Source organism: Canis lupus, chromosome 1 (genome assembly GCF_048164855.1).
Source record: "Canis lupus baileyi chromosome 1, mCanLup2.hap1, whole genome shotgun sequence".
In the NCBI taxonomy this organism is placed as follows: Eukaryota; Metazoa; Chordata; class Mammalia; order Carnivora; family Canidae; genus Canis; species Canis lupus.
The window spans coordinates 101,240,535-101,384,713 of record NC_132838.1 but is presented as its reverse complement, the minus strand read 5'-3'; the positions used below and the strand labels follow the sequence as shown (position 1 = coordinate 101,384,713).

The 144,179-nt window shown below is 44.4% G+C and overlaps 4 protein-coding genes across 9 annotated transcripts; 2 read left to right on the top strand and 2 right to left on the bottom strand.

Moving 5' to 3' along the window:
* The first annotated feature begins 31,232 nt into the window (after window positions 1-31,232).
* LOC140632287 (uncharacterized) lies at window positions 31,233-40,368 on the top strand. The gene is made up of 3 exons (XM_072824200.1): window positions 31,233-31,510; window positions 35,244-35,370; window positions 36,605-40,368. The coding sequence occupies exons 1-3, from the start codon at window positions 31,478-31,480 to the stop codon at window positions 38,089-38,091; spliced, it is 1,647 nt and encodes a 548-aa protein (XP_072680301.1). The 5' UTR covers window positions 31,233-31,477; the 3' UTR covers window positions 38,092-40,368.
* Window positions 40,369-61,492: 21,124 nt separating this feature from the next.
* LOC140632458 (uncharacterized) lies at window positions 61,493-111,431 on the bottom strand. 4 transcript variants are annotated; one of them, XM_072824507.1, is made up of 5 exons: window positions 111,154-111,431; window positions 109,313-109,455; window positions 71,953-72,034; window positions 66,807-67,125; window positions 61,493-64,003 (listed from the first exon to the last, which is right to left on the bottom strand). In XM_072824507.1, the coding sequence occupies exons 4-5, from the start codon at window positions 67,054-67,056 to the stop codon at window positions 62,721-62,723; spliced, it is 1,533 nt and encodes a 510-aa protein (XP_072680608.1). In that variant the 5' UTR covers window positions 67,057-67,125; window positions 71,953-72,034; window positions 109,313-109,455; window positions 111,154-111,431; the 3' UTR covers window positions 61,493-62,720. The 4 variants fall into 4 exon arrangements, with proteins under 4 accessions (XP_072680608.1, XP_072680755.1, XP_072680685.1 ...); XM_072824654.1 differs by lacking the exons at window positions 109,313-109,455; window positions 111,154-111,431 and adding an exon at window positions 64,779-64,905; XM_072824584.1 differs by lacking the exons at window positions 71,953-72,034; window positions 109,313-109,455; window positions 111,154-111,431 and adding an exon at window positions 89,224-89,638.
* Window positions 100,842-103,516, top strand: LOC140633965 (adenosine deaminase 2-like). Its single transcript, XM_072827241.1, has one exon. The coding sequence runs from the start codon at window positions 100,922-100,924 to the stop codon at window positions 101,525-101,527; it is 606 nt and encodes a 201-aa protein (XP_072683342.1). The 5' UTR covers window positions 100,842-100,921; the 3' UTR covers window positions 101,528-103,516.
* A 5,295-nt stretch (window positions 111,432-116,726) lies between the features above and the next one.
* LOC140631198 (uncharacterized) lies at window positions 116,727-143,393 on the bottom strand. Of its 3 annotated transcripts, none has more exons than XM_072822635.1 (4): window positions 143,163-143,393; window positions 140,492-140,618; window positions 119,030-127,903; window positions 116,727-117,573 (listed from the first exon to the last, which is right to left on the bottom strand). In XM_072822635.1, the coding sequence occupies exons 1-3, from the start codon at window positions 143,193-143,195 to the stop codon at window positions 125,106-125,108; spliced, it is 2,958 nt and encodes a 985-aa protein (XP_072678736.1). In that variant the 5' UTR covers window positions 143,196-143,393; the 3' UTR covers window positions 116,727-117,573; window positions 119,030-125,105. The 3 variants fall into 3 exon arrangements, with proteins under 3 accessions (XP_072678736.1, XP_072678817.1, XP_072678891.1); XM_072822716.1 differs by lacking the exon at window positions 143,163-143,393 and adding an exon at window positions 141,005-141,130; XM_072822790.1 differs by lacking the exon at window positions 140,492-140,618.
* Window positions 143,394-144,179: the final 786 nt, after the last annotated feature.

Genomic DNA, 144,179 nt, shown 5'->3' with positions numbered 1-144,179 from the left:
AATATATGGCCTTCTCTGATACCAAAATATGTTGTTTCAATACTGAGCGTTCAGTTCAATTCTGACAGTAGCTACTTGGGAGTTAGCACAGACCCCACAGGTTAAGGATTTAGTCCTACAACTGTCTCTTCAGATGCCAGCTGCAAATGGGGTCCATAGGCTACCCCCACTTCTACCAGGCTGACTACACATTTGGAGTTGCCTCGAGTCCGCATTAGGTTTGATAATTTGCAAGAATAACCGTAGAACTAAGGAAAATGCTACATTTACTATTAGTTTACTATAAAGGATGCAAATCAACAAAGAGATGAAGAGGCACATAGGGTAAGTTCCATAAGAACCCCAAGAGTAAGAACTTCTATCGCAGTGGAATCCATGTGTACCCCCTTCTGGCCAGATGGCATTTTGAGCCCTCCAAAGTCTGATAACCAGCTCCCATCCTGAAGTTCCTTTATTGGCCTCCATCTTGAGCCACTTCACCATCATACAAAAGACTCTTATTCAGTAAATCCCAAGGGTTTTAGAAGCTCTGTGTCAGGAAGTAGGGACAGACACCAAATATTTATTCTTTTTTTTTTTTTTTTTTTTTAACCACAGATAGGAATGTAGATTAGGTAAAAAAACTATAGTGAGAGGTAGTCTCTGACATTATACTGTCCCCTAGAGGTCCTCAAGAAAGCTGTCTACCTCTCCACAGTGGCAGAGCCCAATTTTGTTTTCAGCCCACCCTGCACAATGAATAAAAATCTTAAGGGTAAACGTGACTGAATAAGCCGTTTATTATTGCACAATCCAGAGCAAATGTGAGGCAGACAGGCCCCAGATCAGTGACTTGGAGGCTGGAAAAATCCATAAAAAAATATTGCAGAAGACACCAATGCCATAAAGAAGGTAAAACTTACATAACACTAGTGGTTCCTAGACTGGGTTCTTTGGGCAAAAAGAGGGTCAGGTCCATGCCATAACTAGTCAGACAAAAGGGAATGGGAATTCCCCCACCCCCACCCCGCATTGGTTCAGACTATGATTTCCACTAGAGATTGGGAAAGAGCACAAATATCTGTCTTTGAGCATGCTGAAGTCACATGCATGCCATGACCTGCTAGGTGTCAGAGGCAAGATAACTTCTGCCACCAAAGGCAGTGATATAATTCTGGCAAGGTCTGAGCTAGTCAGAATATGAAATGCAGGGCAGCCCCGGTGGCGCAGCGCTTTAGCGCAGCCTGCAGCCTGGGGTGTGATCCTGGAGACCCCGGATCAAGTCCCACATCCAGCTTCCCCGCATGGAGCCTGCTTCTCCCTCTGCCTGTGTCTCTGCCTGTGTGTGTGTGTGTGTGTGTGTGTGTGTGTGTGTGTGTGTGTGTCTATGAATAAATAAATAAAATCTTTAAAAAAAGAAGATGAGGAATATTCTTTTTAAAAAAAGGAATATGAAATGCAGCTCCTGAAAACTTATTTTTTAAAAGTATTTTAATGTATTTATTTGAGAAAGAGAGAGAGAGCATAAGCAGGAGGGGAGCAGAGGGAGAGGGAGAAGCAGGCTCCCCACTGAGCTGGGAGCCCCATTTGGGGCTCGATCCCAGGACCCTGGGATCATAAAATGAGCTGAAGGCAGACACTTAACCAACTGAGCCACCCAGGTACTCCAGCTGCTGAAAATTTCTTATAACTGGAATGCATGTAGAGGGCTCCTCACAGAGGCTCTCTAATGCTGTCTCACTGAACAAAGAGATAGCATATTCTCTGAAGGTTTTTCCACATTTGCTGATTCATAAAACTTAATGTGGACTATGAAGTTCTTGGTGTTGAATCAGAGCAGACTGTTAACTGAAAACTTTCTCATGTTGTCTGCACTCCTGAGGCCTTTTTCTAGTGTGAAGTTCATGGTGTTGAATGAGGCTATACTTTTGACTAAATGATTTCCCACATTCACTGCACTCATAGGGCCTTGCTCCTGTGTGAATTCTCTGGTGCTGAATGAGGCTGGAGCCTTGTCTAAAGGATTTCCCACATTTACCGCATTCATATGGCCTTTCTCCAGTGTGAACTCCTTGGTGCTGAATGAGGATAGAGCTTTGGCTAAAAGAATTCTCACATTTATCACATTGCTCCAGTGTGAATTCTCCGTTGTTGAATGAGGCTGGAGCTTTGTCTAAAGAATTTGCCACATTCAGCACACTCATAAGGCCTTGCTCCAGTGTGAATTCTCTGGTGCCAAACAAGTTTGGATTTGCACCCAAAAGCTTTCCCACCTTCACTATACACATAGGCCTTTCTCCAGTGTGAGTACACTAGTGCTGAACAAGTTTATATTTGAACCTGAATGCCTTTCCACATTCACTGAACTCAAAAGGCTTTTCTCCAGTGTGGACTGTCTTATGCTGAACAAATGTATGTTTGTAGCTGAAGGTTTTCTCACATCCACCATATTCAAATAGTCCTCCTCCAGTGTGAATTCTTTGGTGCTGAACAAGTGTACATTTGCAACAGAAGGCTTTTCCACATTCACATTTGTAAGAATTTTTTCTGTTGTGAAAGGCCCACTCACATGTAGTACTGCTGTGTACATTCAGTACTGCTTTGGGAGTGGCTTGATGCTGGAGAAGACCCACACTGGCCAAGAAGTCCTTTTTCAACCTCCTCACAGATGAAAGGCTTCCCTAATGAATGGCTTCTATAGTTCTTCACCAAGGAAGCCCTGTCCATGTCCCTACTACAGGGTTTTCTCCCACTGTGCTCATTCTGGTGTTGGTGAAAATTTGCACTGAAACAGAATTGTTTCCCACATGCCACACATGTGTAAGATTTCTGTCCAGTAGGTATTCCTTGATGCTCAGCCAGATACAAAATATCTTTCATGACATGAACACACATCTCACAGAGATGAACCTTCTGGGTAGATGGATCTGAAGTTAGGATTTGTGGCATTCTTCCCAGAAAAACATTCTGTCCAGAAGGTGCTGCCTCATTCTCTATGCCACACAATCTGAAAACAGAGAAATGCGAGAATTACATGTTATCTCTGGGGACAGGTGGCAGCCACATTTTACATATGTGCCTGACATACCATAGAATGAATAAAGCAGACTGTTTAGGATGAAGGAGTTGGAAGGCAAGACGAGCAAGGGACTGCTCTGCAATATTGGAATTCTAAAGGGTCACAGAAATAGGGAAGCCTTGCAAGATGAAAGAAGTTAAGAATGGGATGCAGCACAGTGAGAAGCAGGCAGTTTCCAACTCACTTCTCTGAGAATGACCTCCGAAAGGGCTTTTGCTCACATGTGAGTAGTTTTTGTCCAGGAATAGAAAAATGATTGCTAGCAAATAGCTGGTGTTCAAAGACTATTGAGGATATGTGCTCACCAGCTATTATCATGAGCCAATGCTGGGAACACTGCAAAGGCAGCAGTGGAAAGGAATGGGCAAATGATAGATGCAGGGAAGCTGGCAGCAGCCAGGGACTAGAGGTCAGAGTAAAAATGACAAAATAGTCAAGTATCAAGAATAGGGAAGAAAAAGGTGAAAACGACACGTGGCCTTTGGAAATGGCACTAAAACACTAGTTTGTCAATCGGAAAAGGACAAACATTATATGGTCTCATTCATTTGGGGAATATAAAAAATAGTGAAAGGGAATAAAGGGGAAAGGAGAGAAAATGAGTGGGAAATATCAGTGAGGGTGACAGAACATGAGAGACACCCAAATCTGAGAAACGAACACGGGGTGGTGGAAAGGGAGGTGGGAGGGAGGTTGGGGTGACTGGGTGATGGGCACTGAGGGGGGCACTTGATGGGATAAGCAACTGGGTGCTATGCTGTATGTTGGCTATCGAACTCCAATTATATATATATATATATCACTAGTTTGAACAAACTCCTGGTATTATGTGGACATAGCCCTGATGTCATTCCTGCCTCAATTGCCACTCAGCAGGGCCATCCCCCTTCTAGCCCCTCCTACCATGGCAAGAATGATACCATCCTATGAAGTACCCAGAACTCTCCCTGACAATGCAAATTGAGCAACTATATGAGAGTTGGATAATGCAAGTCCAAAGGGAAAGACAGGACATATAAGTGGCCAGTACTCGCCCAGAACAACTTATCGCATGACAAATCATAGAAAGCTAAACATTACAAAAAGAACCTCACATAAAGGTCTCACAAGAACAGCACATAATTAGTGTCCATGTCAGTAATGGTAATTCCTGGCATATGCAGATATGTAGAACTACCAGAAAAAGGGAGAAAACCTGATGTAAGTAGGTACCATAGATCTGTAGAAGTCACCCAGCCAGTGAGAGGGCAGGCAAGGTGGGATCCATCTGCTTGATTGCCAAGACTATCTAGAAGGATTACATAGAATCCTTTCCTACTAGAACTCAGGGCAGCAGGTATTGTAGCAGGGAGAGAAGAAGGCAGTGCCAACAATTCAGTCCTAGCAACAAGAGCACCTACCCAGGGAAAAAGGAAAGGATGTGGTGCCCATGGTCTGGATGGAAGGAGAGAGCAGTCCCTAGGGAAAAGCAGAAAGGCAAAGTTGCTACCCAAGTCACTATGGTGGGTGTGATGACCTTACCCAGAGAGGTTATAAGTGGCAAGTTCTCCAGCATCACGTCGTGGTACAGGTGTCTTTGAGCCTCATCAAGAAGACCCCATTCCTCCCAAGAGAAGTACACGGCCACATCCTCCAAAGTCACATTGTCCTGTCATGTTGATGAGAGATAAAACCACGGTCTCCCTCCTGAGGTCCCACAATCCACCCACACACACCTACCCCATGCTCATCCCCTCCCCAAGCTTTCCACCTCAGAGGAGAAACCAGGACCTGAAGCCACTGGTACTGCGCTTTCCTCTTGGTTCTATTAACCAATGTGCCCAGCCCTCAGCAACTGCAGGCAAGTAGGCAAAGAGACACCATCTACATTCAGGAACTGGATTATAGGGCGGCATCTCTTACTGCCAGGCAATTTCCCTGGAGTCCTCCATATCATGCTCCACAATAAAATTTGGGGTTAACCATTACCCTTAAGTCTCCAGTACTAGGGCCCAGGACTACTCCCTCTCTCCTCACTTCTCACATCTTTAGAGCCCATGGTTGCATCCCCACAGTCACTGCGAACTCCCTGTTCCACACCATACGCATCTTCATGGACTTGCTCCACACTACTTGGTACATGATGTCCAGAAAGAACTAGGCAAATTCAAACATGATCCAGTACTACCCCAGACCTCCAATGGATCCCAACACAAGGGGTAGCCCTGGATGCTGCTTTGAAGGCCTCTCTGCCTGTCTCTAATCCTTGCTTCAATATTTGTCGTATGGAACTATATGTGACTTTCAGAGACCCGTGACCTTCTTCTACTTTTGTGCTGCACTTGCTAGCCCCTCAGCAGCCACAGCACTCTTTCCACCTAACCCTCATTCAACGCTCAGCCATACTGGTACTCATACCAACCAGAGTGATTCTCACTGATGACCATACTGCCCCAGAACTTCCCCCCCCAAGAAAATACCCCAGAACCCACCAAAGCTCACCACAAAATAACAGTAAACCCATCTTATTTCAGTAAGTCATCCACATCTATCTCACGTCCACTCTTCCCTTGGCCGTCTGCCAAGACCAATCTCCCCACATACTCCCTTCATGGCCACTTTTCTTCTACACCCGAGTTTATGATACCCATAACCCCAACCGGGTGCCCAAGCAATAGATCCCACCTTCAGAACTCTTACTCTTCTTATTCTTTTTTTTAAAAGATTTTATTTATTAATTTGATAGAAAGAGCAGCAAGGGGAGTGGCAAGCAGAGGCAGAGGAAGAAGCAGGCTCCCTGCTAAGCAACGACCTTGAGATCATGACCTGAGCTGAAAGTAGACACTTGACCGACTGCGCCACCCAGGTGCCCCCTTACTCTTCTTTATGACCCACTAGTAACATTACTGCCATGAGCTGAATTCCTCTTTCTAAATATGATCTACAGCTCAACCCTGGTGCACACACTAACCTCCATCCTAAACCCTACTCAAGATTTTGAGACCCATGTCCACTTGCCCACTTGATGCCACTACTCATTTGTTCTCTGAAGTATCTCAGAATCTTAACATGGCCAATAACAAAGCTCCTGATATCCTCAGTGAAAATCACTCTGACTACTGATTTTCCCATCTCAGTTGGTCCAACTTCCACCCTTCTTGCTGCTAAGACCAAAATTTTAGAGTCATCTCTGACTCCTTCCTTTCTCTCTCTCACCCTCAAAATCAGCCCTTCCTGAAAAATTAGATTCAGAATCCAACCACTTCTCCCATCTCCAACCAGCACTCTGGTCCACGGACTATCGCAGTAGCCTCTTCCCTGGTCATCCTTCCTCCTCCCTCAATCCCAACGTCTGTTTTCCACTCTACAACTAGATGAAGCCTATTTAGACCTGGATAAGATCATCTCCCTCCTCTGTTCCAAATTTCTCATTAAATCCAGTATAGTTGCCCAACTTCTCCAGCAGCCATTTCCAAAACGAACTCCAGTCCCCCTGCTCTTTGTTCCTAAGAGAAAGAAGACCTACTGTGCCCTGTTCCCACACTAACAAACATTTGCACATGGATAAGTGTCTACACCTCTTTCCATTGGTGGCCAGAAATAAGAACTCCATATAACCCTCAGCCTGGACTCAGAATGAATCTAGGAGATGACTCCCTGGCCTTGTGGTCTCTCCCAGATCCCCAAACCAAAAGAGCTGTCAGGAAAGCAGGTGAAGAGTCCCAGGACACCACAATCGCAAAGATGACATGGGCAGGATCCCAACCAGTGCAGGCCAGGGACACCCTCCACTTCACTGTGTGTTCCCTAAGTGCTACTTCAGCCTATGGGTCCTGTGGGCAGAAGCCAGTCATGGAGGCTGCGGACCATAGTGTATTTCAATGCGCTCGAACCTCCCCTGTACCTCTGCCCAGCCCTGGAGGCCAGAACTTGGGCTGAAAGGCTAAAAACTGTATTTCAGTTCTCAGTGCTCTCTCTTCCCAGTTCTATGACCCTGGACTCAATCACCCTCAGTCCAGTCTGTTCTCCCTCTGAGCAGCTCTGGGAAAACTTTTATTTATTTATTTTAAAGATTGTATTTGTTTATTAATGAGAAACACACACAGAGAGAGAGGCAGAGACACAGGCAGAGGGAGAAGCAGGCTCCATGCAGGGAGCCAGACGTGGGACTCCATCCCAGGTATCCAGGATTAGGCCCTGGGCTGAAGGCGTCGCTAAACCGCCTAACCACCCGGGCTGCCCTGAGAAAACTTTTAAAACCCTAATCAGACCGTGTCCCTCTCTTCTCTTCACAACCCTCCAGGGTCCTCGTAACTGAGGTACCACACCTCCGCCCGCCAGTCCCGGCGTGACCCCGCCTCACGCTCCCTGTTCCCCGACTGCAGAGCCCTCTCGCCCAGGCGCCTCCGCAGCCTCTCCCCTGCAGCCGGCTCCCGCACGCCAGCGCTCACATACGGCCCCCACCCACCGGCTCCTCCCTGTCCCGGACACCCGGGCCTGGGCCGCAGGGACGCGAGCAGACACCCCGCGCTTCGGCCTTGAGGGTCTAGGTCGGGGGAGGGTGGGGAGGGCCCGGGGGACGAGCACTTACCTGCGCCGCGGCCCAGGGCGCGGCCGCCGCCTTCCTTCGGGGGACAGGGGAGCGGACACCCGGGCTGGGGGGTCTCTGTCCAAGCCGTGGACCCCCGTCTGTGCGGTGGGAACAGCGCCTCCCCTCGTGCCTTTTCAGTCCCGACCCCGCCTGAAGGTGCTGGGAAACCCAGAAACACCCAAAAGCACCTTCACAACCGGACGCTGGAAGTAACTCCCGAAGCGCTGTTAGGCCCCAAGACCGTTAGCGAAAGGGAATAAAGGGAAAGGAGAGAAAATGAGTGAAAATATCAGTGAGGGTGACAAAACATGAGAGACACCAAACTCTGGGAAATGAACAAGGGGTAGTGGAAGGAGAAGTGGAGGGGGGGAGGGGTTGGGGTGACTGGATGATGGGCACTGAGGGGGGCATTTGGCAGGATGAGCACTGGGTGTTATGCTATATGTTGGCAAATTGAACTCCAATAAAAAAATAATAAAATAAAATTTAAAAAAGGAAAATGCAAATCAAAATTACAATGAGATAATCACCTCATACCTGTCAGAATGGCTAAAATAAAAAACACAAGGAACAACAAAAATAAGAAAATAAAAATAAGAGGCCGGAAGAGCTCTTATCTCTGGCCTTCATGGGCTTCATCCACAGCCTCTCGGAGCCGTGCCCTCTGGGTAATGCAGTAGAGGCGGTAGGAAAGATGTTCCCCACCAGAACCATCCAAAGGCTCAGAGATTCTGCAAGGGGTCTATTTAGGTTCCAGAGGTTTCCTTAAGGGATTTATGCAGACTTAGAGGGAGTGCTGTCTGCAAGTGATCAAAAATTCTTAGAAGAAACATGATTTCAGACCCCATGAAATTTAGCAGTCTCCCAGAGACTAAAAACAATATTTTAGGGGCACCTGGGTGGCTCAGTGGTTGAACATCTGCCTTTGGCTCAGGTCATGATCCTGGGCATCCTGGGATAGAGTCCCACCACAGGCTCCCACCAGGAAGCCTGTTTCTCCCTCTGCCTATGTCTCTGTCTTTCTTGAATATATAAATAAAATCTTTTAAAAAGCCCAATATTTTAGGTGCCTCCAAAGGCTACTGATACAAGTGGACATATTCCATAAAGTCATTTTGACATAAAATATGTACATTCTTAGCTGTAAACTAATAAACATCATCTTACTGTTCTTCACATGCATGAAACATCAACCGTTAAAGTGAGTTTTGTGAGTTTCTGTATGTTAGGTTAGGAACAAGAGGAAAAGACCCTAGATAGATTCAGGACAGAAAGATAGAAGAGTGATATAGGGCTGTCCTGAAGAAACTGCACAAGGGTAAAGTTTTGTCTCTCCTCCTCACAGAAAACCTCTCTCCTGCCTATATATTGTGATTGTGTCCCACCCAGTGAGGAACAGTTCAATCCACAGGATAGTTCTTTCCACATATTCCAAGGTATCCAAGTCCTTTCAGGAATGTGACATGTATTTCAAATGGAGAGCAACTAAACAAACACTATTTTGGTATGGGACAGTGGCTGCCGTTTTCACACTTGTAGCACAAGTGCAAAAGGGGCATCTGAACCCTAATATTATGGGGTATCTGAATCTCAGGAGGAAAGGAGCACCTGAACTGCATGGTCTCATCATCTTGCTGGGAAATAATGATCATTTCTGCTGTTACTGATGGGAAAATTCTGCAAGGGGAATTCAGATTACCTCAGAAAGACAGTAGTGAAATAAAAATGACAGAGTTATTGATAATGTTTATGTAGTTCTTTAAAAATTGTGGCAGGAAGCTCTGGAGAAACATCAGGGAAGGGAGAAAAAATTTAAGACCTCAGTGAATTTGAGAAGTCACTTAGGTATGAGGGAATCCATTAAGCATGTGTCTGTGTTGGAACCTTGGTCACACTGAGGATTTTGTTTGCAAAAGGTGATTCTTTTTCATTCAGGAACACATTGAGCAATACCAGCATGGAGAGAGAGGTGAAGAGGGCATTTAGAGTAGCCAGAAGAGTAAACATAAATGGGGAATCCGAGGTGTCATGTTTACTCACTGCTCTACCAAGTGTGTATTGAGCACTTAGAAGTGTGTGTATTTCACGCAGGAGTTATGGCAAATACTTAGTAAGCAATGCCAAAAATAGAAACTAAAAATAACTTGATTAAATGAGAGTAGATAAAAGTATACAACTTCCCTAAGATGAAAGTCATTACAAAACGTAAAAATAAAAAAGGTGAATTGAGTCTACATTTGGTGAATCTCAGTGAATCCTAGATTAACACGCTATTTAGGAACTGCAGTCATTCACGGACAAATAAAGTCCTATCTCATTTCCTCCATCAAAGTACTTACTGTGAAGGCAATTAGGGTCTAAGCTGGGAATTCAACAGATCCAAAGTAAGTGCTGAATTCAGAATCTATCAAAGCACTTTTACACGTGATTACATGTCAGGGTCGCATGGAGAACTTAACCTACCTACAATTCCTGCTCATTCCAACTTGTGCAACCTTTCTTTTACTTTTTATTTAACATGACTTCTATTTCTCTAAACAGGAGATGAAGTTCAATCTACTTTGCACTGGCCACAGATATTTACTACAAATGTAATGTCACAAGCACAATAAAGAGAATCCTATACCCATAAACAAAAGAGAAAGAAAGTGGAGGTTTCCAGTCTCATGCTTAATCACTCACTTTTTTTAGAGACATGCTATTACAAACACCCAAACACAACATGGTCCATAAAATAAAACAATCAAACAACATATGCACACATTCTGTATGCCAGCATTTTTAAATTTCATAATTTCCTGAAGCTTCAACATCCCCACAAAGGCTGTGCACACCAGGGGACTAAACGTACCTGCCTGATAAGGCTGGCCCCCGACACAAATTCCCTTTCTTGCTTTCTCCTGCCCCTGACTCCTGTTGGGTCTTTCTCTGCTCTGTGTCTCTGTCTCTCTCTGCTCCCCTCCTGCTAGGTTGAGCCGGCTTCTTGGGCTCTCCTCCCATATGGCCCCTAGTCTGTACCTGGCCTCCCTCTTCTAGGACCTGGGAGTATAATAAATTCTTTAATTTCATGTACTCCAAGTGTAATTACTGTTGGAGTGATCCTTAAAGACTCCACAAGGGGAATTACTTCTCCATTTGATGATTCTGAACTCTGGTGAAAATCCCCAAGAAATGTCTTTGAGGAGCACTTACTGCTCGGCTCCCCCCCACCCCACCCCCGCCCCGCCCCCCGACTGTTTGCACCGTCCGGGAAGGCTCCCTGTTTCGGCCTTCAGGGCGCTGCCTGTCGCTGCTCTGAGATGCCCCTTCCTTCCAAGTGCAGCCAAGTCTGCGTCTCATAGTGCGGACGGTGTCCCGGTCCCAACAATGCATCCGGGATACGGCTCTCCAGCGGCGATTCAGCGGCTCTCCAGGGGCGATCATGATCCTCGGGGTCATGATCCTCGGGCTCCCGGACTCCCAGCCACCCGGCAGGTGAAGCGATACTTCTCAGCCCGCCTCTGGTGAGGGTGATTTCGGGAGATGTCTCGGCCGAGGAGCACGCACCTCCTCGGAGCCACACCGCTCGCGGGGCTGGAGCTGGACGGGAGGGAGACCGATGCGCAGCGCTCTGTGCTCTACAGTAACCCTTGAGGAGGATCGCTCGCCCCTCCCCTGGGAGCCGGTGGCGCGTAGCTCGCAAGATCCTACCCAAGGGCCCGGGGCCTCGCCCGGGGCCTCCCCCACCCCACCCTGCATCCCTCACGTGGTCGCTCGTGGTCCCAGCCCCTCTGAGGCCGACCTGGACGCCCTAGAGAGGGAACCTACCGCTTGGAGAAATGGTCAGATGGACAGCCAACTAGCTGCTTACAGATAGATAAGAGCCATTCTAAAAGGTTTTGCTAGGAGGAGGAGAAGGAAAAGAAAAGAAAGAAAAAGTAAAAAGGCAGGAAGGACTGATTATTCCGCGGTTGGGGCCTTCCCAGGGGAGGCAACTGCCTGGAGAGACCAAGGCTCTTTCTCCTCCCGTTTTCAGCTTATTAACCGGAGACAGGAGCAAAGCCTCAGGGCGGCGCGAGGGGAGGAGGTGGCGGGGGGTGGGGGGAGTGTGCCACTTTTAGGAGGCCCAAGATGGAGAAAAAAAAAAGAACTTTACACTCCAGGCACTAAGCAAATGCAGGTGTGCCAAGCATAATGCTAGCTCTAGATTACTTATTGGTTTAAAAACAGACCCCTAAATGCAGGGGAAGAAAAAGAAAAGGTGATTAAATAAATTGTGTATGCACATGTATATATGACTAAAACAAGTTTCCATAATCTGACCTAATAGGATCAAAATTTTACATACTATAGAATTTCTATAACAAAACAGATCGACCTGGTGCAGATTGGCTTTCCTGCCCAATCTACACTCTAAAATAGAATTAAAATTTGCTGAAATGCACCAATAGACAAAACATTATGGACATAATCGTTACTGGGGCTCAAATTGTAGTTTTACCTGAGGGTCCCATTCAGTTTAAACATTGTACCCCTATAAACTAAAGAAAGTAACTAAATAGAAAATGTTTTAAATGGCCATGCCTCACTTTAGCTGTAGTCTTTTCCAAGGTTATAGTATCCATTGCTGTAAATTATTTCATATTGGGCAGAATGCTCTACATAATAAATAGAAACATTAAATTAAAGGCATTTTTCACACTTATAAGTTGACGGGACACATGAGACCCCATGAACACTCAGCTAAAATAGTTAATATGGCCCAATATAAGTTAAACCAGTGCCTTCAGGATTGAGATTTATTATATGAAACCTAATTAATAAAGAGATCATTATTCCACTGAGCCCCCAATCCAGAATTGCCTGCTATTAAATCTTGATTGAGGGGAGAGGACGTTCCTTGTGGATGTCTACAACCTTGAAGCTGTGGTCCCATCTATCAAGGGCCCACACTCAATACCCAGTATTATTAAAATTACCAATTCTACTCAATCAATAACTGGTGGATATTTTGCACTTATAGATTTGCTTAACATATTTTGTTTAGCTCAGCCTATTTTAACAGCCTCTCAAATGCAGTTTGCTTTCACTTCCAAAGGGACCCAATACACCTTTTCCAATCCACTCCTGGACTATCACAACAGCTTTACCATCACACATAATCTGTGCACAACCACCTTTCTCCACAAGCACAGATGTGACATTACACTGATGACATTCTCCTCCAAGGAGATTCAGTTGATGCACTTATCGTTTAAAAGATTTTTTAAATTTATTTTTTCATAAGAGACACACACAGAGAGAGGCAGAGACACAGCAGAGGGAGAAGCAGGCTCCATGCAAGGAGCCTGATGCAGGACTCGATCCCGGGACTCCAGGATCACGCCCCGGACTGAAGGCGGCGCTAAACCGCTGAGACACCCTGGTTGCCCAGTTGATGCACTTATTAATGACACTTTAGTCTGACATTTTAGTCCTTGGGGTTTGGTGACAACATATTCCTCATTTACAAATTTAGCTTATAAGTTAAACTCAACAGCCACTTTGGCTAGTGCCCTCAGAAACTCCACTAAGAGGCTTTGGCAACCTCTTTTCATGCCTCTTGGAGTGTCTGAACCAGTATGATAGATACTAGTTGTCCCAGAGCCTCTGATTAAAAAAAAAAAAAAATCCTTCTCAGCTTTGGGATATACATCATTAAAACAACAAATAACTGGCTACCTACTGAGCTTTGCTGGAAATAGAGACTCTTACAGGAGAACCTCTGACCCTCCAAAAATCAGCTTCCCATTATGTTCTAGGAAGCACTGGGCAACTACAGAGGCCTCCCTAAGATAGGATGGAACCAAACCTGGGCCATCTGGAATATTCCATTAGTCAAAGGGGGTGGCCTCTTCCATCCTCAGTCCCTTTCCAGATTCCAGAGTGCTAGTGGTCAACTCTCCCCTAGACCCCTTAGCCACCCAGGGAACCCCCTGGGATTGACTGCATGAACAGACATGGGACTTGGTAGACTATGTGAAGGACATTGCTAACCATCATAGGTGATGAAGCCCAGTGGAACGTCGCCGCTTTCCACCCCTTAGCTAGGTTGTCCCTGACAAAGGTAGAACTAAGGAACAGCACACTTGACCAGACTTCCCTCACTCTTGGGAGCCCAATGTGGGACTTAAATGCACAATCCTGAGATCAAGACATGGGCTGAGATCAAGAGTCAGACATTGAACCAACTGAGCCACGCAAGTGCCCCTTCACTCTTAATATCTCCACAACCCAGATGGCAAGTAGCATCCACCCTAATTAGAATTGTTAATGATGTTGAGGCAACACAGAATAGATTGCATTGTAAATTGATAAAACCACAAGTTTTTCTGATGCTTCAGTATCCCCACAAACAAGCTATGAGCACCCCCCAAATGACAAGTTGCACCAGGATAATAAGCCTGGTCACTGTTCCTCTTCTTGCTCCCCTCCCCCAGCTGTGACCTAGGGACAATCACACCAGTGAAATCCCAAAAAGTGTGAGACTTTTTGCTTGTGTATTCCCTTCTCTCCCAATTAAGGCACTTGCTTAGGGGTCCTCACTCTCTGCTTGCTTGAGCTCCACATGCTTGCTTGAGCTGGTTCCCTGGGTACTTCCCCGTATGGCTTCCTGAATAGGGTATGGTGCCTCCTTCCTCTAGGACTTGTGAGTATAATAAATCCTCTACTAAGCCACAACCTGGGTGGCTCAGTCGGTCAATCCCAAGGTCCTGGGATTGAGTCCCATGTGGGGCTCCTGGCTCAGAGGGATGTCTGCTTCTCCCTGTTCTTCCGCCCCTCCCCCCTGCTTGTATGTGCATGCTCTTTCTCCATCTCAAATAAATGTTTTTTTAAAAATAAGTCCTTGGGCAGCCCGGGTGGCTCAGCGGTGTAACACCGCCTTCAGCCCAGGGCGTGATCCTGGAGACCCAGGATCAAGTCCTGCATTGGGCTCCCTGCATGGAGCCTGCTTCTCCCTCTGCTTCTCCCTCTGTCTGTGTCTCTGTCTCTTTCTCTCTTTCTTTCTCATGGATAAATAAATAAAATCTTTAAAAAAAATAAAAATAAATAAATCCCTTACTTTCATATGCCTCCCCAAGTATAATTTCTGCAACACTGTTGGAGTGATCCTTAAAGTTCCCACAAGGGGTATTTACTACCCCATTGACAACACATACACACACACATACACACTGATTCATTCACCTATCATAGGACAATAGATGTATACTCATAAATTACGAGCTGAGCATGCTCTTACACACCTTATATGTAAGAGGATCAAGACTTTGAGTTCAGTGCATTTATTTAGGAAGAAGACTCCAGATGCAGCAATAGTAGAGAAGACAGAGGTTAAGTATCAGGCACCCTAAGGACAGGAAGGTAAGGACTGAACATTTCAGGAACCCTTAGAAAATATGCTTCCTACTAATATTTATCAGGGTTCATATTGCAACCTCAGGAGAAACAAGATAATTAAATTTTCACATGGTATTTATTAGGTTTTCTTTTTCTCTTTTTCCTTTTTAAAAGAAATTCTAGTGTAATTAACATACAGTGCTATATTAGTTTCAGGTGTTCTAGGTTTTCTAGCAAATACCCTATTTCTGTGTTTTGCCTAAAGAGAAGGTCTGTTTAAATTACATTTCCTTGGAGGAACAGTGGCCATCATGGACACAGAGCACATATGGAAAGGGGGAATTTTTTCCTCAGGATAAAGGTTTGGGCCACCATAAGGTCAGCCCCTTCCTGGGAAGTAATTATCATCTTATCTGTAACTGCACTGACCATGCCTATATAGGGAGTTGAGATAATCTTCTGAGAATATCTGTGAAGTGTGTAAATTGCTGTATGTGGTTAATAAGTACTGATTAACTTATCCAGAGAGAACTGAGACAGGAGCAGCAAGAGCAAGGCATCACTGTGCCTGAAATGGCCAGATGAAAGAAACAGGGGAAGATGAGGGCAGCGAGACCTAGGCAGGGGGAGAAGGAAGCTGAGAACAAGGCAGGACTGTGTTTGTGGCCAAGCTGAGGGTTGTGTCTCCCAAATGGGATTATGTTTTATTTCTGAGAACCACGTGCAATAACAACCTGGAAGAGGAGAATAATGAGGGGAAAATTAAAAGGAACTGCCGGCGTTAGAGATGAACGTGGAGAAACCTTTAGGCACCCTTTGCATCAACTCTACACAGTACCTAATGCATCACCCATTATTCGCAGCATGTGAGAAAGATCACGGACGAAAACTAGAAAACTGGGACCAAACCATCGGGGGAAAGAATGGGGCAGGGGTGGGAATAGAAGGAGGTGTTGAGTGAGATGATCAGGGGAGGCCATATCGAGATCTGTTAGGCAAGACTTGAAAAGATGAGGGGGGGAGGCTCACCAGGGTAGTTGGGGAGGTGAGATCAAAGGGGAGGAAACAAGCAGCCAGGGCACAGGTGAGCAGGAGAGCAGAAGGAACTTACCAGAGAAGATGTTAGGGAAACGACATGGGGCCAAGTCCCATGAAGGTCCTCAGAACTCTGCAAGGATTTTGCGTTTTCTCAGAAAAGCTGGGAAACATTGCAAGGTTTTAACCAAAAGATTGACATTTTCTGACTCATTCACTGACAAAGTAATGCTGACTGGTGAGTTGAAGAGTTGACCATTTTTTTTCTGTCTTCACTTCTTGTACATTTCTTATCGAAAACTTATTGTTTTCCAGTTGGACTTGAGGGAGAGATTTTCATGCCTTTTCCTTCAATAGCTAAGTGGTTGTCTGCACTCTGCCCCTGTCTCATGGCAGGCTGCCACTTACTGCTAATGGGCTTCCTCCTACAAGTCCTGCAGGCCTACTGTTAGCTTGGGAAGCGAAAGTTTATGATCACTAAATGTGATGGTCACTTCCACGTCTTTTTAAAGTAGCCACTCTAGTACCTTTTTTTTTTTTTTTATGATAGGCACACAGTGAGAGAGAGAGAGGCAGAGACATAGGCAGAGGGAGAAGCAGGCTCCATGCACTGGGAGCCCGACATGGGATTCGATCTCGGGTCCCCAGGATCACGCCCTGGCGCCAAACCGCTGCACCACCCAGGGATCCCCACTCTAGTACCTTTTTGATGCCCTTAGGCTCTTTCTTCACTCCCCCATTTTTCCTTTCCCCCCTTATCTATCAACAGCTCATTTTCTGGTTCTTTTGTAAGATTCTATTTTTCTGCCCACATCATGAATGAGGATGGTTCTCTGAGGTCTGAAGAATCATTAATATTGATATTAAATTTGGAAGAGACCTTATCATGGAAGCACATAGTTCACCTAGACTATGTCCTTGGTCTGTAGTACGTTTTGAGGAACCTCTGTAATGTTTTCTAGAGTGGCTGCACCAGCTTGCATTACCTGACTTGTTAATTTTAGCCATTCTTACTGGTGTGAGGTGGTATCTCATTGTGGTTTTGATTTGTATTTCTCTGACGCCGAGTGATGTTGAGCATTTTTTCGTGTCTGTTGGCTATGTGTATGTCTTCTTTGGAGAAATGTCTGTTCATATCTTCTTCCCACATCTTGATTGGATTATTAGTTCTTTGGGTGTTGAGTTTGAGAAGTTCTTCATAAATTTTGGATACTAGCCCTCTATCTGATAAGACGTTTGTGAATATCTTCCCCCATTCTGTCCATTCTCTTTTGGTTTTGTTGACTGTTTCCTTTGCTGTGCAAAAGCTTTTTATCTTGATAGAGTCCCAATAGTTCATTTTTGCTTTTGTTTCCCTTGCCTTTGGAGACATGTCTAGTAGGAAGTTGTTCTGGCCAAGGTGACAGAGGTTGCTGCCTGTGTTCTTCGCTGGGATTTTGATGGATTCCTGTCTCACATTCGTGTCTTTCATCCATTTTGAATCTATTTTTGTGTATGGTGTAAGGAATTGGTCCAGTTTCATTCTTCTGCATGTGGCTGTCCAATTGTCCCAACACTGTTTCTCAAAGAGACTGTCTTTTTCCATTGGATATTCTTTCCTGCTTTGTCAAAGATTAGTTGACCATAGAATTGAGGGTCCATTTCTGGGTTCTCTATTCTGGTCCATTGATCTATATGTCTGTTTTAGTGCCAGTACCGTACTGTCTTGATGATTACAGATTTGTAATGGAATTTAAAGTGTGGAATTGTGATGCCACCAGCTTATGTTTTTTTCCAACTTTTCTTTGGCTTTTTGGAGTCTTTTCTGGTTCTATACAAATTTTAGGATTATTTGTTGCAATTCTGTAACAGAAGTTGATGGTATTTTGATAGGGATTGCATTGAATGTATAGTTGCTCTTGGTAGCATAGACATTTGAACAATATTTGTTTTTCCAATCCATGAGCATGGAACATTTTTCCATTTCTTTGTGCCTTCCTTAATTTCTTTCGTGAGTGTTTTATACTTTGCTGAGTACAGATCCTTTGCCTCTTTGGTTAGGTTTATTCCTAGGTATCTTAAGGCTTTGAGTGCAATTGTAAATGGAAGACTCCTTAATTTCTCTTTCTTCTGTCTCATTGTCAGTGTTTAGAAATGCAGCTGATTTCTGTGCACTGATTTTCTATCCTGCCACTTTGCTGAATTCCTGTGTGAGTTCTAGCAATTTGGGGGTGGAGTCCGTGGGTTTTCCAAATAGAGTATCATGTCATCTGCAAAGAGTGAGAGTTTGACTTCTTCTTTGCTGATTCAGATGCCTTTTATTTCTTTTTGTTATCTGATAGCTGAGGGTAGGATTTCTAGTACTATGTTGAACAACAGTAGTGATAGTGGACATCCCTGCCATTCCTGGCCTTAGTGGGTGGAAGCTCTTAGTTTGAAAGAGATTAAGAATGATATTCTACTTGCTGTGGACTTTCACATAATGGCTTTTATGCTATTGAAGTATATTCCCTCTATCCCTACACTTTGAAGAGTTTTAATCAAGAAAGGATGCTGTACATTGTCAAATACTTTTTCTGCATCTGTGAGAAGATCATATGGTTCTTGTCCTTTATTTTATTAATATAGTGCATCACGCTGATTGATTTGCAGATGTTGAACCACCCCTGCAGTCCAGGAATAAATCCCACTTGGTCGTGGTGAATAATCCTTCTAATGTACAGTTGGATCCTACTGGCTAATATCTTGGTGAGCATTTTTGTATCCATGTTCATCAGAGATATTGGTCTGTAATTCTGCTTTTTGATAGGGTCTTTGTCTGATTTTGGGATCAAGGTAATGTTGTCCTCATAGAAAGACTTTGGAAGGTTTCTTTCCATTTCTGTTGTTTGAAACAGCTTCAGAAGAATAGGTACTAATTCTTTTTTAAATGTTTGGTAGAATTCCCCTGGGAAGGGATGCCTGGGTGGCTCAGTGGTTGAGCGTCTGCATTTGGCTCAGGGCATGATCCAGGGGTCCTGGGATCCAGTCCCATATCAGGCTCCCTTCAGGGAGCCTGCTTCTCCCTCTGCCTATGTCTCTACCTCTCTTTGTGTATCTCTCATGAATAAAGAAGTAAAATCTTAAAAAAAAAAAAAAAAAAAAAAACATTCCCCTGGGAAGCCATCTGGTCCTGGACTCTTGTTTCTTGAGAGATTTTTGATGACTGCTTCACTTTTTTGCTGGTATGGTTCTTATTCAGGTTTTCTGTTTCTCCCTGTTTCAGTTTTGGTAGTTTATACATGTCTAGCAATGCATCCATTTCTTTCAGATTGCTCAATTTGTTGGCATATAGTTGCTCATAATATGTTGTTATAACTGTATTTCTTCAGTGTTGGTTGTGATCTCTCCTCTTTCATTCATGATTGTATTTTATTTGGGTCCTTTGTCTTTTCTTTTTGATGAGTTGAGCCAGGAGTTTATCAATCTTATTAATTTGTTCAAAAAACCAACTCCTGGTTTCCTTGATCTGTTCTACTGTTCTTCTGGTTTTTATTTCATTGATTTCTGCTCTACTCCTTATTAATTCCCTTCTCCTACTGGATTTAGGCTTTATTTGCTGTTCTTTCTCCAGCTTCTTTCAGTGTAAGATTAGGTTAAGTATATGAGACATTTGTTGTTTCTTGAGAAAGGTATTACGATATACTTTCCTCTTAGGACCGCTTTTCCTGGATCCCAAAGGTTATGTTTCATGGAACAGTTGTGTTTTCATTTTCATTCGTTTCCATGAATTTTTTAAATTCTTCTTTAATTTCCTGGTTGACCCATTCGTTAGTAGGAAGCTCTTTCGCTTCCATTTATTTGAGTTCTTTCCAATTTCCTCTTTTGATTGAGTTCCAGTTTCAAAGCATTATGGTCTGAAAATATGCAAGGAATGATCCCAGTCTTTTGGTACCAGTTGAAACCTGATTTGTGACCCAGATATGAGTCACATTCTGGAGAATGTTCCATGTTAACCCAAGAAGAATATGTATCCTGTTGCTTTAGGTTGGAATGCTCTGAATATGTCTGTGAAGTCCATCTGGTCCAGTGTGTCATTCAAAGCCCTTGTTTCCTTGTTGATCTTCTACTTAGATTATCTGTCCATTGCAGTGAGTCAGGTGTTAAAGTCTCCTACTATTATTGTATTATTATCAATATGTTTATTTAATTATGTTATTAATTGGTTTATATAATCGGCTGCTCCCATGTTAGGAGCATAAATTTTTACAATTGATAGATCTTCTTGTTAGGTAGACCTTTTTTTAAAGATTTATTTATTTATTCATAAGAGACACAGAGACAGAGGCAGAAGCAGAGGCAGAGGCAGAGGCAGAAGCAGAAGCAGGCTCCCCACAGGAAGCCTGATGTGGGACTCAATCCCAGATCCTGGGATCATGCCCTGAGCTGAAGGAGATGCTCATCCACTGAGCCACCAAGATGTCCCTAGATAGAGCCTTTAATTATGACATAGTGTCCTTCATCTTGTATTACAGTCTGGTTTAAAATCTAATTTGTCTGGTGTAAGGATTGCTATCCCAGCATTCTTTTGATGTCCATGAGCGTGATAAACGGTTTTCCACCTCCTCACTTTTAATATGCAGGTGTCTTTGTGTCTCAAGTGAGTCTCTTGCAGACAGCATCCATGGGTCTTGCTGTTTTATCCAATCTGTTACCATGTGTCTTTTGATTGGGGCATTTAGCTCATTTGCATTCAGAGTAACATTGCAAGTATGAATTTAGTGCCATTTTATTACCTGTAGAGTCACTGTTTCTGGATCTAGTCTCTGCCTCATTCTGGTCTATCTTACCTCTTCACTTAAAGGATCCCTTTTAATATTTCTTGTAGGGCTGGTTTAGTGTTCACAACTTCTTTCAGTTTTTCTTTGTCATAGAAGCTTTTTTGTATCTCCTTCTATTTTGAAAGACAGCCTAGCTGGATAAGGTATTCTTGGCAACATATTTTTCTCATTTAGCACCCTGAATATATCATTCCAGTCTTTTGTGGCCTGTCAGGTCTCTGGGCATAGGTCTGCTGCCAGTCTAATGTTTCTACCCTTGTAGGTTATGGACCTCTTGTCTTGAACTGCTTTCAGCATTTTCTCTTTTTCTCTAAGATTTGCGAGTTTCAGTATTATATGTGGAGGTGTTGTTTTATTGATTTTTGTGGGGGGGGTCTCTGTGCTTCCTGGACTTGGATTCCTCTTTCCTTCCCCAGATTAGGGAAGTTCTCTGCTATAAATTGCTCCTATATACCTTCTGCATACCCTCCTTTCCTCTTCTTCTGGGATGCCAATTATTCTAATATTGTTTTGCTTTATGGTATCACTTATCTTTGGAATTCTCCCCTTGTGATCCAGTAGTTGTTCATCTTTCCTTTTTCAGCTTCATTCTCCATCATTTTGTCTTCTATATCACTAATTCTCTTTTCTAATTCATTTATCCTAGTAGCTAGAGCCTCCATTTTTATTGCTTCTCATTAATAGCCTTTTTTATTTCAACTTGATTAAACTTCAGTTCTTTTATTTCTCCAGAAAGGGATTCTCTAGTGTCCTCTACGCTTTTTTCAAGCCCAGCTAATATCTTTATAATTGTTAATCTGAACTATATGTCTGACATCTTATATCCATACTGATTAGGTCCCTGTCAGTCAGTACTGCCTCTTGTTCTCTTTCTTGAGGTGAGTTTTTCCATCTTGTAGTTCTGTCTGGAGAAAAAATAGATGAACAAGAGAACAAAATACTAAAAAGGCAACAACAGCCCCAGAGAAATATATTCTAAACAAATCAGAAGAGACCTGAAGCTGAAAAAAAAAAAAAAAAAAGTTTAAAAAGAGAGAGAGAGAATATAATCAGACAGGTGAACAGAACATAGCAGTACAGTGGATCCTATGTGTATTTTGGTCTCTGTGTTAGAAAACTAGATCCTATAATTGTGAAGACCCATCTGTCAGAGAGGGAAGAATTATAATGGTGAGAGGCCCCTGTTTTGAAATGTGGCTGGGAGGGGCAGCCTGTACTCACTAGGGAAAAGTGGCAGGAATAGATTTTGGGAAACTCAGCATTTCTGTTTCCTGACTCTTTGTAGTGGACATGACCACCCAGTACAACATGAAAGAGAGTTGGAGAAGCAGATCGAATGGGTTTCTTTAAGGAAGGGACCTGTGGAGCAATCCAAACATGATGTCTGACCTTCACTTTCAAGTCATATCCAGAGTCACACCACTTTCACCTTCTACTGTGCAGCTCTTATCATCCCATGGTGGGGTTGGCTCCTGCCTGGCCTCCTCTCCTCCTGCCAGTTTTCTATCCTCAAAGCAGCTGTCAACAAGGACCCTTTTATAATTGTCTGACCACATCCCTCCTCTGCAGAAGCTCCCTGGTGGCTTCCAAAGTCATTCTGCCAGAGTACACACCACCCTTGGTGAAGGACTTACCCACTCCTCAAAATGTCACAGACTCACAGTTTCACAAAATACAATAAAAATGAATGAACAGAAATGTGAAACCAACAAGAAAACAAAGGCATACAAAGTGCAAGGGCTTTTATGTCATCAGATTCAAAGGACGTGAAACATCTGTAATGTGCTCTGAGTTTATATACTTACTCTCTGCTTAGGTACTTTCCTCACCAAAGACAGGAGCAAGTGTGGAGAAGGACAGTGCCCTTGGACCACCCTCTAAGTGTCACAGACACAGTGTGAAACCAGCTTCCTGACAGTGGCCTAGAGCCTGTTGATCTGACTCCAGTGGTCTGTCTGCAGCAGCCCCCTCTGCCACAGCCTCACAGCTCCCCCCATAGCTCCCACTGGCAGCCTCACTCCCACCTTGCATCTTTATTCTCCCTTCCCTTTGTCCATGGGAAAGGGACCCATAGTTCTCCTCACTTCTCTCCAGGCCTGCACTGGATGTGTTTCGTCACATCTCAGTGCCTCATTCCTACCAGGCAGTCTTTAGTCACTTTCTTTGCTTTATTTTTCTCCATAGAAATGACCTTCATCAGAAAAACTATATTATTCTTACTTGTCTTATTTCTTATCTGTCACTCTCCATAGAGTTTAACTGACTTACAGATGAAATTTTCCTTTCTTCTTCTTCTTTTTTTTTTTTTTTTGTCTATACTGTATCTTGAGTGGTTTATATTAGATCTGGGCCCTTGGAAGTTCTCATTAATTGTGTGTCTATTTGAAATGAATATTCCAAATGTGAGAGGGTGTGGCTTAAACTAACATGGCAGCTGCAGGGAGGGCAGAATTAATTGAACTGCAGAAGGGTATATAGGGCAGAAACATCAAGACGCCTTCAGGGTCCAGGAGGGGTGGTGATCTTTCAAGGTAGAGAAATGAAAAGTTATAGGGAAGCACAGATGACAGCAAGTTCCAGAGTCCTGTTCCAAAATATGGGGAAGTCGAGGTGATCTCAGACTTGTCTGGATGAGAGCCCAGAGCTGAGGACAAGCTAAAGAAAGTGGCTTCATTTACCACCTACAGGGCCTCAGGACAGTCATTACTTTCCTGTACCACCTCCCTTTTGTGGTGCTGCAGTAAGCAGTAATATCAGGGCAAGAGGATTTGAGGAGCATTCAGTCAGGCTGACCAGCTGCCCCTGGGCTGTTGTGCCATCCTCTTTCAGCCCACAGACCTTGGGATGACAGTTTAGGTGATGCCTGCACCCTGGCCAAGATATGCTGCAAACCGATGACCTAGTATACTGGGAGCAGGGCTCCTTTCCCTCCCCCCTCCCCCTGTTTCATACTCACTGCATCTGCCAGAGCACTTGCCTGACCTAGGCCTTTCCTCCATGAACATATGAGGCAGAACAACTCATACATACATAGATATGGGAACAACACAAAAAACCATAGTGAATATGACATCTGGAAAACAGTGATGTCAGACAAGTACAAAGAAATTCAAACAAGCAGATAAAATAATCGAAGAAGGTTGCCTGGACGGCTTAGTTGGTTAAGTCTTGGTGTTGGCTCAGGTCATGATCTCAGGATTGTGAGATCAAGCCCTGTGTTGGGCTCCACAATCAGTGGCAAGTCTGCTTCAGGATACTCTTTCTCCCTCTGCCCCTTTCCCCGCTTGCTTGCTCTCTCTTTAAAATAAATGAATAAATCTTTTTTAAAAATCACGGAGATGAAGAGAAACAAAGACCATAGGAAGAAGAAGATATGTTTAAAAAAATAGGAAAATATTTATCATGGAAAATGTTTATAAAGATAGGACTAGGTAGAATAAATAGGAGAATGAGATATTTAAAGAATTAACTAGTGAGTCAGATGATAAGATTGAAGATGATATCTGAAAGGCAAAGGATACAAGAATCAAGTCAAAGCATAAAAGAGGAAAAGGTCTGGGCAGTATGACTGGCTCAGTGGTCTAGTGCCGCCTTCAGCCCAGGGCATGATCCTGGAGATCCGTGATTGAGTCCCATGTCGGGCTCCCTGCATGGAGCCTGCTTCTCTCTCTGCCTGTGTCTCTGCCTCTCTTTCTCTCTGTGTCTCTCATGAATAAATAAATAAAATATTTTTTTTAAAAAAAGAGGAAAGGTCATGATCCAACTGTGGGAAGGGATATTCTTCTGCTTTATGCTTCTGAATCAGTGGCTAACACATAATGCTACTAAATATTATTGCGGAATACATAAAGAAAATGAGAGTTACCAAGATCTAGATGCAAGTAGTCCCCAAAAGAGGGGAAAATTTTGTGATGACCCAGCAGAAGACACATGGGTAGGAGTTTCAGCGGTTTAAGTTGGGCCTGGACACGAGATCCTGAAGTTGCTGGACTCTGAGGCATGTGAGAGGAGGTGGTAGAAGAAATTCAGGGATGAGGCAGAAAGACGCACACTATGTGTGAATCAGGGGACAAGAACAAGGGATGTACAGGTGACCATTGTTGTGGGTACCATGACGATGTGACCAGAGGATGTATGTACAGAGGGTGGCAGGAGTGGCAGAGAGAGGCCAGAATTTCCACACTGGGAAATGGTGCAGCTCATATAAAATGAAGCAGATGGGACAGAGTCTGAGACAGAACAGGCGGGAAAGGGAGATTGATAACTTTGGTGGAGATGACCAGTGAGAATTGAAAAGCTCTCTCCCATCTCCTCAATCTTTTTCCATTTAGTAGAGTTCAGACAGTTGTGGGCACCATGGCAATGTGATCAGATCATAATGACCTGTCCTTCAGCAAGGATCTTTTAGTTTAGCTTGGGAGGAATTTCCCTAAACTCCTTATGGTTTTCTGTCCACTGACCCTCCTCCCACAACTGTGTTCCTTGGCTATAAATCCCAACTCTTAAAAAAAAGTTGAAGTTGAGTCCAATGTCTTTCCCCCCTACTGCAAGTTCCCCTTATCCCAGCACCTGTGGGATGGTCCTGAATAAAGTCTGTGTTACTGTTTCTACAAGTGTCACAGTAAAATTTTTCTTTAACACTCTGTGTATTCCAAAGAATACATTTCCCTTGCCTGTAGAGTTCATTATTCTGTCCCATTCACTGAGAAACACTTTTATCCATTTAATATGTCTTACTTGATATCCTGATTACATTCAATTCCTTTAAGAAAAAAAAATTCCTTTAAGAATACAACATCAATCTCAAAATAAGATCAATGCAAAAAATGCTATTTTGCTATGGTACAGTGGCTCCAGTGTTCCACGTTGAAGTTGTATGCGAGGGATTCTTTCTACCTGGAGATACTGGGAGTATCTTAAATTCATTATTTCACTGCTGCAAACTGATTATTGTTTGTCCTGTGATGCAGGGAGCGTTTTGCACTAAGAATTGATATAATCTCAGAAAAACAGCTATAAAATACAAATTACAAAGATCTACTACCAGCGTCCTTGTAGTGCTTCAAAGGTAGTGGCAGGAATAGCTTTGGTGAAATATCTGTAGAAGATGAGAAAATGTATGACCTCGGAGAAGTTTTAACAGTGATGTGTGAGATCAGATTAAGCTGAGCAAGGACCAAAATGGGTATTTTGAAATTTTGTCTCCAAAATACAAATCTCCATTCTTGTAAAGTCTGAACAATATCAACATAGAAAAAAAGAGTTAAAGGGGACATTTAGAGTACCCAGAATTGTAAAATTTATAGGGAAATTGAGATGTCTTGTTTATTCCTGGTCTCACTGATGATCAATGAAAAAATTTGGTTTTAGGCACTTATTGTGCGTGGGAAACATTGAGTCCTAAGAGAGACAAAAACCCTTGCACTCTGGGATCTGTGTTGTCAAGGAAGAAAGACCAGGAACAGAAAAAATAGTAACTACAGAAATATGTACTATGCTAGAATGGAGCAGATAAAGTGGAAGGGGAAAACAAGGTGAGTCTCCTGAGAAGTCAAGTATGGAATGTAATATTACTCAGCCTAATAAGGGAGGCCTCCTTAATAAGAGGAGAAAACACTTGAAATTTTAAGAGATGAGCTTTGTGGATATGTTTGCAACCCCATTCTGGGCAGAATAAACCAGTTGTCTAGGTTATTCAGTCAGTGCAGGCTTCACAGTTCTTAGCAGTGGACAGCATGGGACTCAAGTCCAGTTGGCCATTCCTTTACCTTGGCTCACTACAGTTCTACTCCCGGCATGTGGATGAGAAGTTTTGGTTCTGTCTCTCAGAGCCTGCAAATCTCCACCATGTTGGACTGGGACAAGGAACCAGTCAACGTCACCTTTCCTAGAATTCTGATTTTCAGTCTGATCCCTAGACCTTAACCCACGGTGTTACCTAGGGACTCTTTTGAAATTTACATTCCAAATCCGGAACCCAGATCTACTGAATCAAGCACTTTGTGGATCAGGCCCAAGTATCTGTATTGTAACAAGCTTCCAAGTGATTCTGATACATATTCAAGAAATCTCCACCATTCCACTGTGTCATGCAGAAACATGTACCTGCATTTCTTGTGATTACTGACATTCTGTCTAAATCTGTAGGGTTTTTTAACTGAAGTTGGCAAAAACAAAAAGAGTGCCTGGGTGGCTCAGTGGTTGAGCATCTGCCATTGGTTCAGGTCGTGATCCTGGGGTCCTGGGATTGAGTCCCACATTTGGGTCCCCACAGGGAGCCTGCTCCTCCCTCTCCCTATGTCTCTGTCTCTTTTGTTAGGTCTCTCATGAATAAATAAATTTTTAAAAATCTTAAAAAAAACATAGAGAAAAACAAAAAATACATATTTGTTTTCCTAATACAAACGAAGGTATAAAATGTCTTTTATCTTTTACTGAAAGAGTCCTATACCATATACAATTATAAAGTAGTATGTCAAAGATCTAAGATAATCAAATCTCCTGAAGAAAACAAAGTTTGCAGTATGGTATCCTTCTAAAATGGCTTTTGCACATGGATTCCACTGTGTGTATGTCTATATGTTAAAAAGTGTTCCTGTACAAGCTGTTTTCCTTAGTAAAAATAAAGTCATATTTTGTATACATATCAGCACTCTGCTGTCTCACTTAACAATGTATCTTGGACAACTGAAAGCTACTTCAACCTTTTACACCTGCTACCTCCTAAAGGCCACACTTAGACTTTGAAGACTGCTTGTATCTCACTGCATGCTCCATAGCTGCCCAGCTGCACGAGGGAGCTGGGCCTACCTACTGATCTTCCCTCCGGCCTATCAAGGTCCCTCCTCAACAGCCATGGAAAACTGTGTGCAGATGCTCAAGGTCATTCCTTGATGCTGAAGAAGTGGAATTTGTGAGACTAGCCTTGGCTCACGGAAACACGTATCTTGGGAAAATAAAAAGTGTAAGGGTAGGGGTCAAGAAACGAATTCTTGGGTGACCCCCTGGTTATCCATGGTATGGAGCAGAGCTGTGTTGCACTCAGTTACTAAAGGTAAAGCTACCAGTGGAACTTACAAGGGGATCCAACTGCTGGAGACTTGGTTTTATGGATGCATTTTTAAATATGGAAAGGAATAAGAAAAAGTATGCAATCCCTTGATTATTGTTACATGTAATAGTTAAATGTAATTAAAAGAGAGGGCTGGCAGAGAGAAAGCAAGGAAGGTGAGGTCACATCCTCCTTTCAGGGCATTTCCCAAAGCTATACATGGGTGGGGAGCAAGAGAGTAGAGGGATAGAGGCAACAGAGATCATAGCCAAGGGATATGAAGGCAACAGTAAATCCCACTGCTTAGTGCTTGGGGGAGGAGATTCCCAGGGACAGGACTGATGTGTAACCTCAGTCTGGGCTCTTTAGGTCCCCTTCACAGAAGTAGAGACCATCACTCTTTCTGCTCAGAGGTCAGGTGCAGACAGGTGACACCATCCACTGAATTCCATGTTCCTCTTCCAGAGGCTGAATCCTCAATTCTCACTCTAGAGGCTAACTCCCTCCAGTGTCACTCCACTGTGACACCTGGCAGTGTCCTTGCATGTGGGACAATCTTGAGCACCTGTTGAAGCTAGCATCCATCTTGTTAGTTTGGATGAAAGAAGGAACACTGTAAGTCATATTGTCTCCATGCACAACTGGACTGGTCATGGAACATGTAGACACAGGCCCAAGAGGTATGAATACTTGCTCATCATTCAAAAGAACATAAAGGAATGCAACCCTGCTAACTTAGGCATGGATAAATGGTTAGTTTAGGCACATACAAGCAGCTGATCAGCACTATCCTAAACACATAATCACCAGATGTACCTAATGAAATCTGTAATATAAGAAATTAATATATTTTTCAGATTTTAAGTCTTGTGAGATAGAACAGACCTCTGTGGGACCAGATGAAAGGGCACCAGAAGTAACATCTGTTAACATGACTTCATGGGCTTCCAGTCAATAGCATCCACCTTTTCTGGAGACCCCTCCTCCCATTAGGGAGTTCAGGACTTCAAGCATTAGCTCCCTGTTCTCCTGGGTGGTGCCACACCAATAAAAGACCTGTTTTTCTTCACTTTGGAAACTTTTATTGGCTTGCTGTGCATTTGGCAGATGAACTGTCCTTTGGTTTGGCTACACTCTCTTATGGACAGGATGCAGCCAGTATAATGTGGTCCTTGCTTCTGCCTTCTGGACCCTAAGGAAGGCACTCCAACCAAGCAGCACCCCAAACATAAGGATCTGGAAGCTAAGGCCTGTGTCAGTGTCACCAACCTCCTGGCCTTAATACCTTTAATACCTGCTCCAGTTCTCAGTACAGGAGACCCCTGAGAGTGGCCAGATGGACAAGGGACTACCGTCGAAGTCTTCACAGAGTTTTCTGTGGGCCTGGAAGAAGGATCTTGGGACCCATAGGAGAGATTCGTAGCTGAGCCAGCTGGCTAGCCATGGAACAAAAGGACCACGAACTGCACAGCAGTCCTTTAAAAGAATCAGATTTAGGTCTCATATATGTGGAAATAAGGAAGTGTGGATATAAAATGAGGAAGTGGCTTTAGGTTGTCCAAGATATATATTAAGTGAGAAAAGCATAGTGCAGATTGGTATACAAAGTGTGTCTTTACTTTTGCCACAACAAACAACTTTTATAAAAACAAATTGAATTAAGGACCCAGACAGAATGACACACACATGTGCAGACACAATTCTAAAAGGATAACACTATACAGTAAGCCTCAGCTTTTCTGTATATTTTTGTAATTCTGTCTACTCTGTCTACATTGTTTCTTTCCTCCACTGATACTGCACAATGTTTTCAAGAATGAAGAAAGAGTTCATTTTGGAGAAAATCTTCAGAGTGATCATTCTAGTCATGCATTCAACCTAAATATTCCTATTCTCAAGACATCACTGCTAAATCTTCTCTGAGGTCTTAACTTTTTCCCCATCCACTGATGTCTCACCAATGCTCTGGCTGCCACCACCTTTGAATCACTACATAGCCATTGGTAGTAGCTTTCTGTAATTTTCATTTTGCAACTATAGTTCTGAGGTAATACTGTAAAACCAATTCTTCATGCAGAACTGTCCCTGCGGGGTGTCTGGGTGGCTCAGTCGGTTAAGTGTCATCCTTCCATCCAGGTTATGATCCCAAGGTCCTGGGATGGAGCCCTATATTGGCTGCTGAGAGGGGAGCCTGCTTCTTCCTCTTTCTCTCTCTCTCTCTCTCTGCCTGCTGCTCCACCTGGTTGTGCTCTTTCTCTCTGTCAGATAAAAAAAAAAAAAAAATCTTAAAAAAAAAAAAAAAAAGACCAGTCCCTGCAAGAGAAATGATTAATCACTTCCAAACAATGAGATGAAATCAGGGGTTTGGTTTTTTTTTTTTTTAAGATTTATTTATTTATTCATGAGAGAGAGAGAGGCAGAGACATAGGCAGAAGGAGAAGCAGGCTCCTCAGTGGGAGCCCGATGTGGGACTCAACCCGGCATCCCAGGATCATGCCCGGAGCCGAAGGCAGACGCCCAACCGCTGAGCCACCCAGGCGTCCAGAAATCAGGGTTTTAAGTACCCCAATTCTTTGGAAAAGAAGAGCTACCTTTGCATACATGCCCCATCTTTGTACACTGCAGCCATTGTTCCCTTCCAAAAAAATTATTTTTTTTTTTGATGGATGGTAGCTTCATAAAAGGAACTAGGTTTATGCTAGGATGTAAAGTAAGATATTAAATGGATAAAAGTCTTGTTCAATGAATTAAACACAAAAATTAATAATTAGACTAGAAAGATGTTTTCTACGGATGCATTTCTTTTTTAAAACTTTTGCTTCAGGGTTGCCTCACATCCATTCTATATCTTCTCTGTCATGTCTCTATATGAAGTATTTTTGCCTTGTTCCTGACCAAAAATACACAGACTAACAAAACTGTCTCTAATGCTTCTGGGTGTACTTGACTTTGACGTTACCTAGGTTCTGCTTCCAGGAACACATTTTGTATGTAAACGACTCTATAGAATGATATGTGCATTTCGATCTGTAGGTTTTGGGAGCATATAAAATATTTTTAGTTTGGGACCACGCTGAGCATCAAGGAGTCTGAAATAATGTCTCTAAACCACTCTCCAGAAATCCGGGTACGGATCATTGACGGAAGAGCCAAGCCCTTCTGGCCTGGGACGTGAGACCCCAATTGCCAGAGCCCTCTTGGGGGCGTGGCCTTTCCTCTCAGAGGTCAATGGGAGTGTCCTATCCTCGTCCTGTGTGTCTGCGAACTACATTACCCAGAAGAGCGCACGTCGATGGACTACATCCCTGACCTATGAAGGTAAAGAAAAAGAATCGTTTCTGCATATGCTCCTAAAGTCGAGGCGGGACTTCCGGCCTCATCCCCCTGGCGGTCTTTTTGCCTCTTTCATAGCTGTCCATCTGCTAATGTTCTGGAGCGCAGGTTCAGGGTCCGGGTGACTAACCGAGAAGGTGCTAAGGGAGCCGCTGTCCCCGCCGCACAGACTGGGGTCCACGGCTCGGCGACGCCGCCCAGACTGCCCCGCACGGGGTCCAGGACAGAGACCCCCCAGCCCGGGTGTCCGTCCGCCCCGCCCCCCGAGTCCGATGGCGGCGGCCGCGCCCAGGGCCCCGGCGCAGGTAAACGCTCGTCCCCCAGGCCCTCCCCACCCAGACCCTCAAGGCCCGAGCACTGGGCGCCTGGTCGCGTCCCTGCGGCCCAGACCCGGGTGTTCCGGACAGGGAGGCGCCGGTGGGCGGGGGCCCGCGTTCGGAGCGTCAGCGCGCTGGCGTGCGGGAGCGGCCTGCAGGGGAGGGGCGGGCTGGGGCAGAGGCTGCAGGGGGCCCTGAGGCGGGAGGACTCTGAGGTCGGGGAACAGGGAGCGTGAGGCGGGTCATGTCAGAACTGGCGGGCGGAGTTGCGGTACCTTCGGGTAAGGACTCTGGATACCAGGAGGGGTTTTGTCCAAAGGAGAGACACCGTCTCCGTTAGGGATTTAAACTTTTCCCGAAGGCGGTTCAGTGGAAGAGTAGACCGGATGGCCTTGAAGAGGGCATTGAGGCCGTGGGAGGTTGGATCTTAGTTCAGGTGGCACAGTCGGCAAGAGGGGACACAGCATTGAGGCTCAGCCACATGAAGTCACCTGTACTCCAGGGCCAGGGAAGGAGACGGGAAACATGAGCCCAACAAACCCTGCACCCTTTCCCCCACTGCCAGCCTCTGCACAGGTTCCCATTCTGGCAGAGGGGCTCCCATTACACAGGTCGGTGGAGAATGTCGCAACCACTCACTGGCCTTGGCCACCACCCACATGATCTCTGGATTATGGTGTCCTGGGGCTTTTAAGTGTCATTCCCCCAGGCCTGGGTCTGGGGGTCCTGGGGAAACCCCAAGCACAGGGCCCTAAGTCCATGGCAGGCTTTATATAAAAATGTTCCTATTTCTGGCAACTGTTGCACCAGGAACTGGTTCCACGATATGCAGATGCCTAGAGGTGTAACTGAACCGAGAGTGTGCAGAAAAACACAGGTGTCCTTTTGGGATGCCTGAGTGGCTCAGTGGTTGAGCGTTTGCCTTTAGCCCAGGGCGTGATCCCGGGCTCCGGGATCCAGTCCCACATCGGGCCCCCTGCGGGGGGCGTGCTTCTCCCTCTGCCTGTGTCTCAGCCCCTCTCTCTCTCTCTGTGTGTGTGTGTCTAAAAAAAGAAAAAAACCACAAGTGTCCTTTTAGGTGGGAACAAAGAGCAGGGGGACAGGAGTCAAGACGAATGACTCAGCAGTTGGGTGTGTCTTTTGGAGGTGATGGGGAGGTGTGAATTGGAGGCAGAAAGTGATCTTACAAGGTCTTACCAGACCCCACCTCACTGCAGAGTGTAGAACAGACTGTGAGACAGAAGAAGGAAGGAAGATCAGGCTACTGCCAAAGCTCAGGTGAGAGTTAAAGGACCGGAGTTGTGGTTTCAGAAAAGTAGTTGGATTCTGGATGCATGTTTTAAAAGGGGCAACTAGATTCTCTGATGAGGGAGGAGTGAAATATAGGACTCAGGGATAACCCCAGTGTTTTAGGTCTGAGCAGTTGTAGAAGTGGAAGGTCCATTATCTAAGATGAAGAATATAGTAGAAGTAATACTCTTTGTGGGGAAGGGGATGTTAGGAGCTTTGATTGAGGTAATTGACAGTCTGGAGTGTTTCAGAAACCACTGAATGGGTGCATGGTGGGGGTAGTTGTATACAGATCCAGGAGTCTGGGGAAGGGTTCAGAGTGTTCACGATTGGGGTGGGTAATTGTCGGGTTATGATTGTAAACCTATTAGGGGACCAGGTGCAGGAGAGTGGGGACTGTGGACTGGTCCTCTTGCCTAGGTACCTTGGTGATGGGTTGAAGCTTCACAAACACAAGTGAGGGGATCCCTGGGTGGCACAGTGGTTTAGTGCCTGCCTTTGGCCCAGGGCGCAAACCTGGAGACCCGGGATCGAATCCCATGTCGGGCTCCCGGTGCATGGAGCCTGCTTCTCCTTCTGCCTGTGTCTCTGCCTCTCTCTCTCTCTCTCTCTCTCTCTCTGTGTGTGTGTGTGTGTGTGTGTGTGTGTGTGACTATCATAAATAAATAAAAATTAAAAAAAAAAAAAACAACACAAGTGAGGCAGGTAAATGGCCCTGAAAGGAGTGTGTGTGTCAGGGATAGGATATTCTGGCACATGGCCAAGGCTTCCAAGGCAAGGGTGGGCATGAATGAGGTGGACAAGGAGGCAAGAGATAACTGAGGCAAGATGTTGTGTAGACTGGATTGGGTGCTTATTCATCACTCTGTGCAGTCACCAGAGCCTTGTGAGGACTTGTTGGGGCCCTGTTTCATTCAGCCAGGAAGATAAGGTCAAGGGCAAATGGCAAATGTGGTCATTTGTGAGAGTCAGTAAGGCTTGGGGTCGACCACTGATGAAGCTAGCCTTTGAATGAAGGAAGTTGTGATTGCTTTGGGGGGCGGGGGGTGGACACAAAGTGCAGCATATGGTGGAATAGGGCCATGGTTTTCTGAGATCCTCATGTCTGAGGCAAGGAACAGACTCCAGAAGTGAAGCCTTCGTAGAAGGATTTAGGGCTGTGACTGCTAGTGGGCATCCTGGGAAGTCAGTAGCATTCAGTCCTGTTTGAATTTGCAAGGAGTCCTGTGGATGCTGTTGTCAGGTTTCAGTGCCAGGTCTAAAATTAAGACCCAATATTATGTGCAGCACTGATGTCTAGAAACCTTGAGGATCTCAAATAGCCACAGTGCTGCTTCTCCTCCCACTCTGCTCCCAGAAATAAGATCTCCTAACCAAACAGCGTTTTTACCAAAGGGATCTGAAGCAGTTCCTGCTTATCCCTCTGTAGTTGGTTTCAGTTCTCTACCTGCTCATGGAGTTACTAGGATAAGTCAGCAGCATCTTCCCAGGGGAGACAGGAGGACCTCTTTCTATTGATATTACAAAGCTTGGGTCTAAAAACCACTAGCTGTTCACTCTTTCCCAGAGTGGAACCCCCATGTGGCCCTGTGTGGCTTGTGGCATCCTCCTCTCCCACATTGTGAATATGTATGGTTAGAAAAGTGCTGTCAATTTCATCTGTCCAGTGTTAGGTGTCTATGTTTGGCCATCCCTGTAAACCTAGCACTCAATCCCATCCTCACTAGTGGGGTGAAGAGGAGGTGATTGAAGTACAGTTATGTATAATTGTAAAGCCAAAGAGATGCCTAAGATATGCAGGGCAGTAAGCTGGTGGTAGCCATGGGCATATGGCAGTGTCTGGAAAAGTGGGAGATATGCAATCTAAAGAATGATGTGTACTTATAGAGGGAGTATGCCTGATGCCCCAGGCCCTGGTATTGAGAATTGCATGGTTTGTCCATACTAGGGGAATTGCTTAGCAGAAAGGACTGAGTGGGGTGCCTGGGTGGCTCAGTCAGTGAAGCATCTGCCTCTGGCTCAGGTTACAATCCCAGGGTCCTGGGATCCAGCCCCACATCAGGCTCCCTGCTCCGCGGAGGGCCTGGTTTTCGATTTCCCTGTGACTATTATTCTACCTACAATGCTCTCTTTCTCTGTCAAATAAATAAATAAAATCTTAAAAAATGAAACGAAAAGAAATGAGTGAGTGCCTCTGTGCCAGACCTTTGTTTGATACCTTTTTATCCACCTGCCTTGTCTTGTCACTGATGGCCGGTGCCTATGATCAACGGGCCTGTGAGGAGACAGCGGCATCAGCAGTGCTGGGGCCTGGTTTCTCTTCTGTGTTGGATACTTAAGAGGAGGATGAGTGAGGGGCAGGTGTGGAGGGGATGGATTGCCATTTTTTAGGGAAAGGCTATTTATGGTTTCATCTGTCTCCATCTTACAGGGCACTGTGACCTTTGAGGATATCGCCATGTATTTCTCCTGGGAAGAATGGGATCTTCTTGATGAGGCTCAGAGACACCTGTACCAGGATGTGATGCTGGAGAACTTAGCACTTATAACCTCCTTGGGTAAGACCCTCAACCCCACCTTTCTGCCCTGAACGATTCTCTCCCTTTTCCTTTTTTGCCAAGGGCAGGTCTGTCCTCCCATCATGATCATGGTCTCTGTTTCTTTCCCCACTTCCTCAAGTAGGCAGTGTACTGGGCTGGGCTGAGATGTGTGTGCACTGCTACTCCTTGAACAGCCCTGACACCAGCTACTCCTAAACCTCTCAGAAAAGGAACCGGGGTCAGGAGTGTTCCAGTCGGCCCAGGGGATCCCACTTTTCGTGCTTTCTCCCCTCCAGGTGACATTCAGTTACAAAGCACCTGAGTATCCAATTTCTCCAAAGGTTCCACTTTCTACTCTCTTCCTCTGGCTGACATATCCTCATTCCTTTTCGTGCCATAAATTGCCATCACTGACCATCACTGTTACATAGACCAGTTTGTTCTTGCAAGACCCTCTTTGGAAGTTTTCTTTCCTGTATGCTGCATGTGCTGAGCTGTTCTTGGCCAGTGCTCGGTTATCTCCCCAGTCTTTCTCTTATTAGTACTTGCATCATCCCAGGACCACGTAGTTGCTTGTCTTGTGGTTGTGGTGGAGAGTCCGTTGTGGTTCACACATTAGATACGAACCCAGCTGCAGCAAGATGGGCTCAGAGGAAGCCTGGCTCTGAACAGGGCTGTGTACACATAACACCAGAAACTTATCCCACATGACTGGTCTTTTGTTGGTAATGAGAATGGTCCCCACACTTCATATCTGCCTTTTCTTCCCCATTCTTCACACTTAGGTGACTAGTCAACTGTTGTTCATCGCTTATACTCTTACTTCCTGTCCAGGCCTAATCTGCACCTCTCTGGACTCCACATCTGGACCATTTTAGTCACTACTCCATTTAGGGTACTCTTCTCATTGGCTCCTATGTATTGTGTCATGAGGTGTATGTACATTCTTGAACTCTGGCCTCTCTTTCACTATTGAATTCTCCTGGGCCTGAACACACCCTTCTGCACAGCAGACTAGGTCCTGTTGAAAGTTATGTGTAGACCTTGTCTCTCCCCAGTGTGTTTCTTTCACCTCACAAATGCTCCTGTACCCCTGTTTTGTGATCATTAGTGGCCCAAGGCTGCTGAATTCAAACCTCAAATCCTGTAAACAGTCTTGTGGACTCATTTCTGGGTTTGTTAGACACACTTGTGTACCAGCTGCCTACCCATGAAAGTCACTGTGCACTTCACCAGCATTTCCTGCTTTCAGGTTGTGAGCATGGAGCAGAGGATGAGAAGGCCCCTTCTGAGCAGAGCGTTTCTGTAGAAGGAGTATCACAGGTCAGGATTCCCAAAACAGGTCTTCTTTCCCAGAAGGCCAACCCCTATGAGGTGTGTGGTCCAATCTTGAAAGACAGTTTTCACTTGGCTGAGCACTGGAAAACACAATTCAGTGAGAAACTATATACCAATGGGACACATGGGAAAAGATTCTGTTTCAGTGAAAACCTTCATCACAAAAAGCAGCACGTGAGAGATCAGCCCTTTGGAAGCAACATAAGCAGAGCTTCAGTGGTGGTCAAGAGTTGCAGATTGCAAGTTTCAGGGAAGCCCTTTATCTGTGGGGAGGTTGGAAAGGACTTCCTGGCCAGCTCAGGATTCCTCCAGCAACCAGCCACACACACTGGAGAGAAGTCAAACAGTGGAACTGAATGCAGGATGGCCTTCCCCAAGGGAAAGACTCAACACCACTGGGGAGACTGCACAGAAGCTTTCAGCCACAAGCACACATTTACCCATCACCAGAGAGTCCGCCCTGGAGAAAGATGTTACATGTGCAGTGAATGTGGGAAATCTTTTAGCCATAACTCGAGCCTTATTAAACACCAAAGAGTTCACACAGGAGAAAGGCCTTATGAGTGTGGGGAATGTGGGAAATCCTTTAGCCAAAGCTCCAACCTCTTTCAGCATCGGAGAGTTCACACTGGAGAAAGGCCTTATGAGTGCAGTGAATGTGGGAAATCTTTTAGCCAGAGCTACAGCCTCAATAACCATCGGAAAGTTCACACTGGAGAAAGGCCATTTGAGTGTGGAGAATGTGGCAAATCCTTTAGTCAAAGATCTAACCTCATTCAACATCAGAGAATTCACACTGGAGAAAAACCTTACGAGTGCAGTGAATGTGGGAAGTCCTTTAATCAAAGCTCTGCACTCTTGCAGCACCATACCATTCATACTGGAGAACGGCCCTATGAGTGCAATGAATGTGGGAAATCCTTTACCTACAATTCCAGTCTCTTAAAACATCAGAAAGTCCACACAGGATCAAAGCCTTATGAGTGCAGTGAATGTAGGAAATCTTTTAGCCAGAATTGCAGCCTTGTTCTACACCTGAGAGTTCACACTGGAGAAAGGCCTTATGAGTGCAGCAAATGTGGAAAATCTTTTAGCCAAAGCTCTGCACTCCTTAAACACCATAGAGTTCACACTGGAGAAAGGCCATATGAGTGCAGTGAGTGTGGGAAGTCCTTTAGACGAAGCTCCAACTTCAGTGACCATCGGAGAGTTCACACTGGAGAAAGGCCTTATAAGTGTAACCAGTGTGGGAAATCTTTTAGTAAAAGCTCTGGCCTCACTCGACACCAGAGAATTCATACTGGTTTGGGCATCATAAATGTCTTGAATGAGAAAGCCATTAGCCAAAGGCCTTATTACCTCATTGATTACCACAAAATTCACATGGGAAAAACAACTTAGATGTGTAGCAAATGTATTTCCTTGTTCAGTATAACAACACTCAAGGAGATCTCTTTTGAGGGTGCCATCTGCCTAAATTGAGTCTCATACATCCAAACATCAAAATAAATTCCAGGTATGGGGACGCCTGGGTGGCTCAGTGCTTAAGCGTCTGCCTTCGGCTCAGGGTGTGATCCTGGGCTCCTGGGATCAAATCCCACATGGGGCTCCCTGCATTGAGCCTGCTTCTCCCTCTGCCTGTGTCCCTGCCTCTCTCTCTCTGTGTCTCATGAATAAATAAATCAAATCTTAAAAAAAAATTCCAGGTATGTTGAGCATAGTCCTGTGTCAGATTTTTATTACTGTTGGTTCTGTAGCAGCACCCGTTTACCTCTACCACCTGCAGATGTCCACACGTGCATCATTTATCTACCCTGACCTGTTCAGGGAAGTTAACCTTGGTATTTGCCCATTCACTGGTAAACGTGTGGGAAGCCAGAGTACTCATTCCTTTCTCTCTGATTAGTTAAGGCATGGATGGCCCAGTTGTGGTCCAGAGGACACCATCTGAGTTCTGCTGATGACCTGAAAAGTCACCTTTTTTAGGGATATTATTGGTCTGGTGACTCTTGTGATGGCATTTCTAGCCCCCAAGTCACCAACCCAGGAACAGCCTTCCTCCATTAATCTGATTTGTGCTATAACAAAGCCCTTATTGTGTAAGTCACCTTTATTTTGAGAGTTATTCACTCTATGGGATGGATTTGGAGCAACAGAAAGACAGGAGAAACAGCTCCTGTGAGCACCCCAATGTTTGTGTGCATCAGAGGGCTGGAAGAGTGGTAGTCCTCTCTCTGGTTTGGCTCTTGTTTGTGTTGTTGCCCCATGCCTCAAAGGAAATTACATTGGATTTTGTGGTTAAATTGTAGCCTGGGTGGCAGGACATTTTGTGGTGTCAGAGCTCCCCCTGAAGGGGTGCAATGGTGACAACCTCCAGTACTTCTGGGAACAACATAAAATTGTTCTTTGGTTTGCTGGGAATATGGCATTGTGCTCAGCACTGGGGAAGAAATCTGTTCCCAGGTCCTGCAGAGGAGTGATGGACACCAATGTCCAGAATTCTGTGTGGTGGTGCCAGTGGCTGAAAGATTATAGGAGGAATCCTAATTGTACGCAAGTAGTAGATGAATAGAGAGTACAGGAGACTGCACCAAACTGGTTGAAATGTGCCTTTTTTAAAAGGGCACTTGTGGGCAGCCCGGGTGGCTCAGCGGTTTAGCACCTGCCTTCGGCCCAGGGCATGATCCTGGAGTCCCCGGATTGAGTCCCACATCGGGCTCCCTGCATGGAGCCTGCTTCTCCCTCTCCCTATGTCTCTGCCTCTCTCTGTGTCTCTCATGAATGAATGAATGAATGAATGAATGAATGAATAGGCATTTGCTTGTTTCAGTCAGTATGGCTGTGAAAGATGAGCAGGTCCAGTTCTCAGATTCTCCTGAGCTGTGAGTCTTGTGTAGTTGAGGGACTTGTCAGGAAATAATCTGGGAGGTGGGGGGGCTGCCTGGGGGGCTCAGTTGGCTAAGCGGCTGGCTCTTGGTTTCCACTTGGGTCATGATTCAGGGTTGTGAGATCAAGTTCTATGTACAGATCAAGTCTCAGTATGGAGCCTGCTTGGGATTCTCTCTCCTCCCTGTGCGCTCCCTGCCTCCTCATTCACACTTTCACATGTGCGCTCTTCCCCTGCTCCCCCCACAAAAAAAACTAAGAGTTTTACAGATTCCTGTAGTTTATCTGCATTGTTCACCATCAGGCCATTGCTGCACAGGAAGGAAAACAAAGGTAGAAGGAAGATCTGAGTCCAACAGTGCAGGCTTTGTTACCTAGCCTGAATTCCTGAGGACTCATGTGGAAATGGGTTTCATTACTCCCCTGTATTTGCTGCCACTGAGGCAAGGTGCTGACCTCGGCATTATAAGGGATATGGTAGGGTCAATATAGGTTTGCCAAACTTTATTTTTTGAAACCAAAGAATTTTTTTTATAATTCTGTTAATGTCTTCTTGGTATAGTTAATAAATTGTCCATATGTAAACTGTATCATTTGATGAGTTTTGACATTCATGTAAACCCATGAAACCATCTTCACAATCAACAATGTGCATGTCACTCCATATTCACTCATGCCCTTTAATTATCTCTTTTTCTCTGCCCTCCAGGAAAATGTGGCTTTACTTTCTTCTTTGGTTCATATGTATTTTCTGTAATTTTACATGAAAATAAAATGTTTAGTTTTTTTTTCTCTGGGTGTCCTAATCTGATATATTTATTTTGAGATTTGTTGATGGGTCTATATAATTAGTTCATTCTTTTAATGTTGTCAAGAAATGTAATGTTCTATGGATAAACCACTATACATCCTTTTCAGATATTTGAGCTGTTACTAGTTTTGGGCTTTATCAAACAGTTGTATAGATATTTATGATTCTTCATATGGATATGTTTTAATTCTCTTGTGTTAACTTAACCTCAGAATGCAATACCTGAATTACAGGGCTGTGATTTGAGGACTGTTAAACGAGGATATCATCATGAAAACTCCTCCCTGTTAGTTCCCTATGAAAAGATGTTCGTTATGGGCTGAATTGTATGTTCCCAAATTCACATGTTGAAGTTCTAATCTCTAGTACCTCAGAATGTCATTGTATTTAGAAATAGGGGTTTTTTTTAAGTAAAAATAAAGGCAATTCTGTGGACACTAATCCAGTGTGATTAGTGTCCTTAAGAGGAAATTAGTACACAGACATACAGGAGAAAGTCCATGTGAAGACACTGGGAGAGGGACACCTGGGTGGCTCAGTGGTTTAGCACCTGCCTTCAGCCCAGGGCGTGATCCTGGAGTCCCAGGATTGAGTCCCACGTCGGGCTTCCTACATGGAGCCTGCTTCTCCCTCTGCCTGTGTCTCTGCACCTCTCTCTCTCTCTCTCTTTCATGAATAAATAAATAAAATCTTAAAAAAAAAAAAAAAAGACAAGGAGAAAATGCCCACCCACAAGCCAAGGAGAGAGGTCTCAGGAGAAATTAGTGCTGCTGACACCCTGATCTCAGCTATGTAGCCTCCGAATATGTAAGAAAATACATTTCTGTTGTTAAAGCCACCCAGTCTGAAGTAATGTGTTATGGTGGCCTTAGCAAAGTCTTATGGGGGCCATCAGCATCTAGGAAGGAGAGGGTCTGCAGGGTGCCCTAGGGACAGAGGGAGGAAGCTGATTGGGATCCTTAGAGTACTTGGAACCCAGAGAGAAGAATGGGCTTGGGATTGATTCCTCCATCCCCATCTTTCACTGGAGATCACAAAGAGAAGCTTTCTGCCCTGCCTGGGTTTAGCTTCCAGCTGTATAAAATGGAGATGATGAGCAAACCTGCCTGTGGGGCTATTTGAGGGTGTAAAGAACTCATGGCCTAGGAAAGGGGCTCAGATGGAGAGTCTTTGAAGAGCGATGATTGTCCTAAGGGTGGGGAGCCAGTGCACCAGTGCCTTTGGAGAGGGGGACAAAAGACCACTGGGGGAGAGTGTTGGGATATTTATTTTTTTAAGGTTTTATTTATTTATTCATGAGAGACACAGAGAGGCAGAGACATAGGCAGACGGAGGAGAACCAGGCTCCATGCAAGGAGCCTGATGCGGGACCTGATCCTGGGAATCTGAAGGCAGATGGCCCTGAGCCGAAGGCATATGCTCACACTGAGCCACCCAGGCATCCCAGTGTTGGGATATTTATACCTGAGGGGGACTTGCAGGGGCTGAGGTTGACATAAGGGGGTGGGTAAGGTTCCTACCTGGCTCTTCCTGAAGCTCTGGTCCCTACTGGCGTGGCAAATAGCGACTGCATGGCTTGGACCAGGCAAACATCACCATGGAGACCTGGATAAGTGGTGGCCACACCTCAAGGGCCCTTTGAACACTTTCAAATGGATTTTCTACCCTCCATGGGACTTAAATGTTTTGGTTATTTTATGTCTATTTGCAGAATGGATTAAAGCATTTCTTTGCTGAAAAGCTACAGCTCTTCTAGTCACTGAAAAGCTGATTTTGTTTCCAAACCCGGGTCATCCCAATGTTTACATCTACATCAAGTGATCATGTCACACATTTTACGGGAAACTTTATATAAGAACTCTATAAGGCAGTTGCCCTGACTCAAAAACAGCACTTCTTTTTATCACTCAAAATCTAGAAAAGTTGAACAGACCACTGGCATTATTAACATCAGCAAAACTTTCAGAAACCTTTGAGCTCCCTTGGCCAAAAGTGTTCCCTCTAGACCTATGGCCATGTAGTCCACTCATTCAGTTATCCTCCTATGAATCACTAATGTGGAAGACCCATGCATGTGTCGAGGGATTTCATTTCCAATACTAGTCGCTGCTCCGCTACATGCAGACATGGCAAAATATTACCAGGTGTTCACATACTATATCTAGTGCTATCACGAACTGATTAAGGCCACTTCCTGAAAATATGTTTTAAAGAGCTTTTTTATGATCTTCACCTAGTAGATTGCATTTATCAGAATAGACCTCAGAGAGTAACTACTCTTAAGTCTCATTGGAAGGAATCTACCAGGTGCTATTCACAACAAATAAAGCAGTGAAACTCCGGGATATCACTCTGGTTCATGTTTCACAAATTTTGGAATTCCACACAGTTGGAAGTCTCCTCCAATCCAAGACTGCAAACAGGATTCTAAGCTGATCTTCAAAAGCAGACAGGTGACTCAAGACTTTCAGAACAAACAGATGCCAGCTTCCACTCAATATCTCAGAGCAAGACATCTAATAAATTACTGTTTTATTTTTTTATTTTATTTTTTTTATAAATTACTGTTTTAGTTTTTTAATCTGCCTGCCTATAATTGTTCCTCTTCTCATTTTCCACAGACCCCTTGTCATCACCACTAATGGCCCTTTTATTCGTTCTTCTATTATAAGTTTAGGTTAGGTCAGAACATACTCATTCTAACACCTTTATTAGATTATCCCTAACAGTAGCCACTGCCCTCAGTCTTACTGCTGGATATGCCATTCATCACCAGCCTGCCATAATAAAACCTCTGGGCCATGCAGGTTGCATCAAATGAGACTATAGGGAATTACAGTGGATGACATTTCCACTTGAACAGACATGAAGGTTAATTTTACATAAATCAATGTGTGACATTGCTAGTGTCCTTCTCTCCCAGAAAAATAACTGATTATTTCAATCTATTTATCAGACCCCAGGTGATTCTAAGTTTGATTTCAACAATCTTCATAGAGCAATGTGCCCAATACTTAATACCTGGAAGAGAACGATAGAGATCCAAAAATGTAACACAGTCATGTAAGCGCCTAGTTCTGACCTTATGTCATGAAATCCTTTGTTCTCAGATGTCTATGTGCCCATGACAGATAATCACTTCTTTTGTGGCCAGGACCCGTAGGATTCAGACTACCACCTCGTGTACTGTAGGAATAATATCCTGAGACTTGTCCATACATGAAGGACCCTAGTTCTATAAATCACCAACGTTGGAAATCCAACTCATGTAATTTCCAAAATGAGGTCTATTCTATTATTCAGCACACTGAGGCAATTACTAATTCATTATTTATATGAACAATGTGAGCAGTGTTGCCATCAGTGGGAATCCTACAAATGGGAAAAACTAATAAGCCTAGGACACTTTGGTGGCTCAGTGGTTGAGCATCTGCCTTTGGCTCAGGTCGTGATCCTGGGGTCCTGAAATCGAGTTCCGCATCAGGCTCCCTGGAGGGAGCCTGCTTCTCCCTCTGCCTATCTCTGCCTCTGTGTGTCTCTCATGAATAAATAAATAAAATCTTTAAAAAAAGACCAATAAATCTATCACTAGCCTTGGCAGAAGTTTTAAATGACACCACTTCTGCTCTAGATGTAGTAAACATTTATCTCAACTCATTGACACAAGTGATGGACAGTCTCATTGCTCTAGATTTCTTGTTGACTAGTCATGGTGGAATCTGTGCTATTGCTAATACTTTTTTGTACTTGGATCTATGAAACAGACAAGGGACTATTAACTGCTTGCTTTTGTCCTAGTGATCATGATACTAGTCTGCTTGACCAGAGTCTTAAATGTTTCTGTGCAACTGCACTGTTGTCAGATGATCACCATGATGATGCATCAATAAAAAGGTTAAGCCAATCTTGCAATACCATTATGAAGATGAACAATCTCTAAGCAGTGAAGATTTGAATCTCGCATTTTCCCCAAATTGGTCAACTTCTCTGACCAGAGTGGGACTGAGAGAATATGGAAACAGACAATTGCCAGACCACATAGAAAAATAGAACTCAGACCTACAGTTGCTGGTAACCAGCACAGAAAACCAACTCATTATCTATATGACCAGCCTGAGATGTCAGCTATCTAGAAGTGAAACCTATAGGAAATTATACCACTATACCTAACAACAATTCAGGACGCCAAAGGATGACCCCAGTAACAATGGTGTCAGAGCCAGGACATAATTAATGATGGACAAATTCCTTCATTTTTGTTTGCAACATAATACCGACCAGAGAAGACCAATTATGTACCCTTAACCAAACATGTAGGATGCATATTCTATTTAGCCCACCTACAGCTTCCCAATCAAGGCATACCTGAAGTCTTACCTTTTTAAACTGTAAGGCTTTACCACTCCTCTGCTTGCCTTTGAGAACCTGCCGAAATGCAAGTGATGGGTCCTGACAACCTTGTTGCAGCAAGGTCTGAATAAAAAGCCCTTGAAAGTTCTCATTGGTTGGTTCATCTATTCTCCATAGCTCTTAGATATCGTCCTCAAAATATATGTTGTAAATTGATTTAAAATAATTTTGACTGTGACTTTTTTACAAGGATTTATTAGCAATAGTGTTAAGTTTACTTGTTGCCTTTCACTTTCATCTTAGGTTATTGACATTTTGGCAATGGATCTATCTAAGAATGTACCCTTATCTAAACATCTTTCAGGGAGGCAAGTTTGAGTGTAAACTGCTTTGGAGCCTCTCCATATCAAGTATAGAAAGAGGGTCATCAATTAATCAGAATTTTATTTCCTTTTTGTCCTGCAAATAAACAATATTGCAGGGGCCACTTAGGAACTCTGGCATTAGGTAATTTATGATAAGCGCAAACCTTCATCACTGGTGAATCCTCCTAAACCTGTCCCTCTTTGTCCTACTTTTACCCCTGCTTTCCTTTCTTTTCCTTCCCTCTACAGTATTCTGAATTGGCTGAAATGCCTCCATGTCCCTTGAGTTTGTAACTTCCTTATAGAGGAGACATTCCTGAAAATGGACATCAACCTGGTTATGTTAAAATCTGTCGCATTGTCAAAGACTTCCCAAATCCCAAGTAGAAGAAGTTGGCTAAGTCATTCTTCTCCTGTGCATACACTCTCCAGGAATCAATCTATCTTCTGATTGAGCCAAGAGATGCAAAAACATGGTTGGAAAGAGTCCAGTAGGCCTGACTTTAAAATATGTCAAGATTAATGAAACTTTAATGTTTAGGGATGCCTGGGTGGCTCAGCAGTTAAGTGCCTGCCTTTGGCCCAGGGTGTGATCCTGGAGTCCAGGGATTGAGTCCCACATTGGGCTCCCTGCATGGAGCCTGATTCTCTCAGCCTGTGTCTCTGCCTCTCTCTCTCTCTCTCATGAATAAATAAATAAAATCTTAAAAAAAAAAAAAAAAAAGGGCAGCCCCTGTGGCTCAGTGTTTTAGTGCCGCCTGCAGCCCAGAGTGTGATCCTGGAGACCTAGAATCGAGTCCCACATCGGGCTCCCTGCGTGGAGCCTGCTTCTCCCTCTGCCTGTGTCTCTGCCTCTCTCTCTCTCTCTCTCTCTCTCTCTCTGTGACTATCATAAATAAATAAAATTAAAAAAAGAAAAAATGTTTAAAAAATAAAAGAACTAAAAATGCTTTGAAACATTTACAAAGGACGCTTGATAATGTGCACATGAAGTATCCTTCATTCCATCTGGACCTTTCTGTTTCTAGAATGTTCACATGGCTTCCTAGCACCATTCTTTCTCAGGCACTTTCTCTTTTTTGGAATACTCTTCCCAACACTCTACATTTTGTAGATCATTGCACAATATTTATTCCAGACATAAAAAATATATTCTCAAGAATTGTTTCCTTGAGCCTTCAGGCTAGGTCAAGTACACTGGTTATACTTTATCATATTCACCTAGTTGACTTTCCAGCACTTATAGTAACTTAAATTTTGTAATAATTTATAGAGATGTATGTTTATAAACTGTGTACTGGCTCAGCTATCTTTTTTAAAAATTAATCTAGCTGGCTGTCTCAGTTGGTGGAGCTCAGGTCATCATCTTGGGGTCCTGGGATCCAACTCCGCTGTGGGCTCCCTGCTCTGCCTCTACCCCCTCCCTCTACTCATGCACTCACTCTGTCTCTCTCAAATAAATAAATAGAATATTTAAAAAAAAAAAAAAAGGGTACCCTCTCTGGACCAGGAAGAAAGAAGATATTGTTATCAGCCTAGAGAAAGCACCAGAGAAACCTATACTCAAAACCTTACATTAGTCTCCTCCCATATATTTCCCTTCTCACAAATGCCAACCTGGGGGCAGTCCCGGTGGCGCAGCGGTTTAGCGCCACCTGCAGCCCAGGGCATGATCCTGGAGTCCCGGGATCGAGTCCCACATCAGGCTCTCTGCATGGAGCCTGCTTCTCCCTCTGCCTGTGTCTCTGCCTCTCTCTCTCTGCATCTCTATGAATAAATAAAATCTTTTAAAAAATGCCAACCTGGGAACCCTAAAGCTGCTTTTCTTTTGACATTTCTCTACAACTTAATTGTTCTTTGTTGATGCTATAGAAACTGGAATTTTGAGCCACCATTTTGAGTTACTTCTGGTTTAAGTTTCTCCTGGAGATGTGCACTGCATGGCCTACTAAACTTCCTCTCTCTCTCTCTCTCTCTCTCTTTCTTTCTCCCCCTTCCTCCTTCCCTCCCTCTAATATGTCTTTCTGTTACATGGACCTCAGCCAAAAACACAGAAGGGTAATAGAAGGAACATCATTTTTCTTTTCCCTACACCTGCTGAATGTAGACATAACACCAAAAAAGTCTTCCCTACCCCCTCACCAATTTTCTTTACATCCTTGGGGTTACACACAGCCTAAGTACGTGGGCCTTGATGGAAGATTTGACAGCAGCTTTAGTTGCTCTGCAGTATTTTGTTTTGTTTCTTTAAGATTTTATTTATTCATGAGAGAGAAAGGGAGGCAGAGGCAGAGGGAGAAGCAAGCTCCTCACAGACCAGGGAGCCCAAAGTGAGACTACATCACAGGACCCTGAGATCCATGGGAAATTGTCTTCCTTATGTCAGGAGAGTGACATTCCTGTCAAAGACAGGAAGCTGAGAATAAGAAAATTCTGTACAGCCCTTTGAATCACTGTATTTGTATCTTTGGAGTAAATCTCCAGTAGTGCAATTGCTAGGTCATAGGGTAGCTCTATTTTCAACTTTTTCGAGGAACCTCTATACTGTTTTCCAGAGTGGCTGAACCAGCTTGCATTCCCATCAACAGTATGCGAGGGTTCGTTCCCCTTTCTCTTCATCCTCACCAACATCTGTCATTTCCTGCTTGTTGATTTTAGACATTCTAAGTAGTGTGAGGTGATATCTCATTGTGGTTTTGATTTATATTTCCCTGATGCAGAGTGATGTTGAACATTTTTTCTTGTGTATGTCTCCTTTGGAGAAATGTCTTTTCATATCTTCTGCCCCCTTGATTATTTGTTCTTTGGGTGTTGAGTTGGTAAGTTCTTCATAGATTTTAGGTACTAGGGATCCCTGGGTGGCGCAGCGGTTTGGCGCCTGCCTTTGGCCCAGGGCGCGATCTTGGAGACCCGGGATCAAATCCCACGTCGGGCTCCCGGATCATGGAGCCTGCTTCTCCCTCTGCCTATGTCTCTGCCTCTCTCTCTCTCTCTCTGTGTGTGACTATCATAAATAAATAAAAATTAAAAAAAAAAGATTTTAGGTACTAGTCCTTTATCACAGTGTCTTTCAAAATAAAACATACTCTTACCATAGGATCCAGCAATAAATTGGTATTTATTGATCCCGAATGAGTCAAAAAAGTATGTTCACACAGAAACCTGTGCACCAATGTTTATAACTTTATTCATAACTGCCAGAACTTGGTTGGAAGCAACCAAGATGTCCTTCAGGAGGAACCAACACATTGTTCTGGTGGAGGATGTTGATAGGCTCATGTTGGGGTGGGATGGGGCTCTGAGTGCATGTGTGTGTGTGTGTGTGTGTGTGTGTGTGTGTATTTGGTGGGCAGGGAGCAGTGAAGGCAGAGCAGAGAGCATATGGGAAATCTCTGTACTCTCTGCTCAGTTTTGCTAGAAACCCAAAACTGTTCTTTAAAACACACACACAGGGACACCTGGGTGGCTCAGTAGTTGAGCATCTGCCTTCAGCTCAAGGCATAATCCCAGGGTCCTGGGATCAATTCCTGCATTGGGCTCCCTACATGGAGCCTGCTTCTTCCTATGCCTATGTCTCTGCCTCTCTCTCTCTCTCTCTCTGTGTCTCTCATGAATAAATAAATAAAATCTTTCTTTAAAAAAAAAAAAAGAATGCCTGGGTGGCTTAGTGGTTGAGTGTCTGCCTTCAGCTTGGGGTGTGATCCCAGAGTCCTGGGTTCGAGTCCCATATCAGGCTCCTTGCATGAAGCCTGCTTCTCCTGTCTCTGCCTCTCTCTCTGCCTCTCTCTGTGACTCTCATGAATAAGTAAATAAAATCTTTTAAAAAATAAAAAAACACACCCATAATAAAACCTATGTGTTTTTTTTAAAGATTTATTTATTTATTCATTCATTCATTCATGAGAGACACACACACAGAGAGAGAGAGAGAGAGAGAGAGAGAGGCAGAGACACAGGCAGAGGGAGAAGCAGGCTCCATGCAGGGAGCCCAATGTGGGACTCGATCCTGGGTCTCCAGGATCACACCCCAAGCCAGAGGCGGAGCTAAACTGCTGGGCCACCAGGGCTGCCCAAACCTATGGGTTTTTAAAAAACTATTCCAGAGACAGCTGGGTGGCTCAGTTGGTTGCATGTCCAACTCTTGGTTTTGGCCCAGGTTGTAATCTCAGGATCATGAGGTCGAGCCCTTGCATCAGGCTCCCTGATTGGTACAGAGTCTAAGATTCTGTCTCTCCCTCTCCTTCTGCCACTTGATCCATGTCCTCACACTTTCTCTAAAATAAATAGATAAATCTTTTTAAAAATTCCAGTACTACCACATAGCTGGTCCTCTTTGAGATCCCAATTTGTCTGAGCCACTTCAAAGTCAAACCTCTGTGACTACTTGCCTTTTCAGCATGGCTCCTTCCAACCTCTTCACCTGACATCCGTTCTTCACTACACTCAAGTCATCCACCAGATTGCTCCAAAAACTGCTCTCTCTTGCCATAAACACCAATGAGTTCTGTGGCGAACATCTAATGCCCACTTCCTATTTACCAGATTACTGGACATTCTAGCACCTGTAGGAGAGGAAAACGTCTCCTCTGCCCTCTTAGACTCTGGTTGGACCTAAGATAGGAAATGACTTAAGACATTAATAGGAGAAAAGCATACACATTTTAGTAAGTGTTAAGGTACAAAGGAGGGAGCCTTCAGAAGAGAATGAAAACCTGAAGAAGTGACCAGAGCAGGAAATATTTATACCTTCAAGACAAATAATCAATAAATTTGTGAAGATCTGACAAGACAAAGGGTTGGGGTAGTTCATGGTGAAGAAGTGAAAGATAGAGGCTAGTTTAATAAGGTTTGTTGGTATGGATTGTTCATCCCAGTTCCTGCATCCATCTGCCATCTCTGGTGACTAATGATTTCTTCCTCCTTTGTGGTACACGAAGGGTATCTTTTCAGAGCATTCTTCTTGCATCTTCTATATCTTAAGGCTCATGAATATGAAAGACTCCATGTGCCAAAGAGGCACCTTTTTGGAGTGTTACGTTCTGGTTTCCTTCAGAAGAGTCCAGGTAAATGGCCCACTCATCTTATTTTTCCTTAGGACACTCTCATCGCTGGCTCTTGACAACCAAAAGCTTCTCCTTTAATTCCTGCCTTTCTTGATGCCCCTCCATAGCACTGTTTGCTGGCATAGGCTCCTCTGCCTGGGTGTTAAAATTTAAAGTGCATCCATAGCTCAACCCAGGGCCTTACCAGAGTCTGTCATTGTTATTTATTTTTTAAAAGCAATCTCTAGGTGATCCAGTCCATTTGTAAGACATTAATAATGAACTCTCTAAACCCCAGATTCCATCTCCATTCAGATTTGGATATACAACCACCTGACTGGTTTTCTGAATTGGATGCGTCATAACACACCATATTAAAAATGGTTCAGCTATAAAATCATGGCCTTCTTCCTTCCTTGCCTTGGCTGTCCCAGATTTCCCATATGAATGGCTTTTAGTACTATTTACCTAGTGACCCTGTTCCATACTCTGGAAGTGTTTCTTTATCCTGTATCTCCCCATACCATAGATAATCCATTGCCTAGTCCTGCCTGTTTCTTCCCTTGATATGTATACCCAAACATTTATTTCCATTTCTGTGGCTACTCCCCACAACTATTTGTTTAACCACGTGATCCTGAAGGACATCAGGGTTGTTGCCAGTTCAGGGCTGTGGTGAACAGAGCTGCTAATAACATTCATGTCCAGGATTTTCTGTGAACATGTGTTGTCAGGCCCAGAGATGGAGTCCTCCAGACCAGCCTTGGGTTTGATGCCTCACTTCCTAGAAGGACTTCTAGGACTCCACAGAAGCTGACCTCCTGGAGGTCAAACTGATACATGGCCCAGGGCCACCACCATAAAATCACATTATTAGCCTTAAGTACCCAAGAGCCCAGCTAAACAAGACAGTCACTAGGTATGACATTCCAACAGTTTAGGGGTTTCCTCCCAGGAGCCAGGAGAGATCAGATGATTCATTGGAATGTGTAGGTTCTGAATATCCCAGACCTGCTCAGGCAACCCTTTACTGCATAATCTGTTTTCATTTGTCTGGGATCAAAGCCCAGAGGTTGAGATTCTGGGTTGTAAGACACTAATAAGTTTGTAGTTTTTGTTTTTGTTGTGTGTTCAAAACTGCAACACTGTTTTCCAGAGCAGCTGTACCATTTTACATCACCAGTGATGCATGAGTGACACAATATCTGTACAACCTCACCAGCGTTTTGATACTGTTCCCCCATTTTGTTTAAGGCATCCTGATGGATGTGTCCTGATATCTTGCTATGATTTTTATTTGCATTCCCTGGAAACAGCTCGCATTTTTTCATGTGCTCATTTGTCATCCAACTGGATCTCTTCCTCTCAGGTGAAATGTCTGTTCTGTGTCTTTTGTCCATTTTGCATTTGAAGGGGTTTTTTGTTTAAGAAAATATTGATGTGTTTTGAGAGTTCTTTACACATTCCTAGTGAATGTTTGATTTATAAATTTTTTCACAGCCTCTGTACTTTGTTGTTTTGTCCTCCTCAAAGATGTTTTATATAGCCTAGATTTTTAATTTTGATGACTTCCTCTGTCTCCATTCTTTTTATGGATCATCTTACGGCAAGTGTTATAATCTCTTTGCCTGACCCTATATCACAAATTTTTCTTAGAACTTTTCTCCCTAAGTGTGTTCTAGTTTTACATTTCAATACATATTGAATTGCAATATCCATTTTTGAGATTATGTTTGTGTGTAGGAGGCTGAGTGTTTAGGTCAAGAGGGTTTTGGTTGGTTGCTTGCTTACATGTTTTCCTGTTGATGTCTGATGGCCCTAATCCCATTTTATGGAGAAGCCATCTTTCCTCTGTGAATTGCTTTTGCATATTTGCCAAAAATCAGTTGGGCTTGGGCAAATATCAATTTGCAAGCTCCTTGGGAGCTTCCTGGGTATAATCTGAAACGAACCCCTATATACAGAGGGCAGGAAGAGACCAACCAAAGGGTAAGGCCACCCAGATGGGTAGATGGCAGGTTTAATAAGCAAGGGAAATAATATATGAGGCTTGTCTTGGATGCCACCAGAGGAGTAGATCTCCTTACCCATCCACCAAATCTTGACTGCGTTCAGTCATATATACCATCCAGATGGTCTCAACAACACTATATTCCCCCTAAGGCCGTGTCCTTGAAATAGCTCCCACTGGGGACAGTAGGCACAGCATACATTCCAAGGACAGGAGAAGTGAGGAAACTCCAATTGTTGGGGTTCAACTCAAGGGTAAATCAGACCTTCTCCAACAGTCTATTTATTTGAGTTTCTTCTTTTCTATTGATCAGTGTGTCTGTCTGCTAATTTTATTCTTGTCTTTTGAAATTACTGTAGTGATTCTACTTTGGCACACCCATTTTTAAGAGAAATACTTCTTTTTGTTTGCTTACAGCAAAAAAGTTCTACGTTTTTTATTCACAGAATAGTTCAACCCTTCATTTCAAACACACACACACAGTGTTGCATTGCATGGATGGGTAAGTACTGTATTTAGTAAACTGGCTATTTATGCTCCTTAATTTTTTTTATTATTATGGTAAGTAACACCGAAATTTATGTTTTTAAACTACATTTGCACTGATATTCCAAACATGTATTTGTGTCTTTGGATTTCGTTGTATACGCAGGGAAAGATCTTCTAAGGTGTCGTCTATCAATCAACTTCGAGGCTTCTGGGCTTTGTCTTCATGCTTTATCATTTCCTCCGCCGGAAATGATAGAACTAAAACGATTCAACCGTCCCTGGTCACTCTGCAAGCACTTGCGTGTTTGTGTTTGTTTGTTTGTTTGTTTGTTTGTTTTACAATGCCCACCCGCAAAAGTTTTCTAAGCCCTCTCGGGAGCCTCGGAAGCGCTCGGGCTGCTCAGGGAAGACCACGCCCGTCAGCGGGGCCTCTAGGGCTCCCGGCGTGCGGTCTGGGGACTTTGAGGCGGACGCCCGAGGCAGGGCTGGAAAAACGCAGTCCAAGATGGGGCGGAAGGAGCTCAGACGTCGGTGCGGCAGGCAGTGCTCCCTCGACGGCCGGCGGTGATGATCCGTCCCGCTGACGTTCGCGCGGTTCTCGGGCGCCATCTGGTGGGGGCCGCCCGCGCTTAGACTTTCCTCCCTCCGGAGCGCCGGCGAAATCGACGAGGGACGGGATTCGGTTGCGACACGCGAGGTAGGGTCACAGGAGGCCGGCGGCGCTGGCCGGATCCTCCCGGTCTCGCCGGCGCGTCGTCGCCATCTATTCGCTGGAGATTGGATGCGCAGCTCCACGGAGTCGTAGCTGCGGTGAAGAACGGACTTGTGGGGCCGCAGGGGCCTCGAACAGCCCCTGCTTGCGGGTCCTTCGCCCCCAGGAACTGGCTGCGATCCCGCGGGGGAACAAGAGAGAGAGACCTGCACCCAGGGCCGGCTGCTCCTGGAGGTGGATACAGGCGGGGACCCTGCCGGGAGGCCGGGATAAGTTGCCAAGGGCCCGGCTGCGGTTCCTCGTGGGGTCCGGTGGTTGGGGACTCCTCTGCGGAAGTTCTTCCAGGTCCCAACGGGTAGACGTGCATGGACGGCCACACCCCACGCGGGTGGGGAGAGGGCAGGCCTTGGCGGTGCACGTACCCGCGTCGGTTCCAGGCGGTTACGCTCGGTTTTCCGAGGTTTGTTTTGATCCAGAAGTGAAGACGGTCACGGGGTGTGCAGGGTGGCCAGGCTGAGGGACCAGGGCCGCCCGCGGCTCTGCGTGGGGTCGGGGAGTTGGGGGTGCCTCTGCGGTTCTCCTCAGGCCCCAATCTGGAAGCGGGGACTCGCAGGCATCCCGCGAGGGAAGGGGATCACCTAAGCTTTCCAGGTCGGTGGTACCTCCGTGGGACTCACGCTCCGATCCAGGACCCCAGTGGATGGGCCCCAAATGCACGGGCAGCTGGGAAGAAGGTCTGCAACCTCTATAGCGTTGGGGGGTCTGTGCCCATGCTCCAGGGTCAACCAGATGGCCGCATCTGGAGTTGTGAAGATGGGGTCCTGCTGGGGACCAGTGGTTGACCTACGGTTACAAGAAACCCACGGAATCTGTGAGTCCGCTCCATCTCCGAACAGAGTAATTTTTTTTCACGTGAAATTGACACTTTTTGTGGCTGTGTAGCCGGGGTCAGGGGTCTCGGCAGCTAGCAAAAGAAGCTAGATCTCAGATCGCGTGTGGGAGCTTTGAGGCTTGATTTTGTTCCTGTTTGAGCTGTTCGCCTGAGTCATCCGTGAGCTCAGGCCTCCCAAACGTGGTGCAGGAGGTTGGGGGTGATGTCCTGCTGCAGGTACTTGGTTGCCTTCGCAAACCTGCTCTGCCATCCCTCATGGTTCAGGGCTGTCAGGTGACCGTCTCCAGACTACCGATCTTTTCTCGACAACACAGGGCTGGGGGCCAAAACAGGCCCAGGACGCTTGCCCCTGCTGGGCACCCTTCAGGCTCCTGGAGCCCACCGCAGTGGGGAGCGGCTCTTCCGCACTAAGCCCAGCTCCAGGCGGAGGGGAGACGAATATTGGAATATCTGCGGCCTGGGACACTCTTCCTCTTTCCCCGCCGGGGTAGGGGCGGTGCGGGGCCCAGCCAGCCTCGCTCTACTCTCGGCCACACTCGGGTCAGGGCCTCGTACCAGCAGATACTTCCCTTCGTTTCCTGGTTATCTCCGCGGTGGAGACGCCAACCTGCTGCCCTGTGTGCTCCCCGAGGTCCACTACCAGGGGGCCGTTCACAGTGGCCCCTCAACCACTTGCTCTCCCGTGCGTCTGAGCGGGAATCGGGAATCGAGTGGGCGAGGAAGATGCGCCATTCCCATGTGGGGTGGGCACCTCGCTTGGCTGCCCCGGTGGCAAGCCGGAGGCGACGATGTGGGGTTCGACAGCCTTGTTCCGGAGTTTTACCGCTTCTGGGAATAGAGTCTGAGCAGCGAACGGATGAGCTCCCAAGGCAGCACAGTTCCTCAGCCGCTGAAAGGCCCCAGTGCGCTCACCGGCAACAGGGAGTCCCCAGCCCGTGCGTCTGGACATCTCTGCCGCCCTGCCCGGCGCTGACCTGGGGGGATGCGCAGAGACCATTCCCCCCAACTTTCAGGGCCCTGACACCCTTGCGGCCACCACCCCCCATGCCGAGTACCACTTGGGGGCACGCCGTTGCGAGTGGGCAAAGGCCTTTTCCCGCCGTTGACCCCACAGGGCCCTCGGTGGGGGCCGAGCACAGCTTTCCCTGTCGTGAACTGTGAAGCCGCCTCCAAGGCCGGGCATTGCCTGCCGAAGCTGGACCAGCAAGGGCCGTGCGTACCGGTCTCCTTTTCGGGGCCCTGAGTCTGTCTCCAGCACCCTGACCCCTGCTCTCGGCTGCTCCTGGCCCCTGACCTGGCGGATGGCTAGTGAGCCCAGCTCGGGCCACCTCGCTGGGGGTGTTTCCCGGACACAGTCCCAGAGCGGAGCTCCGGGTGGCCCCACAGCGGGGCCACCAGGCAGGGAAGGAGGGTGCCGAGGCCGACGTGCGCCCCAGGTATCCCCGGATTGCTTCAGCGGCTGCCGTTGAGGCGGGCGTGCGCCCCAGGCATCCGCGGACAGCTCCCGTGGCTGTTGTTCAGACCACGTTGGCCTGAGCGCAACCGAATTGGAGGTTCTTCCTCCGCCTTCTCGGTGTGTGCGCCCGTTCCTCTGAGTCTTCCTGTGCGTTTCCTGCCCGTCAGCGCTGACTCTCCGTCTGCCAAAGGACCCGCGTGAACCCCGCCTGCTCCCGCAGCCAGCCCTGGCGCGCGGATGTCACCCTGGTCTTCCCCCCACACACACCGGCTGGTAGCATCCCGGGTGCGGTTGGCATGATGTGGGTGGGCCCCGCGCTGCGGGCGAGGTGCACGTGGTCGGGAGAGCTCTCCAGGGCACGGTGGCGGCTGGGGTTGGGGGAAGGGCTGAGCCTCCAGACGTGCAGGGGTCACAAAGGCCAATGTGGGTGTTCTTGGTGCTCAGAGCCCCCACCCCTTCGTCCTAGAGCCTTTTAAGGCCTGAAACTCTCGAGTGCCCAGTGGCCGACTTACAGCCGCGGTGCTGCCAATCCGCGGGTGTGGCTCGAGGCCCCTTGTCCCCTCACCGCCCCGTCCCTCCCGCCTCGCTGCCCACCTGAGGCCGCGGTCCAGGGCATCTTACCCTGCCCTCCCCCCCCCAGGCTCCCTCCGTGTCGGTCTACTGTCAGTTCGACAGCGGCGATGTGTGGGCAGCAAGGACGCTTCTCTCACCGCTCCTTCTGCTGAGGGAACGCGGGTGGAGTCCTGTCCACCCGTCCTGGTTCGAGGGCCCGGCGCTCCCGGGACTGGGCCGTGGGCTGACCTTCGTCCGTGCGAGACGCTGGCCTCGACGGGATCGCCCGGCACCCCATGGCTTCTGCGCCGCTGTCGGGGCAGCTTCGTGGGAGGAGGGTGTGCTGGTGCTCAGTAAAGGCGCGAGAAACCCCAATCTCGTTCCCCTGGTTGCTTGTTTCTCCCCTGGAAAAGAGCGTCTTCTAGGGCTTAGCGCGCCGGGTATACAGGCCCCTTCCCTCCTATTGCAGATCGTGGTGGCAGTTCTTGTAACTCTCTCGAGGTGGTGATGGGGGATCCGGGGAGGGAGCCAAAAAAAACTGCCACCAAGTCGGAGGGCCGCAGCGGGGGCTCACGTACCCCGCTCCCAGCTGCAGACCTGGGGTGACGTCGTGGAGGACGTTTGGGGGGCCGTGTACTGGGAGCGAGGCCGCTTTTTAGCTCCTTCAGCAGGCGGGCGAGGATGGAGCCGGCAGCCGTGGGGATGCCGCTCTGGGCGGTGGAGGACGACCAGCTCCGAGGTGGCCTTGCAGGGCGGAGGGAGCCGCTGCCGTCCCCACCCCTGGCCCCTGTGCGCCTCCCCCCCCAACCCCTGCTTCTGCACCCCTCCCCAGCCACGTTCCTCGCCGCCCCCCGAACCTCCGTAGACACTCACCAGGCCGGCCCTGCATCTCGAAGCCGGTGCCTGTGGACCGTGAGACCCCAGACTGTGGTCGACGAGGGGTGGGGACTTTCATCTTCTGTTCCCAGAGGAGGGACGCTGGAGTGTTCGAGGAAGGACTGGAGTTGAGCACGTTTGCCAAAACGGTTTGTTGAGAACGGCAGTCCCATCCTCGCTCTGTCCTGAATGATGCCCTCGGACAAAGCGACGGTGACCCCGTGAACCCTCCACCCAGGCACCTGCAGGGAGAACCAGCTCTCTGCCCTTCAGGCGTGCATGGCTGCGAAGCTGGACCCGACGCATGGTCAGCATTCGGGTGGAGCTGGTGGCTTGGCCTAACATGGGGGCCACACCCAGGCTGGACACGGGCAGCACTGGCCGTTTGCTCTCCCCCCATTGTTAGGGGGTGGTGCTTGGAGGATGGAGTGGCTAATCCAGATACTGGAGACTGGAATGAGTACTAGGTGTGACCCCCGCGGCCAACTGGAATGCGGCAACTTTTTAGGGGAACAAGTGGTGTAGTCGCCCATTCCCCCAGCTTGAGCCCTAACATGTGCGGGATGCTCTCTGGTGGGCTGCTCGTGCTCCACTCGCTGAGCCCTTAGGTCGAGAAGTGCCACTGCCTCTGGCTGTCGAATCCGAATTCCCGGTGCGTAGGGTCACAAGTCCTGCCCTTTGTACACCAGCCCGGGCAGGTTAGGGAGCCCCCCAGATGGGCCGCGGCCGTGGCAGAGCGCTAACCTAGTCGACCTTGAGAGGTAGGAGAGGTCTCAGTTTCTGTAGGTGAACCTTGAAGGGGCGGGAGCGATCGCTGGGCGGTGCCTGAGGCCTCCCCCGCCCGACCCCGGGCGGTCCGCGGCCGCAGGGGCGAGTCATCGCTCTTCCCGCCTCTGCAGTCACTGGCTGCTGTGTCACCCCACAAGGCATGTGTAGTTTCCCACGTTCGTCATCCCTGCCCCTGCGAACCGGGTCGTCCGTACCGCAGGTGCGTCCTGAAGCGTAGGCTCGCAGGGCGCTCCCTTCTCCCCCGTGGTTCCGTCTCCATCCATCTGCCCGGATTCCCCCGAAGCTCTCCACGCGTTGGGGCCCCGGCGGGACATCCCCCACCCCAGCCCTCCTCCGCACCCCAGCCGTGTCTGCTTGCTCCCGGCTTTCCACCGAAGCCCTGCACCCTCCCGGTAGAGAGGCTAGGGCGCGGGTGCAGGGAGAGGACGCCGGGAGTCGACCTCAGAAGCAGCCTGGTGCCGGTCGAGGGGGGCATGGGAGGGGCCTCGCCTGGTGTTGTGTAGTTTAGGTTGACATGGCAATTTGGAGGCCTGGTGGTCCCCTTTCCGCCTCCAGTTCGAGCGGTGTGCCCAGGGGAAGTCGGGAGTTGGGGGGAGACCGGACTGTGGCGAGCCGGCTGCGCCCTCCGGAGTTGGAGCGCTTGGGGAATGCGGCCCACAGCGCCTGGTGGTGTGGGTGTGTAGGTTCCGGCTGAGGCTCGACGCTAGCGCGAGAGCCGATCGTGAAAAACGGTCTTGTGGGGAAGCTGGAAAGCACTTGCTGCAAGAGAACTTGAGAGCGTGAAGCGCTTTTAGAGCCAAGCGCATTCCCCCTCCCCCCCCACCCCCCGCGCCTGTCCCGTATTCCCGGCGGGGGGGCTCGGGCAGGCAGGGCACCAGGCGCGCCCCGCCCATGGTGCTTGCTGCTCACCAAGGGGCGTTCGCGGTGATGGGTGCATGTTGGAAGGTGGCCTTGGGCGTTTGGGTCCTGGGGATTGTTACAGGTGACATGAGGGTGTTGGAGGGCTGGGGTGGCTTCACACCGGGCCAGCTTGGAAGCCCAAGCCCATTCCATGTGAGCGAGTCAGGGCCTCGCTGGGAAGCCGTGGGGGCTGGGACGCTGCCTGGGGAGGTGGGGTCTCAAGGCTCCCACAGCCAGCCCAGGGCGCAGCCACCCCCCAGTTTGTGGAACTGAACGTGAGCGCCCGGGGTTAGGACGCAAGAGCGGAAGGACAGACCTGGGCGTGGGAAGGCAGAGGGTTTGGTCTAGCGACGCCCTAGGGCTTCGTTGGGAACTTTACATTTGACAAATTTGACAAACTTGACATGGACAGTAAAAACGAACTCGCGGGGGCGGGGGGCACCTGTGTGGCTCAGTGGTTGAGCATATTACCTTTGGCTCAGGGAGTGGTCGCGGATCCTGGGATCTAAGTCCCCATCAGATTCCCTGCCAGGAGCCTGCTTCTCCCTGGGTCTCATAAGTAAATTAAATCTTAAAAAAAAAAAAAAAAAGATGGCTTTCGCTTCATTTTGGTTTTCTTTCCCATTTTTTTAATGTTCTCACCAGAAGTCTATTTGCAAATACACCTTTAGGATTCTGTAAACCACTAGCTCCTTTATTTTTTTTTTTTTTTTATGATAGTCACAGAGAGAGAGAGAGCGCGGCAGAGACACAGGCAGAGGGAGAAGCAGGCTCCATGCACCGGGAGCCCGATGTGGGTCTCGATCCCGGGTCTCCAGGATCGCGCCCCGGGCCAAAGGCAGGCGCCAAACCGCTGCGCCACCCAGGGATCCCCCACTAGCTCCTTTAAAGGAAGCTTGCATACAAAGCTTTTTTATGGTTTAATATATTACAGGTATTTAAAGAATATGCCTTGCTATTTTTGCCCTTTTAGTGCTGCTTATTTGACCCAATTTAGAGAACACGTGAAAGTACTGGTATTAGGGGGACACCTCGGTGGCTTAGTTGAGCCTCTCTGCCTTTGACTCAGGGTGTGATCTGGGATCGAGTCCCACATCCAGCTCCTGCAGAGAGCCTGCTTCTCCCTCTACCTCTAATGAATAAATAAAACCTTTTTTAAAAACGGTATTCGTTTTAAAACAAGGTAGGACACATAATGTTATGTTCTTATGATCAATACATTGGGTTGGATATGGGTCAATTATAAATTCCTTCCACTTTTAATGCAAGAGAACAGATCAATTGGGGAAAGCAATTAACAAGACAGAAGGATTTTTACAAATTGTTTCCCAAGTACTTAAGCTCTTAAAAAGTGTATGTATATATTTGATTATTTTAAATCCCTACAACGTACCTGCCCAGGCTCTGAGGAAGCCCCATAAACATGCCACTCTGACAATTCCCCCTCCTACACCAGTGGTTTAAGGGGATTGGGGGTGGACTGGCTTGGGTTGGTTATTTTTGAGCCTGTGTTGCATCTTTAAGGAGGGAAGCAAGAGGATTTTTCTAGGTCCTTAGGTTCATGGTGTGGGACACACAGCATGTAAGTAGGGGCTGAGAATGGAGTGTGGTAGGTTGGTAGGTTTTACTCTTTACAGGGTAAATTTCAGCGAGGAAAAAAGGGGGTGTAGATCAATGTTTGCTGCTGGCCCAATGGATCTTTTTTAGTAACTTAAAAAATAAGCAAATAGACTTCTTTGGCCCCAAAAGGGCCAGGTGTCCCTGTTCCTTGGTGCTGTTGGAAACCAAAGAAAGCTTAGCCTTTTATAAGTTGAAGGCGATAATATAACACTCATGCTGTTGAACGATGAGGTTAGACAAACGCAGAATTTCCTGCTCAGGGTCTAAACTAGGAACCAAATTCTAGGGTGTGCTATCATCTTCATATCGTGCAGTGAGCTGGGGCTTTTTTTTTTTTTAAGATTTTACTTATTTATTCATGAGAGACACACAGAGAGAAGCAGGCTCCATGCAGGGAGCCCGATGCAGGGCTTGATCCTGAGACTCCAGGGTCATGCCCTGGGCATGAAGGCAGGCATTCAACATCTGAGCCACTCAGGTGTCCCATCTGTGTAGGATTTCTGAGTGAGATCTGTCTTGGTGTTTCAGCCACAATCTTGGGGCAGTGGTGTTAGTTTTAGAAATGCTACCAAAATGTCTACAAATTGGGGAAAGGGAGCAGTGAATGTGGTATGGATTCCCCAGTTTGCATATTGTAGTGTGGGGTTTTTTTGTTTTTTTTCCTTATATATACTTACAAATCTGCCATTTCATGGGTCTGGGGATAAGACAGTTTTTCAACTTTTTACCCTACACAAAGCAGCATTTTTAGCAGCAACATTCACTTTAGAGAAGTCTCCAAAGTTTATATCCATCACACATTTGTAAAAATCAAGAGTGATTTCTAAGTGGTTAAAGGGGCTACAGGGTAATACAGTAAGGGAAAGACAATGACTACATGGGGGAAGGATTCATGGGGGAGGGTTGTTATATATATATTTGAAGTTTTATTTGTGGTGAGTGAGCAGCATAGATTAGTAGTAGGATGAGTAAAAACATCTTGGTTCTTTCAAAATAATTACTCAGTGTAAAGGAAACCACAGTTAAAAAAAATAAACATTTGAGTCTAATGTAAAAAATACAAAATAATTTACTGTGGGGGAGAAGTTTTTTAAAGGGCACAAGGAAAAGGAGTTTATATAGATTTACCATCTCCAGTTTTGTATACAACTTTAAATATGTGCAGTTTTACAGCATGTTAATTAACCTCAATAAAGCTTTACTTAAAAATCAAATAGAGGTCTTGGGTCCCCCAATTTATTTTATTTTATTTTATTTTATTTTATTTTATTTTATTTTATTTTATTTTATTTTATTTTATTTTATTTTTGCACAAGGAGTCCAATGCCCTGCATCACTGAAAATTTCAAGATAATTTCTATTTGGGTCTGCAGCTGATCAAAAAGCTGCAAGGCCCCACCAACAGGATTTTTATCTCTATCCTATTGCCATTTTCTTGCCCGTGCAGTAATATCCTTGAGACAGACTAGAAAAATAAGATTGACAATGGCCTCAAGTTCCTCAGCTACAGAAAGAACATGCACGTGGAGTGTATAAACTGAACCACAGGCATGGTCACTGGAACACCTGGGGATGCAAGTTTCAGTAGACAAATACATCACTTCCTGCAGTCCTATTTCTGTACACATCACCTGGCCCCTATAAGTAGTCTTACAAACAATAACACCAGAAAAGTGAACCTACACACGAAGGCACATGATTTCTTTGCAGTATTTGGGGAATAGCTCCCCCACAATAGTGCTCAACATTTGACAGCCCTGGAGAAAAAGAACCACTCCCCTAGGAGCTCTAAAGGTGGTCTTAAGAGAAATATACTGTTCTCATGGCACTCTAGGCCTGGAAGGTAAAAAGTATTATCAACCCCTTAGCTTTGTCAAAACTGGGTCAGAACCCTAATGAGGAAGAAAGAAATTGCTGTGTAACCCCCATCCCCAATCATTCATGATGGTCAAGAGAGAACACCTCCCTTGACTACTACACCCACTGAGGAACCTGGCAGAGCAGAGGGCTATGCAGGGCTCCAGAAAGCTTGCCCATAAACCTACAAGTCTTGGGGAATCTGCCAGTGTTGGATGTTCATAGATGTGATGTTCAATTTCCAGGAGATGGCTCCCTCACAGTGAGTCTTGCTCTATGAAATATACCACATTCTGTGCAGGGTCTTCTGGTACCCAACCAGGTTAGGCCTGTAGATGAAGGTTTTCCACCTATATGTGCTGCACATATGTAACACAGACCTGGGTTATGAACATTTTGCCACACTCATTGCATTCACAAGGTTATCTGGTATGAAGTTTTCGGTGTTGAATGATGTGGGAGCTTTGGCTGAAGGATTTCCCACATTCCCCACACTCGTAAGGCTTTTCTCCTGTGTGGACTCTCCGGTGCTGGATAAGGTTGGACTTTTGGCTAAAGGATTTCTCACACTCATTGCACTTATAAGGTCTGGCTCCAGTGTGAATTCTCTGGTGTTGATTGAGAGTGGACCTGTGGCTAAAGGATTTCCCACATTCCCCACACTCATAAGGCCTTTCTCCGGTGTGAATGCGCAGGTGCTGAACCAGTTTGCATTTGTAGCTGAAGGATTTTGCACATTCATTGCATTTATAGGGCCTTGCTCCACTGTGAATTTTCTGGTGTTGAATGAGGTTGGAGCTTTGGCTGAAGGAATTCCCACACTCACCACACTTGTAAGGCTTTTCTCTTGTGTGAACCCTCTGGTGTTTAATGAGAGTAGAGCTGTAGCTAAAGGCTTTCCCACATTCACCACATGCATAAGGCCTCACTCTAGTGTGAATCTGCAGGTGCTGGACAAGTCTGAATTTGAAGCTGAAGGCTTTTCCACATTCGCTGCATTTATAAGGCCTTGCACCAGTGTGAATTCTGTGGTGTTGAATGAGGTTGTAGCTTTGGCTAAAGGATTTCCCACATTCGTTACACTCATAAGACCTTGTTCCTGGGTAAGCTCTCTGACAATTACTAAGGATGGAGCTTTGGTTAAAAGGTTTCTCACAGTCATCCCAGTCATGATAACTTTCTCTAGTGTGAAGTTGCTGAGGCTGGAAAAGTTTATGTTCATAGCTGAATGATTTCCCAGTGTCACTGCATGTGTGAGGACTTTTCCTACCATGAAAGGACTCCCCATGTTCAAAGCTGCTGGGCGGTTTGGCCCCTTTGAGGGTGGCCTGATGCTGGAGAAGACTCAATATGGCCAGGAAGTCCTTCCCAATTTCCCCACAGGGGAAAGGCTTCCCTGACACATGCAATTTGTAGCTTGTCACAAACTCCATGTCCCATCTGAATGGCTTCTCTTCATTGTGCTTCTGGTGCTGGCGAAGATTCGCACTGAACCACAACTGTTTCCCACATGCCTCACAGGTGTACGATTTCTGCCCATGATGTGATTCTTGGTCCTCAGCCAGGTACAAAATGTCTCTCCCAAGCAAGACACACTTCTCACAGGGCTGAGCTTTCCAAATGGATGGATCTGGACTTGAAGTCTTGCCCAGTGACATTCGTTGCACAGAAACTGCCGCCTCATCCTCCATTCCATACCAACAACCTGGAAATACAGAAATGCCAGTGTGATGTGCATATTATATTATCTTTGGGGGAAGGAGCTGACCTCATCATAAACATCTGCTGGGTACACTAAATAATAGGTCACTGCATTTGTTTTCAAGAAGAGGGTGTTGGGGTTAGGCTGATCAAAGGGCTGTAGTCCTGGAACTCTAAAGTCACAAGACTTGGGGAGGCCCCATAGGAAGAAGCAGGGTCTCCAATTCATTCCTCTGCCAATGGTCTTCACTGGGGCTGTATGTAAGTTTAGGTCCAGGCCCAGGAATATCTAGTTGCAACTGATTAGGGATCAAAAACTGAGGCAGAAGGAAAGAAAGGTAGAAAGGAGGGGTGGGCACTGGCATCAACACACTGGTAGGCCATCCTGTGAGGGGTTCTTGACTCCTCTAAACCACAGTTGAATTAACTGGGATTTGGATGACACAACGACAGGACAGGCAGAGGACTGGCCATGCCCCAGAGCAATTCTGCATACGACCCAGGAGAGGAAACACAAATAAATACTATATGAAGACCCACAGAGGAACATCTAAAAATAGCCCCTGGGCCTCCAGGTGAGGAGGAAGAAAACCTGGGAAAGTGCCATGGATCTGGATAAGAGTGCTGGAGGCTGATCCATCAGGCTCATGGGGGGTTTGCAGGCTCAACCAGAGGGCAAGTGCTGAGCCTAGACCTAGTGATGGCAGTGACCACAATCCAAATGTGAGAAAAAGAGCAGAGTCTAGCCCAGGGCACTGGGGTGGGCATGAGGGTCTTACCCAGTGAGATCACAAGTGCAAAGTTCTCCAGCATCACATCATGGTATAGGCATCTCTGAGTCTCATCAAGGAGACCCCACTCTTCCCAGGAAAAGTATACAACCACATCTTCAAAGGTCACACTACCCTGCCATGATGGGGAGAGATGAAACCACAAACATCCCTTCTCCATAGGACCCACATTCCAGTCCCCCCCGCATCCCACCCCACCCCAATCTATCCCATGTTCCTCCTCCTCCCAGGGCACCCAACTCAAAGGATATACCAAGCCCTGGTGCCAGTAATGACTATGTCCAGCCCTCTGCAACAACAGGCAGGTGGGCAGATAGAATCTTAAGTTCATGGCCAGTCCCCAACCATGCAATTTCCCTGAAATCCTCCACAGTGTATCTACCAGGTATCATAAAACATAGCCTCAACCACTGTTCCTAAGTCCCTAATACCAAGGATCTGGGGCCCATCAGCTCATATACCTCTTTTATACCTTTATGGCATCAAGAGTTCTTGGCAAGTAGCACCCCACTTCCTAGGGCAGCCTCAAGTCTCCAGTGTTCAAGGACACTAATCACATGGGATTTAGAGCCTACCTGAAAAACCTCACTTTAGGGCAGCCCACGTGGCTCAGCGGTTTAGCGCCACCTTCAGCCCAGGGTGTGATTCTGGAGCCCTGAGTCAAGTCCCATGTCAGGCTCCCTGCATAGAGCCTGCTTCTCCTTCTGCCTGTATCTCTGACTCTATCTGTGTCTCTCATCAATAAATAAAATCTTTTTTTTTTTTAATAAATAAAATCTTAAAAAAAAGAAAAACCTCACTGTAATATCCACTATCTCTAAATATTGAGAATTAATAAGTAAACATAATACTAGGTCTAGTAATTAACAGATGATGACCTCTGCCCTTGAATTAGGCTCATCTTCCAGGTTCCAAGTAAGGTTGCCACAAATAGGCAGCAGCCCCCTCTTGCCTCTACATCCTGCTCCAGTCTCCTCTTCTGTAAGTCTTCCACCCCTTACGTGTGTTTGAGAGGTTATGCAGTACACACCCTCTTCTTCCTGGCCTCTTAATCTTCTCTCCATCATTTGAATTTGCCTTCCTAATGTGACACAAAGGTCCACCTATGCATCTAATGCTGAACCCCAACTCAAATTTACAGACTTTTATATCCAGCTGCCCTCCTAATGCTCTGCATTGTTTTCTAAAGATGTCAGACTCAACATGGTTGCTGAGACAAAAGCCCTAGGGGTCATCCCTGTCTCCTATTTCCTACATTAGAAAATCTGGTTCTACTTTAAAAAAGGAATTTAGGGATGCCTGGGTGGCTCAGCGGTTGAGCGACTGCCTTTGACTCAGGGCATGATCCCAGATTCCCAGAATCGAGTCCCACATTGTGGTCCTTGCATGGAGACTGTTTCTCCTCCCTCTGCCTGGGTCTCTGCCTCTCTGTGTCTCCCATGAATAAATAAATAAAAATATTTAAAAAAAAAAAAAAAAAGGAATTTAAAATCCAACATTTTCTCTCATCCCCAGGGCTGTAATTTACATCTATGTTGCACCCACCCCTAACCTTCCCTTTGTGTTTGCTGCAGTAACAAAGCATTGGTAAGGTAAGATCCAAACCATCATAAAGAAAGAACACCTGCATTTCCCTGAATACTCAAAGCTCAGCCATACTGGTACCTGTACCCCATGAAAACCTCATTTTACTGGCTTTTGCTACACCTGGATGTCTTTCCAGGGTCCTGGACACCCTCCCCTTTATGGGTAGCTTCCAAAAGTACTTCATCAGTAGAGCTCTGGTCTCCACTGCTTCTCTGACCACCTCTCTGCCTGTGAGTCCAGGCATGCCTCTGCCTCACACCCTGCTTACCGTGTAGACATAAAACTGACACCAGGTTTCCCCCAGCCTGGAGCCACAACAGTGGCGCTCAAGACACAGGGCCCCCTGACATCAGAGCCTGGGCAGGGAGCAGGCACCCTGCCCGCAAGTGGGTGGCAGGAAGGCCTGAGAGAGATGAGACAAGTGTTTACCTGAGCTGGATCCCTGGGCTCGGCCGCCGCCATCAGACTTGGTGGGTGGAGCGGGGCCAGGAGCAGCCCAGTGCTGCAGGGATGCCTCCTCTCCAGCGGCACCAGTCCTTGCCTCGTCCTGACCCTGTGCTCTGGAACCTCCAAACAGGAAATGGACCCCAGAGCTGCCAAAACAACTGCCACGAGGACCCTGGAAGTCCCACTCTGATGTGATGGCACACACAGAAACGCCCGTCTCCTGGACCTTCATTGGCTCCACGATGGCGTCACTTGGCACGGGGTCCTCTGGGCAATGCAGTTGTTACCGCTCTGCAGGCTTCTGCAAAGGGCGCAGCACATCAGAACCTTCTGGAACACAGGCAAAGCAGCACCACAAGGGGCACTGGGAAGTGTTGTGCTGGCTCTGAGTGCGGGGTTGGGAGGTTGTGCCCAGATTCCAGGGAGTTCCCGACAACTGATCACTTGAATGTTTAGCAACACTGATGCTAATTCAGACTTTACAATAGCAGGCTTCCAGATGCTCTCCAAAGGTTACAAATCCAAATGGATGTGGCACTCCATAGAGTCACTCATAATAGTGTGTCTGACCTCTGGAGGGAACTGGGAATAATGTGACCTCATCTCCTATATTTTTGTTTTCTCAAGGCTCATTGTTCAATCAGTGCTTTTGTCCAACATCAGAAAGCCACTGGTATTTGGTCCAGTTTTATAGTCACTTACAGAAGGAGAGTGAGGGAGACTGCTCTAGCTTCACAGCCAGAAGCAAGGACACACTTGATAAAAATGAAAGTGATTCTAAAGCTTTCAAAACCATATTCTCAGTGCAGAGCTTGCTCTAAACTTTGCAAATGGTAGGGCTATTAAGAGAGTAGGTTATAAAATGTAAAGCTTCGGGGCAGGCCAAGTGGTTCAGCGGTTTAGCACTGCCTTTGGCCCAGGGCATGATCCTGGAGACCCAGGATCGAGTCCCATGTCAGGCTCCCTGCATGTAGCCTGCTTCTCCCTCTGCCTGTGTCTCTGCCTCTCTCTCTTATGAATAAATAAAATCTTTTTAAAAAGTAAATAAACAAGATAAAATAAAACGTAAAGCTCCAAACCAGATTCACTCATATCAGTTGGGCTCACTAGCTTATATGGCTTTACGTAGAACCCACTGTAAAAGCGATACACATGCAAGGACTGAGAATAAATGAGTTCTCACTTCTGGAGAGATGGCTCGGAGTTACAGAGTGCATCTGAATTAAAGGAGCAAATAAAACCATATATCTTATCTCCTAGGGGGGTTAAACAGATGAAGATATCCATTAAAGATATTGTGAGGGACATACTCCTGAGTTGAGGTGCCAAAGAGCACACCTACACTTACTGTGTCACAGTGATTTGCTAATCTGCAGGTATATAAATGATATGGCATCAAAGATTCTATGTAAAATTGAGGCACCTGGGAAAGACAAGCTCTCCCACAAGTCTGTGTGTGCATACATACAAGCACAAAGAACATTACCCAAACAAGTAAATTATTGGGAGTAAGAAACAGTAAGTGCATCAAGAATTTTTTTGGCTCTTAAATTAGAAAATACTCTAAAGCTCATCTCTCTCTTGTGGAACAATTAACAGGTTTGATATTTCCAGGTAATGAAGCCCTCTTTCAAGGGCCATCTAGAATTGATAAATGCTGTGGTGTCTGTTCTGACTGCACCATCTTCAGGCTTCCTTAGTCCCTAAGACACGACAGCATTGAAATTATGAAAATTAATATTAAAACGACCTCTATCGGGGATCCCGGGTGGCTCAGCAGTTTGGCACCCGCCTTGAGCCCAGGACGTGATCCAGGAGTCCTGGGATCCAGTCTCGCATCAGGCTCCCTGCATGGAGCCTGCTTCTCCCTCTGCCAGTGTCTCTGCCTCTCTGTCTCTGTGTGTGTGTGTGTGTCTCTCATGAATAAATGGAATCTTTAAAAAAAAAATAATAAAAAATAAATTAAGAACGACCTCTATGTATTCAAGTGGAAGGAAGAATAATACATTTTTCAGTTTATTTTTTTTAATCTTTTTTTTTTTTTTAAGATTTATTTATTTATGATAGACATAGAGAGAGAGAGAGGCAGAGACACAGGAGGAGGGAGAGGCAGGCTCCATGCCGGGAGCCCGATGTGGGACTCGATCCCGGGACTCCAGGATCGCGCCCTGGGCCAAAGGCAGGCGCTAAACCGCTGACCACTCAGGGATCCCCAATTTTTCAGTTTAAATCAAAAGATAGAAATGAGAGCAGCCCCAGTGGCTTAGCGGTTTAGCACCGCCTTCAGCCCGGGATGTGAACCCAGAAACCAGGGATTGAGTCCCACATCAGGCTCCGTGCATGGAGCCTGCTTCTCCCTCTGCCTGTGTCTCTGCCTGTGTGTATCTCTCTCTCTCTCTCTCATAAATAAATAAATAAATAAACAAACAAACCTTTAAAAAAAATAAATTTGTCAAACTGTGTTGAAAAAAAAAAAGATAGAAATGATTAAGCTTGGTGAGGAAGGGATGTTGAAAGCCAAGATAGGCCAAAAGCTAGCTAGGCCTCTTGAGCCCAACAGCTAGCCAAGTAGCCAAGCTGTGAACACACACACACAAAAACCCTCAAAAAGTCTTTGAAGAGAATTAAAAGTGCTACTTCAGTGAACACACAAATGTTAAGAAAGCAAACAGCCTTACTACTGATATAAAGTTTTAGTAGTCTGGATAGAAGATCAAAGTGGCCACAACATTCCCTTAGGCCAAAACCTAATCCAGAGCAAGGCCCTAACTCTCTTCAATTCTAGGAATGCTGAGAGGGGTGAGTTGGCAGAAGACAAGTTGAAAGCAGAGGGTGCTTCATGAGGTTGAAGGAAAGAAACCATCTCCCTATCATCAAAGTACAAGGTGAAGCAGCTAGTGCTGATGCAGAAGCTGCAGCAAGTGATCCAGAAGATCTAGCTAAGATCATTCATGAAGGTGGCTATGCTAAACAATACAGTTTCAATGCAGACTAAACAGCCTTCTATTGGAAGATGCCATCTAGCACTTTCAGTAATGTGCTGTCAAAGTGACGACCATCTAGTACTTTCGCAGCTAGAGACATCAAGCCTTGCTTCAAAGGACAGGAAGACTCTCATTAGGGACCAGTGCTCATTTATCATTTTGAAAATCCTAGGGCTCTTATGAATTATGCTAAATCTGGGGATCCCTGGGTGGCTCAGCAGGTTAGCGCCTGTCTTCGGCCCAGGGCATGATCCTGGAGTCCCGGGATCAGGTCCCACATCAGGTTCCCTGTGTGGAGCCTGCTTCTCTCTCTCTCTCTCTCTCATAAATAAACAAATAAAATCTTTTTTAAAAAAAATTATGCTAAATCTATCCTGCCTGAGCTATCAATGGAAAAACAAAGCCTGGATGACAGCGCATCTGTTTATAATATGGTTTACTGAATATTTTAAGTCCACTGCTGAGACCTACTGCTCAGTGTACCTACCTCGTCACTCAAGAGCTCTGATGCCGATGCTAACACAACATCCATTCTGTAGCCCCTGGATCAAGGAGCAATTTTGACTTTCAAGTCTTATTGTTTATGAAATACAATGTGTAAGGCTAGAGAATTAAGTTTACCAGAGAAGTAAACTAAACTGAAAATTCCATTCTAGCAGCCATTTATGGGTGGCAGAGTCAAAGTATGAATGGGAGTTTGGAAGAAGTTGATTCTAACCCTCATTTAAGACTTCTGTAAAAAAAGTAACAATAGGATCCCAGGGTGGCTCAGCGGTTTGGCGCCTGCCTTTGGGGCAGGGCGTGATCCTTGAGTCCCGGGATCGAGTCCCACATCGTGCTCCCTGGGTGGAGCCTGCTTCTCCCTCTGCCTGACTGAGTCTGCCTCTCTCTTTCTCTCATGAATAAATAAATAAAATCTTAAAAGAAAAAAAAGAAAGTATTTCTTAATTAAGGTCTGTATATGGAAGCGGGGAAGGGGAGTTAGACATAAAAGACTACACTAAACATAATTTTTAGGGACACCTGGGTGGCTCAAGCAGTTGGGCACCTGCCTTCAGACCACGGTGTGATCCTGGAGTCCTGGGATCGAGTGCCACATTGGGCTCCCTGCATAGAGCCTGCTTCTCTCTCTGCCTATCTCTACCTCTCTCTCTCTCTGTGTCTCTCGTGAATAAATAAATCTTTTTAAAAAATAAAAATTTTAAAAAACATAATTTTTATGTATGCACTAGGAAACCAAAACCTTCATTTGACTTGCTTTATTCCAGTGGTCTAGAACCAAATCTGTGCTTGTAGTGTTTCTGGTGATGGGACTAAAATATGCTGCTTTGGCATAAGAATCAACATAGGCAGAAAAAAGCTTTCCTGGAGCATACATTACATGATACAAGCAGAAACTTTTTAGAAAAGAGGAATATCGACAATCTTCCCTCCTTCAGAAAGTTGAACTGAGATCAAACTACACAAACTAACCTCTAGCTTTCTCACATTTTTACTCTCTTCTGCTAAGAGTATAAAGGGAAAGAGGTCCCTACTCAAGAAATGTAATCTTTTCTCTATCATTCATAGCATTAGATTAAAAATGATACTTAGACAATTTAGACATTTTTATTCACCATGGTCCATATGCATTGACCCTTCACCCAATGTTTATAAGATACATATTTTGGGTACTAGCTTAAAATTCAGATCGGCACGGGATATTTACTGTCAGAACTCCCAAAACCTGAAAAAGCCATACATTACATTTTCATGAAATTCTGTCTTTGAGTAAGTGCTTACACAATGGTTTCTTTTGTATCCTACAACTATTATTCAACACTGAATGCAAAATTCCCAGCAGATTAACTGCCATAGTTTATGAGACTATAAATATTTTTTAAAGTGTTACTAAATATACAATTGAGTGTTCTGGAGGGAATTTAAGAGCCCAGAGACTCTATTTGGAAAAAGATGTTTTCTATGCCTCCAAAACAGAACCAAGGAATGGGTTTGTCACTGCTAATGAGTACAAAGGAAGGAAATGTTGAGAAACATGAAGACAGAAGGGAAGACAGGTGGTTGTGAGCCGACAGATTGGATTCATAATCAGGGTTATCCAAAAGGATAAAAGTGAATGAGTAAAAGGAGTCAAACATTCTCACCAGGATCAGGATGGTGTATATGGCTCTGGCTTCACAAAAAGAGAGTTTACTGCTGAGAGGGTACTGAATCCACTGCTTGTATCTGTAAAGAACAAAGACGACGTGGAGTCAAGCCCACACCATGAGGCTCAAACATATTACATCGATATTACAGATGCTGTAAATTTTCTATGCCTCCCTAAGCTTCTCAATCTGTCTGTAATATCCCAGGGAAAATGTATTACATTTCCCCCGATACTTATGTTTCTGCTTTTTTTTTTTAAGATTTTATTTGTATTTATTCATGAAAGACACACACACACACACAGAGACAGAGAGAGAGAGAGAGAGAGGCAGAGACATAGGCAGAGGGAGAAGCAGGCTCCATGCAGGGAGCCCTATGTGGGACTCGATCCCGGGACTCCAGGATCACGTCCTGGGCTGAAGGCAGGCACTAAACCACTGGGCCACCCAGGCATCCCAGTATTTCTGCTTCTTAACACAACTGGCACTCTCATAGGAATGTCTAAAAAGAAGGGTGAGGAATTTCCAAAGATCTGAACTCTAGTCTAAGTGAGAAAGATAATATTCAAACTTAAGTTAGTTGAAACTACCTTATCAATTTAGAGAACATGATTAAAAGCTAATTTTAGTTGAATAAGAATTTAGTGACAAAGAATGAATAGTGGGTCATTATCATTATACCAGAAAATTTCTTTGTTATGTGAACATAACAAATTGTTTCAACTAATAATAATCATAAAAGCAAGTCTTTCATAATTACAAAGCTACTTCACTGGATTGCTTTTAATAAAGATTAGTATCAAAGAATCAAATTAGTATCTATCAACCAGGAATTGAATAAATCCTCATGAGCATTAGGCAGTTGTGGATATGATCAATAAACTTTCCCTACTGCTTAAATTTCAGGTCATCATCTCACATTAAAAAAGGTATCAGAATATCATCTGTAATTAGCTCTTTTTCCTCAACACTGGAAGATAAATTGTATGGAAAATGTATGGTTATATACCAGATTTTTAAAAACTTAAAAGAATGGTATCTAAGAGAGGAGGGGGGAAAAGTAGAGTAAACAGGATGAAAGATTCCTTTTGCATATTTATGATGAAGTATTTTAAAATACAATTCCTAAAAAAAAAATAAATGAAGCTTATATTCACAAAATCTTTACTCATTATATATAGCACAACACTAGGAAGAAACTTCAAGGATGAGTAACTGAATAAATTCTCTAACATCTGTACAATGGAAGACTACTCAACAGTAAGGAGTGAATAACTGACACATGCAATAACCTGGATGGACCTCAAGCATGTTAGGTTTAGTAGAAAATAAATTCATAGAACTATAGAGATGGAGACTGGATCAGTGCTTTTCAGAGGATAGGGAGGAGATAGAATGTGAATTAGTGTGAATACAAATAGCATGAGGAAGTTTTTACGGTCCCAGACCAGTTTGGTATCTTTTTTTTTTTTTTTTTTTTTTTTTATGATAGTCAGAGAGAGAGAAGGAGAGAGAGGCAGAGACATAGGCAGAGGGAGAAGCAGGCTCCATGCACCGGGAGCCTGATGTGGGATTCGATCCCGGGTCTCCAGGATCACGCCCTGGGCCAAAGGCAGGCGCCAAACCGCTGCGCCACCCAGGGATCCCCAGTTTGGTATCTTGATTGCATTGGTGGTAAAGTGAATCTCTGTGTATGGGAAAAATTTTGTAACACTACATGCAAGTTAAAAAATGGTGAAAACTAAGTAAAATCTATAGCTATCTAATATGTCATCATTTGGGGAGGCTGGGTGAAGGGAACATGGGGCTTTTAGACTATGTAATTTCCTGAGATCTATAAATATATATCTATATTTACTTAAAAATAAAAAAGCTAGGGCAGCCCCAGTGGCGCAGCGGTTTGGTGCTGCCTGCAGCCGGGAATGTGATCCTGGAGCCCCAGGATCAAGTCCTGCGTCAGGTTCCCTGCTTCTCCCTCTGCCTCTCTCTATGAATAAATAAATAAAATCTTTAAAAAATAAAAATAAAATTAAAAAGCTAGGGACACTTGGGTGGCTCAGTGGTTGGGCGCCTGCCTTCAGCCCAGGTCATGATCCAAGAATTGGGGATCGCGTCCCGCATTGGGCTCCCTGTGAGAAGCCTGCTTCTCCCTCTGCCTGTCTCTGCCTCTCTCTCCTGTCTCTCATGAATAAAAATCTTTTACAAAAAGATTTTTTTTCTTAAAGATGTTTTATTCATTAATTTGAGAGAGAATGTGTGTGTGCACACAAATAGGGGAGAGGGACAAAGGGAGAGGGAGGAGCAGACTCCCCACTGAGCAAGGAGCCCAATGTGGGGCTCTATAGCCCAGGACCCAAAGATCATCACCTGAGCCAAAGGCAGATGCTTAACCGGCTGAGCCACTCAGGCACCCCAAGAAAAGTTAATTTTAAATTAAAAAATATGGGCAGCCCAGGTGGCTCAGCGGTTTAGCACCGTCTTTGGCCCAGGGTGTGATCCTGGAGAACTGGGATCAAGTCCCATGTCGGGTTTCCTGCTTCTCCCTCTGCCTGTGTCTCTACCTATGCCTGTGTCTCTACCTGCTTCTCCCTCTGCCTATGGGGGCCTGCTTCTCCCTCTGCCTGTGTCTCTACCTCTTTTTCTCTTTATTTATTAAATAAAATACTTAAAAATCAATTAATTAATTAATTCAACAATATAACTCATATTAACCACCAAATAGAAAACATTTACCTAACAATGTTGTAAAAAAACAACTTATCTTCAGGGCATCTGGGTGGCTCAGTTGGTTGAGTGTCCAACTCTTGATGTTAGCTTGGGTCATGGTCGGGGGGGTCATGAGACTGGGCTCTGTGCTGAGCCTGTATAAGATTCATTCTCTCTTTCGCCCTCACTTCCTCCCTCCTTCTGCTCACACTCTCTTTTCTCTCTCTTCTCACTAAACAAAACCCAGTTTGTTTTCTAATGTATATATCTACTTAGAGCTGTCCGCTTCTTTATCAGTATACCTTTATACATCTATTGTCTCCAAATATCATTTTAACTTAAAGAAAATAAGGGTTGTGGAGGAATAGACAAAAGGGGTGAAGGGGAGTGGGAAGCACATTATTCCAATTATGGAATGAATAAGTCACAAGGATGAAAGATACAGAATAGGGAAACAGTCAATGTTAGGCTGCCTAGGTGGCTCAGTTGGTTAAGCGTCTGCCTTCAGCTCAGGTCATGATCCTGGAGTCCTGGGAATGAGCCCCATGTTGGGCTCCCTGCTTGGTGGGGGAGGGAACCTGCTTCTCCTTCTCCCTCTGCAACTCCCCAGTTGTGTTCTCTCTCTCTCCCTCAGAGAGTGTATGCACAAGAGGTGGGAGCAGAGAGAGAGAGAAGTATACTTCCTACTGAAAATCAACAGGGCTTAACTATGGTAATGGGAAAGCCAGAAGGCTATAGGAAACTGAGATTCCATTCTTAAAGGTCCAACATACTATAACACACAGTCTGAAACCCAACACAAAAGGCAGCAGTTTGAAAAGTACCTGAGTCATAGATGAAGATTAACTAATTTTGGAGCATGTGCCAGAGGAGCAGAGATGTGTAGAAGCCTTCTCAAAGAAAAGAAGTGCTAGTAGGGGCTATTCTTCTGGTTCTCCTTCAGCCTAACTGGCTGGATGCTTGTGACAGCCAGTTCTGACCCTCTCCCTCTATCTTGCTAGCACCTCCACCCTAGCATTCCTTTGCAAACCCACCCCACCTAAGCTACCCATCCCCAGCAGGTACCCTTCCAAAGCAATTCCTGTCCTGCGACAGCCCATAGGCAGCTCCAGCTGGGTCAGGCATCTCTCCAAAGCAACTTCTACCCTTGGGAGGAGAGACTGGTCCAACCCACCAGCATACCAGCAGCAGCTACAGGATGGTCTCTCAGCCAGCCACAGCAGGGACTAGCCCTGTCCACTAGTGTGTTTGCAGTAATCATGGCTGGTCATTGCAGAGAGATGGGCTGAGAGCCAGCCCCACCCACCAGCATACCCACAGCAGTCCCAGACCAGTTATAAAAGAGCTCATAAAGCATACACAGGAGACACACCCTGGAGTGAATTGTTTTGGTGACTGGAGGGACTGCACTCCTGGGACCCACAGGATGCCTTCCACATAAGGGGTCACTACCTTCAAGACCAGGACCTGTGGCTGACCTAATACATACAAACAAACAAGGAGTCAGACAAAATGTGGAAAGAGGAATATGTTTCAAATAAAACAGGACAGAAAAAAGAACTAAATGAAACAATCTATCTGATGAAGAGTTCAAAGTAACAGTCCTAAAGATGCTCACTGATCTTGACAGAAAAGTAGATGAGTTCAGTGAGAACTTCAAAAACAAGATGCAAGATATAAAAAAGAACCAGAGATGAAGAATACAATAAATGAAATGAAAACTACACTAGAGGAATCAACAGACTAGAGGCTGCAGCAGAACAGATCAGTGACGTAGAAGATATGGCAGTGAAAAGCACCCAAGTTGTACAACAAAAAAAGTAATTATTTAAACTGGAATAAATTAAGGGAACTCTGGGGCAACATTCTCATTACAGGACTCTCAGAAGAAAGAATGGGTACTGAAAACTTCCTTAACCTGGGAAGAGGAAAACTAACATCCAATACCAGGAAGCACAGAGAGCCCCAAACAAGATGAGCCCAAGTAGATCCACATAAGACACATAATAATTAAGATAGAGAAAAACCTGGGGTGCCTGAGAGACTCAGTCAGTTAAACCTCTGACTCTTGGTTTCAGCTCAGGTCATCATCTTGCAGTCATGGGATTAAGCCCTGAGTCAGGCTCTCTGCTCAGCATGGAGTCTGCTTCAGATTCTCTCTCCCTCATCCTCCCACTCTCTCTCAAGTAAATAAAATCTTTTAAAAAATAAAATAGAAAAAACACTAAATAAAGAGATGATCTTAAAGCAAGAAAGGAGGGTACTTGCATGGCTTAGTCGGCTGAGCACCTGCCTTCAGCATGAGTCATGATCCTGGAATTGAGTCTCACATCAGGCTCCCTGCTCAATGGGGAATCTGCTTCTCCCTCTGCTTCCCCCACCACCACCCCCACTCATGATCTCTCCCCCTCACCTTCAAGTTAATAAATAAAATCTTTTTTTATGATTTTATTTATTTATTCATGAGAGACAGAGAGAGAGAGGCAGAGACACAGGCAGAGGGTAAAGCAGGCTCCCTGGAGCCTGACGCGGGACTCGATCCCAGGACCACAACCTGAGCTGAAGGCGGCACTAAACCGCTGAGCCACCCACGCTGCTCAAATAAAATCTTAAAAAAAAAAAATCAAGAAAAGCTAAGAGTTACATATCAGCAGAATTTTCAGCAGAAACATTTATGGTCAGAAGGTAGTATCATGATATATTCAAAGTACTGAAAGGAAAAAAACTCTACAACCAAGAAATACTTTGCCCAGCAGGATTATAATTCAGAATTGAAGGAGATGGGGTGCCGGATTGCTCAGTCAGTTAAGCAACTGCCTTCGTCTCAGATGATGATCCCAGGGCCTGGGATCAAGCCTCACATTAGGCTCCCTGCTCAGCGGGAGTTGGCTTCTCCCTCTGCCACCCCCTGCTCATACTCTTTCTTCTCTCAAATAAATAAAATCCTTTAAAAAATTTTTTTGAAGAATTAAAGATTTCCCAGACAAACAAAAGTTAAAGTCCATCACCACTAAACTGGCTTTACAGTAAAATTAAAAGGATTTCTTTCAGCAGAAAAGACAAAAACATAACTAGAAGAAAACCATGAAAGGAAAAAAGTTCCTTTGGTAAAAATAAATATATAATAAAGGTAGAATCAGTGACTTGTAAAGCTAGTATGAATACGAAGTAGCAAAATCAGTAAAATCAATATTACCTCAAAAATAAGTAATACACGCAAAAAAGATGTAAAATATGACATCATATACATAAACTGGGGCGGAGGAGTAATAAATGTAGTGCTTTTAGAATTCGTTTGAATTTAAGTGACCATCAACTTAATATAGACAACTACATGCTTGGGATATTATAGGATTCTCATGGTAACCACAAAGCAGAAACCTACAGTACTAAAAAGTCATCAAATCACAAAAGCACAAAAGAAAGGAGCACAGAAAAATTACCAAAAAAAATAAGGGGGGGGACAAAAAAAAAAATCAACAAAATGCATTAAGTACATACTTACCAGTAATTACTTTAAATGTAAATGGACTAATTGCTCCAATCAAAAGACACAGGGAGGGGATCCCTGGGTGGCGCAGCGGTTTGGCGCCTGCCTTTGGCCCAGGGCGCGATCCTGGAGACCCGGGATCAAATTCCACGTCGGGCTCCTGGTGCATGGAGCCTGCTTCTCCCTCTGCCTGTGTCTCTGCCTCTCTCTCTCTCTTTCTCTCTCTGTGTGACTATCATAAATAAATAAAAATTAAAAAAAAAGAAAAAAGAAAAAAAAGACACAGGGTGAGGGCAGCCCCGGTGGCCCAGCGGTTTAGCACCACCTTCGGCCCGGGGTGTGGTCCTGAGGACCTGGGATCAAGTCCTGGGTCGGGCTTCCTGCATGGAGCCTGCTTCTCCCTCTGCCTGTGTCTCTGCCTCTCTCTTTCTGTGTCTCTCACGAATAAATAAATAAAATCTTAAAAAAAAAAAAAATAAAAAGACATAGGGTGACTGAATGGATTTTTAAAAAATAAAAATAAAGACCCATCTATATGCTGCCTACAACAGACTCACTTCAGACATAAAGACATAACAAACTGAAAGTGAAGGAATGGGAAAACATATTCTATGCAAATAGAAGTGAAAAACAAGTTGGGGTAGCAATACTTATAATAAACAAAGTAGAGTTTAAAACATGGATTGTAATAGGGACGTCTGGGTGCCTCAGCAGTTGAGTGTCTGCCTTAGGCTCAGGGAGTGATCCTGGAGTTCGGAGATTGAGTCCCACATCAGTCTCCCTAAAGGGAGCCTGCTTCTCTCTCTACCTATGTCTCTGACTCTCTCTCTGTGTCTCTCATGAATAAATAAAATCTTAAAAAAAAAAAACTTTAATTAAAAAAGATTTTAATAAAGACAAAACCATTGCATAATTATAATGAAATTAATCCAACAAGAAGATATAACAATTGTAAAAATCTATGCAACCAACACAGGAGCAACTAAAAACATAAAGCAAACATTCAGCAGACATAGAGGGAGAAACTAACAGGATACAATAACAGAAGGGGACTGGGACACCTGAGTGGCTCAGCAGTTGAGCATCTATCTGCCTTTGGCTCAGGGCATGATCCTAGAGTCCTGGGATTGAGTCCCACATCGGGCTCCCTGTAGGGAGCCTGCTTCTCCCTCTGCCTGTGTCTCTGCCTCTCTCTTTGTCTCTCTCATGAATAAATAAAATCTTTAAATATAATAATAATAATAGAAAGGGACTTCAATACCTCACTTATATCAACTGATAAATCATCTACACAGAAAATCAATAATAGTCACTTTGATCAATGATAGATCACACAAATTTAACAGACATATACAGAACATTCTATATCGAAACAGAATAATACACAACCTTTGCAAATGCACATGAAACATTCTCCAAGACAGATCATATGTTAGGCTACAAAACAAGTCTCAATAAATTTAAAGATGACTGAAATCATATCAAGTATCTTTTCCAGCCACAAAAGTATGAAACTAGGAATCAATTACAAGGGGGGAAAAAAGGGAAAAAACAAACACATGGAGACTAACCAATGAATTAGTCAAAGAGAAAATTGAAAAACAGCTGGAGACAAATGAAAACAGAAATATAACAGTTCAAAATCTTTCATATGAAGCAAAAACAGTTCTCAGAAGGAAGTTTACAGCAATACAAACCTACCTCAAGAAACAAGAAAAATCTCAAACTATCGAACCTTATATCTAAGGTAACTAGAAACAGAATAAACAAGGTCCAAAGTTAGTAGAATGAAAAAAATTATAAAGATCAGAGTGAAAATAGGTGAAATAGACTAAAAAGCAATAAAAAAAAAAAAGTCCAGGAGGGACACCTGGGTGGCTCAGCAGTAGAGCATCTGCCTTCCACTCAGAGAGTGATCCCAGGATCAGGATCAAGTCCCCTATCAGGCTCCCTAAGGAGCCTGCTTCTGCCTCACGCCTCTGCCTCTCTCTGTGTGTCTCTCATGGCGTGATCCTGGAGTCCCGGGATCGAGTCCCACATCAGGCTCTCTGCACAGAGCCTGCTTCTCCCTCTGCCTGTGTCTCTGCCTCTCTCTGTCTCTAATGAATAAATAAATAAAATCTTAAAAAAAAAAAAAAAAAAAAAAGCTCCCAATAAAAGTGCCTGGGTTGCTCTGTTGGTTAAGCACCTGACTCTTGATTTTGGTTCAGATCAAGATTTTAGGGACATGAAATTGAGCCCCCACGTTGGGACTCTAGGCTGGGCATGGAGGGTGCTAAGATTCTCTCGCCCTCCCTCCTCCCACTCCTCCCCCCCCCCCAAAAAAAAACAACCCACAACTCCCAACAAACAAAAGTCCAGGACCAGATGGCTTCACAGGTGAATTCTACCAAACATTTAAAGAAGCATTAGCACCTATCCTTCTCAAACCACTACAAAAAATAGAAAAGAAGTGCTTCCAAATTCATTCCTCAAAACTAGATGAAGACATTGCAAAAAAAAAAAAAGAAAGAAAGAAAGAAAAGAAAAGATAGTAAAGAAAAGAAAGAAAGAAAGAAAGAAAAGATAGTAAAGAAAAGAAAAGAAAAGAAAAGAAAAGAAAAGAAAAGAAAAGAAAACTACAGACCAATATCCCTGATGAACACAAATGCAAAAATCTTCAACAAATTACCAAACTGAATCCAATATACATTCACCATGATCAAGTGGGATTTATTTCAGGGATGTAAGGATGGTTCACTATCTGCAAATCAATCAGTACAACATGTTTTTTTTAAAGATTTTATTTATTAATCGTGAGAGACACAGAGAGAGAGGCAGAGACACAGGCAGAGGGAGAAGCAGGCTCTCTGCAAGGAGCCTGATGTGGGACTCAATCCCGGGATTCCAGGATCATGCCCTGAGCCAAAGGCAGATGCTCAACTGCTGAGCCACCCAGGTGTCCCCGTAATACAACATATTAACTAAATGAAGGATAAAAATCATGATCATCTCAAGAGATGCTGAAATAGCATTTGACAAAATTTAACATCCGTTCATAATAAAAACTCAACAAAGTGAGTTACAAGGGAAAATACTTCAACATAATAAAGGCCATAGATGAAAAAAATCACAGCTAACATCATACTCAATGATGAAAAACTGAAAGCTTTTCCTCTAAGATCAAGAACAAGACAAGGATGCCCACTCTCACCACCTTTATTCAAAATAGTACTGCAAGTACTAGCCACAGAATTCAGACAAGAAAAAGAATTAAAAGGCATCCAAGTTGGAATAAAAAAGCAAAACTGTCACTATTTGTAGATAACATGATACTATATATATAGAGAGAAACCTAAAGATGCCAACTAATTAATTCAGTAAAGTTACAGGATACAAAACTAATATACAGAAATCTGTTGAGTTTCCTCTCCCCTCTGCTTCTCCTGCTCATACTTGCTCTCTCTATAAAACAGAAGAACAAATATTTTTTTTAATGGAGGGGGAAGAGCACCTGGGTGGCACAATCAGTTGAGCATCTAATTCTTGGTTTTGGCTCAGGTTGTAATCTCAGGGTGATGAAATTGAGCCCTTCATCGGGCTCCGTGCTCAGTGCAAAGTCTGTTTAAGATTCACTCCTTCTCCTTCTGCTCCTCCAACTCATGCTCTTGTGCTCTCTAAAATACGTGAATAGGGACACCTGGGTGGCTCAGCAGTTGAGCGTCTGTCTTTTGTCCAGGACATGATTAAGGATCGAGTCCCACATCAGGCTCCTTTCAGGGAGCCTGCTTCTCCCTCTGCCTGTGTCTCTGCCTCTCTCTCTCTCTCTGTGTCTCTTATGAATAAATAATTTTTTTTAATAGGTAAATATTGGGACGCCTGGGTGGCTCAGCAGTTTAGCGCCTACCTCCCGCTCAGGGCATCCTGGAGACCCGGGATCAAGTCCCACGTCAGGCTCCCTGCAGGGAGCCTGCTTCTCCCTCTGCCTCTCTCTCTCTCTCTCTCTCTCTGCATCTCTCATGAATAAATATTTTTTAAAAAAGGTAAATAAATCTTAAGAAAAAAAATCTGTTGTTTTTATACACTAACAACAACCCAGCAGAAAAAGAAAATACGTTTAAAAAAATAAAGAGAAATTAGGAAAAACAATTCCTTTTATGACTACACCAAAAAGAATAAAGTACCTAGTAATAAATTTAGGCAAGGAGGTGAAAGACTTGTATTCTGAAAACTATAAGACACTGATGAAAGACTCTGAAGACAATACAAATAAATAGAAAGATATACCATATACCATGTTCATGGAGTGAAAGAATTAATATTGTCAAAATGTCTACACTACCCCAAGTAATCTGCAGATTCAATGCAAGCCCCTTCAAAATATCAACAGTATTTTCCACAGAACAAAGAATCCTAAAATTTGTACAGAGCCACAAAAGACGGGATGGGACACCTGAGTGGCTCAGCAGTTGAGCGTCTGCCTTCAGCCCAGGGCATGATCCTGGAGTCCCAGGATCGAGTCCCACATCGGACTCCCTGCATGGAGCCTGCTTCTCCCTCTGCCTAGATCTCTGCCTCCCTCTCTCTGTGTCTCTCATGAACAAATAAATAAAATCTTTAAAAAAGAAAAAAAAAAAAAAAGAACCAGAAAAGACTACAAATAGCCAAGCAAGCTTGAGAAAGAACAACACTGAAGTATCATAATACCAGATTTCAAACTATACTACAAAGCTATAGTAATCAAAATAGTATGGTACTGGCACAAAAATAGACACAGCTCAATGGAACAGAATAGAGCCCAGAAATAAGCCCATGTTTATATGCTCAATTAGTTTACAACAAAGAAGGCAAGAATATACAATGGGGAAAGACAAAAGTCTCTTCAATAAATCATGTTGGGAAAACTGGACAGCTACATACAAAGAATGAAACGGGACCATATTCTTACACCATACACAAAAGTAAATCCAAAATGGATTAAAGACCTAGATGTAAGTCTTAAAACCACAAAACTAAAAGAAGACATATGCAGTAATTTCTGACATCAGCCTTAGCAACATTTTTCTAGATTTTTCTAGATATGTTTCCTCAAAAAAGGGAAACAAAAGAAAAATGAATAACTGGAATTACATAAAACTAAAAAAACTTGTGCACAGCAAAGCAAACCATCAACAAAATGAAAATGCATGGGATGCCTGGGTGGCTCAGTGGTTAAACGCCTGCCTTTGGCTCAGGGCATGAACCTGGGGTCTCGGGATCAAGTCCTGCCTCGGGCTCCCTGCATGGAGCCTGCTTCTCCCTCTGCCTATGTCTCTGCCTCTCTCTCTCTCTGTCTCTCATGAATGAATAAATAAAATCCTTTAAAAAAAATGAAAAGGCAATCTACTGAATTAGAAAAGATATTTGCCAGTAAGATATCCAATATATAAAGAACTCACACACCTCAACACCAAAAAACTCCCCCAAACAACCCAATTACAAATTGGCAGAAGATGTGAATGGACATTTTCCCAAAGAGGACATACAAATGGCCAACAGATATAAAAGATGCTCCACATCACTGATCATCAGGGAAATGCAAATCAAATCCACAATGAGTCTCATCACCTCACACCAGTCAAAATGGCTAGTATCAAAAAGATGAGAAATAACAAGTGTTGACGATGAAGTATATTAAAGAGAACTCTTCTGCATTTTGTGTGTGTGCAGGGGGAGAGCGAGGAGGGGGGGAATGGATCAGCCACTCTAGAAAACTAGAAATATACATGATCCAGTAATTCCAATTCTGAGAATCTGCCTGAAGAAAATGAGAACACTAATTCATCCCTGTTTACCACAGCATTATTTGCAACAGATAAAATATGGACACAACTAAGTATCCACTGATAGATTAATGAACAAAGATGTGGTGTGTGTGCATGGAAGGGAGTATTACTTAGCCATTTAAAAAAAATGAAATCATGGGGCACCTGGCTGGCTCTGTTGCTAGAGCATGCACCTCAATCTCCAGGTCATGAGTTCAAGGCCCACACTGGGCATAGAGATTATTTGAAAAAAAAAAAAAAGGACAAAACATCTTGCCATTCACAGCACTGATGAATCTATGGGGTATTATGCTAAGTGAAATAAGTCAGAGAAAGACAAATACCATATGATTTCCGTTATATGTGCAATCTAAAAAACAAAACAACCAAATAACAACAACAAAAGCAGTTTTATAAATACAGAGAACTGGTGGTTGCCAAAGAAGAGGAGTGAGGGATATGGGCAAAATAGGGGAAGGAGATTAAGAGGATGAAAATTCTAGCACTAAAAAAATCACAAGGATTAGAAGTACAGCATAGACAATCGTCAATAATATTGTAATAACTCTGTTTAGTGACAGATAAAAAAGTATACTTACAATGAGCATTTGGAGGGAGAGGGAGAAGCAGACTCCCTGCTAAGCAGGGAGCCCAACTCAGAGCTTGATTCTAGGACCTCAAAATCATGGCCTGGGCCAAAGGCAGACACTGACTGAGCCACCCAGGTGACCCTTTTGTAATGCATATAATAGTTAAATCATTATGTTGTACACCTAAAACTGATATTAATGTCAACTATACTTCAATAAAAAAGAGGAAGGTGGGAACATCAGAGAACTTGCACTTTCTGTGTTTCAGTCATGTTAAGACACAAGAAAGCCATCTGCAAACCAAGAGTCCTCACCAGGAACCAAAGCAGGAAGCGCCTTGATCTGGACGTCCTTTTCAGCTTCCAGAATTGTAAACAAAAAATTACTGTTCTTCAAGTATCCAGTCTATAGTATTTTTTTTTATAATATTTTGTTACACCTAAGACAATTCCTGTTTATTCCTGAGTGGTATTCCATTATATAGAGATAACTACAATTTGTTTATTCATTCAACTGTTTTTGGTGGACTTTGGTTTTTTTCCCCTTTTACCACTAAAAATACAGCTGCTTTCATAGATCTTCTGTTCATAGATCTTTGCATAAACATATGCTTTTATTTCCCTTGGATAAATACCTAGGAATGGGATGGCTGGGTTGTATGAAAGCTTATGTTTAATGATAGAGACACTGCCAAATGCTTTCCAAAGTGCTTGTACAATTTCCATTCCTACTGTCAGTGGATCAGAGTTCCATCTGCTCTACATGCTTGACAACATTTGGTATGGTCAGAGTTTTTAAATACTGATTCTAAAAGTACACAGTGGTTAAGTCATTGTGGGTTTAATTTTTCATTTTCCTAATGACTCCAGCTTCTCTTTATGTAAATTTTTGCCGTAACTTTTTGAAATATCTATTCATACTTTTGACTGTTTTTTAAAAATTGTTTATAACTATTGATTATAGGGAAAAAAAAAAACTATTGATAATAGGGACACCTAGATGGCTCAGTAATTAAGTGTCTGCTTTTGGCTCAGGTCCTGATCTCGGGATCCAGGATCAAGTCCCGCATCGGGCTCCTTGCAAGGAGCCTGCTTCTCCCTCTGCCTGTGTCTCTGCCTCTCTCTCTGTGTGTCTCTCGTGAAGAAATAAATAAAATCTTTTAAAAAAAAATTGAGTTATAAATGTTCTTTCTATATTTTAGATGCTTGTCCTCTGTTGAATTTTTTTTTTAAGATTTTATTTATTTCTTCATGAGAGACACACAGAGAGGCAGAGACATAGGCAGAAGGAGAAGCAGGCTCCCCGCAGGGAGCCCAATCCAGGACCCCAGGATCACGACCTGAGCCAAAGACAGACGCGGGACCACTGAGCCATCCAGGTGTCCCTGTTGAATATGTTTTCCAAATAAAGTCCCTCTGTCCTTCTGGGTCTGCCATAATGCATACATTGGTCAGCCTGCTGGTATCCCTAAGTCCCTTAAGCTCTTTCCTTCATTCTTTTTGCTGCTCTGACTTGACAATGTCAAATGACCTATCTTTTTACAGATTCTTTATTCTACCTGATCAACTCTGCTACTGAGCCTCTCTAGTAAATTTTTCAGTTTAGAAAAATTGCTCAGCTCTATCATTTCTGGTTGGTTTTCTTTTACTGCTTCTATCTCTGTTGATATTCTCATATTATCTATGAATTGTTTTCTGATATTGTTGTCTGTGTTCTCTCAAGTCCATGAGCATCTTTAGCAGTTGTTTTAAATTTCTGTCAAATAACTCAGAGGCCTACATTTTTACAGGTCCAGTTTCCAGACATGTGTTTTGTCCTTTTGATTAGGCCATGTTTCCTCATTTCTCTGTATGCTTTGCGATCTTTTGTTGAGATTTGGGCATCTGAAAAAATAGCCAACTCCTCCAGTCACTAAGAACTGGCCCTGTGCAGGGGAAGACCTTCACTAATCTCTCTAGCTTAGAGGTTCTGGGGTCACTCAAATCTCTTCTGGGAATGCACATTCCCAATGCTTGTGTGTGTTAACTGCATATATGATTGCTTTTAAATATTTTAGTTTCAAAAAAAAAATTTTTTTAGTTTCCTGGAGAGGCTCTCCCTTGCTTCTTCTTAGAAGCCACAGCCACTTCCTACCCCCACAGGAAGGCACAGGCATCTCCCTCGCCTCCCCATACCATACCTGCTGCATAGTAACCAAAGAGGTTTTTAAAAATCCAATCAAGATCCAATTGGTCCTCTGATATCTTCACTGTCAGAGGCAGCTCTGAAGCCTGCTAAGTAGTCCTCCCTGCTTAACTGTTTGTTGCTACAACCTCTACAACGCAGAATGACCTTCAGATTTCAAATACCCATGACCTCATTCCATTTCTGTGCTGCTCTTGCTTTGCCCTATACAGTCAGAAATTTCCTCTTTGACTTAACCCTCATCCAAAGCCCAGCCCCACTAGTGACCCATCTGAGTCCTAGTGGTTCTCAAAGATTTCTCCCTAACCTTATCCTCCAGACTGAATGAAATTTCCCAGATCCCATCAAAGTCACCACAAAATTCATGAAGTCCTTTGAATGGAATAAACACTAGCTCCAAGGACAGAGTATTAATGTGCCAACTCCTGTACCTCTGTATCCACTCTTCTACTGGTACCCTTCATCAGCTATGAGTCTACCCTGCCCTTGACATGTCTTCCCTCCATGCCACTTACTTCTCTTACCTTGAGTAAGTGAAACTCAATGTCCTCAACCAGATATCCAAGCAAGAGGTCCAGTTCTCAGCCATCACCTTTCCTTTCCTAGTCTGAAAACAGTTTTATCATCATTACCTACAGAATGCCCCTCCCAAATACAACTGACCTAATAGCCACAATATGTTGGATGTCTCCATCCTGAAGCCCTCCCCAGAATTCCAGATAGGAGTGTCCAGCTGCCTACTTGATGCCTTCATTCAGTGGTCTCTGAAACATCTCAAATCTTAATATAGCCAAAAGAAAGTTCCTGATATCCCTAGTGAAAATTACTCTATGATCAATTTCCCCATATCAGTTGAAATTTTCATTCTTCGTGTTGCTTTAATCAAAACCCTAAGGGCTGAATCCTGTGCTTCACTTTCTCACTGTTCTAGAAAAACGGTTTATGTCGCCCCCCCCATTCGTATTTTGACACTCTACCCCCCCCCCCCACACACACACACACACACATACAACTTGATGATATTAGGAGCTGGGACCTTTAGGCAGAAATTAGGAAGGAGGCCTTCACTAGACAGAATCTGACCATGAAGGCATCCTGATCCTAGACTTCTAGCCTCCAGAACTGTGAGAAATAAATATCTGTGGTGTATAAATCACCTAGTTTGTGGTATTTTGTTACAGCAATACAAGCAGACCAAGTGTGACTTCCCTTGCACATTAGGAAATCTAGTTGACTCTTAAAAATAGATCCAGAATCCAGCCACTTCTCCTAAGCCACCACTCTGTCCCATGAACCTTCAACTGGGCCACTACAGTGGACTCCACCCTAGTTTTCCTTCCTCTTCCCTCATACTTAGGATCTGTTCTCTACAATGCAGCCAGATGAAGCCTGTTAAGACCTGGTTAAAATCACCTCCCTCCTCTAATCCAAAATTCTCATCACCTCCAGAACAGATAACCAACTTCACCAGCAGCCATTCCAGTTCTGAATCCCATCTTACTGCTCTTTTTTTCCCCACCTGAAGGAAAGAGAATCTATGGTTTCCTTAATGCTCAAAGATTACCTCTACCTCCAAGCATTTTTACATCTTGGTATCGACAACCTTTCTACACCTGCTTACATCAGGTGCAAAGAATGAAAATACCTCCGTATAATCCCTGATATGGACCCAGGGCGGAGCCTTGGGTTTCTCCAGGGTCCCTACACCCAAGGTCTGGAATAATGGCACTTAAGAGTCCCCAAACACTACAATACAGAAAATATATGAGTGGGAGTAGGAGTCAGTGAGGGACTGGGATACTCTCCCAGTGGATACATGAATACACACGTACCTGTGTAGGTTCCATAAGTGCGTCTGTAACCATGTTTTAACGGGCAGTCTATAGATAAATACAATGTCCGGTTTCAATGGGCTCGCGCTCCTGTGTACTCATACCTGGTAGGTAGGCCAGGTAAATCTATGCCTGCTGTTTATCTTACTAGTTCTGTGTCCTCGAGGAAATATTCAACCTCTTAATGCCCTCAATGTCGCCAGCACCATTCTTCAGTCCATTTTTCCAATCCACAACCTTTAGAAAGCTTTTAACACCCTAACGGAATTCGTAGTGCTCTTTTGTTTAAAATTCTCTAGAGCTTCCAGAGTCCTGAGAATGCCAGCAGAACCCTCGGCTTGTTATTCCAGGTGTGACTCCGCCTCGAACACGGTTCCTCAAAGGCACCAGGGTCCACAGCTTTCCCGAATACTCCTGGCTCAGTGGCACCTCCAGGCCTTTGTACAAGGGGGTTCCTCTGCCTCTAACACCCCCCACACCTAATCACACCACATCAGTAAAATTAAACAGAGGAGCTGAGGTGTCAGCTTTATTCAGAGCTATTGTCAGAAACGGGACCCCACCTACTAGTGCCTCATCGTCCCAGACAGTAAGACCTGGGTTCGAGGACGCCAGCAGGCGCTACTCCCCCCGGAGCTTCAGGGTCTGGGAGGCGATGAGGGGCCGCAGAACGCAGCATTTACCTGAGCCGAGTCCCTCAGCGTGGCTGCCGCCATCCGGCCCTGTGGGCGGAGCGGGGCCGGGAGCGGGCAGGGGTTTCTCAGACCGGCCCTGGTGCAGGGCACCCCGGGCGGCGTCGCCGAGCCTCAGACCTGCCTCTGTGTGGTCAACGACTCCTCTGAGTCCTTCTCCCGCAAGCCACCTCAGTGCAGACCCAGCGCTCCGGAACTTCTGCCCAGATGAACACAGGGGAGAAGCCAAAATGACCGCCCGGAGGAGGACGCCGGAAGTCCCGCCTTGCGCTGGGTGTCACACACGGAAGGCCTCTGTTCTAGACCTTCACTGGCTCAGCGAGGTGGCCATTAGACGCGGAGCACACAGGGTAAGGTAGTTCCTGCGGATTCGGATCCCGTTGATAAGGGCTCTCCACAACGGACCTGCAGTCGGCCAGCGAGCTGCACTAGGAGACGGCGAGTCCGAGAGATTAGAAAGGTCTTTGCCCCCCCCCTTTTTTTTTTTTTTGTCTTTGCCCCTTCTTAAAGAAGTATTGCTCAAGTTTTGGGGGAGTGTTGTGTGTTGCCTGTAGCTGTTCACCCAAGCGTTTGGGGACATGTTCTTTTGGACTCCGTGAAGTTCAGCTTGCTCCCAGAGGCAAAAACATTATTTCAGATACTCCCAAAGGCTACAGATCCAAATAACATTTATCATCCGTAGTCATGAGGGCTCAAAATGTGTCCACGGGTAGCAGAAGCTAACATGTCACGTTGCAGTTTAAATCCATACACCATGAAGTGTTAGAGCCAGTTTTATCAGTTGTTCTATGTTTGATCAGGGACGAGAGAAAAAATAGATCAGGTCATGACAGGAAATACTGAGGGGGATGTTGGGGTACTCTGAAGCAGGAATACAAAGGTGATCTCTGTAATTACCACAGAAAACATTTCCCTTGACTGTAAATTGTGTCCAACTTAGCAACACATTTATCTCTCTGACATTAATCTCAAAAACAGAACTGTGAAAGATGTGCTATTTTGATACCAGACAGTGGCTTCAGTGTTCACAGGTGTTAGCATGTATGAAAAGGGCTCTCTGATTTCCAAAATGTAGGAAGTAACTTAAATCTATGATCTCATCACGTTACTGGAAAGTGGTTATCATTTCCCCTTTGATTACAGGGAGTATTCTACATGAGGAACTGGTATTATCTGAGAAACACAGTTGTAAAATGCAAATTATACAAAGCTATTAATAATAGCCACATAAGGGGATCCCTGGATGGTTTGGCGCCTTCGGCCCAGGGCGTGGCCCTGGAGACCCGGGATGGAGTCCCACGTAGAGCTCCCTGCATGGGGCCTGCTTCTTCCTCTGCCTGTGTCTCTGCCTCTCTCTCTCTCTCTTTCTCTCCTGAATAAATAAATGAAATATTAAAAAATAATAACAATGGCCACATAATGATTCAGAGATTGTGTCAGAAATGTCTTAGTGGAAATACCAGTGAATGGTAAAAATGTGAAGATCGTAGAGAAATTTTATAAGTGATGTCTGAGAAAAGATGCAATTAACCTGAGCACGTGACTAAATCATGCTGCAGACTCTCTCTCCAAATTTGATTCTTATTCATTCTTGAAATTAAGCAATACCAGCATTCAGGGAGAGTGAACAGGGATATTAGGAATAGGTAGAATTGGGCAGCCTGAGTGGCTCAGCAGTTTAGCACCGTCTTCAGCCCAGGACATGATCCTGGAGACCCAGGATGGAGTCCCATGTTGGGCTCCCTGCACAGAGCCTGCTTCTCCTTCTGCCTGTGTCTCTACCTCCATGTGTCTCATGAATAAACAGAATCTTTAAAAAAAAAAAAAAAAAGAAAAGAAAAAAGGGAATAGGTAGAATCATAAAAATACAAAGGGAAGCTAACATATCTTGTTTATCCACTTTTCTAACAAATAATCAGAGTATTCGGCTTCAAGAACTTATTGTAGATGCATAAGAGACATTCAAACAAAGAGACAAAAGACTTCTACCCTCCTGGGTGTTATGTTATATACAAGGAGGTCACAGAAATCATGGAAAAAAAAAAAAAAAAAAAAGCCTAAGTCATATAGCATCTTGGAATGTGGTAGGCACAAGGGAAGAACATAGGTGAATGCACTTAATAATATGGTATTTATATTACAAAGCACAGTAAGGTGGACCTCTGATAATAGGGTCATTGAACAAAAACTTGAAGGATATGAGGAATAACTATATGGGTATTTTTAGAATAAGTTCTAGGCAAAATATGCAGGGAACTGGATAGGTTTGGTAGGTGGAACCCTCACAGGGCTCCTAAGCATTTGAGGACTCCAGCCAAGTTGGCCATTAGCCTGACTTGCTCACTGCAGAGACATATGTATGTGAGAAACCTTGGCTCTGCCTCTGGGAATCTGCAATATTTCACTGTGGTGGACTCCAAGACCTGGAACTAGGTAGCCTAATTTTTCACAGGATCCTGGTTTTCAAGTTTGATTCCTAGACCTTTACCATTCATGTCACCTGGTGACTTGTTTGAACTATTCATTCTCATTTCAGAAACTAACCTAGTGAAACAGAGATTCTGTGGATCAAGACCTAGCTTCCATGTTTTAACAATTTTCCAGGTGATTCTGATATAACATTCCACTGTACTGTTGTGGTTTCTGTGGACCAGGTCACAGTGTTCCTGAAAATAACAGGAAAATCCTCTAAAATCTGCAGGATTTTTGAACTGATATAAAAAAAAAGAACGGATCAGTACAGGTTATTTTCCCTAATAAAGAACATTATATACAATTACAAAATAGAATGTAAAGGCGCACCTGGGTGGCTCAGTTGGTTAAGTATCCAACTCTTGGTTTCAGCTCATGTCATGATTGTAAGATCAAGCCACCTGTCAGGTTCTGTGCTCAGAACGGAATCTCAAGATGCTTTCTCGCTCTCCCTCTGTCCCTCACCCCGCTCTCTCTAAAATAATTAAAGTCTATTAAAAAATACAATGTGAAAAGTCTAATAGTTGTACCTCCTGGAGAAAAATATTTAGAGTACAGCATTATCTTTTCAGAATTGTGTCTGCACATGTATCACTTTGTGTCTGAGTTCAAATACATTCCTTTATAGTTTTTCTCAGTAAAAATTAAGTCAGACTTTATACACCAATCCATATTTTGATTTTTCTCAATACATCTAAAGCTACTTTCTCATTTTACACTCAATATCTGATATTTCCTTCTCTTGAAACTTTGTAGACCTAAAGCTGCCTTCTTTTAAAGACTGTTTTGCATTTTGTGCACTGGCATGTACTATAACTGGCCAGCTGCTGTGAGGGAGCAGGGCTTATGGCTATTCATCACCTTTCAATCCCCTTTCTCCAAGGCCCCCTTCTCCAAGGCCAAAGAAACTCCTCAGAGGCAACTAGAGTGCTCCAAGTGCTGATCAAGCTCCTCTGTAAGTTCCCTGTGGGCAGAAACACCAGACCAAGTAATGATAGCATGAAGGTCCAGAGGCTGGCAGCTGTGTCCTAGTTCTCAGAATTAGCAGACATTCCTGATGCAGAGTCCATGAGGCTGCATCCTGACACAAGGGCAGGTCCCCAAGATTGCATGTGCAAGAGAGGAGCTAGCACTGCTCAACTGCACAAGGGGTATCAACTTCTTGAGTAGGAGTGGGACCTCAGCTTCTGAGCCTGAAATAAGGACACTGTCTCTGTAGGAGGAAGCTGGGATGCAGCAGCTAGCTGGTGGCAACTGCCTACACCTGACCTCTGATGCTAGAGTGAGGGTCTTCACCTCTGGGGCTGAGGTTTGAGAGAGGCCAGCCTGAGGTTTCAGAACCCTCCTGGGTAGGACTCCCCGGAAAAGACAGACACAGGATTCTAGCTCCCTCTGGAGCACTGGGTTCTGATCTGTTACCCTCATCTCTGTTGTCTGGGCTCCACTTCCCTATAATAGGGTTAGAAAGTGCCCTTGCCCTGGCAGAAGACATCTCATCTGCTGTGCTGTCATTCCGTCAAAGAACACAGCCCCATGGGATCCCTGGGTGGCGCAGCGGTTTGGCGCCTGCCTTTGGCCCAGGGCGCGATCCTGGAGACCCGGGATCGAATCCCACGTCGGGCTCCCGGTGCATGGAGCCTGCTTCTCCCTCTGCCTGTGTCTCTGCCTCTCTCTCTCTCTCTCTGTGTGTGTGACTATCATAAATAAATAAAAATTAAAAAAAAAAAAGAACACAGCCCCATGCTGTGTGCTGTCCCACATGTGAAGCAGGAACTCCATGTATTTTGCCCTTTTTATAGTTACTTATGGCAGGTGTGTTACTGTACACGTAGACAAAGGCACTTAACAAATGCAAATGCCCACCCCAATGAATTTCTAATGCACTATTTAGTAAATGGTGCTGTCTAGTCCTCTTACTTGAGGACTAGTTCACATTTTCTTGAGAACATGTACGTAATAGGTTGTATCTGCCTGACTGTATAAAAAGGTGAGATTTCTTACTGACTTCACAATATCTTTATTAGATTGCCTGTGATGCACATCACATCTCTTTTAATGCTTACTAATAATAAAACTGTTCTTTCTCTTCTACTGTGTGCAAAGATTTTCTGGGTAAGCAGGTATTTTGTTTCCCCAGTAGATCCTCCTACCTCAGAACTCCAAAATGCTGAATGTACAACCCCAAAAGTGAACTCTCAACTATTAACTTTGGATGATAATGATATGTCAATTTAGGTGCATCCATTGTAACAAATGAACCACTTATATAGGATGTTCATAGCTGGGGAGACTGTTCATATAGGCACAGGCAGGCATATAGGAACTCCCTGTACTTTCTGATCTTTCATAGTTATGAACCTAAAACTGCTCTAAAAGAATTTTATTTCAGGGGCACCTGTGTGGCTTAGTGGTTGAGCATCAGCCTTTGGCTCACGTTGTGATCCCAGCATCCTGGGATTGAGTCCCGCATCAGGCTCCCGGCAGGGAACCTGCTTCTCCCTCTACCTATGTCTCTGCCTCTCTCTGTCTCTCTCATGAATAAATAAATAAATCTTTTCTAAAAATAAAACAGGTTTATTTCAAAAATTAAAATCCATTTCTAACATTTTAGAAAGTCATCTTTGAGTAATAATTATTTTAACATTTTTATAATAAAATATACATAATAAAAATTTACCATTTTAACCATTTTAAGTGTACAATTCAGTGGCAGTAAGTACATTTACATTGTTGTGCAACCATTAAGACTACCCATCTCGAGAATTCTTACATCATTCAATGAGGTCCTTTTGTTCTCATGGAGCTTAGGGCCTGACACACAGAAATGTTCCGGTTCTCCAAGTGTGAAACCTCTCCAAAATGACCAAAAGACATGTCCTCTTGGGTCTTTATGAAGGCTTTATTACAGTCATGATTGCCAAGTCATTGGCCATTAGCTGATGCAACCTTCCAGCCCCTCTCATTCCCTGGAGGTGGGGGACTAAGGATAGGGACTGAAAGTTCATCATGTGATTGCTCCTCCTGGCAAATTGCCTCTGAACCTTGGGTGGGTTTGGAAAGGAAAAATCACCTTCATTAATAACAAAACACTCATTTTACCTTTATGGCTCTGAAGTGTTTTCAGGATCTGCGGACGAAGACAAATATATCTGAGAAATTATATACTATATAATAATACAATATTTCTTATAAATCATTGTATCATACCAGCAACAAATGGAATTTGAAATAAAAAAAGTTACTGTTTACATAATACCCTCAAAATGGAATACTTAAGTATCAATCTAACAAAACATGTAGAAGATATACATGGGGGAAAATTACAAAATTCTGATGAAAGATATCAAAGAAGAACTAAAAAAAAAAATGGAGAGGTATACCATGTTCATGAACAGGAAGACTCAACATTGTCTAGATGCATTTTCCTCAAATTTATCTATATTCAACAGAATCTTAATAAAAAATCCCAGCAAATTATTGTGCAGATATTGACAAACAGATTCTAAAGCTTGTATGGAGAAGAAAAAGAGCAAAAATAGCTAACTAACCCAATATTGAAGAACAACAGAGCTGAAGAGTGACACTACCTAACTTTAAGATTACTATAGAGCTACAGTGAAGACAGTGTGTAACTGGCTAAAGGATAAAAAGATTAATGGAACAGAATAGTCATCTTAGAAATAGACCCACAGGGCAGCCCAGGTGGCTCAGCGGTTTAGCACAGCTTTCAGCCCAGGGCATGATCCTGGAGACCCGGGATCGAGTTCCACGTCAGGCTCCCTGCATGGAGCCTGCTTCTCCCTCTGCCTGTGTCTCTGCCTCTCTCTCTCTGTCTCTCATGAAAAAATAAAATCTTAAAAAAAAAAAAGAAAAAGAAATAGACCCACATAGTCAACTGATCTTTGACAAAGTAACAAAAGCAATGCAATGGAGCACAAATAATATGTTCAACAACAACAACAAAAAAATATGTTCAACAAATATGCTGGAACAACTGGACATCTACATGTGAAAAAAAAAAAAGAAAGGATCTAGACATAGCCTTTATTCCCTTCACTTTAAAAATGAACTCAAAGTGGATCACAGACCTATGTATAGCAAGAACAACTATAAAATTCCTAGATGAGGGACACCTTGGTGGCTCAGTGGCTGAGCATCTACCTTTGGCTGAGGGCGTGATCCTGGAGTCCCGGGATCAAGTCCCACATCGGGCTCCCTGCATGAAGCCTGCTTCTTCCTCTGCCTGCGTCTCTGCCTCTCTCTCTGTCTCTCTCATGAATAAAGGAATAAAATCTTTAAAAAAAAATTCCTAGATGATAACATAGAAGAAAACTTAGATAACCTTGATAACTTTTTCAATACAAAACCAAAGGCATAATTCACTACAGAAATAATTGATAAAGACTTCATTAAATTCAAAACTTCTGCTCAGCAAATGACAATGTAAAGAGAACAAGAAGACAAGTCACAAACCATAAGAAAACATTTGTAAAAGACACATCTGATAAAAGACTGCTATCAAAAATATACAAAGAACTCTTAAAACCCAAGAGTAACAAAACACTCAAAAAATGGGCAAAAAAATACCAAACAAACAAAAAAGGGCAAAAGACCTTAACAGAAACTTCACTAAATAAGATACACATACCACCACTGAGCATATGAAATGATGTTCTACATCATAGGTCATTAAGAAACTGCAAATTAGGGGTCCCTGGTGGCTCAGTCGGTTAAGCATCTATCTGCCTTTGGCTCAGGTCATGATCTCAGGATCTTGGGATCGAGCTCTGCATTGGGCTTCCAGCTCAACAGTCCCTGTCTGCTTGTCCCTCTCCCTCTGTCCTTCACCCTCACTTGTGCTTTTTCTCTCCTGCTCTACTCTCTCTCAAATAAATAAAAATTTTTTTCAAATAAATAAAAATCTTTTAAAATGAATATTAAAAATGAATATTGAAACGAGATGCTACTACACACCTAACAGAATTGCCAATATCAAAAACACTGACAATATCAAATGCTGGGGAGAAGGTGGCACGACAGGAATTATCATTCATTTCTGGTAGCAATGCACACTTGCATAACTACTTTGGAATATAGTCTGACAGTGTCTAACAAAACTAAACATACTCTTAATACATTGATTCAGTAATCAATCACATTCCTTGGTATTTACCCAAATGGGCTAAAAACACATCCACACAAAAACCTGCAAACAGATGGTATAGCAGCTTTATTCATAGTTGCCAAACTGGGAAGCAACCAAGATTCACTTTAATAGATAAATGGATACATAAACCCTAGTATATTTAACAATGGAATATTATTCAGCACTAAGAAGAAATGAACTCTCAAGCCTTGAAAAGACACAAAGGAATCAAAAATGCATATTACTAAGTGAAAGAGGATAATCTGAAAAGGCTACACACTGTGTGATTCCAGTTATATAACATTTAGAAAAAGGCAAAACGTTGGAGACAGTAAAAAGATCAGTGGTTGCCAGGGATTAAGGTTAGGAATGGATGAATATGCAGAGCATGAAGAACTTTTAGGGCAGCAAAATTATTCTGTATGATAATGATATCATTATATGTTTGCCAAATCCATAGAATGTACAACACCAAAAGCAAACTCTAATTTAAACTATGAACTTCGGTGATAATGATGTATCAACTTAGGTTCATTGATTGTAACAAATGAACCACTCTAATATAGGGTGCTCATAGTTGGGAAGGCTGTGCATCTGGGGACAAGCAGACAGTATACAGAAACTCCCTGTACTTTCTGCTCTATTTTGCTATGAACCTAAAACTGCTCTCAAATAAGTTTATTTTAAAAAATTAAAAATAGGCACACCTGGGTGGCTCAGCAGTTGAACATCTGCTTTCAGCTCAAGGCGTGATCCCAGGATCCAGGATCAAGTCCCGCATTGGGCTTCTTGTGAGAAGCCTGCTTCTCCCTCTGCCTGTCTCTCTCTCTCTCTCTCTCTCTCTCTCTCTCTCTGTCTCTCATGAATAAATAAATAAAATCTTTTTAAAAATATAGATAGATAGATAGATAGATAGATAGATAGATAGATAGATAGATAGATAGAGATGCCTGGATGGCTCAGTGGTTGAGCGTCTGCCATCAGCTCATGGTGTGGTCCAGAGGTTCCTGGGTTGAGTCCCACATCGGGCTCTATACATGGAGCCTGTTTCTCCCTCTGCCTGTGTCTCTGCCTCTTTGTGTATCCCTCATGAATAAATAAATAAAATCTTAAAAATAAATACAAATAAGTGAAAATAGGCACCTGGCTGGCTCAGTTGATAGAGCATGCAATTCTTGATTGCAAGACCATGAGCTTGAGCTCCGTATTGGGTGTGGAGCCTAATTAAAATTAAAAAAATAAAATTAAAAATAGATTATCACACTTTAAAGCTTTTACATAATTAAAGAGGAAAACATACATTTAAAGGCATGGAATGTAGAGGAGTTTGAGTAGCTCTTCTTTTCCCTTTGATCTCTGGGTGAAAGATGAGTCAAAAATAGGCTTATACTAAAAATTTCCTAGAGCTAGTTACTTAAGAAAAAAATTTAGGCATTACCTACCATACTGTTAGATTGTAGAGTATGAGGACAAAAGTCTTTTTTTTTTTTTTTAAGATTTTATTTATTCATGAGAGACACACACCGAGAGAGAGAGGCTGAGACACAGGCAAAGGGAGAAGCAGGCTCCATGCAGGGAGCCCGACGCAGGACTCGATCCTGGGTCTCCAGGATCACGCCCTGGGCTGAAGGCGGTGCTAAACTGCTGAGCCACCACGGATGCCCACAAAAGTCTTCTCTACTTACTCTTAGCTCTTCATAATTATTCAGAACCTCCAGATTCAAGAAACTGATCAATGACTATCATCCAAGTATATTTTGAATCTGAGTCTTAATATATTAGCACATGATTCTAGAAAGAAGATGGAGGAGGATCCTAGTCACATACATCAAGATTTTCAATGCATAGCCATGCCATCTGCCCTGTCCAACAACAGAACCTTGGATGTTATCCTCATGAGAGGAGGAGTATCAGGTTTAGAACCCAAAAGAGACTGGGATTCAGAGAGGAACACCCCAATAAGGAGCACGGTACACCAGGGCCATCCCTATAATTGCTGGGGTTTTTTAAGATTTTTTTTTAGTTATTCACAAGAGACAGAGAGACAGAGAGAGAGAGAGAGAGAGAGGCAGAGACACAAGCAGGGGGAGAAGCAGGCTCCATGCACGAAGCCCAATGTGGAACTCGATCCTGGGTCTCCAGGATCACACCCTGGGCTGAAGGAAGCGCTAAACTGCTGAGCCACAGGGCTGCCCAAGACTTTATTTATTTATTTATTCACAAGAGACAGAAAGAGAGAGGCAGAGACATAGGCAGAGAGAGAAGCAGGCTCCATGCAGGAAGCTGGATGCGGGACTCAATCCAGGGACTCCAGGATCACACCCTGAGCCGAAGGCAGACGCCCAACCACTGTGCCACCCAGGTGTCCCTAGCCACAGGATAATTTACTAAATGTATGCAGTGACCATGTACTAAACTTTTATGAAAGAGAGACACAGGAAAATGATGAGCCATCTGGAGTGGCTTCCTAGACTTGGAATATTCTTCATATGGATTTATTCCTGGCAAATGAAGAGGAAATATGACTGAGTTGAATTTAGGACAGGTCCTAGATGTCGGACATTTTCTCTTTTATATTATTTAGTGGAATCTTCAAGAATGGAGTCGTAGGAGTTTTGATGTAGTTATGAAACCTAATCTTTTTTTTTTTTTTTAAGATTTTATTTATTTATTCATGAAAGACAGAGAGAGAGAGAAGCAGACACACAGGCAAAGGGAGAAGCAGGCTCCATGCAGAAAGCCCAACGCGGGACTTGATCCTGGGACTCCGGGACCACGACCTGAGCCAAAGGCAGACACGCAACTGCTGAACCATCCAGGTGTCCCAAAACCTAATCTATAGCTAGATTGTTATTTTTGCCTTCTATCTGCTGTTCCACCTGCCGTTCGAAATCCTCACGTTGCCTCTTCACACTGCAGAATCATGAACATTTTTATAAAACTCTTGTAGATGGGATCCCTGGGTGGCGCAGCGGTTTGGCGCCTGCCTTTGGCCCAGGGCACGATCCTGGAGACCCGGGATCGAATCCCACATCAGGCTCCTGGTGCATGGAGCCTGCTTCTCCCTCTGCCTGTGTCTCCTCCTCTCTCTCTCTCTCTCTCTCTCTCTCTCTGTGACTATCATAAATAAATAAAAAAAAAAATTAAACTCTTGTAGATGATGGCAAGATAACAGTATGGGGCACCTGGGTGGTTCAGTTGGTTAAGCGTCTGCCCTTGGCTCAGATCATGATTTCAGGTTCCTGAGATCCAGCTCATCAGGCTCCCTGCTCAGCAGAGAGTCTGCTTCTCCCTCTGCTTTCCCCAACCCCTGTGCTTTCTCTCTTAAATAAAAATAAAAATTAAAAGGTAACACAGTATGTGGGAGGCTCCCAATTCAGAGAAACTCCAAATCTTATGACACCATCCAGAATATGACTGTTTCTCTGAGGACACACTTAAGAAATCAGGATTATACTTCCATGGAAGAATTATATGAACTGCAAAAAAAGAAAAACCTTCCCTCCCCTCTTAAACAGAGAAAATATAAATTTAAGGAAGAGACTTAGTTATTTCAGGTAAAAGGTTGTATGTGGTTTTATCAGTTTCAAAATTCAAATGTTTTCCTAAGATGCTTTTCCTAACTTAAACCGCTTTAATCTAATCTCATCCTGTCTCTTGACATGTTTGCTCTTTCCATTCTTCCTACTTACAAATATCTCTTAAATCTTTTACTTCTGGTCTGAGTGACTGAGTGGATGAGGCAACTGATGTTTGCTAAAAGTTCATTTGTTTTACAAATGGTGTATGTGGTCATGAATTATACATTTAAAATCTTGTAGGAAACTTAAGTGTTTGAAAGAAGAAATACTGGCAGATGGTCTGACCCAGAGCACACTGGCAGCAAGGGCCTTCTCTACCTTGACCTTTACAAAGCACTCGGGCTGCATAGCAAGCTTGCGCCGTATAGGCAGGAAACTGAGGCGTAGAGGGTCCAAGGGCTCGATCAAGATCACACTGGTGGTGTATGAACTGAATGGGACCGTCCATAGCCGAGAGTGGTCAGTGAGGACTTATAGAGAAGTGGCTTATATGTTTGCGAAAAAGCATCCTGGGTTCATTGGAATCAAACTCATTTATACGGATCACAGATTTAAAAATGTGTCCTTCATCATGAAATCCGTGCAAACAGCCATGGCGCTTCGAATCATGTTCCCCAGGATGGTGGCAGGGTTTGACCTGGTGGGGCATGAAGACACTGGCTACTCCTTGTTTGACTACAAGGAGGCTTTGATGATTCCCACCTTGCATGGTGTTAAACTGCCTTACTTTTTCCATACTGGAGAGACAGATTGGCTGGGTACTTCCATAGATAGAAACCTTTTGGATGCTCTAATACTGAACTCTACCAGGATTGGCCATGGATTTGCTTTGACCAAACACCCAGCAGTCTGGGCTGACTCCCGGAAGAAGAACATTCCCATAGAAGTCTGTCCCATCTCCAATCAGGTTCTGAAACTGGTGTCTGACCTGCGAAACCACCCTGCTGCTGTCCTGATGGCCAGTGGGTATCCCATGGTGATCAGCTCTGATGACCCAGCTATCTTTGGTGCCAAAGGCTTATCCTATGATTTCTATGAGGCCTTCATGGGCATTGGGGGAATGGAGGCTGATCTGAGGACAAACAGCTGGCCATGAACTCCATCAAATTCAGCACCTTGTTGGATATTGATAAAAAGGCTGCCATGAAAACCTGGGAGGAGAGATGGGATAAGTTTGTAGCCGACCTGGCCAGGTGGCCAAAGTGAGAAGATAGCCATTTATTACCATATTCCTCTGCTTTCCTCTGCAAGCTGTTTTCACCTTCGGTCAGTCAGTCTTGAACCCACTTCAGTATGGTTTCTATCTCCATTTCTTTATCAAAACTGCCTCATGAAGGTCATCAATGGCCTCCACGTTGCTTGACTCTCAGAAACACTTAAACAGTCTACCAAACTCATCTTTTTGAAATATTATTTTCTCTCAACCTCAGGCCATCAATTTTCTTGGTTTCCTCCTTTCTCTCTGGCCATTCCTTCCAGGGTCCCTTTTCCAGAGGGTCTTCTCTATCAGATCTCTGTGTTGGAATTCTTCAGGGCTCAGTTTTGCTGCTTTTTGCTTTTCTGTTCACATCTCTGCTTCTCTCCTCTACTTTTCTCTCTACTCAATAGTCTTTTTCTAGGTAGTCTCATCCATTCCTTTGCTTTTAAATATCATTTATTTGCTGATGATCCCCAGTTTATTCACTTGGATGGTTCACAGGAATCTCAGAAACCTATGTGCAATTCTGAACTTTCAATCTCTCCTTTCAATCTTTTCCTGGTCTTTCTCATCTTGGTAAATGGCACCTCCATCCCATCCCACCGAGTTGCTCTAAGTAGAATTTCTCAGCAAAATTCTTGATACTGCTTTCTTCCCTGTTCCCTACATCAAAATGTACCTTGAATTCTGCACACCTCTCTATCTGTATTGCTGTTGGCTGAGTTCAAGCCGCTATCGCTTCTTGTCTAAGTTATAATAGCCTCTTAGTTGATCTCTCCTTTCTTCTCTTTGCTTACTTCATTACATTTTTCACAGAGCAATGACTTTTTAAAAATTAATTCAGATTACTCCATTGTTTACTACTCAGTGCACTTAGAAAAACTCAAATGTTTCAACAGGGCATATAGCATCCTCCGTAACCTGGATTCCTTCCAGCAGCATCCCACCCTAGGCTCCTCTAGAGCACCAGATTCTGGCCACATTGGTCCTTTGTTCCTCAAATATCTCAAACTCTATCCTGCATCAGAGTCTTTTCTCATTCTCATTGCCTGGGAGAGTCTTTCTTTCCACTTTTGCCTAACAGACTCCTGTTCACCCTTCAGGCTTCACTTTTAATGTCCCTGTGTCAGAAAAGTTTCCTAGACCCCTAACCTGTTAATATCTCTCATGGCACCTTGCTTTTTGTCTTCAAGGAAGGAAATACCATAATAATATGGTATTATCTTACCATAATTTGTAATTACGTATTTATTTCTGTGTTTATAGTCTTCACTTCTACCAGGCTGTAAGCTCCCTGTGGGCAAGTACTGATGATTGTGAACCCAGAGCCTTGCTCCATGCCCCAAACCTAGTCAGTACTCAATAAAGGATATGTTGAACAAATGGATATAACCTGTATGTTTTGAGCTGGTTGCTGAAGCAGGAGAGAACAGAGCAGAGTCTCCCCCAAAGAAAAGACCTCCCGTGATCAAATTCTGGCTCCTGACCTGGTTTTCAGGAGAAGTAAGGCAAGAAGCCAGCCCTGTCTTCACTTGACTAAAAGAAGTGTAGGAGGATCAAAGAATTCATTAGAAGTCCCCAGAGGATTCAAGTGTCTGCTCATTCATCACCCATCACCTGCACCTGAGCTCAAAGGCCGCAGCCAACCCTCTCTCCATTAGTAGTTTATCACTATTTGGCTCATGACACTGGAAAAACTCTTGGTGATTAGAGGTCCTCAACCACAGGCTGGTACCCAGATGGAACAAGATGACCTTTCAGCTCCTGTCCAATTCTGACAATTTTTGATTTATTGCCTTAACCAACCCCAGTAGATAGTATATAGGTCCCAACTCTGCCAACTTATGTTTAATAAATGGTGAAAATGGAAAAAAAAAAAAAAGAAAGAAGAAATACTGTCTCAAATAAAACAAAACCACCTAACACCTAAGGAACCATGGAATTGTCCTGACAGAACATGCATGCGCAAGAACACACAAATATCATTTGTGATAAGGAAAGCTGTCTTCCCAACTTTTGAAAAAGATGAATGTGTTTGGTTTTATCTATATAACTAGGATTTCAACAGCTCTCATCAAGAGCACAGGGTAGGTTTTTCTCAGTCACTGCGGTCAATAGATGGACCTCAAAACACCAAACCTTACTGCTTTAGTTTTCTTTTTTTTTTTTTTAAATTATTTTTTATTGGTGTTCAATTTACTAACATACAGAATAACCCCCAGTGCCCGTCACCCATTCACTCCCACCCCCTGCCCTCCTCCCCTTCTACCATCCCTAGTTCGTTTCCCAGAGTTAGCAGTCTTTACGTTCTGTCTCCCTTTCTGATATTTCCCACACATTTCTTCTCCCTTCCCTTATATTCCCTTTCACTATTATTTATATTCCCCAAATGAATGAGAACATATAATGTTTGTCCTTCTCCGACTGACTTACTTCACTCAGCTTTAGTTTTCTTAATCACTGCACTGTGCTTGTTCACAGTAGTCTCTTGTGATTCTTTTATTTCTCTGGTATCCGCTGTAAAGCCTAGACTTTTTATACAGTTTTAATTGGATCCTTTCTCTTTTTTACATTGGGTAACTAGTTTTATCAATTTTGCTTTTCTTCACACACACACACACACACACACACACACACACACCCTCTTGGCTTCATTGATCATTTCCACTGTCTTTCTAGTATCTTTTTCACTTATTTCTGTTCTAATCTGTATCATTTATTTTCTTCAACTAACTTTGGGCTTAGTTCATTGTTTTTCTAGTTCCTGGAAATGTAAAGTAAGGTTGCTTATTGGAGATCTAGCTTTTATCTTAATGTAGTTATTTCTATCTATAACCTTTCCTTATTTGTTTTTTTTTTTTTTTAATTTATTTATTCATGAGAGACACACAGAGAGAGGCAGATACATAGGCATAGGGAGAAGCAGGCTCCATGCAGGGAGCCCAACGTGGGACTCAATCCCGGGTCTCCAGGATCATGCCCTGGGCCGAAGGCGGCACTAAACCAGTGAGCCACCTGGGCTGCCCCTGGTTCATATCTATTATGTGCTTTTTATTTTTTAAAAGATTTTATTTATTCATGAGAGACAGAGAGAGAGAGGCAGAGACACAGAGGGAGAAGCAGGCTCCATGCAGGGAGTCCGATGTGGGACTCGATCCAGGATCATGCCCTGGGCCAAAGGCAGGCACTAAACCGCTGAGCCACCCAGGGATTCACCTAATATTATTATAATATTATCCTATCCTAACAAAGTTTGGTCCCAACACAAGCTGGCTACACCTTCATGCTAGCAGAACTCAAATAGTTATTTTCAAACTGCCACATACACAGTGAACAGAATCCCCAAGGTTAAAGGTGCCTTAAATAAGGCCTTCATTATCACACAAACCAGAAACACAGAAGGCAGGCTGTTCCAAGCTTTTTTATTTGAAGGCTGGAAAACTCCATCACGAGAGTCATATCAACAACCTGAAAGGAATAAAATGCTGGAGGAGTCCCTGTTGACTCTGGTTGGAGTCAACTACCCATTCACAAGAATGCGTTTGACAAACTCAGGACAAGTCCATGGGCTTGTCTGCAGAACCAGGATTGGTTTGGGCTGAAGACAGCCTTTGTTCCAGGGAAATGAAGAGCATAAAATGGGGAAGGTCTCAAATGGTGGAGGACACAACTCTGATGTATGACAAGTGGAGGAGAGGAGGCCTATGCCCCGTTTTTCTGCAAGTAACTTCCAACAAGTTCTTGTTTATGAGTGACACATGAGCACTATATAGAAAGGTAAGTCCAGGACCAAGAAAATCCAACTGCAACAGAGTAGCTCATGTTCAAGGACTATTTGAAGATATATGCACACCTCATGACAAGGACTATTTGAAGATATATGCACACCTCATGTTCAAGGACTATTTGAAGATATATGCACACCTCATGTAGAAGTCAATGTTGGGAAACACTGCAGATGGAGGAGTGAGAAAAGTAGGTAAGACATGGAGTCCAGAAAGGTATGGACTGGTCCTGCACAGAACATAAGAATAGAAGTGACATGTAGAGTTGATAAGTAGGCAAAGCATCAAGACTGAAGAAACACCAGAAATGAGGTGTGCCCCCTGGCACTGAACACTAACCAAATAGAATAGATTTCTGCTACAATTTATTTATTTTAAAGATTTTATTTATTTATTCATTAGAGACACAGAAAGAGACAGATACAGGCAGAGGGAGAAGCAGGCTCCATGCAGGAACCCGATGTGGGACTCGATCTCAGGACCCCGGGATCATGACTTGAACCAAAGGTAGATGCTCAACCACTGAGCTCTACCTGGGTGCCCCGATTTCTGCTACAATTTAAGCACAACCTTGATATTATGTCCTTCTCCAGGTACCAACCCTCCAGATCAGGATCCTCCATCTTGCTGTGGCTTGATCAGAGCCATTTGTGAACCATTTAAATAAAGGCTCTACAACCTACCCCCAAGATGACCAAATACATGGCACCTGGATGATGTAAGAGAAGAGCAGACAGTACTGGGTCAGAACAACTCAGCATGTGATAGCACACAGGAGGAAAAAAAATACAGAAAACGTAGAGGAGTTGCAAGAAAAAGACCGTGGTCCACACAACTGTAACTGTGCTGGTGTTAGCAATTCCTGGCACAAGCAGTCATGAAAAAATGTCAGCTAGAGGAAAGAAGTAGCAACTGGTATTCAGGTGCCTTGGACCTGCACAAAGTCACCAGGCCAGGGAAAGGGCAAGCAAAGTAAAATCAATTACAATGACCACTATATGCCTAACCTTGTGTTGGGGCTGCTCAGGGAGAGGGCAGTGCACACACCTCAGACTTCTCAGCCACAGCACAGGCTTAGGGAATTGGGGAAACAAGCAGTGTCCATGGTCCTGCTATGGGAAGGAGAGACCAGTGCCTGGGGAAAAAGAGAAGAGCAGAGAACATCTAAGGGTACTATGATGGGTATGAGGGCCTTACCCAGAGAGACTGTAAGTTCCTTTTTTTTCTTTTTAAAGATTTTATTTATTCATTTATGAGAGATACACAGAGAGAGGCAGAGACACAGGCAGAGGGAGAAGCAGGCTCCTTGCAGGGAGCCCAATGCAGGACTTGATCCCAGGACTCCAGGATCACACTCGGAGCCAAAGGCAGACGCTCGACCACTGAGCCACCCTGGCGTCCTGAGATTATAAGTTCAAAGCTTTCCAGCATCACATTATTGTATGAGTGTCTCTGAACCTCAAGGAGACCCTACTCCTGCCAGAACAAGTACATAGCCATGTCTTCAAGGGTCACAGTGCCCTATCATGATGGTGACACATGAAACCACCAACAGCCCTTCTCCAGAGTACCCACAATTCATCCATACACGAATACCCCATACCCATTCTCCTCCCAAGCCCTCCAACTCAGGGAATGAATCAGGCCTTGGTACAACTTGCACTGCTGTCTCCTCATGGGCTCACTGGTCAGGTCCAATCATCAGCAAAAAGAGGCAGGTGAACAAATGGATGTCTAAGCTGTTGCCCTCACTAGATGAATCCACACACTTCTGTCAAGCTATTCCTCTGATGTTATCAAAGTCCTGTAAATCTCAATACTAGGTCTCTGAAACCATCAGACACACTCTCTTTCCAAGTATTCTTTAGAATGCACAGCCCTCACATTCCTGGACACCACAGCCATATGCCCATGGCCATACCTCAATGCCCCACAGCACAGGCATCTCCCTGGTCTCCCTATAAGTCACTCTTGTGTTAGTCATCCCTCCTTTACACCACTGCGAGAAGAGCAGAATTCCCATCCTAGGGTTAAGGGGATGGCCAAACACAAAGTACCTAATACTGGACAGATAAGGTCAAAGGTAGTTTATTAATTACATATACTCACAGCCAGGGAGAGGAGGACACCACAACCTTATAGGGCCACATGAACGTTGTACACTGTGTAAGAGTAAACAACCAGGGGCTGTGAGATGCAAGTTTTACAAGATCAAGAGGTGGGGTACAATCTGGTTCCCACAGGATGATGTGAATGGCTTGTGTGAATAACCCCATGGCCTAGCAGAGAAGTGAAACCCATTTTAAAGGCATAAGCAGGGGGGATCCCTGGGTGGCTCAGTGGTTTAGCGCCTGCCTTTGGCCTGGGGTGCGATCCTGGAGTCCCGGGATCGAGTCCCACATCAGGCTCCCGGCATGGAGCCTGCTTCTCCCTCCTCCTGTCTCTGTGCCCCCCTCTCTCTCTGTCTATCATAAATAAATAAATAAATCTTTTTAAAAAAATATTTAAAAAAATAAAAATAAAAATAAAGGCATAAGCAGGAACTGCTCTGGTCCTCTTGATGAAAAGGGATGCTTGGCTAGGAAACTTTATCTAAGAGTGGGGAGAACTTGCACTCAGGCCATGTGAAGCACTTGGGAGTTTCATGAGGTGTCAAGGGAGCACATAACAATGGGTCTTAATTTTAGGCCATGAAATACAACTTAGCAGAAAACAGCCAGAGTTGCTTGGCAAATTCAAACAGGACCCAATACTACCCCAGAGTTCCCATGGCTCCTGTTGGGAGTTGGAAACACCTAATCCTTCTATGAAGGCCTCCCTCCTGGCTCTGTTCCATGCCTGACACTAAGCCACACAGAGCCAGTTGTGGATCTCAGAAACCCATGGCCCTCTTGCACCTTGTGTTGTGCTTGCTGTCCCCTCAGCAATGACAACCTTCTCTGTCCACCTAACCCTCATTCAAAGTTCAGTCCATTTATCACCCACCCCAGTCCTACTGATTCTTACAGATGACCATATTTGCCCCAACTACACCCACCAGGCTGAATGAAACACCCCAGGTCCCACCAAAGTCCTCACAAATCATAGAGAATAAGCAAGAGCTCTGGCCTGAGTGACATCTTGCCTCATTTACCCCTTATCTCTGAATCTTTCTCATCTCCATTCTTATCTTGGAAGCCCTGGCCATCTGCTAGACTAGTCAGTCTGATACAGCCTACGTTAGGGATACATACCACCCTCACCTGCATTTATGAATTCTAATACCATCACTAAGGTACCCAAATGAGAGACCCAGTGCTCAGCCCTTACCCTCTCCATCCTGGCCTATAAACAGCTTCACAATCATTAACAAGACTATACCTCTTATATGTAACCACAGATTAATTGGGTCCACACAGTAAATACCACATTTTGAAGGTCTCCAATTTGAACCACTTTTTGATTTCCCAACTTGTGTTTCCAGTTGCCAATTTGATGCCTCCACTCAGTGGTCTCTGAAATACCTCAGATTCTCAATTTGGCCAAACAAAGCTCCTGATATCCCCAGTGATTATTACTCCTACTATCAACTTCCTCATCTCAGTTGGAACTGCCATCCCTACAGTAGCAAAGATCAAATCCCCTGTGGTTATCCCTGATACCTCTGTTTTCTTCCCTCATCACACATATTAGAAAATCTAGTTTCGGGGATCCCCGGGTGGCTCGGCGGTTGAGCGCCTGCCTTCGGCCCAGGGTGTGATCCTGGAGTCCTGGGATCGAGTCCCACATCAGGCTCCCTGCATGGAGCCTGCTTCTCCCTCTGCCTGTGTCTCTGCCTCTCTCTCTCTCTCCCTCAGTCTCTCTCTCTCTGTGTCTCTCATAAATAAATAAAAATCTAGGGGATCCCTGGGTGGCTCACCGGTTTAGCGCCTGCCTTCAGGCCAGGGTGTGATCCTGGAGTCCCAGGATCAAGTCCCACATTGGGCTCCCTGCATGGAACCTGCTTCTCCCTCTGCCGATGTCTCCGCCTCTCTCTCTCTGTCATGAATGAATTAAAAAAATCTTAAAAAAAAGAAAGAAAAGAAGAAAAAAAAGAAAGAAAAGAAAAAAAGAAAACAAAAGAAAAGAAAGGAAAAGAGAGAAAATTTAGTTTCGGATGCCTGGGTGGCTAAGTCAGTTAAACGTCTACCTTCAGCTTAGGTGGTGATCCCAGGGTCCTGAGACTGAGCCCCATGTTGGGCTCTCTGCTCAATGGGGAGCTTGCTTTTCCTCTCTCTGCCTGCTGCTCTGTCTACTTGTGCGTGCACGTGCATGCTCTTGTCAAATAATAAAAAAAATAAAAATCTTAAAAAAAAAAAAAGAAAATCTAGTTTCCCATTTTTAAAACATGCATCCCATGTTGCATCCAGAAACGCAACCACTCTAAATCACAGTCCTGGATGATTAACCGTCACCAGCCTATGTTAGTAGCCTCTGCCCTGATTTCCCATGATCTGTTCTCCACTTTACATTCAGGAAGACTGTTTCGACTTTCCTAATATTATCCCTTTCCTCTGACCCAAACCTCCCATTACCTCCTGAATAGACTCAATTTTTCAGGCAGTCATTCCTGTCCCAACACCTAACCTCCTATTCTTTATTCATATCATAAAAGGAGGCCTGTGAGGCACCTGGGTGGCTCAGAACATGATCCAGGGGTCCTGGGATTGAGTCCCACATCAGGCTCTCTGCAGGAAGCCTACTTCTCCCTCTGTCTGTCTCTCTCATGAATAAACAAATACAATCTTTAAAAAAGAGAGAGAGAGAGAGAGAGCAAGCTGTGGTTCCTAAACACCCCCAGCTCAGCTTTACCTCCATGTATTTGCATATCCTGGTATCTGCTCCTGGCTTAACCCTTAACACTCATTTATGTTGGTTGCCAGGAATGGGAACGCCTTAATATAACCCCTGACATGAACTTAGAACTCTGAGATCGGGGTTTCTCTAGAGTCCTCAGACCCAAGGACTGGGAAAGTGGCAGGTAAGAGTCCCAGGACACCACAATCCAGAGAACATCTGAGCGGCAGTCATGGCCAGTAAGGGACGCGGACACCCTTTATACATCCCTGTTGGTTCCATAAGTATACTTCTGTAGTCCTGGGGCTTTGCGGGAAAAGGCAAAACTTTAAAATTTTTAAATTTTAAAATTTTAAAAATGTGACCACGGGGGAAAGGGAAATTGAAAGGGAAATTCATGCCTCTGTGTACCCTCCCGCGGCCGTGGAGCCAAGTGACCTCAGGCTGGCCGTCTAACCAGTGGGCCTCAGGGCTCAGTGTTGCCTTTTACCAGCTGTGTGACCCTGAACAAAGACTCAACCTACCAGGGCCTCAATGTCCTCATCACTCCTCACCCCTTACGGAGATCCTGTCCCTCCTTTGGCCAAAACTCCCCCTGGCGTCCAGAGTCCTTACATAAAGGTGCCGCAAGTCTCGGACCGCCAGCTCCTGAGTGACCCCGCCTCACGCTCCCTGTTCCCAGACCTCAGACTCCTCCCGCCTCAGCCCCCCGACCCCCGAAGCCGCAGCCTCTGCCCCAGCCCGCCTCTCCCCTGCAGCCCGCTCCCGCACGCCAGCGCTCACACGCGGGGCCCCCACCCACCGGCGCCTCCCTGTCCGGAACACCCGGGCCTGGGCCGCAGGGACCCGAGCAGGCGCCCCGTGCTCCGGCCTTGAGGGTCTGGGTCGGGGGAGGGCGGGGAGGGCCCGGGGACGAGCGTTTACCTGCGCTGGGGCCCTGGGCTCGGCCGCCGCCATCGGACTCTGTGGACGGAGCGGACACCGGGCTGGGGGTCCCTGTCCCCGACCCCGTGAGGCGCAGCCCGGGCGGCGTCGCAGAGCCGTGCGCCAAGTCTCTGCCCTGAGGACGACTCTTTTCACATCTACTCGGCTCCGTCACCTACTCCTCAGCCCTGCGGAAAGGATCTCCGAAAACTGCAAACTACGCCAACCAGCCGCAGAAAGCCGGAAGTTCCGCCCCGATGCCATGCGCAAGCACAGATACGCGTCGTCCTGATCAGTTATCGCCTCCTCTCAACGCAGAATCTTCTGGGTAATGTAGTCCCGGAGCTCTGGAGGTGGCTGGGAAGGGTGTTCTCCATCCTGACCAACCAGAGCATTGACTGCGCGGCACTAGGAGGGAAGCTGGAAAGTAGTACTTCTCCTACCTCAAGGAAGGTAGAGGCTTTGCCTGTGTCAAAGGCGGAGAAAAGACATTGTTTCAGACTCCATAAAGTCAGCATGCCTCAAGAGGATAAAAATCGGGGATCCCTGGGTGGCTCAGCGGTTTAGAGCCTGCCTTCGGCCCAGGGCGTGATCCTGGAGTCCTGAGATCGAGTCCCACGTCGGGCTCCCTGCATGGAGCCTGCTTCTCCCTCTGGTGTGTCTCTGCCTCTTTCTCTCTCTCTCTCTCTCTCTCTCTCTCTCTCTCTCTCGGTCTCGTGAATAAATAAATAAAATCTTTAAAAAAAAGAGGATAAAAATCTTATTTGAGATGCTCCCAGATCTATTTAACATAAATGGCCTAATCATCCCATAATCAGTCAGTCATAAAATGAGTCGTAGATGGGACGTCTGGGTGACTCAGCGGTTGAGAGGCTGCCTTTGGCTCAGGGCGTGATCCTGGAGTCCCGGGATGGAGTCCCTCATCGCGCTCCCTGCATGGAGTCGGCTTCTCCCTCTGCCTGTGTCTGTGTCTCTCATGAATAAATAAATAAAATCTTTTAAAAATAAATACAATGAGGGCAGCCCTGGTGGCGCAGAGGTTTGGCGCCGACTGCAGCCTGGGGTGTGATCCTGGAGACCCGGAATCGAGTCCCACATCGAGCTTCCTGCATGGAGCCTGCTTCTCCCTCTGCCTGTGTCTTTGCCTCTCTCTCTGTGTCTATGAATGGATAAATAAAATCTTTTTTAAAAAATAGAAAAAAAATAAATACAATGAGTCCTTGAATAGCTGGAAACATTATGTTATTGCTCTTCAAATGCTGTGGCTTGAAGTGCTATTCAGCATTTCATTATGTTTGGTCAGGAAGAATAGAAAAGACTCCAAAGAGGGCCATGACTGGGAAGGAAGAAGAGGGATGTTAGACCGCCTGAAGCCGGTGGACAAGCTCTGTGTCTGAATCCCATAGAAAATTTCTCCTTTGCCTATATCATCAAGGATTGTGACCCACATACTGAAAAACACTTTTTATCCACTTTTTTACTCCATATACTAAGATACACTCGATTCTTTTAGCAATCTGAGAAACATCTCAATCTGAGAGCAACTTAACCAATGCTATCTTTTTTTTGTAATAAATTTATTTCTTTAAGATTTTATTCATTCATGAGAGACACAGAGAGAGAGAGAGAGAGAGAGGCAGAGAGAGAAGCAGGCTCCATGCAGGAAGCCCAAAGCAGGATTTGATCTCGGGACTCCAGGATCATGCCCTGGGCCAAAGGCAGGTGCTAAACCCCTGAGCTACCCAGGGATCCCCTATTTTTTAAAGATTTTATTTATTTTTCATGAGAGAGGAGAGAGAGAGAGAGAGGCAGAGGAGAAGCAGGCTCCATGCAGGGAGCCCAATGTGGGACTTGATCCCAGGACTCCAGGACCACACCATGAGCTGAAGGCAGACGCTCAACCACTGAGCCACCCAGGTATCCCTAGATTTTATTTTATTTTTTTTAATTTTTATTTATTTATGATAGTCACAGAGAGAGAGAGAGAGAGAAGCAGAGACACAGGCAGAGGGAGAAGCAGGCTCCATGCACCGGGAGCCCGACGTGGGATTCGATCCCGGGTCTCCAGGATCGTGCCCTGGGCCAAAGGCAGGCACTAAACCGCTGCGCCACCCAGGGATCCCCCCTAGATTTTATTTTTTTATACCAGTTTTAGGATCACAACAAAATTAAGCAAAAGGTACAGAGATTTTCCCTATATCTCTGCCCCCTCCCCCAACCGAAGCTCCCCCATTACCAGTATACCTCCACCAGAGTGTTGTATTTGTTGCAATTTATGAAACTTCACTGACATATCATTATAACCCAAAGCCCACAGTTGTATACGGATTCACTCATGGTATACAGTATATGGATTTAGACAAATGTATACTGACAAGTATCCACCATTATAATATCATATAGAGATGTTTCCCTGATCCAAAAATTCTTTGTGCTCCACCTATTCACCCCTCCCTGTAGTGCTAGGACTTGACAATAAACTTTTTTTTTTTTTTTTTTTTTTTTTTTTTTTTTTTTTAACTTTTTATTTATTTATGATAGTCACAGAGAGAGAGAGAGAGGCAGAGACACAGGCAGAGGGAGAAGCAGGCTCCATGCACTGGGAGCCCGACGTGGGATTCGATCCCGGGTCTCCAGGATCGCGCCCTGGGCCAAAGGCAGGCGCCAAACCGCTGCGCCACCCAGGGATCCCGACAATAAACTTTTGATTGCCAAGACATCAATTTCAAAGACATCCATCTGGAAAAAGCATATTGCCAGCTTTTTTTTTTTTTTTTTTTTTTTTTTTTTTTTTTTTTTTAGATTTTATCTATTTATTCATGAGAGACAGAGAGAGAGAGAGAGAAAGAAGCAGGTTCCGTGCAGGAAGCCTGTGGAGGACTTGATTCCGGGATTCCAGGATTCCGGGATTCCAGGATTACGCCCTGAGCCAAAGGCAGACGCTCAACCGCTGAGCCACTGAGGCATCCCATATTGCTGGCTTTTTAACATAGCTACTAGTCAAATGACTGGTGTAAAGTCCCAGGCAGCCTAAATAACCGATCACTTAAGTGACCCTGTTTTTCCCTTTGTGACACAATTCCCACTCTTATGTTTTAAATTCTCCAACAAAGAGGGGACCTGTGAAACCCTTGGCAGCCCATACATGGCCATAATCAAGGCAGAGCTCCAGGTTCACACCCATCCCTATCTCTACTGGTGACCCCCTTGTGTGGCCCTTGTGTGTGCCTTGTATCCTTCACTACCTGTGAGTAATAAATCTTGGTTTTTCAAAGTTCTTGGTGGTTTTCCCTGAGGTGTGTCCTGCAATCATAATAAAAAATCATGAGGGGTAGTCCAGCCACGACATTAGCTCCAGAGATATATCTATGAGGGCTTGCCACAAGTAGTACTGAACCTCAGGCATTCCTAGCTGATTGCCTCATTATTGATAGGCTGAGACCAACACAAAACCCTCTCTTACTCTAATGTTGCTATTTTGTAAAGGTCAAGGTAGAAAGGGAGCATCTGAATTCTGAGATGAGGCACCTGAATCCCATGATCTCCTCTTTTTGCTCCAAAGTGATTATTATCTTCCAGTGGTTGCAGGGATCGTTCTGAATGGGGAATTGAGATTATCTCAAAAGTGTTTTTAAATGCAAATTTCAGAACATTAGTTATAAGGTTTATGCAGTTATTCAAGACAGTGTCAGACACAGCTCTGAGGAAACATCAGGAAAGTCTGAAGAAAGTTAGGATCATGGAGAATTTTTATCAGGGCTTTTATTCCTGAAAACATTGAGAAATACCAGCTTGCAGGGAGACTTGAAGGGGATATTTACTGTAGCCAGATTGGTAAAAATGAATAAGAAGCTGAGGTGTCCTATTTATTCACAGCTTCAACAAGTGTTCATTGAGCAAGTACTCAGTTTCAGGTAGTACTATACGTGAATGGGAGACCTTGGGACACAGAGACAAAAACCATTGTCTACGTGCAGCTTACAGTCTTTTTTTTTTTTTTTTTTAATTTATTCATGAGAGACAGAGAGAGAGGCAGAGATGCAGGCAGAGGGAGAAGCAGGCTCCATGCAGGGAGCCCGACACGGGACCCAATGCCAGGTCCCCAGGATCACGCCCCGGGCAGAAGGTGGCACCAAACTGCCAAGCCACCCGGGCTGCAGCTTACATTCTTCAAATAAAATAGGCAGGTAATATGAAAGAAAATCATGAAGTAACATAGTAGGTTAGCATGTGGTAAAACAATGAAAACAAGAGATCAATAGAATGTAATATTACATAGCACAGTAAGGGGGGGGGAGATTCTTCTTCATAAGTCCATTGAGAAAACATTTTAAAGAGATAAGGAATGAACCATATGGGTGTTTTTGAAATAAGTTTGGAGCAGAAGAAGCAGGTGACTGGCTTTGCTGGGTAGAGCCCTCACAAGGTTCAACAGCAGTGGAGGGTGCAGGACTTGAGCCCAGTTCATTCATCTGCTTTCCTCACTGTAGAGATACTCAGAGGATGCAGGTAAGAACACTTGGGTGTACCTCTTGAAGCCTACAATTCCCCACCTTGGTGGACTCTGGGCCAGAACCAGGCTGGATTTCATACAACCCTGGTTTTCCCAGTTTGATCTTTGGACTTTTGCCTTCACAGTCACTTGGGAACCTACTGGAAATGCATCTTCTCATTTTTTTTTTTCTTTTTTCTTTCTTTTTTTTTTTTTTTTCTTTTTTTGCATCTTCTCATTTCTGAATGCAGACCAACTAAATCAGTAACTCTGGAAGTCAGGCCCTGGAATCTGTCTTACTCTTCACTCTTCAAGTGATTTTTTATTTTTTTTTAAGATTTTATTTATTTATTCATGAGAGTCACAGAGAGAGAGAGAGAGAGAGAGAGAGGCAGAGACACAGGAGGAGGGAGAAGCAGGCTCCATGCCGGGAGCCTGACGTGGGACTCGATCTCCAGGATCGCGCCCCGGGCCAAAGGCAGGCGCCAAACTGCTGAGCCACCCAGGGATCCCCAAGAGATTTTATTTTAAACAAGATTTTATTTATTCATGAGAGACAGAAAAAGAAAGGCAGAGACATAGGCAGAGGGAGAAGCAGGCTTCCCGTGGGGAGCCTAATTCAGGACTTGATGCCAGGACCCCAGGATCACAACCTGAGCCAAAGGCAGACACTCAACCACTGAACCACCCAGACGCCCCTCAAGTAAGAGATATTAAATGGATAAAAATGCTGTTCATTGAGAGACATGCAGTCACTGGATATACAGAGGAGGGATCCCTGGGTGGCGCAGCGGTTTGGCGCCTGCCTTTGGCCCAGGGCGCGATCCTGGTAGACCCCGGATCGAATCCCACGTCAGGCTCCCGGTGCGTGGAGCCTGCTTCTCCCTCTGCCTATGTCTCTGCCTCTCTCTCTCTCTCTCTCTCTCTATGTGACTATCATAAATAAATAAAATTAAAAAAAAAATTTTTGGATATACAGAGGAGATATGTGGGAACCACAGAAATATACCCATATTTATATTCCTGCTTCAGGGTGACCCAATATTTCACCTCATGCAGTGTTGACCACGAAGACAATGAGGCTGATAAACGCAAGAGCATTTATTTGGGGGCTTAGAGATTACAATCCAGAAGACACAGTCAACCAAAATCAAAAGCATGCTCCAAATTGCCAGGAGGGAGTGCAGGTTTATAAAAGCAAAAACCACAAAGTTACATGTCATTTTGAAAGAATTATGATTGGTGCTGGCAGAGTTTAATCTATCTAATAGATGGTTGGCGAGTTGGCAAACAGGCGTTGCATTATCTCTGTTTTAGTCCAGAATAGAAGGATGTATTCCAGGAGGTGGCTAAGTTTGCAACTGACAAAAGTCAAAAGTTCACAATGTTCCAAGAAACAGGAGACTTGCATAGGCCCTACTTCCTCAATGTCCTTCTGACTGTTTTGAGTGATTCCACTAGCAGTGCTTACTCCATTTTGATTCTCCTTTCACATTTTATCCTCTTGGTTGAGATCTTTCTGGCAGGAAAGCATGGATGACCAATTTTATGACTGTATAGTCCCATTTCATTGTGGGAGTGATTGGCAGCCTGCTTTGGGTCCATCATGCCGCTCAGAGGGGAATTTTATAGTTGGCTGATAACCTGTTATGTTCAACAAACATTCTGGTTGAGTCTCACTGCCACATTTGAGGAACAAGGAGGTTCGAAAAGTATGACCTAGATGTTATTTAGGTTCTCATTTCTTTTAGTCAGATCGAACAAGAAGTTAAAGAAAAAAAAAAAAAAGACTCTTCAGTGCAGGTGCTTGGTCATCTAGTTGTTGTAAAGTGGCAGTAACAAGGGAAAGTGGGGAGACTCCTCTCGGTTGGGCAGGCAGCTCACAAAGGTCACCAACTGACTTCTGGTCCCGCACAGACGCTGGAGACCTTCAAATAAAATCAACAAATAAGAGAAGCAGCTGACACTGAGGTACACTGCTTCCACCAAAGATGTCAGATCAAGACTCAAGAATGAAATCTTTTCTTTTTTCATTTTCTTTCCTTTACTGTGGCATTGAACTGGAAAGATAATGGCTTTAGTATTTCCCTGGCCATTGCTAAGGGGTACCTTTCAGACTTCTAGATCCATCAATGATCCCAATCTTCCCATGATGCTCAAGACTCCTTGGTCGTCCCTGCGACCAACTACTCTTCTATTTCCAATGTAAATGCAAACTACAATCAATCCTCCCACCTCCACTGCCCCTGCAGAAGTCTCTTACCAAGTTCCACTTTTATGGCCAGAACAACCTGTGCCTTGTTTTTACCTTTCTTCAATTATAACTATATGTACCAAATTAGACACAAATACTTAACATATATCTTAGTACATTTGCACCATCACCCTCCCATGATTATCTAGATCAGATCTATCCTTACTAAGAGATTTCAACCAGCAGTAAGCATCTTTGCAAGGTATTTAGAATGACTCAATCTTTAGGCTAGGAGAGTTTCTTCCCATATGTGCTAAAACTTTTTGCAAGCAAACTAAGACATCTTATCAATCAATTCCCCTGGATTTACATTGTTGAGACATACCTACCAGGAGGCATTCATGGCTCAGGTTTTGCTTCCTTTGGCAAGGCCATAGTTGTTAGGAGTAAATGTAAAGGGGAATTATGATCAGAAACCCCTCCTTAACTCTGAAAGATATTATAGAATTTGTTCCTAATAGCTTTAAAAAAAGATCTTTAGACTCTGACCAAGGTTGTTTTCAAATATTTTATTTATTTAGACAGAGTGAGCATGTGGGGAGGGGAGCACAATCTCAGGACCCTGAGATCATTACCTGAGTCAGAATCAAGAGTCAGATGCTTAATTGACTGAGCCACCCAGGTGTCCCCCCAAAGTGGTTGTTAATAATAGAAGAGTTCTTAAATCTTTTAGCTGAGCAAGGAGGTATCTGTGCTGTTGTGACCAACACCACCTATTGTACCTGGATTAACATTTGCAGAAGTTGAAACTCAATTACAGATCATGGAACAATCCGCTTGGTAGCTTAAAAGGTGACTTCTTCTACAAGGTCTTTCTCAGACTTCTTGGTCTGGGTCTTAGCGACCATGGCTCCACAGTGCACTCCAAACATGAGGAATTATCCTGTTCATAATCATCTATCTCCCTGGCATGTATTCTCTCTAAATTATGCCTCCTCACTGCAGTTCACAAGAAGCAAATCCCCTCCCTCCCTTTAGGTTTCCAGCATCCTTTGAGAAAGCCCTGGCTGATGCACTAATTGGTCAGAATGGAGAAAACCCGTCCATTGGGCTCTATGGGGCCTCCAACACATTACCCACAAGATCAAGCGCGCAGTTGAGCCAAAGGAATCATTTCCGAGGTAATTTACCGCTGACGGTGGGGAATCCCGGTCTCCTCCTGGCGGCTTCCTTTTTGCTGCCCTCGGGCTGCCAGGGCCGGGCCGACGTGACGGAACTGTCAAGGTGCTGGAGTCGTCCCCACGGCAGAGAGGCGGGCCCCAGGTTGATGTCGCCGTCCAGGCTGCCCCTCACAGGGCCTGGGACTAGGGCCATCGGCCCGGGTGTCCGCCCCGCCTCCCGAGTCCGATGGCGAAGGCCGTGCCCAGGGTCCCGGTAGATGCTCGTCCCCTGGGCCCTCGCCGCCCTCCCACCACCCAGACCCTCAAGAAGACCCGAGCTCGCATCCCTGTGGCCCAGGGCTCGTTGTGAGTGCCCCTGCACAGGCGTGCGGGAGCGGGCTGGAGCAGAGGCTGCAGAAGGATCTGAGGCTGGAAGGATCTGTCATTCGGGAACAGGGAGCATGAGGCGGGGTCAGGGACTGGTGGCCCCAGGTGCCGGACCTCTGTTCCCAGGGCCTTGGGAGCCACGGGATCTTGAGTCGGAAGACACTAGTCCAGCCCTTCCCCAGCTTCTGAGAGAACTGGTCATTGGCCCTGCTGGAGTATTCTCAAGGTTGTGGTTTCCTAGTAGTCTAAATTCCATTTCCCTAGGCTTTTTTTTTTTTTTTAAGATGGACATAAAGGCATTATGCTAAGTGAAATATGTCAGAGAAAGACAGATACCCTGTGACTTCACTTACATGTGGAATCTGAAACAACAAAGGAGAGAAACTGACTCAGAGAAAACCAGTGGATGCCAGGGAGGAAGGGGTAGGGGGATGGGCAAAATAGGTGATTAATTAGTACAAACTTCCCATCATAAAATATGGAAGTCACAGAGATAAAAAGTACAGCATAGGGAATATAGTCAATAATATTGTAATGATTCTGTATGACAGATGGTAACTACATGTATGGTAAGCATTTCACAATGTATGTGTCAAATCACTATGTTGTACATCTGAAACTAATATATTACACGTCAACTATATCTCAATTAAAATTTTTTAAAATGTATTTTATTATTTTTAAAAGATTTTATTTATTTATTCATGAGAGACATAGAGAGGCAGACACAGGCAGAGGGAGAAGCAGGCTCCATGCAGGGAGCCTGATGCAGAACTTGATCCTGGGACTCTGGGATCATGCCCTGGGCTGAAGACAGGTGCCCAATTGCTGAGCCACCCAGGTGACCCGAAGACAAAGATTTTAACAAACCTGCACTTGAAATGTGCAAGTCATTACAAAACAAGACCCCAATTTAAAACCACAAAATATGCTTTTCACTTTTTAAAAAATAGAAACATATGCAAAATACAAAGACAGCTAGAAAAATCACAAAAATAACTTATATAATGTAAAAAAGTAGTATAATATTTTCAACACTCATACAAGCCATAAAATATTAGGCAAAAATTTAAAACAGGCAATTATTGTGAAAACTATCCAGCATATGGAGATACACACTATACAATATATTAATTTGTGGAAATTTCATTTTTGATGTCAAAATTTACCTTTAGCCCATTCAGAACTAAGGTGGACTGAAATTTTTAAATGTTTCAAAAACATTCTAATTGTAGAAAACGTATATAGTTATATATTTATCATTTCTACTTTATATCAGCCACTTTCACTGAATTCTTTAAAAATATATTTGGAAACTTTCCAGTACACTCTAACAGAATTCATTAAAATAGTAAGTAGTCCTCTGTTACATACATATTAAGCTATTTAAGTTTAAAACTCATGTTGAATTTTTAGTAAAGACTCTTAATGAACCAAAATATAACTATGTAGGTGAAAAAGAATCTATGGTGTGTGGAATAACATACCTTAATAGTATTGAATGTTTTGCATTAAGCATCATAAATCGAATTTGTTTAAAGAGGACCTGAAGAGGATTAATCTGGCAGTTAAGGCAAGTAGAGGTCCATAAGAAGAGCTCTCCCAGTACATAAGACAATGAATTGGAGCACCTGGGTGGCTCAGTCAGTTAACTATAGATTTGTCCTTCTCCCAATCCCCCCCGCCCCCTGCTGGGGTGTTCTCTCAGATAAATTTAAAAAAAGAAAATGATTCAAAATATTTGTGATAATCCACCAATTGATGAGCATGATCTTGGTCTCAGTTATAGAGTGATTCAGAAGAGAAAATAAGCTAGGTCATACACACATGGATTGGACAAAACTCCACTGTAAATATATTGATTTGAGTGGTACTCTATAGAATGGACAAAACTAGGATATTAGGGACACCTGGGTGGCTCAGCAGTTGGGTTGCTGCCTTTGGCTCAGGTCGTGATCCTGGGATCCAGGATCGAGTTCCACATTGGGCTCCTGTGAAGAGCCCGCTTCTCTCTCTGCCTATGTCTCTGCCTGTCTTTCATGAATAAATCTTAAAAAACAAACACTAGGATATTATTGTGATACAAACACCAGTAAGAGTGAAGCAGAGTAAGAGAAATGTGAAAAGGAAAGTTATGGAAATATTTATATTAAAAACTTGATATAAAAACAGTGAAGCAGAGTAAGAGAAATGTGAAAAGGAAAGTTATGGAAATATTTATATTAAAAACTTGATATAAAAACATCGTATACAAGCTCAAAATCCCATGGAATTCTTTAAGTGCTCAGTGTTTTATTTTTATTAATGGCCCCAGGGGCCAGGGTAAACACCATCACTTCTGTGTCATAGCAGACTGAGGCTCAAGGGGCTCTAGAGAGTTGTCCAGATATTCCCAGTAAACCACACTGAGACCTACTGTGCAGACCCTCCTCCCCCTAGGGACTGACCTGGATCAGGGGCTCTTGAGCAGCTCTATTTCTTTCTGACACACCTGGTGGCATAGCAGTCTGGTGGTAACAGGGAGAGCTACAGGTGCCTGGCTCTAGGATGTTCCCCACAGGTACAGCTATATAGGAATGAATACCTCAGCTCTTCACAATTCCCAATGGATCAGGGATAGGGCCACTCCTAATCCCACTGTACATTGGGTTTTTGAAACAGGCCCTGGATAGGGGCTTTTGCCTGCGGGTCCTTACAGTGGCCCGAAATCCAGGAATTAAACCTAGGGACCCTGGACAAAGACTTGGGAAATCTGATTAGTGACCTCTACATCACCCCCTAGGCAGGCTTTGGGACTCAAAGGAAAACCCAGCCCATACTGATCCAATCTTGTCCCCCATCTGCTCCAACCCACCAACCCCAATGGTGATAAAAAAGGAAAATAGGTAGCCACTAAAAAGCAAGGCTTTAATGCATTCCCCAATGACTGGACTTAATGTGATGGAGAGGGGAGCCTGGGTAGCTCAGTCAGTTGAGCGTCTGCCGTCGGCTTAGGTCATGATCCTAGGGTCCTGGGATTGAGCTCTGGGCTGGGGTCCCTGTTCATCAAGGAAGCTGCTTCTCCCTCTCCCTCTCCCTCTGCCCTTTCCCCCACCGCTCGCTCACTCTCTCCCCAAATAAAATCTTTTTTAAAAGAATGTGACAAAGAATATGTTAACAATGCAGAAAAAATTTGAAAGCGTACAGCTGTCCATTCCATTGTGAGTAGCGCATGCACGCAGAAACACACTTGTTTCATTGTTGTATCTGTTAAAGGAAAATAGCTAAAGCTCAAAGAATAGGAAAAAGGTACATGCATTTTACCAAAGGTGTAGACAGTAAATAAGCATTGGAAAAAATGATTGTGAATCCTTACAGAAATGTAATTAAAACAAAATAACATAACACTAAAAACTTATTAAAAGGCCTAAAATTAAATAATTAGCCAAACCAAATGTTCAGAATGTGGATGAACTGGAACTCCTACACTGCTGGGAAAAGGCAAACGATACAATCAAAAAGTAAAACATTTACCTACTCTATGACCCAGACATTATACACTAAGTTACTGACAAAACATCAAAGAAACATACATTCACATAAAGAACACAGATGTTTACACTAGCTTTACCTTCAATAGTCAGAATCTAGAAATAAACCAAATCCTCAAACACAGATAAATGGATAAACTGGTATATCCAAAAATATTACTCAGCAAAAAAACAAAAAACAAAAAACCCACTACTCATATATCACTGATGAATCTCAAAGTAATTTTCAATAAAAACAAAAAATCAAAACAGTATCAATACCAAACATAAATTTAAAAAATTCAAAACTATCCATCTATTGTAAAAGCAAGTAAATCAGTAGTTACCTGGAGAAGTAGGAGGGGCAGGGGAGATTATAAAAGAACAGGAGGTAAACATGTGACAGATAAAGTTATTAACAGGACTATGATGATGGTTTCAGAAGTTCATAACTATGTCAAAATTTACCAAATCACACGGTAAATACATGCAGGCTAGAAAATATAAACTATGCCTTACTTAACAAAGCTTTAAAAATGGCTCAAAATGTCTATGTCCCACTCTTTTTGGGAAATTGGTTTGGCCACCCCACACCGATTCCATCCCTCTTTCTCATGCCTATGGGGTATTACCTTAGTGGCAGCAAATGTGGAGAACAACAGAGTATTTCCATACAAGTCAACAGGAATGCTTCCTGGGTCACAAGTGTCATATTCCAGGAATATAGATTACCCTTTATCTTTTTTTCCCCTGACTCAGTGGTAGTGGCTTTGAAGCAGACATCACAGAGAGGAAACCACAGAACCTTTGGATTATTTTAGTTTTTTTTTTTTTCTCTAACAATAACTATACCTAACACAAGATAATCATACCTGGAGGTCCTGAGATTTGTGTACACACTAACCTTGCAAAATCACTGTTACAGAAACGTGTCCGGATCCATTTTTAGAAGAGGCATATTCCATCTAGTTGGCTGCGGTCTCCTCCACTTCCTATTAAGCAGTGTTTCTGTAGCAATTATGGTTTCCCCTGCCCCCTGTGATCTTACAACCAGTGACCCTAGCCCAATTAGGCTGTGGACATCAGGGCACATGGCTGTTTGTAAAGCTAGGGAAGATAACTCAACAGTGCTGACATCCCCTGTGATGTCTCCTTTGAGTAAGGAGAAAAAATTTATGCTGCTTTCAGAAGCACCTGAGGGTCTCACACTTGCCTCCTCCTTGAGTCATCTTTTTTTTTTTTTTTAAGATTTTATTTTTTCATGAGACAGAGAGACAGAGACATAGGCAGAGGGAGAAGCAGGCTCCAAGCAGGGAGCCCCATGTGGGACTCGATCTCAGGACTCCAGGACCACACTGTAAGCCAAAGGCAAACACTCAACTGCTGAGCCACCCAGGCGTCCCAATCACTGAGACTCCTAAAACACGAAGCATCTAGGATTTCAAATGAAAACCAGAAAGCCCTGCAGTTTTTCAGAGGCTGTGGGGCAGCAATGCAGATTTGATCAACACTGGCAAGCTATTTTCTGCCATCCTCCTCTCCCTCCTCAAGCACAATTTGAGACTCCTAAAAAGCTCACCCAGTACTGCTTGTTGAGCCCAGATCCATTTATAAACTACCCCAAACAGTAAGCAGAACATCCAAAATTAAGACTTAAAAAGTAAGGCCTTGAACATCACATAAGCCAAAGCAATGTGCAGTAGTTACTGTTTCACTGGGAAGCTGGAAAAACATCGCGTCACAGGAGACCAACATGTCCCTGAAAAAAGGTAGTCATTCTCTGTAAGCTGCCAGCCAAACTCATTTTCTCTGGGTCATCACTGATTCAGGTCCATGCCTAAGGTAGTTAAGGAGACAGGAAAGCTGATCCCTCAGGGCTCAGGTTACTTCTAATTTGTTCTAAATCATGGGAGAACAAAGGTCAGCTTCCCTGAATACATTGTAGTGGTGACTGATGCACACTTTGTAGACCTCCGAAGTGGGAGAGGTGAAAAGGCTTTGGCTACAAAATCTAGCAGTGAGCTAAATCTGGAAAAGAGCCCTGGACGGTTTAGAAAGTGCAACATATTTACACAAGTTTATTACAGAACTAAAACTTACAAGGAATATACCACTGCATGTTTAGCTGAGTTTTAGTTCAGAGAGATGGCTCCTCAGAGTTCCCTCCAGTGTTGTTATAGTGAATAGGAAATTGCACATTCCCTGCACACCTAAGGCTTCTCTCTAGTGTGAACTCTCTGATGTTGAGAGAGTGTAGATTTTCTTGTAAAAAATTTCCCACATTCACCACACTCATAAGGCCTTTCTCCAGTGTGACCTCTCCGGTGCTGACTGAATTGTGAACTATCCCTGAAGGATTTTCCACATTCACTGCACTCATAAGGCCTTTCTCCAGTGTGAACTCTCTGATGATAACGTAGTTTGGAGCTAGAGATAAAAGATTTCCCACATTCACTACACCCATAAGGCCTATCTCCTGCATGAACTCTCTGATGATAACGGAGAGTGGAACTGGAGGTAAAAGACTTCCCACATTCACTGCATTCATAAGGCCTTTTACCTGCATGAACTCTCTGATGATAAGAAAGGGTAGCGCTACTGGTAAAAGATTTCCCACATTCACTGCACACATAAGGTCTTTCTCCTGTGTGAACTCTCTGGTGTCGAATCAGTATTGAGCTATTGGTAAAAGATTTCCCACATTCACTACACTGATAAGGCTTTTCTCCCTTATGAACTCTATGATGATAACCAAGGCCAGAGATAGATGTAAAAGATTTCCCACAAGCACTACACTCATAAGATCGTTCACTATTATGAATTCTCTGGTGTATTGACAGAGAAGATTTTTGGCTAAAAGTCTTCCCACATTCACTGCACTCGTAAGGTCTTTCACCCGTGTGAGTTCTCTGGTGTTTATTGAATTGTGATCTATCTTTAAAGGATTTCCCACATTCAGTGCACTCATAAGGCCTTTCTCCACTGTGAACTCTGTGATGATAACGAAGGCTGGCACTAAAGGTAAAAGATTTCCCACATTCACTGCATTTGTAAGGCCTTTCTCCTGTGTGAACTCTCTGATGATAACGGAGAGTAGAACTGGAGGTAAAGGATTTCCCACACTCACTGCATTCATAAGGCCTTTTACCTTCATGAACTCTCTGATGGTAACAAAGTGTGGAGCTGCAGGTAAAAGATTTCCCACATTCACTGCACACATATGGTTTTTCTCCTGTGTGAACTCTCTGGTGTTGAATAAGTGTCCACCTATTATTAAAAGATTTCCCACATTCACTACACTTGTAAGGCCTTTCTCCTGTGTGAACTCTCTGATGTAAAATGAGGTTATTTCTTCGGATAAAGGATTTCCCACATTCATTACACTCATAAGGCCTTTCTCCAGAATGAACTCTATGATGATAATGCAGGTCAGACCTAGAAATGAAAGATTTCCCACATTCACTGCACTCATAAGGCCTTTCTCCAGTATGAACTCTCTGGTGATAACGGAGGGCAGAACTAGTGGTAAAAGATCTCCCACATTCATTACACTCATAAGGTCTTTCTCCAAGATGACCTCGATGATGATACTGGAGAGTAGAGCTACAAGTAAAAGACTTCCCACATTTACTGCACACATAAGGCTTTTCTCCTGTGTGAATTCTTCGGTGTCGAATGAGTGTCCACCTATTGTTAAAAGATTTCCCACATTCACTACATTCATAAGGTCTTTCTCCAGTGTGAACTCTGTGGTGATAACGCAGGCTGGAGCTAAAGGTAAAAGATTTCCCACATTCACTACACTCATAAGGTCTTTCACCTGAGTGAACTCTTAGATGTATAATGAGGTTATTTCTTCGAGTAAAGGATTTGCCACATTCACTACACTCATAAGGCCTTTCTCCAGTGTGAACTCTGTGATGATAACGGAGAGCAGTACGAGTGATAAAAGATTTCCCACATTCACTGCACTCATAAGGCCTTTCTCCAGAATGAACTCTCTGATGATAACGGAGGTCAGACCTAGAGATAAAAGATTTCCCACATTCACTGCACTCATAAGGCCTTTCTCCTGTGTGAGATCTCTGATGATAACTGAGGGCAGAGACAGAGGTAAAAGATTTTGCACAGTCATTACACTTATAAGGCCTCTCTCCAGTTTGAACTCTACATGGAATCAACACTGAGCTATGGCTAAAAGACTCTGCACATTCACTGCACACATTTTCTCCATTATGCCATCTCTGGGGATGAATGAGGACAGATTTGTGGCAAAAGGACTTCCCACATTTGCTACACTTGTATTGCCTGGACCCAGTGTGAGTCTTTCCATGTTGACTGAGGGTTGAGCTTTGCCGAAGGGATTTTTCACATTCACCAAACTCATGATGTCTTTTTCCAGTATGGAATCTCTGGTGTATAGCAAATGAAGACTTGTACCTGAATGTTTTCCCACATTCACTGCATACAAAACAGTGGTCCTGAACAAGTGTGTGTTTTGGACCAAAGTCCTTCTTGTATTCTCCCCAGGTGTAATGACTTTTTCTGCTTTGTAAAGTTCCCCTGCACTGTGTGATTGTGTTTGGCTTCTCCCCAGCATGAGTGGCCTCTTGCTGCAGATGCCCTGAGCCAGGCAAGAAGTCCTTCTCAACCTCTCCACAGGTAAAGGGCTTTCCTGAATCAAAGATTCCGCAACTCTTCACAAAAGAGGCCCTGTCCACACTGTTTCTCAACAGTTTCTCTCCCACATGCTCCTCCTGCTGCTGTTGAAACTTTATGCTGAAATAAAATCTTTTTGTACATGCCCCGCACCTCAACAGTTTCTGGCTGTTTTCTTTTCCTTGGTGCTCAGCCAAGTGGAAAATGTCTCTCAAGACTGGACCACACATCTCACAGGGGTGGGTCTTCCGGAAAGTCAGAGCTGCCCTGGGCGTTCTGTCCTGTGACACACCTACAGAAATGCTCTGTTCACAAGGTGCCTCCACATCCTCTGCTCCACAGCAGCAACCTGAACGCAAAGATACACTGGTGAGATACGTGATCATAGCGAGGGGATGAGCACATGACATATATACATCCATCTCATTTAGGCATGAGTCTATGGCATACTTTTCCAGACACCGTAGTTGGAATTCAGTTGTAGGGGCAGCCACTGTGCATTACTTGACCCCAAAGGTCACAGAATGGTGACCTCACCAGGGGAAGGATACAAAGACAGGGTATGAGACAAGAAAAAGAGGCAAGGATTACAACTGATTTCCCTGTCAACAGTCTTTGGCAGGACCTTTGCTACTGCTGATGTGAGGCTGGGTAAAAGCATGCATCCAAGCCCATTAAAATCTAACTGCCAACAGATTAGCTACTGTTCAGTGTCAATTTAGGGATACATGAACATCTCATGGCCAATGCTGGAGTACACAGAAAGAACAGTGGGAGAAATGGGTACAATGTGGGGTCCAGAGAAGTGGAGATTATCCCTGTGCTGGAAGTCAGGGGATTGGCAAAATGTCAAAATGGAGAAGAAAAGGTAGCAATGAAGTGTGGCCACTTGAAATGGCATGAAAGTGTGGGTGAATAAAGACAGGTTCACCATGGGGGATCTGGTATGACCTGAACACTCTTTCCAGTCATTGACCAGGACCACATTGCTCTGAGTCTACTTTGCCATGTCTGGAGTCCTGTCCATCCTGTGATACATAAAAGATTCTTCCCTGGGCAGCCCTGGTGGCTCAGAGGTTTAGTGCCACCTTCAGCCCTGGAGACCCAGGATCAAGTCCCACGTCAGGCTCCCTGCATGGAGCCTGCTTCTCCCCCTGCCTGTGTGTCTGTTTCTCTGTGTGTGTGTGTCTCATGAATAAATAAATAAAATCTTAAAAAAAAAAAAGACAATAAGTGGGGTAATGGTAGGAATAACCCCCACAATTTGTTTGTAAAAAAAAAAAAGATTCTTCCCTATAAGCCTTGGACAACTACATGGGACATGGACAATACAAGTCCTAAGGGAAAAACAGGACAAATGAATAGCTAGCCCCGCCCCAGGGCTATTCAGCACAAAAGAGCAAGGTAAGTAATGTCAGCATAACAGCCTTTGCCCTTGGAAGGTTTAAGTGGCCAATTAAGGGCAGCCCGGGTGGCTCAGTGACTTAGCGCCACCTTCAGTCCTAGGTGTGGTCCTGGAGACCTGGGATTGAGTCCCATGTTGGGCTCCCTGCATGGAATGGGGCCTGCTTCTCCCTGTGCCTGTGTCTGTGACTCTCTCTCTCTCTCTGTCTCTCTCATGAATAAATAAATAATAAAAAAAAAATTTTTAAAAAGGGCACCTGGGTGGTGGCTCAGTTAATACCTGCCTTCAGCTCAGGTCATGATCTTGGGGTCCTGGGATTGAGCCCCACATCCAGCTCCCTCCTCAGCAGAGAGCCTGCTTATCCCTCTCCCTCTGTCATTCTCCCTGCTTATGCATGTGCTCTCTCTCTCTCAAATAAATAAATAAAATATTAAATACACAGTGACACAACAGAGCACACAATAATAATAACCACCACACAAAAAGGATCAATGGGGACACTGGCTTAGTGAAGACATATGGATATAGGCAGAAAATAAGAAGGATGGCGACTGTGTCAGCCAAAGAGCTGATGCCATTACAGTCCCCTACTATGCAGGGGACCTCAGCATCCTTTGCTGCAGAGAACCTCAATAAGTCCTGCTACAGTAGCAGAACATCACAGATTACACAGCAGAGGGGTCCAAGTGTTTATAGGCATGGACCCCATATGCCTGCTCTGCAGAAGACCCCAGCAGCTTTTGCACTAAGGTAATCAAAAGCTATCACCAGAAACCCGCCAGAGAATAATATGCTGACTTGCCCTCTCCCCCCGAAAAGGGAGCCATTTTCCATTCCAGGGGCAGAGCTGCCACTCACATCAACACTGCATATACCCTGGATGCCAGCATTCCAACTATTCCATGGATGCCTATATTTCATAACCTGACTGCATGGCTGTCACCTGAGTGCCCAGGTCGAGGCACCAGTTCCATGGCTGTTGTGGGCTAGTGAGCTCCTTAGGACCAGAGACAGAGTACCTATGCTCCAGTCACAGACTCCATCAATGCTTAGTGTACAACTGCATCTCACACAGCAAGTCATCACTGCTATAGGCTATTCAGAATCTGGGATCCTAGAACTGCTATTGCTCTAACTATTCACATTCTAGAACCCAGACCCTTACCTGATCCACTGGTGCCTGCACATCACACTCCAATGTTAAAACCACCACAAAGGGCAGCCCCGGTGGCTCAGTGGTTTAGCACTGCCTTCAGCCCAGGGCATGATCCTGGAGACCCGGGATTGAGTCCCACGTCAGGCTCCCTGCATGGAGCTTGCTTCTCCCTCTGCCTGTGTTTCTGCCTTTCTTTCTCCTCTCTGTGTATTCTAATGAATAAATAAATAAAATCTTTTAAAAATAAAAAAATAAAAAATAAATAAAACCACCACAAAGACACCCAAGAGCTGGACTTGGCATCAAAGGAACACCACAGCCAAAACACTTCCAGTGAGAGAGAGAGATCAGGAGGTTCCCAGTAACATTCTCTACTACTATGGACACACACAGCCTTGGATTCCTACAATCTTTGCTGACACTGATCTCAGGTAACAGCTGCACAGACACTAAGCCTCTTGACCATCTTATACTCAGACTTGCCACACTCCACCAAGCTGGTGCATTCACATCAACAGACAGACAAAGATTTTCCTGTTCAAAACCTTTCTGTAAAGTCTGGAAAAAGTGACTACTCCATGAAATGTACAGACATCAACGCAAGGCTACAAGAAACACAAGAATATCAAGGAAACAGGACACCTCCAAAGGAACACAGTAATTGATCAGTCACCCCAAAGAAATGCAAATCTAGGAATTGTTAAAGAATTCAAAATAACTTTTTTTAAAGATTTTATTTTATTTATTCATGACAGACACAGAAAAGAGGCAGACATAGGAAGAGGGAGAAGCAGGCTCCATGTAGGGAGCCCGATGTGGGACTTGATCCCAGGACTTCGAGATCAGGCCTTGGGCCAAAGGCAGGCACTAAACTGCTGAGCCACCCAGACGTCCCATCAAAATAATTTTTCAAGGGGGCTCAGTGAGCTATAAGAAAACACAGACAATTCAATGAAATAAGGAAAACAATTATAAACAATGCAAGATTTTCGATAGATAACTGTACTGTATACCTGCAACAAATAGAACATAGTATGTTAATTATACTGGAATTACAACTTAATAGAAAAAGTTATGGTGAAGAATACAATGAATGAAATGAAAAATGCAGGGGTGCCTGGGTGGCTCAGTCAGTTACATGTCTCTTGATTTCAGCTCAAGTCATGATCTCAGAGTTGTGAGATGGGAGCCCTATATCACCAAGCCTGCTTGATATCCTCTTTCTTAAAAAAAAAAAAAGAAAGAAAGAAAGAAAAGAAAAATGCAATAGAGAGGATCAATAGCCAGCCTGATCAATCAAAAAAAATGAATCTGAAATTAAAGATATGCCTTTTGAAATCATCCAGTCAAATTATAAAAAAGACAACTTAAAAAGGGTAAATAAAGAAAGTCTGTGTGGACTATAGGACATCAAGAAACAGAGCAATACTTGCATTATGGGGGCCTGAAGAAGGCAGATGGGCAGGGACAAAAATCTTATTTTCTCTAGCTTACTTACTTGTCCATTTCAAAGATTTTATTTATTTATTTATTTATTTATTCATTCATTCATTCATTCATTCATTCATTCATGAGAGACAGACAGAGATGCGGGGAGGGGGGCAGAGACACAGGCAGAGAGAGAAGCAGGTCCTACGCAGGAAGCCCGATGCAGGACTCGATTCTGGGACTCCGGGATCAGGCCCTGAGCCAAAGGCAAATGCTCAACCACTGAGCCACCCAGGCGTCCCTCTCTAGCTTACTTTAATGTAAGAATACAGTACACATATAACATACAAAACATGGGCTAATTGACTCTAATTAGGAAGGCTTTGGTGAAGAAGAGGCTATTTGTAGCTAAGTTCTGGGGACTGTCAAAAGTTATACACAGATTTCTGGCTACACAGAGATTAGCACCCCTAACCCCACGTTGCTCAAAGGTCAACTATATGATAAAAGTCTAAATGTAATGACAAAGAGAATTTGACAGCCTTGAGAAAAGAAACTCATATGGGGGGGGGGGGAACTCCCCTCCCCTTCATAAGGATATGAGCCGTTTTCTTCGCTGTAACACTGAATACAAGGAATAAATGGGATGATATGTTCTAAATGCTGCAACAAAGAAACCGCAAACCAAAAATCTTTACCAGTAAAGTTGTCCTTCAGAAATGAAGGAGAAAGACTTTCCCAAACAGAAGCTGAGGGAGTTCAACACCACTTGACCTACCCTACAAAAGATACTAAACACAGTTCTTCAAACTGAAATGAAAGTATGCTAATTAGTAACATGAAAATATAGAATACTCTAATAAATGCAATTGTATAATCATATTCAAAATATAGGAGTCCTTCCTTATCTAACTTTCCACGGTCTCAGTTACCATAGTCAACCATGGTCCAAAAACAAATGATCCTTCTTCATTGTAACGTATTGTCAGGAGGAAGAGTAGCCTAATGCTATGTCACAAAGCCTATGTCATTCACCTCACTTCATTTCATCGTGTAGGCATTCTATCACTTCACACCGTCACAAGAAGGGTGAGTATGCTATAAAAAGATATTCTGGGGATGCCAGGGTGGCTCCGCAGCTCTGCCTTCAGCTCAGGGTGTGATCCTGGAATCCCGGGATGGGAGTCCATATCCGATTCTCTGCAGGGAGCCTGCTTCTTCCTCTGCCTGTGTCTCTGCCTCTGTGTCTCTCATGAATAAATACATAAAATCTTCAATAAATAAATATACTCTTAAAAAAAAAGCATCAGGAAGCTTAACCATTCAAATATGTGGGCATTAAACAACAAATGCCTATCCAATCAATTGGCCAAAGGAAAAATAAAAAATTAGATGTGCCTATTACTAACAATGAAATCCCTTTTTTAAAAGATTTTATTTATTTATTCATGAGAGACACAGAGAGAGACAGAGAGAAGCAGAGGCACAGGCAAAAGCTGAAGCAAGCTCCATGCAGGGAGCCCTACGTGGGACTCGATCCCGGGTCTCCAGGGTGACACCCTGGGCTGAAGACGGTGCTGAGCCGCTCACCCCTGAGCCACCCAGGCTGCCCCACAATGAGGTATCTCAATAAGAAATTAAGAAATCAATTCCATTTGCAATAGCATTAAAAAATAAAACGCTTGCAAATAAATGTAGCTAAGGAGATGCAAGATGTGTACAATGAAAACTGTAACACACCAATGAAAGAAACTGAAGACACAGATAAATGGAAAGATAGCCCATATTTCTAGACTGAAAGAATTATTATTAAAATACTTCTACTATATAAAGCAATCTAATATTCAATGCAATCTTTACCAAAATTCCAATGGTATTTTTACCAGAAACAGAGAAAGAATCCTAAAATTTGAACCACAAATGACTTCAAATAGCCAAAGAAACCTTGATTATGAAGATCAAAGTTAGAGGAATCACATTTAGAGATTTCAAACTATACTACAAAACAATAGTAATCGGGATGCCTGGGTGGCTCAGTGGCTGAGCACCTCCCTTAGGCCCAGGGCATGATCCTGGAGTCCTGGGATCAAGTCCCACAACAGGCTCCCTGCACGGAGCCTGCTTCTCCCTTTGCCTGTATCTCTGCATCTCTCTGTGTCTCTCATGAATAAATAAATTAAATCTTTAAAAAAACACAAGGGCAGCCCTGGTGGCTCAGTGGTTTAGTGCCGCGTTCAGCCCAGGGTATGATCCTGGAGACCCGGGATTGAGTCCCACGTTGGGCTCCCTGCATGGAGCCTGCTTCTCCCTCTGCCTGTGTCTCTGCCTCTCTCTCTGTGTGTCTCTCATGAATAAATAAAATCTTAAACAAAACAAAAAAAACAAAACAGTAATCAAAACTCTATGGTACTAGAATAAAAACAGACATACAGAAACATGATAAAAAGCCCAGAAATAAACCAACACATATATAATCAACTACTGACAAGGGTGCCAAAAACACACATAGGAAAAGGACAATCTCTTTAATAAATGGTGCTGAGAAAACTGGATATGCATATGCCAAAAAGAGAAAAAAAAAAAGAAAATGGGACCCTACCTTACACCACTCACAAAAATTACCTCAAAATGGGTTAAAGGCTTCAATGTAGACATGAAAATGAAAATGTAAAACTTCTTGGGGGGAAAAAAGGTCCCTTGAAACTGGTCTTAACAATGAGTCTTCTGACAGGAAACAAAACACACAGGCAACAAAGGCAAAAATAAACAAGTCAAGCTACATCAAACTAAAAATCTTCTGCACAGCAAAGGAAATAATCAACAAAATATAATGGGAGAAAATATTTGCAAATGCTTTACCTTATAATGGTTAATATCCAAAATATATAGGTGCTCATACAAATCAGTAACAATGAAACAATCAGATTAAAATATTGGCAAAGAGGGATGCCTGGGTGGCTCAGTGGTTGAGCGTCTGCCTTTCGCCCAGGGTGTGATCCTGGAGTCCAGGGATCGAGTCCCACATCGGGCTCCCTGGATGGAGCCTGCTTCTCCCTCTGCCTGTGTCTCTCTGCCTCTCTCTGTATGTCTCTCATGAATAAATAATTAAAATCTTAAAAAATATATATTGGCAAAGATCATAAATAGACATTTTATCAAAAAAAATCTACAAATGGCCAACAGGTATGTGAAAAAATGTTCTTCCCCACTAATCAACAGGAAAATGCAAACCAAAACCACAATGTATCACTCGACACTTGGTAAGATGGCTACCTTCAAAAAGAGCAGAGATAGGTGTTAGTGAGGGTGAAGGTTGAAGGAACCCTTGTATACTGAGGTTGGCATGTTTAAAAAAAATAAAAAATAAAAAAGCCAAAATCACAGAAACAGAGAGTACAGGCATTTTTATTTATATTTTAGTTTTATGGTATTTTGGTTTATGATGCTTCACAGATACTGTGTTTCTAACATAGTGAAGGTCTATGGCAATGCTGCAAGGAGCAAGTCTATTGGTGCCATTTTTCCAATGGCACTTGCTCACTTCATGTCTGTATCACATTTTGATAATTTTTGTAATATTTCAAATGTTTCCGTTAGAACTGTATTTGTTATGATGATTTGTGATCAGAGACCTTTGTTACCATTTAATTGTTCTGGAGCGCCACAAACTGTGCCCATATGACATTTAACATAATCAATAAATGATAAAAGTTGTGTCTCTTCTCATTGTTCCATGACCAGTCATTCCTCTATCTCTTTCTCTTGGGCCACTCTATTCCCTGAGTCACAACAGTATTAAAATTATGGCAATTAATAACCCTACAATAGTTTCCAGGTGTTCAAGTTAGAGTCACATCTTTCAGTTTAAATCAAAAGACAGAAATGATTAAGCTTGGTGAGGAAGGGATGTTGAAAGCCAAGATAGGCCAAAAGCTAGCTAGGCCTCTTGAGCCCAACAGCTAGCCAAGTAGCCAAGCTGTGAACACACACACACAAAAACCCTCAAAAAGTCTTTGAAGAGAATTAAAAGTGCTACTTCAGTGAACACACAAATGTTAAGAAAGCAAACAGCCTTACTACTGATATAAAGTTTTAGTAGTCTGGATAGAAGATCAAAGTGGCCACAACATTCCCTTAGGCCAAAACCTAATCCAGAGCAAGGCCCTAACTCTCTTCAATTCTAGGAATGCTGAGAGGGGTGAGTTGGCAGAAGACAAGTTGAAAGCAGAGGGTGCTTCATGAGGTTGAAGGAAAGAAACCATCTCCCTATCATCAAAGTACAAGGTGAAGCAGCTAGTGCTGATGCAGAAGCTGCAGCAAGTGATCCAGAAGATCTAGCTAAGATCATTCATGAAGGTGGCTATGCTAAACAATACAGTTTCAATGCAGACAAAACAGCCTTCTATTGGAAGATGTCATCTAGCACTTTCATAGCTAGAGATGTCAATCAAGCCTGGCTTCAAAGGACAGGTGGACTCTCATTAGGGACCAGTGCTCATTTATTACTCTGAAAATCCTAGGATCCTTAAGAATTATGCTAAATCTATCCTGCCTGAGCTATCAATGGAAAAACGAAGCCTGGATGACAGCACCCTGTTTATTGGTGCTGGTTTATTGAATATTTTAAGCATATTGTTGAGACGTACTGCTCAGAAAAAAATGTTTCAAAAATTACTGGTCATTGACAAAGCACCTGGTCACCCAAGAGCTCTGATGGAGATGTACAATGACATTAACGTTGTTTTTGCTAAGATTTTTATTTATTTACTTGAGAGAGCAAGAGCGAGAGAGAGTGTGCATGCGTGCACGTGAAGGATAGGGAGAAGCAGACTCCTGTTGAGCAGGGAGCCCAATGCAGGGCCCAATCCTATGGTCCTGGGATCATGACCTGAGTCAAAGGCAGATGCTTAAGTGACTGAGCCACCCAGGCACGCTGACATTAATGTTTTCATGCCTGCTAACATAACATCTATTCTGTAGCCCAAGTAATTTCGACATTCTTTCTTTTCTTTTTCAAAGATTTGTTTGGGAGAGAGAGAAAAAGAGAGAGTGAGTGTGTTCCTGTGTGCAAGGGGTAGAGGACAGACCCTGAACTGAGCACAGAGCCTGACATGGGACTTGATCTCATGACCCTGAGATCATGACCTGAGCTGAAATTAAGAGTCAGACACTGAAAAAACTGCACCACTCAGGCACCCCAACACTCCAAAGTGTTATTATTTAAGAAATACAATTTGTTGGGGTGCCTAGGTGTCTCAATTAGTTAAGTATCTGCTTTTAGCTCAGGTCATGATCTCAGGGTCCTGGGATGGAGCCCCATACCGGACTCCCTGCTCAGCATGGAGTCTGCTTAAGACTACCTCATTCTCCCTCTACTCCCCTACCCCTCGCATGCAACTGTGCATGCACTCTCTTTCTCTCTCTCTCTCAAATAGGAAGGGAGGAAGACAATTTGTAAGGCCAGGGCTGCCAGAGTGAGTTTTCTGATGGATCTGGGCAAAGTAAGTAGGAACCTTCTGGAAAGGATTCAACATTCTAGCTGCATTCATGGGTGCCAGAAGTCAAAGTATCAACAGGAGTCTGGAAGAAGTTCATGTCAAACCTCATGGATGATTTTGAAGGGTTCATGACTTCCATGGAGAAAGTAACTGCAGATGTGGTAGAAATGGCAAGAGAACTAGAACTAGAAGTGGAACCTGGGGGCACCTGGGTGGTTCAGTCAGTTAAGCATCCAACTCTTGATTTTGGCTCAGGTCACAATGTCAGGGTCCTGAGATTGAGCCCTGCATTCAGCATGGAGTCTACTTATCCCTCTCCTTCTCTTTCTTCTCCTGTTCTCTCATTCTCAAATAAGTAAAATCTAAAAAAAAAGTGGAGTCTGAAGATGATTGAATGCAAGCTCATGATAAAACCTGAATGGATGAGAAATTACTTCATATGGATGAGCAAAGAAAGTTGTTTATTCAGATGGAACCTAAAATTCAAACATGTTTTAAAAAATACTATATTTAACTATACTGGAGTTAATTTTTTTTTTTTTAATTCGAAAAAAAGGACAGCCTGGGTGGCTCAGTGGTTTAGCACTGCCTTTGGCCCAGGGCCTGATCCTGGAGACCCAGGATCGAGTCCCATGTAGGGCTCCCTGCACGGAGCCTGCTTCTCCCTCTGCTGTGTCTCTGCCCTTCTCTCTCTGTGTCTCAAATAGATATAGAGATAGATAGATAGGTAGATAGAATCTTAATAAAATAAAATTCGGAAAAAAAAAAAAAGAGATGGAATCTACTCCTGGTGAAAATGCTGCGAAGACTGTGGAAATGACAGTGATAATTTAGAATATTATATAAACTTAGTTGATAAAGCAGCAATAGGGTTTGAGAGGATTGACTGCAATTCTGAAAGGTCTACTATGGGTAAAATGCTATAAAACAGCATCACGTGCTAGAGAGAAATCATTTACAAAAGAAGAGTCAATGCACCAAGCGTCATTGTTGTCTTATTTTCTTAAAGAAAAAAAAAAAAAGATTTTATTTATTCATTCATGAGAAACACAGAGAGAGAGAGAGAGAGGCAGAGATAGGCAGAGAGAGAAGCAGGCTCCGTGCAGGGAGCCGGATGTAGGACTCGATCCTGGGTCTCTAGGATCATGCTCTGGGCCAAAGGCAGGCGCCAAACCACTGAGCCACCCAGGCGTCTCCACTGTCTTTTTTTTTTTTTTTTTTTTTTTTAAGATTTTATTTATTCATTCATGAGAGACACAGAAAAAGAGAGGCACAGACATAGGCAGAGGGAGAAGCAGGCTCCATGCAGGGAGCCTGACATGGGACTCGATCCCAGGACTCCAGGATCACACCCTGGGCTGAAAGCAGCACTAAACCGCTGAGCCACCTGGGCTGCCCTCCACTGTGTTATTTTAAGAAATTGCCACAGCCGCCCCAACCTTGCAAGCTACCACTCTGACCAGTCAGCAGCTATCAGTATCAAGGCAAGACCCTTCACCACCAAAAAGAAACCTGCTAGAATTTCAGATGGTAGCATTTTTTAGGACTAAAATATTTTTAAGTGTACTTTTTTTTTTTTTTTTTAGACATAATGCTAGGCTATAGTGTAGGCTATAGTGTAACAGGGCACCATGTGGCTCAGTCAGTTAGGAGTCCAACTCTTGATTTCAGCTCAGGTCATGATCTCAGGGTCCTGATATCAAGCCCTGTGTCAGGCTCTGTGCTGTGTGTGGAGCCTGCTTAAGATGCTCCCTCTGCCCCTCCCTGTCTGCTTGAGGTTTCTCTAAAATCAAACAAAAAAAAGACTATATGTAATAAACCTAACTTTTATATGTACTGGGATAACAAAAATCTCATTTGACTTGATTTATTGTGATGTTTGCTATATTGTGGTGGACTGGAACCAAACCTACAGTATCTCCAAGGTATGCCTATAAAATGCCAGGAGCTAAGGTGTGGGGGAAATGTACCATGTTAGTCAAAAGGTACAAATGTTCAGTTATAAAACGAAAAAGATACAAAGATAAAACATACAGCATAGTGACTACAGTTAATAATATGTTGTATATGTGAAATGAGAGTAGATCTTAAGTATTTCTACAAAAAAAAAAAATAATGATAATAATAATAATAACGTAGGGACACCTGGGTAGCTCAGTGGTTAAGCGTCTGCCTTCAGCCCAGGTCGTGATCCTGGAGTCCCGGGATCGAGTCTCACATCTGGCTCCCTGCATGGAGCCTGCTTCTCTCTGCCTGTGTCTCTGCCTCTCTCTGTGTGTGTGTCTCATGAATAAACAAATAAAATCTTTTTTTTTAAATAAAATCTTTAAAAAAAGTTAATAATGTAATTTTATGAGGTGGTAGATACTTAATGAACTTCCATTGTGAAAATTATATTACAAAGGATGCATATACCAAATCATCACACTGTATGTACATTTTTATTTTTTTAAATATAAAGGTTTTATATATTTACTTGAGACAGAACACAAGTGAGGGATGAAAGAGGGACAAGCAGACTCCGTGCTAAGCGTGGAGCCACACACAAGGGTCAATCCCACATCCCTGAGACCATGACCTGAGCAGAAACCAAGAGTCAGATGCTCAACTGACTGAGCTACCCAGGTGCACCTCGTACATTTTAATTATTTTATATTACTAGGCTGGAGGGAAAAAAATATGTTTAAACTATAAACCTTTAGGAGTATGTTGAAAAGTAGCCTATGGTTCAAGTTAAGTGGTGACTATGACAATGCATGCAAACCTGGCACAAGCAGACACAAGGAAATGCTGGCTAAAAGGAGAGATCAAAACCTGGGATACAGGGGAGCCTTGGCTGGCTCAGTCAGTAAAGCATCCAATTCTTTTTTTTAAGATTTTATTTATTTTTTTGAGGGAGAGCGAAGTCAAGAAAGATCAGAGTGAGAGTGAGAGGGAGCAGACTTGCCATTGAGCAGAGGAGCCAGATGTGGTACTCGACCCCAGAAACCTGAGATCATGACCTGAGCCGAAGGCAGATACTTAACTGACTGGGCCACCCAAGTGCCCCTGAGCATGCAATTCTTCATCTGATGGTTGTGAGTTTAAGCCCCAAGGGTGTAGAGCTTACTTTAAAAACAAACAAACCAACCAATCCTGGGATACAGAAGTGACATGGATCTGTACACAGTGACCCAAACAAAAAAGAGAATAAGCATGACAGAATCCATTAAGCTCACTAAAAATCTACTAACCCTGAATCCTTTCCTAAGAGGGCTCAGTATACCAGGTATTGAGGCTGCAGGGGAGAGAAGAGGGCAGTGCAAATAAACCAGCCCTATCAACACAGCAACTACCCAGAAAGCTGAGAAGCAGGCAGTGTTCATGGTCCACATATGAGAGACACTGAGAAAAGGTGAGTGGGGAGGGAAAAGAAACAGTTCAGGCCACTGGGGAGGGTGAGGGCCTTACCCAGTGAGGATATAAGTGCAAAGTTCTCCAGCATCACATCATGGTACAGGAATCTCTGAGCCTCATCAAGGAGCCTCCACTCCTCCCAGGAAAAGTACACAGCAATGTCCTCAAAGGTCACACTATCCTGTTATGATGGACAGATGAAACCATGAACATTCTCTGAGATCCCACAATCCATCTCACCACACATCTATCCCATGCTCATCCTCCTTCAAAGCTCCCCACTTCAGAAATGCCAGGAGTAGGTGCACCTGACGCCCACCCTATCTTCAGGTTCTCTTTATTCACTGTGTTCTGCCCTCAACATCAGGCAGGGGGAACAGAGATGTCATCCAAATTCGTCCTGGCCTGTAGGGTCTCCTCTACATCATCAATTCTCCCAGAGTCTCTACTTTGAGATTCCCAAGATACAATGAAATGTGGACTCCTGTTTTACCCTTCAGCCTCTAACACCCTGAGGCCTTTAGCTCCCACTTCCTCTTGTTGTGCACATTGTTCTGTAAACTGTACCTCTCTCACATCTTTAGTTCTCACAGCTGCACTCCCATAGCTCCACTCTGGGCAAAGCCCTGATTGCTGCTTAAGGGCTTCTCTGTACCGGATCCTTGCTTCAATACTAGACACCTAGAGGCACATACAGATTACAAATGCCCGTGACCCACTTCCACTTCTGTGGACTTGCTGTCCCCTCAGCAGTCACAACTCCCCCACCTTCCATTCAATTTTTCCTAAAACCCCAGTCCTTAGAGTTTCCCCTGGCATCATGACTCTCACAAATGACTACATTGACCCCAGATCTTATCTACCAGCAAGACTAAATACCCCAGACCCCATCAAAGCTCACCACAATATTCCAGTGAAACTATAGTAATGAATAAAAGGAGGAGCCTGGCCTCAGTGTCATCTTGTCTCAATTATTCCCATGCCTCCATAGCCATCTCATGCCCACTCATCCCATGGAAGCCTTGATCATTTGTCAAACCATTCTCTCTCCCACATGGTTACCATGATCACCTTTCTCCTTCACCTGCATTTGTGTGCTCAGCAAGACAATCACTCCTCATCATGCATCTTCCTCTGAAGCTAAGGCATTGTCATGATGACCTGCATTTCCAAATATAAATGTAATCCACAGCTCTGCCCTGGTCCACACAATAATCATCACTTTTGGATATCTTTATCCAAAACCACCTCCCCAGATCTCCAGACCTGTGAATCCAGCTACTTATTTGCTGTCTTCACTCACTGTTCTCTGAAACATCTCAGACTCTTACCAGAACCAAACAAAACTCTTCTTAGTCCCAAAGAAAATTAACCTACAATCAATCCATCGCAGTTGGATGGGTCAGCAGTTGAGCCTCTACCTTTGGCCCAGGGCATGATCCTGGAGTCCCAGGATCAAATCCCGCATCGGGCTCCCTGCATGGAGCCTGCTTCTCTCTCTGCCTCTCATGAATAAATAAATTAAATCTCAAAAAAAAAAAAAAAAAGTTTCCCAGTTGATGGAACTTCCATCCCTTTAGCTGCTAGAACCAAAACCCCTGCGGTATTCCTGGTCTCCTCCCTCCCTCTCAACTATAACATCAAAAAATCTACCACTCTTTAAAAAATGGACACAGAGTCCAACTTTTCACCCACCTCTACAGGGACCACTCTCGTCCATCAACACTCCTCTGGATTATAGCAGCTGCCTCCTCCCTTACCCTCAAGATCTGTTATCTCAAGCATTTGCATACTCTGGTGTTTATTTGTGGGATAATTTCTCATATCTGTTTATATTAGCTGACAGCAACAGGAACACCTGCCTGGAACCCTTGGCCTGCACTCAAGACCCTGGGCTTGGGGTATCCTCAGGGTCCCCAAACCCAGCAACTGGAAAACTACCAAGGGAAGAGCCTTAAGACACCACAATCCCAGACACCATACTGGCGATGTCCAGACCAGTAAGGGACAGAGGCAACCTCCCCATACTTTTGTAGGTTTTCTAAGTGCTTTCACAACCTTCAGAATTTGAGGTTTAGGTAAGGAAACCAGGGCTGGGTTCCACGAGATCAGGCTTCCTCCGCATCCCGCCCAGGCCTGGAACCCAGTGACCTCAGGCTAACTAACCCCTGTGCCTCAATCCTCAGTGCTCCTCATACAAGCTCTGCGACCTCCAACAACTCCACTCCCGCTGCTTCCTTGTTTCACCACCCCCATTCAACCTGTTTTCCCTCAAGCAGCTTTTGGAAAGTTGTTAAGACCCTCACCCAGACTGTCCCTCTTTTTTTCACGAGTTCCAGGGTCCTCGGAACAGAGATACCACACCTCCGCCCGCCAGGCCCCGCGTGACGCCGCCTCACGCTCTCTGTTCCGCAAACGCAGAGTCCTCCCGCCTCAGCCCCCCACCGCCACCCCGCAGCTTCTCTACCAACCGGCCCCTCCCCTGGAGCCCGCTCCCGCACGCCAGTGCACCGGCGCTCACATACGGGCCCCCCCGCCCACCACTGCCTCCCTGTCCGGGACACCGGGGCCTGGGCCGCAGGGACGCGAGCAGGCGCCCCGCGCTCGGGCCTTGAAGGTCTGGGGGAGAGGGGTGAGGGAGGGAAAGGGAGGGGCGAAGGGGGGAGAGAGAGGGGAGAAGGGAAGGAGGGGGAGGAGGAGGGAAGGCGAGGCAACGAGCGTTTACCTGCGCCGGGGCCCTGGGCACGGCCGCAGCCATCGGACTCGGGGTGCGGGGCGAACACCGGGGCCGACGGTCCCTGTCCTGGCCCACGTGCGGGGCAGCCCGGGCGGCGTAGCCAGCCGCGGACCCGCCTCTCTGCCGGGGGGGACAACTCCAGCGCCTTGACAGTTCCGTCACTTCGGTCCCGCCCTGGCACGCCCGAGAGCAGCAAAATGGCCGCCACAAGGAGGAGGCCGGAAGTCCCACCCCTAGGGGAGGTATTCCCGCGGAAATGATTCCATTGGCTCAATTCCGCGCACGATCTTCTGGGTAATGTAGTTGGCGGCTTTCTAGTGGCCCCTGCAAGAGCGTTTCTCTATTCTGACCAATCAGAGCATTGGCCATGCGACTCCTCAAGGGATGATGGAACCTAAAGGTTGGGCGGGATGCAGAGAAGAGGATTTGCTCCTTGTGAACTGCAGTGAAAAGGCGTTAATTTCATACTCTGTAAAGGTCAGCATGCTCCAGAGGGTAATATTGTTTTTGAGGTACTCCGAGATCCACTGATCTAAATGATCATATTCCGTAGAGTCACTCAGACAAAATAGTCCACGCATAGCTGAAGGCATTTTCTTAATCCTCTTGAAATGCATGTAGCCTGATGAGTTTGTCGGTTTTGTGAGTTCTAATATGATTGACTAAGGGCAAGGGAAAAAACTTTATGCAGGGCTATGACTCAGAATAAAGAAAGTTGTTAGGCCGCCCTCATACAGGTGAACAAGCAGGATCTCTGCCTCTGGTTCCCAAAGAAAATGTGTCACTTGATTGTGGGTCAGTGATTGTGTCTTGCCCATTTTTTTATATAATATGTCTTACTCAGTACTCCAAGATACACTCAATTCTATTGAGCACACTGACATCTATCTCAAATGGAGATCAGCCTTAATGCTATTTTAGTTTGGGTCAGTGGCTACAACTTTCACAGTTGCAGAATGTCTGAACCTCCAGACAAAGGGGCAACTGAACCCCATGTTCTCATGT

Excerpts from the sequence above, each read along its gene's own strand:
- LOC140632287 (XM_072824200.1), top strand. The coding sequence starts at position 31,478 with ATGGCGGCGGCCGCGCCCAGGGCCCCGGCGCAG. Across the intron at positions 31,511-35,243 it reads CGCCCAGGGCCCCGGCGCAG|GGCACTGTGACCTTTGAGGA; the intron begins GTAAACGCTCGT and ends TCCATCTTACAG. Across the intron at positions 35,371-36,604 it reads AGCACTTATAACCTCCTTGG|GTTGTGAGCATGGAGCAGAG; the intron begins GTAAGACCCTCA and ends TCCTGCTTTCAG.
- LOC140632458 (XM_072824507.1), bottom strand. The coding sequence starts at position 67,056 with ATGAAGGTCCAGGAGACGGGCGTTTCTGTGTGTGCCATCACATCAGAG. Across the intron at positions 64,004-66,806 it reads AGCCCAGGGATCCAGCTCAG|GTTGTTGGTATGGAATGGAG; the intron begins GTAAACACTTGT and ends CTGTATTTCCAG.
- LOC140633965 (XM_072827241.1), top strand. The coding sequence starts at position 100,922 with ATGTTTGCGAAAAAGCATCCTGGGTTCATTGGAATCAAACTCATTTAT.
- LOC140631198 (XM_072822635.1), bottom strand. The coding sequence starts at position 143,195 with ATGGCTGCGGCCGTGCCCAGGGCCCCGGCGCAG. Across the intron at positions 140,619-143,162 it reads TGCCCAGGGCCCCGGCGCAG|GATAGTGTGACCTTTGAGGA; the intron begins GTAAACGCTCGT and ends CCATCATAACAG. Across the intron at positions 127,904-140,491 it reads TGCACTTATATCCTCACTGG|GTTGCTGCTGTGGAGCAGAG; the intron begins GTAAGGCCCTCA and ends CTTTGCGTTCAG.